The sequence below is a fragment of the Amblyraja radiata genome, chromosome 2, assembly GCF_010909765.2.
Source record: "Amblyraja radiata isolate CabotCenter1 chromosome 2, sAmbRad1.1.pri, whole genome shotgun sequence".
Lineage (NCBI taxonomy): Eukaryota > Metazoa > Chordata > Chondrichthyes > Rajiformes > Rajidae > Amblyraja > Amblyraja radiata.
Genome location: NC_045957.1, coordinates 110,771,962 through 110,890,030, shown reverse-complemented (window position 1 = coordinate 110,890,030; position 118,069 = coordinate 110,771,962). Strand labels below are relative to the sequence as shown.

At 43.4% G+C, this 118,069-nt stretch overlaps 4 protein-coding genes across 6 annotated transcripts; 2 read left to right on the top strand and 2 right to left on the bottom strand.

Moving 5' to 3' along the window:
* Nucleotides 1–21,694: 21,694 nt before the first annotated feature.
* tdp2 (tyrosyl-DNA phosphodiesterase 2) lies at nucleotides 21,695–55,850 on the bottom strand. Its single transcript, XM_033013506.1, has 7 exons — nucleotides 55,457–55,850; nucleotides 49,241–49,338; nucleotides 45,035–45,196; nucleotides 32,962–33,053; nucleotides 30,974–31,092; nucleotides 24,797–24,967; nucleotides 21,695–22,619 (listed from the first exon to the last, which is right to left on the bottom strand). The coding sequence occupies exons 1-7, from the start codon at nucleotides 55,712–55,714 to the stop codon at nucleotides 22,341–22,343; spliced, it is 1,179 nt and encodes a 392-aa protein (XP_032869397.1). The 5' UTR covers nucleotides 55,715–55,850; the 3' UTR covers nucleotides 21,695–22,340.
* Nucleotides 55,851–57,171: 1,321 nt separating this feature from the next.
* acot13 (acyl-CoA thioesterase 13) lies at nucleotides 57,172–64,143 on the top strand. The gene is made up of 3 exons (XM_033013492.1): nucleotides 57,172–57,399; nucleotides 60,573–60,757; nucleotides 63,250–64,143. The coding sequence occupies exons 1-3, from the start codon at nucleotides 57,316–57,318 to the stop codon at nucleotides 63,404–63,406; spliced, it is 426 nt and encodes a 141-aa protein (XP_032869383.1). The 5' UTR covers nucleotides 57,172–57,315; the 3' UTR covers nucleotides 63,407–64,143.
* Nucleotides 64,144–67,614: 3,471 nt separating this feature from the next.
* Nucleotides 67,615–79,102, bottom strand: c2h6orf62 (chromosome 2 C6orf62 homolog). The gene is made up of 5 exons (XM_033013479.1): nucleotides 77,646–79,102; nucleotides 73,595–73,771; nucleotides 71,795–71,920; nucleotides 71,006–71,140; nucleotides 67,615–68,963 (listed from the first exon to the last, which is right to left on the bottom strand). The coding sequence occupies exons 1-5, from the start codon at nucleotides 77,772–77,774 to the stop codon at nucleotides 68,838–68,840; spliced, it is 693 nt and encodes a 230-aa protein (XP_032869370.1). The 5' UTR covers nucleotides 77,775–79,102; the 3' UTR covers nucleotides 67,615–68,837.
* Nucleotides 79,103–89,704: 10,602 nt separating this feature from the next.
* On the top strand, nucleotides 89,705–100,210 carry gmnn (geminin DNA replication inhibitor). 3 transcript variants are annotated; one of them, XM_033013468.1, is made up of 8 exons: nucleotides 89,705–89,811; nucleotides 91,919–91,983; nucleotides 95,510–95,611; nucleotides 95,840–95,999; nucleotides 96,097–96,179; nucleotides 96,799–96,909; nucleotides 98,378–98,513; nucleotides 98,544–100,210. In XM_033013468.1, exons 2-8 carry the CDS (start codon nucleotides 91,927–91,929, stop codon nucleotides 98,585–98,587), a joined length of 693 nt encoding a protein of 230 aa, XP_032869359.1. In that variant the 5' UTR covers nucleotides 89,705–89,811; nucleotides 91,919–91,926; the 3' UTR covers nucleotides 98,588–100,210. The 3 variants fall into 3 exon arrangements, with proteins under 3 accessions (XP_032869359.1, XP_032869342.1, XP_032869350.1); XM_033013451.1 differs by having other exon boundaries at nucleotides 98,378–100,210; XM_033013459.1 differs by lacking the exon at nucleotides 89,705–89,811 and adding an exon at nucleotides 90,112–90,268 and having other exon boundaries at nucleotides 91,918–91,983; nucleotides 98,378–100,210.
* Nucleotides 100,211–118,069: the final 17,859 nt, after the last annotated feature.

Here is a 118,069-nt window from a genome sequence, read left to right as displayed (position 1 = left end):
CCACGGCACACTCCCCACGATGTGAAGGGACGGCGTTTCGTCCATTCTAAGACGTTCGAGTCGATCGCCTTGTGCCACGCTGATTTGACTGCGCCGCACTCGGCTCGGTGACCTCCAATAACGAGTACACCTGGATCTTGGCCGATTTCCCCAACATCCTAACCCCCCCCAGTTCACAACGGCCAGCCCCAAGCATGGGGTAAAGCACCATATCCCCACCACTGGACCGCCACTCCAAGCACGTGCACGTAGGCTGCCCCCCCGACAAGCTGCAACTGGCCAAAGACGAGTTCTGCAGGATGGAGGAAATGGGCATTATGCCCATGGGCATTGTGCCCTCAGACAGCCTGTGGGCATCTACGCTTAACATGGTCCCCAAAGCGTCTGGAGGCTGGAGACCCTGTGGAGACTACCTCTGTCTCAACGACGTCACAACAGCCGACCGGTACCCTGTCCCTCATATCCAGGACTTCACGGCGCCAAGGTTTTTTCCAAAATTGACCTGTTACTTGGCTATCATCAAATTACAGTCCACCCGGACGTCATCCCCAAGACGGCTATCATCACCCCCACCCCTTCGGGTTCTTCGAGTTCCTGTGGATGCCTTTCGGCCACAAGAACGCCGCTCAGGCTTTCCAATGGCTCATGGACATGGTGGGCCGCGGGCTGGATTTCCTGTTCAATTACCTTGACGACATCCTTGTCGCCAGCCGCTCTCGCCAGGAACACCGCGCACACCTCCGCCTGCTCTGCCAGCGGCTCAACGAGCATGGCCTAGCCATCAACCTTGCTAAGTGTCAGTTTGGCTCCCCTTCCATCAGTTTCCTTGGCCACCACATCGATCAGCACAGTGCGGTCCGGCTCCCGTCCAAGGTCAAGGCCATTCGCCAGTTTCCCAAGCCCTCTACGGTGAACGGACTCCAAGAGTTTGTCGGCATGGTAAATTTTTATCACCGTTTCGTGCCAGCAGCCGCCAGGATCATGCAACCGCTGTTCAAGGCCATGGCCAGCAAACAGAGAGAGCTTGTTTGGGACGACGCAGCCATGACCGCTTTCAACAACGTCAAAGAGGAGCTGGCAAAGGCGACTATGCTGGTCCATCCACGGGCCAACGCGCCGACCGTGCGCACGGTGGCCGCATCTGGCACAGCTGTGGGTGCAGTGCAGGAACAACTGATTGATGGAAGCTGGAAACCCCTCGCCTTTTTCAATCGTCACCTGAGACCCCTCGAGCAGAAGTACAGCGCTCCTCGCGATCTACCTGGCCATCGGGCATTTCAACTACTTCCTGGAGGGCAGGTGTTTTACAACTTTTACCGATCACAAGCCACTCGCGTTTGCCTTTGCAAAGGTGTCTGATCCCTGGTCATTCCAGCAGCAGCATCACTTGGCCTACATCTCCGAGTACATGACTTGCATTCAGCACATCGTGGGCAAGAGCAACCTGGTCGCAGATGCGTTGTCCCGCACCGCCATCAATGCCATCCACGTTTTGGTCCCAGGTGTTGACTTCAGGCCAGCTGACACCATGCTCCTTTGTGACGTGTCGACCCGACAGCTGAGACGCATCATCCCCGCAGTTTGGCACCATTAATATTTGGCACCAGATATTCGACATGGTTCATGGTTTGGCTCACCCTTCCATCCAGGCAACAACAGCTCTGGTGGCAGCCAAGTTCATGTGGCACGGGTTGCACAAGCAGGTCGGCAACTGGGCCAGGGTGTGCATCCCCTGTCAAACTTCCAAGGTTCAGCGTCACATCAAGGCGCCCTTGCGGAATTTCGCCCTGCCACACTGGGTATATCAAAGTCGACATCGTGGGACCGCTGCATCCATCCAGAGGTGTCACCCACCTCACCATCGTGGAACGATTCACGAGATGGCCGGAAGCCGTCACTTCTCTATATTAAACTCAACCATCAACCATTCCTCAGCCCACCTAGCCAGTCGATCCAGATCCTGCTGCAATTTTTGACCACAATCTTCCCAATCTACAATACGTCCCATTTAAGTGTCATCTGCAAACTTACGCCTCAACACATCTGATGGCATCTCATTGCAACTTAGGTCATGTGATAGGAGCAGAATTGGACCATTTGGCCCATCAAGTCTACTCCACCATTCAATCATGGCTGATCCATCTCTCCCTCCGAACCCCATTCTCCTACCTTCTCTCCATAACTCCTGACACCCGTACTAATCAAGAATCTATCTATCTCTGCCTTAAAAATATCCATTGACTTGACCTCCACACAGCCGTCTGTGACAAAGAATTCCACAGATTCACCACCAACATACTGATTCCCCTACCCTGGGTAAAAAGCACTGTGCATTCACCCCATCTATTCCTCCCATCATTCATACATGTCTATAAGACCACCCCTCATCCCCCTGTGCTCCAAGGAATAAAGTCCTAACCAATCCAATCTCTCCTTATAGGCTAAGGCCCTCGAATCGTGGCTACGTCCTCGTAAATCTTCTCTGCACACTTTCCAGCTTAATGGCATCTTTCCCACAAAGAGGGGAAACATTCACCGACCAAAGCAAGTCATGCATCATTCCTTTCACAAATAAATAATAATGTTTTGCTCAGAATTTCGAACAACCCCCTAATAGAAGTGAGCGGACATTCATTACAAGTGTCCCACCTCAACGTGACAATAAAAACATTCTGTAATGGATAGCCTCACTAATTCCACTGACAATGTCCTAAACTGTTCGATCAATCTGGTGGAAGGGTGGAGCCCACAATGGTCCATTGTTGGCTGGGGAAGAGGTGATAACAAAGGGACACAAGGATGCGAACAGTCGAACTAGCAGTACACCTAGAGAGAGGTGGGGGGAGGGAGAGGGAGGGAATGCAGGGGTTACTTGACATTACAGAAATCAACGTTCATACCGCTGGATAGACTCAAAAAGCTGGAGTAACTCAGCAGGACAGGCAGCATCTCTGGAGAGAAGGAATGGCTGATGTTTCAGGTCGAGACCCTTCTTCATACCGCTAGGTTGTAAGCTGCCCAAGCAAAATACGAGGTTGGGAGAGGCCACCAACTTGGAAGGCTTTGTTGATTTTTTTTTACATCCCAAAATTAAAAAAATATTTCTCCACATTATTCGTACTGATAATTGAATTACGCACTCATTCCAGTGCAGAGTTACGCCAGCATTTCGTGTCTATCTTTGCTATAAACCAGCATCTGCAGTTCCAGTCTGAAGAAGGCTCTCCCTCTCCCTGAAAAGCCACCCATTCCTTCTCTCCAGAGATGCTGCCTGACCCGCTGAGTTACTCCAGCTTTGTGTGTCCATCTTCGGTTTAAACCACGCATCTATAGTTCCTTCCTCACACACCATTCCGTCTGCAGGCTGCTTCCTTTCCAGTGCAATCCCGTGATGGTTCTTCAGCAAGGCAAGGTTGTGGTAGGGAACCAGGTTCATCCGCTTGGCTGCCTTTATGGAATCCCGACCCTAGGCCAGCAACTATGAGGGGGGGGTGCAGGGAGTGCATCGTACCCGGGCCCAGAGTCCAAAAGAGGGCCCGGGAGCCAATGGTGGGGGGCCGAGAATTTCCTTTTGCAGCTCACTTGCCTGGCATTAAATTAGCACTGGAAGACCTCGTAGAACTAAATTTGACAGCCAAAACAAGAAATGAAGTCCATGAAGTTTTATTATATGTGACATATTTTGCCTGTCTTAATGTCAGCTGTGTGGTACAAAATATTAGCTGGCATAGATATTTGCAACAAGCTCATCCAAGCTAGAGATACTACACTGGATGTTGAAGTAGCAAACATAGAGTCTCTCCTCACAGATCTGATAAAACTTCGAAACAATTGGAAATTCATGTGGAATGAAGCCAAATCGGCTGCGTCAAACCTAAAGATAGAAATAAAACTCTCCCTTAGATGTGGTGGAGTTAGGCGAAAGAGGGCAAGGCCGCAGGATGACAGCACACCTGATGCTAACTTGGAGGAAATGAATGACACAGATGATATGCCAGAAGAGGCATACTTCAGAAAGTGTGTGTTTTACGTTTTCGTAGACAATGTTATAGCAGGATTAACTGTCCGCTTCAATGCTGTTAAGCAGTTGGCAGAAAAAAATCTCACTATATCTGAAGGTGATGTGGAGAAAAAAGCTTTACCTTTATCAGAACAATATCCTGCTGACCTTAACGGTGATGTTTTTGAAAAAGAAATGCAACATTTACCCTAAGTACATAAAGCAAATTTTGTAAATGCACAGATAAAGCCATTAGATCTCAAGAATCAAGAGTGTTTTATTGTCAGATATCCCAGATAGAACAATGAAATTCTTACTTGCTGCAGGACAACAGTATGTGTAAACATAGTACACTGTAAATAATATGATAAACAGCATAACTATGTTCGAACTTGTTAACAGAGTACAGACCTGATGACCTGTTTCCAAATGTTTGTGTTAGCTTAAGAATACAATTAACAATTCCAGCAACAGTAGCTTCAGCAGAGAGGTCATTGAGCAAACTAAGCTGATTAAGAATTATTTAAGGTCTACAATGTCTCAGGAACGTCTTATGGATTTGGCCAGGCTAAGCACATATAATGTGAGGTAAGGGAAACAAGTAGAGTAGCTATGGAAACTATGAGGATCAAAGAAGAGGAAGTACTGACACTTTTGAAAAATATAAAAGTGGATATGTCTCCAGGTCCTGACAGGATATTCCCTCGGACATTGAGGGAAGTTAGTGTAGAAATAGCAGGGGCTATGACAGAAATATTTTAAATGTCATTAGAAACGGGAATGGTGCCGGAGGATTGGCGTACTGCGCATGTTGTTCCATTGTTTAAAAAGGGTTCTAAGAGTAAACCTAGCAATTATAGACCTGTTAGTTTGACGTCAGTGGTGGGCAAATTAATGGATAGGATACTTAGAGATAATCTATATTATTAAATCTCTGATCTTGACCACTTTTGGCTGACTGTGTTGCGATTTCTGAGAGAACGCCGCCATCTATGGCCGTCATTTTTGGCCACCTCGCTCAGAGCCCCCCTCCGCCGTAAGAGTGCGGAGGATTTTTCCTGCCGGTGAAAAATGAGAGAGATATTAATGTTTTTACAAAATTCCCCATTCCCTCTGCTGCCCCCGCTGGCGGCAAGGGGAGGGACTATAAAACCCGGAAGTGTCATGCCTCACACAGTCTATGCCGGACCCGGGAAGCGAAAGGGTCACAGCTCTCTGAGCTGCGGATCTACTCCACGGTGAGTCCCCTCGATGTGCTTTTCAGCCAATTGATATGTATTTTGTCGGCTTGCTTGCAACGTGTATTTTCCCGCAATTGCTTGGCGTTTTTAAAATTGGTTTCAGCCAATTGATATGTATTCTGTCGGCTTGCTTACAACATGTTTTGTCCCGCAATTGCTTGGCGTTTTTAAAGGGCTTTCAGCCAATTGATATGTATTCTGTCGGCTTGCTTGCAACGTGTATTTTCCCGCAATTGCTTGGCGTTTTTAAACTTGGTTTCAGCCAATTGATATGTATTCTGTCGGCTTGCTTGCAACGTGTTTTGACCCGCAATTGCTTGGAATTTTTTGAAGTTGGTTTCAGCCAATTGATATGTATTCTGTCGGCTTGCTTGCAATGTGTTTTGTCCCGCAATTGCTTGGCGTTTTTAAAAGGGCTTTCAGCAACCGTTTTCAGATGGATAAAGCATGAATAAACATTTTATTAGATGAGAACTATGTTTAATTTTAAAATTGGCGCTCATTCTGTGATTTTGGCTGGGTTGCAAGATGGCGTCGGTGACGTCATTTCCGGTTAGCGGCAAGATGGCGTCGACGACAAGATGGCAAGATGGCGCTGACTGCAGAAGACACAGATTGCAGGCGCTGCTGAATAATTCAACAGAGCTGGCTGCTTTGTCTATGGTAAGTGTGTGTTTGTTGGACGTTATTTAAAAGCGTGTTTTTGTTTCAGCAGCAGCCTCTACAGGAGGCTTTAAACGTTTAAATCATTCGTTTTATACACTGTCTGTTTACCATTTTCTGAAGTTACTTGGCATTTTAGTATTGGCTGTGAGTGTGTGTGTGTCTGTGTGTTTTCTTCAGGAAATGTTTGGTTGTAAAGAGTTTGTAAATTTGTTTCTGTTGGCTGTTTAAAATAAATGTTTACAGAAAAGAAAATGTATTTGTTGTAAAGAGTTTGCAAATTTGTTTCTCTTGGGTTTTAAAATGGTTGCAACTGGTTTCAGATGGATAAAGCATGAATAAACATTTTATTAGATGAGAACTGTTTAATTTTAAAATTGGCGCTCATTCTGTGATTTTGGCTGGGTTGCAAGATGGCGTTGGTGACGTCATTTGCGGTCAGCGGCAAGATGGCGTCGATGGTTGGTGGCAAGACTGCAGAAGACACAGAGTGCAGGCGCTGCTGAATAATTCACGAATTTACTGCTCTGTCTATGGTAAGTGTGTGTTTGTTGGATGTTATTTAAACGCAGCATTTTGTTTCAGCAGCAGCCTCCAGAGCAGGCTTTAAAGATTCGTTTTACACATTGTATATTCAACACGTTTTTGCGACTCCTCCTAACAGACAAAGCAGACCAATTCTTAATGATTTGGTCTCCATTTATCGACTTCTTACAAGCATATGGTGCAACATAACCGTAGAAATTAACTGTTTCAGGATCGGGTGAAGGGTGGTCAAGAATAATAAATAGCTATTCTCCTTCAGTCCTGTTTTCTATCGCCTTTTTTTCTCTCTCTATTCTCTCTCTTTTCTTCTTTCCTTCTCCTCACTGTTCGATATCACACTATTTTTCTACTATTCTTTCTTTTCTTCCATTTACTGCTAAAAAAAATAAGTTGTACATAAAATGTAACATGTCAATATATATTAGGTATCTACAAGGTACCACATTATTGTACTTCTAATAAAATTAAAAATTAAAAAAAAACACGTTTTGAAGTTACTTGGCATTTTAGTATTGTGTGTGTATGTGTGTGAATATATGTGTGTGAATATATGTGTGTGTGTGTGTGTGTGTGTGAATGTGTGTGTGTGCGTATGTGTGTGTATATGTATGTGTGTGTGTATATGTATGTGTGTGAATATGTGTGAATATATGTGTGTGAGTGTGTATATATATATATATGTGTGTATGTGTGTAAATATGTGTGCGTGTGTGAATATGTGTGTGTGTGAATGAATATGTGTGTGTGAATATGTGTGTGTGTGACCATGTGTGTGTGTGTGAATGAGTCTGTGTGTGTGCGTGTGTGAGAATGTGTGTGTGAATGAGTCTGTGAATTGCTTCCAATCCCCTCACGTCAACTAAAATTGATTGTGCCTGCAGGAAATCAGCACCCAGCAACGGCTGGGACACGTCTGCAATGGTGAACGGCCAGGTAAAGTAGCAAGAGCCAAAGATATGCGGGATGGTGCGACCCCACCAAAATGGTCCTTTTGCGCATTTTCATTCTCAGCCGTCGCGACAGGGCAGCCAGACTCCTTCACATGGATGGCCTCAGCGACTGCAAGCAGTCTGTGCTTATGAACAAAATGCTCGCCTTGCTGACCGGCCACGAGCCCTGCCTCCTGTTCGAACAGGTTTTCCTAGAACAGATGCCTGATGACATTCTCGTACTCCTCGGGGACTAGGTGGCTGCCCGTGCAGACGTGCTGTGGCAGGCCAAATAGCAGGGTGTCGCCACCATCAGCCGGGTGGCAGCAGTGCCTCAGCAGGTCAAGTGACCGGTCCCAGCCTTCACCCAAGGCACGGCAGTGAAGCCGGTCATGAGCGATGCCAGCAAATGTACGTGGTGCTACTACTACCAACGGTGGGGTTACGAGGCCCGCCAATGCCAACCACGCTGTGCGCATCCAGGGAAACGCCTCGGCCGGCCTCCAGTCGTAGCTACTGCGGCCGGCCAGAAACATTGCCTCCACTACATCTGGGATCGTCATTCAAGGCGGCGTTTTCTCTTGGACACGGGAGCAAAGGTCAGCGTTTTGTCCTTATTGTTCCAGTAAGAGGGGACCTCTGCCTGCCGTCAACGGCAGCAACATCAGGACATATGGAGTCCGCATGATACCACGGCACACTCCCCACGATGTGAAGGGACGGCGTTTCGTCCATTCTAAGACGTTCGAGTCGATCGCCTTGTGCCACGCTGATTTGACTGCGCCGCATCTCGGCTCGGTGACCTCCAATAACGAGTACACCTGGATCTTGGCCGATTTCCCCAACATCCTAACCCCCCCAGTTCACAACGGCCAGCCGATAGCATGGGGTAAAGCACCATATCCCCACCACTGGACCGCCACTCCAAGCACGTGCACGTAGGCTGCCCCCCAACAAGCTGCAACTGGCCAAAGACGAGTTCTGCAGGATGGAGGAAATGGGCATTATGCCCATGGGCATTGTGCCCTCAGACAGCCTGTGGGCATCTACGCTTAACATGGTCCCCAAAGCGTCTGGAGGCTGGAGACCCTGTGGGGACTACCTCTGTCTCAACGACGTCACAACAGCCGGCCGGTACCCTGTCCCTCATATCCAGGACTTCACGGCGCCAAGGTTTTTTCCAAAATTGACCTGTTACTTGGCTATCATCAAATTACAGTCCACCCGGACGTCATCCCCAAGACGGCTATCATCACCCCCACCCCTTCGGGTTCTTCGAGTTCCTGCGGATGCCTTTCGGCCACAAGAACGCCGCTCAGGCTTTCCAATGGCTCATGGACATGGTGGGCCGCGGGCTGGATTTCCTGTTCAATTACCTTGACAACATCCTTGTCGCCAGCCGCTCTCGCCAGGAACACCGCGCACACCTCCGCCTGCTCTGCCAGCGGCTCAACGAGCATGGCCTAGCCATCAACCTTGCTAAGTGTCAGTTTGGCTTCCCTTCCATCAGTTTCCTTGGCCATCACATCGATCAGCACAGTGCGGTCCGGCTCCCGTCCAAGGTCAAGGCCATTCGCCAGTTTCCCAAACCCTCTACGGTGAACAGACTCCAAGAGTTTGTCGGCATGGTAAATTTTTATCACCGTTTCGTGCCAGCAGTCGCCAGGATCATGCAACCGCTGTTCAAGGCCATGGCCAGCAAACAGAGACGCAGCCATGTGTGTGTGAATGAGTCTGTGTGTGAGTGTGTATGTGTGTCATCCCAAGACAGTGAGTGAGTCCGCAGGTCATTAGTAAGTCACTCACCATCCCCCCCCCCCCCCCCTCCACTGACATTCCCCACCTCAAGACGCTGTCCTCCGCCTGGCTATAGGATGCACCCCTACTGAAGCCGCCCACATCCCCTGCATGAGGACATCCCACCCCCCCCTCCTTTCTCATCAGATCACGAGAACCCCCGCCTGACGCTGTGCCCCTCCCTTGGCTGCACGACGTTTACCACCCAGAGGGCAGCGTCTTGAGGTGGGGGATGAGTCTGTGTATGTGTGTGTGAATGTGTGCGTGTGCGTGTGTATCAGTCTGTGTGTGAATGAGTCTGTGTGTGAGAATGTGTGTGCAAATGGCCATGAGTTAATCCCAAGACAGTGAGTGAGTCCACAGGTCATGAGTAAATCGCTCACTGCCCCCTCTCCTCCACTGACATCCCCCACCTCAAAATGCTCACTCCGCCTGGCTATAGGATGCACCCCCTACTGATGCCGCCCACATCCCTGCATGAGGACATCCCCCCCCCTTTTCATCAGCTCACGAGAGCCCCAGCCTGAAGCTGTCCCCTTCCCTTGGCTGCATGACATTTGCCACCCCCACCCCACCCCACCCTGACAGCCCCCAACTCAAAAAAATGTCTTGCACAAATTCTTCAGTGTTCATTAACAACTGGAATTGTCTTTAGGCTGCCTTTTCGACATCATGTCACGAAAAGTTAGTAGTCAAGGTGATGTGGCTATTGCTGTAGCATCCTCTGGGATAGCAGCTACATTAATGCCTGGTGGAAGAATTACACATTCTCGATTCAAGATACCCATCCAAGTGGCCGAGGATACATTCTGTAACATCGAGTTGAACTCTAAGACGGCACATTTCATGAGGCAAGTGAAAGGTATTAACCATATAACCATATAACAATTACAGCACGGAAACAGGCCATCTCGACCCCTCTAGTCCGTGCCGAACACATAATCTCCCCTAGTCCCATATTCCTGCGCTCAGACCATAACCCTCCATTCCTTTCCCATCCATATAACTATCCAATTTATTTTTAAATGATAAAAACGAACCTGCCTCCACCACCTTCACTGGAAGCTCATTCCACACAGCTACCACTCTCTGAGTAAAGAAGTTCCCCCTCATGTTACCCCTAAACTTCAGTCCCTTAATTCTCAAGTTATGTCCCCTTGTTTGAATCTTCCCTACTCTCAGTGGGAAAAGCTTTTCCACGTCAACTCTGTCTATCCCTCTCATCATTTTAAAAACCTCTATCAAGTCCCCCCTTAACCTTCTGCGCTCCAAAGAATAAAGCCCTAACTTGTTCAACCTTTCTCTGTAACTTAGTTGCTGAAACCCAGGCAACATTCTAGTAAATCTCCTCTGTACTCTCTCTATTTTGTTGACATCCTTCCTATAATTAGGCGACCAAAATTGTACACCATACTCCAGAATTGGCCTCACCAATGCCTTGTACAATTTTAACATTACATCCCAACTTCTATACTCAATGCTCAGATTTATAAAGGCCAGCACACCAAAAGCTTTCTTTACCACCCTATCTACATGAGATTCCACTTTCATGGAACTGTGCACAGTTATTCCCAGATCCCTCTGTTCACCTACATTCTTCAATTCCCTACCATTTACCATGTACGTCCTATTTTGATTTGTCCTGCCAAGATGTAGCACCTCACACTTATCAGCATTAAACTCCATCTGCCATCTTTCAGCCCACTCTTCCAACTGGCATAAATCTCTCTGTAGACTTTGAAACTCTACTTCATTACCCGCAACCCCACCTATCTTAGTATCATCTGCATACTTACTAATCCAATTTACCACACCATCGTCCAGATCATTGATGTACATGACAAACAACAGTGGACCCAACACAGATCCCTGTGGCACCCCACTCGTCACTGGCCTCCAACCTGACAAACAACCATCCACCATTACTCTCTGGCATCTCCCATTCAGCCACTGTTGAATCCATCTTGCTACTCCACCATTAATACCCAACCATTGAACCTTCTTAACCAACCTTCCATGAGGAACCTTGTCAAAGGCCTTACTGAAGTCCATATACACAACATCCACTGCTTTACCCTCATCAATTTCCCGAGTAACATCTTCAAAAAATTCAAGAAGATTAGTTAAACATGACCTTCCAGGCACAAATCCATGTTGACTGTTCCTAATCAGACCCTGTTTATCCAGATGCTTATATATATTATCTCTAAGTATTCTTTCCATTAATTTGCCCACCACTGACGTCAAACTAACAGGTCTATAATTGCTAGGTTTACTCTTAGACCCCTTTTTAAACAATGGAACAACATGCGCAGTACGCCAATCCTCCGGCACTATTCCCATTTCTAATGACATTTGAAATATTTCTGCCATAGCCCCTGCTATTTCTACACTAACTTCCCTCAATGTCCTAGGGAATATCCTGTCCGGACCTGGAGACTTATCCACTTTTATATTTCTCAAAAGTGTCAGTACTTCCTCTTCTTTGATCCTCATAGTTTCCATAGCTACTCTACTTGTTTCCCTTACCTCACATAATTCAATATCCTTCTCCTTGGTGAATACCGAAGAAAAGAAACTGTTCAATATCTCCCCCATCTCTTTTGGCTCTGCAGATAGTTGGCCACTCTGACTCTCTAATGGACCAATTTTATCCCTCGTTATCCTTTTGCTATTAATATAGCGGTAGAAACCCTTCGGATTTACTTTTACCTTACTTGCCAAAGCAACCTCATATCTTCTTTTAGCTTTTCTAATTTCTTTCTTAAGATTCTTTTTACATTCTTTATACTCCTCAAGCACCTCATTTACTCCATGCTGCCTATAACTCTTGTAGATCTCCCTCTTTTTACGAACCAAGTGTCCAATTTCCCTTGAAAACCATGGCTCTTTACAATTTTTACGATTTCCTTTCAACCGAACAGGGACATAAAGATTCTGTACTCTTAAAATTTCACCTTTAAATGTACTCCATTTCTCTTCCACATCTTTGCCATAAAACAAACTGTCCCAATTTACTCCTTTTAAATCCTTTCGCATCTCCTCAAAGTTAGCCTTTCTCCAATCAAAAATCTCAACCCTAGGTCCAGTTTTGTCCCTCTCCATAATTATATTGAAACTAATGGTATTGTGATCACTGGACCCGAACTGTTCCCCAACGCATACCTCTGCCACCTGACCCATCTCATTTCCTAACAGGAGGTCCAGTACCGCCCCTTCTCTAGTAGGTACTTCTATGTATTGTTGCAAAAAACTACCCTGCACACATTTTACAAACTCCAACCCATCCAGCCCATTTACAGAATGTGTTTCCCAGTCTATGTGTGGAAAATTGAAATCTCCCACAATCACTACCTTGTGCTTACTACTAATATCTGCAATCTCCTTACATATTTGCTCTTCCAATTCTCGCTCCCCATTTGGCGGTCTATAATACACCCCTATAAGTGTTGCTACCCCTTTCCCATTTCTCAGTTCCACCCAAATAGCCTCCCTAGACGAGCCCTCTAATCTATCCTGCCAAAGCACTGCTGTAATATCTTCCCTGATAAGCAATGCAACACCTCCACCTCTTGCCCCTCCAATTCTATCACACCTGAAGCAACGAAATCCTGGAATATTTAGTTTCCAATCACAGCCCTCCTGCAACCATGTTTCACTGATCGCCACAACATCATACTTCCAGGTGTCAATCCAGGCTCTAAGTTCATCCACTTTTCTTACAATGCTCCTAGCATTAAAATATACACATTTAAGAAACCCACCCTCTCTTATTCTCTGATTATTTTCTTTTTCTTCTCTCTCCCCTACATTTTGGGTCAGAGTGCTACCATTCTCTGCCCCCTGCTTCACACACTGACTGCTAGCTTTCCCAATTTGAGTCCCTCCCCCCAACCATACTAGTTTAAAGTCTCCCCAGTAGCCTTTGCAAATCTCCCCGCCAGGATATTGGTCCCCCTTGAGTTCAAGTGCAACCCGTCCTTTCTGTACAGGTCGCACCTTCCCCAAAAGAGGTCTCCAATTGTTTGGGATGAATGTCCAATGATTAGGAGAGAAAGCTTTGAAATGGTGGACATAACTCTTCAAGATGTCTTCAGCAACACTAATCCTTTAGGTTGAAAGATGAAGGGAAATGTCAAAGTTTTCCTTAAGAATGGAACATGAACCAAGAGTGTTGTCAATAAAAATGTGCTTCATTGAATGATGACTTCTGAGATAAATTCTCAGAATTTCTTTCTTAAAATTTGACCGCTGACTTTCTCTATATTAAAATTGTCTCTTTTTATCAACAGGAAATAGTCATCAAGAGGCAGTGAGCAGCAGAACACAACAAGAGACACAACAAGTAAGAACTTAATAATTCTCATATTTACCATTTAAATTGTTCTTATATTTTAATAGTCATTCACATTTTAAACTTTAATAAATCCTTTTTGCACTTTTGATGCCTGTGTGTTCATCACAATGGGAACCTAATAGGCAGGAATGGCTGCTGTGTGGGAGAGCCACTAAGAGTGCATGGGGGAGGTTGTGGGGAGATGCGCTGAATGTGTGGGTGGGAGGGGAATGGCAAGGAGCAGAGTGGGGGGGGGGGGTGAAGGTAGGTGGGGTGACTGAGTGAACTGCCAGCGTACCAGGTGTGAGTGACTGCACTGCCAGCCCACGAGCCGTGAGTTAGTGAATTGCCAGCCCACCAGCCGTAAGTGACTGAACTGCCAGCCCAATAATCCATTCAGTCCACCTTCTTCCCCCTTCTCTCTTACAGTCTGTCACCTATTTTGGGCAGAATTTCAGGCAGTTTCTCAGCCGCCAGCCTGCCAGGTCCGAGTGATTGTACGGCCAGGCCTCAGTGACTGAGCTGCCAGCCCTCAGTGACTGAGCTGCCAGCCCAAAAATCCATTCGACCCACAAACTTCATACTAGCCCTCTGGAAACCAGTACATTCGGCCCACAACACTCATCAAGTGCCCCCCACCCAGGCCAGCAATATTGGAATTGGTGGAGAGGTGGAATATTGCATTGGGTGACCAGCCCTCCCCTGTGATGCTGGGACCCAACGGGTCCCACTTAGTCTAGTATATATATAATCATCTGGATAAACAGGTTCTGATTAGGAACAGTCAACATGGATTTGTGCCTGGAAGGTCATGTTTGACTCATCTTGAATGTTTTGACGAGGTTACTAGGGAAATTGATGAGGGTAAAGCGGTGGATGTTGTCTATATGGACTTCAGTGAGGCCTTTGACAAGGTTCCACATGGAAGGTTGGTTAAGAAGGTTCAATTGTTGGGTATTAATAGTGGAGTAGCAAGATGGATTCAACAGTGGCTGAATGGGAGATACCAGACGGTAATGGTGGATAACTGTTTGTCAGGTTGGAGGCCGGTGCCTCAGGGATCTGTGTTGGGTCCACTGTTGTTTGTCATATAAATCAATGATCTGGATGATGGTGTGGAAAATTGGATTAGTAAGTATGCAGATGATACTAAGATAGGTGGTGTTGTGGATAATGAAGTAGATTTTCAAAGTCTACAGAGAGATTTAGGCCATTTGGAAGAGTGGGCTGAAAGATGGCAGTAGGAGTTTAATGCTGATAAGTGTGAGGTGCTACATCTTGGCAGGACAATTCAAAATAGGACGTACATGGTAAATGATAGCGAATTGAGGAATGCAGTTGAACAGGGGATCTAGGAATAACTGTGTATAGTTCACTGAAGGTGGAATCTCATGTAGATAGTGTGGTAAAGAAAGCTTTTGGTGTGCTAGCCTTTATAAATCAGAGCATTGAGTATAGAAGTTGGGATGTAATGTTAAATTTGTACCAGGCATTGGTGAGGCCAATTCTGGAGTATGGTGTACAATTTTGGTCGCCAAATTATAGGAAAGATGTCAACAAAATAGAGAGAGTACAGAGGAGATTTACTAGAATGTTGCCTGGGTTTCAGCACCTAAGTTACAGAGAAAGGTTGAACAAGATAGGTCTTTATTCTTTGGAGCGCAGAATGTTAAGGGGGGACTTGATAGAGGACTTTAAAATTATGAGAAGGATAGACAGAGTTGATGTGGATAAGCTTTTTCCATTGGGAGTAGGGAAGATTCAAACAAGAGGACATAATTTGAGAATTAAGGGACAAAAGTTTAGGGGTAACATGAGGGGGAACTTCTTTACTCAGAGAGTGGTAGCTGTGTGGAATGAGCTTCCAGTGGAAGTAGTGGAGGCAGGTTCGATTTTATCATTAAAAAATAAATTGGATAGGTATATGGACGGGAAAGGAATGGAGGGTTATGGTCTGAGTGCAGGTAGATGGGACTATTTGAGAGTAAGTGTTCGGCACGAACTAGAAGGGCCGAGATGGCCTGTTTCCGTGCTGTAATTGTTATATGGTTATTGAATCAAACATTGCCAGAACAATTAATTTTCATGCTGTGATTCAAAATTTTTCACAAAAAAAGGCCAGGAAAGCTTTTTTTTAAAAAAGTATATGATAAGCCTATTTACCTATTTTTACTAAAAATCTGATCTGCATTGCAATATAATAGGATGTTTCAATGTGATCTTTTTTTCTCCTTATCTGTATTGTAGCATAAGCCCAGATGTTCAAAACAAATGTGCTTTCTTCTCTCTGATCCTTTTATTTTATTTATATTTATTTATATATTTCATGGCGGGAGAATAGGAGCATAAAGCCTCAAATGCAGAAATCCAACAGAGCGCTCCATTCCAACCCTCTCTCATCTTCCATACCCTTTTTAGCCTTATGGGCAACAGCTCATGGCATAAAACCATAGTGAATAAAAACAGGATGACTAATGGATAAGGGAAGGGAGCCCCGAAATAAACTTTGTACCACTGATAAAATTCCTCTCAAGAGGCCCTGCGTGGCTTGAGTCAACGCCTGTAGTCCCGGCAGAGACAGCGAGTCACTGGAGCTCTCCTCCCCGGTCCCACATGCGATGTGGTGCCGTGAGCTCATTGCACGCTAATCCTCAGCCCATCCCCATCCGACGTTCACATCTGCCACCTCATTGTAAGGGAGAAAATACTGACCACTACCAGGATTAAAAAGGTCACCCCTATTATCAATGGCCAAAATTCTACAACACTTAACAAAATTTTACAACACTTAACAAAATTTTAATTTTACAACACTTAACAAAATTACAACACTTAGCACAAAATTTTACAACACTTAACAAAATTCTACAACACTTAACAAAATTTTACAACACTTAACCCTCTACTCTTCAACCTGCACTTACTTTAAAGACAAACCACTGAGGCAGTGTTTGCAAGAGTCAGAGACCTCTCCCTCTTAACAATACACCAGAGAGGGTTGCAGACAAAAGACTTCAGATGCCTTTATTACTCGGTGCGACTTTTCAGCTAAGGTTCGGCGGTCTAAAGGGGAATGTTGGCTATATGTACAACTTGGTAGCACCATGTACAATAATATAATAACCATATAACCATATAACAATTTCAGCACGGAAACAGGCCATCTCGACCCCTCTAGTCCGTGCCGAACACATAGTCTCCCCTAGTCCCATATACCTGCGCTCAGACCATAACCCTCCATTCCTTTCCCATCCATATAACTATCCAATTTATTTTTAAATGATAAAAACGAACCTGCCTCCACCACCTTCACTGGAAGCTCATTCCACACAGCTACCACTCTCTGAGTAAAGAAGTTCCCCCTCATGTTACCCCTAAACTTCAGTCCCTTAATTCTCAAGTCAATATAGTTAACTAAAAATGTTCTTCCCCTGTACAATCAAACCAAAATCAAACAACAGGAAGGCAAGTCTTTAGTATGCCAGAACTCTCAAAGAAAACACCTTAAAAAACAGAAAATGCTGGAAAAGCTCGTCAGATCAGGCGGGACTTGTTGGAAGAGAAAAGGGGCAGTTTGGGGTCCGACCCTTTGTCAGAAATGAGAAAGGGAGAGATACAAGTTTGCTTTGTGGTATAGAAGGGGGAAGAACAGAACAAAGAGAAAACAATGTGCAGAACAAAGAGAAAACAAGAAATTGCAGGTGCTGAAATATTGAGTAAAACACAAAGTGTTGGATGAACTCAGTGGGTCAGACGGATGGGTCAGCGAATGGACAGACAACATTGTTGACTTACTAAAAAACGTTTGTCAATGATTGTTGACTTTGGAAAGGGAAAGTTTAGGATCCACCAACCTGTCTTCATCAATAGGTTTATGGAAGAGAGAATGCACGTCTTACCAAGGTGCTGGTAAGGCCGCATTTAGAATATTGTGAGCAGTTTTGGGCACCATATCTGAGGAAGGAAGTGCTGGCTCCAGAGGATGTTTACAAGAATGATTCCAGGAATAAGTAGGTTAACCTATGATGAGCGTTTGTCGGCACTGGGCCTGTAATCGCTGGAGTTTAGAAGAGTTAGGGGGGACCTCAATGAAACATACAGAATAGTGAAAGGTTTGGATAGAGTGGATGTGTAAAGAATGTTTCCACCAGTGGGAGAGTCTAGGACAAGAGGTCATGGCCTCAGAATTAAAGGACATTCTTTTAGGAAGGAGATGAGGTGAAATTTCTTTAGTCAGAGAGTGGTGAATCTGTGGAATTCTTTGCCACAGAAGGCTGTGGAGGCCAAGTCAGTGGATAATTGTAAGGCAGAGATAGATTATTGATTAGTAGGGGTGTCAGGGGAGAAGGCAGGAGAATGGGGTTAAGAGGGAGAGATAGATCAGCCATGATTGAATGGCAGAGTAGACTTGATGGGCTGAATGGCCTAATTCTACTCCTATTCCTTATGACCTTAGAGCACCAGAGACCCTGGTTCGACCCTGACTAGGGGTGCTGTCTGTACGCAGTTTGTATATTCTCCCTGTGACCGTGTGTTTTTTCTCGTGGGGATCTGGGTTCCTCCCACACTCCAAAGACATAGAGGTTTGTAGATTGATAAATTCGGTAAAATTACGATGGCTTTCCTGGGTCAGCAAGAAGTGTAAATGGAGTCAATGGTTAGGAGTTTGGTTGCCTGATGAACTCGGCTAAATCTACAATGCTCTGCAATTTCTTGTGGTCTTAGGCAGAGCTGTTGTTAAGCTAAGCTGTGGTATAACCAGACTAAAATTGTATGCAATACTCCATGTGCAGTCTGTACAGGGCCCTGGTGAGACCGCACCTGAAGTATAGTGTGCAATTTTGGTATCCTAATTTAAGGAAAGACATTATTGCTATTGAGGGATTGCAGTGTAGGTTCACCAGGTTAATTCCCGGGATGGCGGGACTGACGTATGATGAAAGGTCGACTGGGCTTGTATTCGCTGGTATTTAGGATGAGAGGGGATCTTACAGAAACATTATAATTCTTAAGAGGATTGGACAGGGTAGGTGCAGGAAAAATGTTCCCGATGTTGGGTGAGTCTCGAACGAGGGGAGTTACAGTTTAAGAATAAGGGGTAAGCCATTTAGGACTGAGATGAGGAAACAATTATTCACCCAGAGAGTTGTGAATCTGTGGAATTGTCTGCCACAGAAGGCAGTGTAGGCCAATTGACTGGATGTTTTCAAGAGAGAGTTGGATTTAGCTCTAAGGGCGAAAGGAATCAAGGGATCTGGGGAAAAAGCCAGAACAGGGTACTGCTTTTGGATGATCAGCCATCCAATCCAATCCAACTTTATTTGTTAAGCACTTTAAAACAACCAATGTTGACCAAAGTGCTGTACAGAAGAATAAACAAGACATCATAAACAGACAACATAACAGCAAAGTGCTTTACATAAATTAAATAATAAGTTCCATTACAAACCATAGAAAAAGGTTAAAACAAATTTTTTTTTTAAAGTAAAAATTAAAATTAAAAAAAAAAATCCAAAAAAAAATCATGATCATATTGAATGGCGGTGCTGGCTTGAAGGGCCAAATGGCCTACTCCTGCACCTTTTTTCTATGTATTTGCTTTCTATGATGCATCTTTAGTTTAGTTTCGAGATACAGTACGGAAACAGGCTCTTTGGCCCATCGAGTCCATGCTGACCAGCAATCCCCGCACACAAACACTATCCTACACACATTAAGGACTACTTACAATTTTACCAAGCAAATTAGCCTACAAACCTGTACGTCTTTGGAGTGTGGGAGTTAACTGAGAAAACCCACGCAGGTCACAGGGAGAACATACAAGTTCCATACAGACAGCACTCGTAGTCAGGATCAAACTCGGGTCTCTGGCGCTGTTAGCCAACAATTCCACCGCTGCGCCAACGTGCCACCTCTGTAGAAACTTCGTCCCAAGCATCAGGCTCTTGAACAAGACACAACACTAACCTCAACTATGGACAATGTGGTTGGTTGCACTGACTTCAGGGTAATTTCCCCACCGATGTTGAGGGGGGGGGGGGGGGGTGAGGGGGGGGGAAGACGGGGGGGGGGGGAAGAGAGAGGGGGGGGAAGAGAGAGGGGGGGGGAAGAGAGGGGGGGGGAAGAGAGGGGGGGGGGGGAAGAGAGGGGGGGGGGGAGAGAGGGGGGGGGGGGGGGAGAGAGGGGGGGGGGGAAGAGAGGGGGGGGGGGGGGAAGAGAGGGTGGGGGGGAAAGAGAGGGTGGGGGGGAAAGAGAGGGTGGGGGGGAAGAGAGGGTGGGGGGGGAAAGAGAGGGTGGGGGGGAAAGAGAGGGTGGGGGGGAAAGAGCGGGTGGGGGGGAAAGAGAGGGTGGGGGGGAAAGAGAGGGTGGGGGAAAAGAGAGGGTGGGGGGGAAAGAGAGGGTGGGGGGGAAAGAGAGGGTGGGGGGGAAAGAGAGGGTGGGGGGGGAAAGAGAGGGTGGGGGGAAAGAGAGGGTGGGGGGGAAAGAGAGGGTGGGGGGGGAAGATAGGGTGGGGGGAGAGAGAGGGTGGGGGGAGAGAGAGGGTGGGGGGAGAGAGAGGGTGGGGGGGATAGAGAGGGTGGGGGGGAAAGAGAGGGTGGGGGGGGGAAGAGAGGGTGGGGGGGGAAAGAGAGGGTGGGGGGGAAAGAGAGGGTGGGGGGGAAAGAGAGGGTGGGGGGGAAAGAGAGGGTGGGGAAAGAGAGGGTGGGGGAAGAGGGGGGGAGAGAAGGGGGGAGAGAGAAGGGGGGGAAATAGAAGGGGGGGGAAAGAGAAGGGGGAGCGGGGGAAAGGCACGGGGTTGGAATGGAGGGGGAGAGATCTCCCACCCGTCCCATTGTGATGTCATATATGTAAATGAGATCCATTGTGATTGGACATCTGTGAGGTGGCACTGTGACTCATGCAGCAGTTTGATTTTAACATTTTTTGATGTTTTGTGAAGTTTTATTCAAAATCTGGGGAAATAATTGACCAACTGTAGAGAGGAGTTGATTTCTGAAATCATAAGTTAAATCCCTACCGAAATATGTAATAATCTTTGCGTTTTTGCGTCTGGTTTTCGAGGAAATACGTTTCAAAGGCAAAATGACACACCCACACACACAGAGTTTTAAAAGTATACAGATGTAGTTTTTGGTGTAATTTCATTTTAATCTGATGATGCGTAATATGTTATTTAGGCCCCGACATCGGCCGTGTTTTGCCTGTCGACTGAGTGTGAGTAAAATCATGGCGGCGGCCACAATCCGTTCTCTGTATCATAATCCACATCCACTCCCAAGATAATCAAATTCATTATTTTTTGCACAATCATGTCATAACATCTAAATTATTTATATTTTGTGTTGTCTACCCATGATCAATATTTTCATACTAACTCTCTGACTAAAAACTAACACAGTACATAGTTTTTAGTCAGATACTTAGTATGAAAATATTGATCATGGATAGACAATTACACAAAATATAGATTATTTTGATGTTCTTATGACATGATTGTGCAAAAAATAATGATTTTGATTTTCTTGAGAGTGGATGTTTGTGGATTATTACTATTTCTGTCACAACGGTTAATTTTGTAATTAGCTACTTAATTAGGTAATTAACTAATTATATACTTTAATTTCAGGTCATCCAAGTAAGATGTATAATATTTGTTTCAGAATGCTTCAATCTATAATAACTGAAAATGTCATTCAGTTCTCTTATTTTTTAAGAAAGTTATGGGCTTTTATGTCAGTTGACTGTCCTTGATTACAGCTTTTGTATTAAGTTAATGGTAAAGCAATAGGGTATGCAAATGACCATAACAATCAGAGTATGCAAATGACCATAACTTTTTTACTACTGAAGATATGAAAGTGAATTAGGTTTCAAATTAAAGTTCGTATTATGCTTTATCTGATGGGATAAATTACAGGTTTGATTTTTAACATCTCCAAAATTTTGTGACATCCCTATGTAACATTCAATGCAACATTGCTGAAAGAAACAGCCACAATTATATTTTCAACCAGCTTCCCATGATATTAAAATTAAAAAGATAGACAACAAAATGCTGGAGACACTTAGTGGGTTAGGCAGCATCTCAGGAGAAAGGGACATTTCGGGTCGAGACCTTTCATCAGACGGAGTGCCAATGGAAGAAAACTAGAGGTATGAAAAAGTAGAGTTCTTCTTTGTCGATAGTGAAATATCATATTTATTTGTAACATTAAAAATAAATGCATCTAAAGACACAATTGGACTTTCTATTAACGTTTAAAATGAGGCAAAAGGGATTTTTCCCCACTTACATAAATTCCTAAAATTAAGAGGATATTGCAAAGAGAAATAAAACCAAAAGGTATTTTGCACAAATGGAGAATTATTACATGTAAAACCATTTCAAAGACACCCAACACAGCTAAACCGAAGTAGGAACTGAGGCATTGCATTAAAAGCCATTCTAGAAAAGTGAATTTAAAAACAAATTGCATGGAATTTTTCCCCCCACTCATCTTGGCAAGAAATGAGCTGGGGAAAGGAGCACATCACTGCAAGCAGTTGGTTTTAGAATGGTGTTCATCCATCATGAAGATCTGCTCCAATAAATAACTTGGCACAAGAACCTGTATTCCAATAATGTGCCACAATACAATTTTCTTCACCCATCTCTTTAGCTCGTCAGAAGGATGACTGCAATCTGAAGTGGTGTGGTAAATTTGGGTAGGATGTAGCTAATGGGTTATCTCATTAACTCAGAAACAATCCTGAATATTTTAACTCCAGAAATCATACAACTCAGACTTTCAGGCACAATTGTTTTGTTTCAGGTATTGCAGTTTGTCTTAGAGGATGACATCAAAGTCACAAAAAAGTCCCCAGTGATCACTGCAAAACCGTCCACACTCCAGTTTCTCTTGCCCCACGAGGCTCATTTCCTTTGGAATGATTTGACCTTCTCCGGAAGCCCTGAAAAACACACGGTCGAAACGGAGCCTGCAAGAGTAGGGTGCCTTCAAATTATTGTTAGTTGTGGTATCCCAGGTGTAACAACAGTGTTCTGGTTTGTTCAAGAATTCCCAAATATCCGAGATGCCAGCTGGTAATCCTCCCAATCGTTTCACCTGCAAGGCAAAGCAAAAATACGAAAAGCTGAAGACAATCCACGCTCAACTTTCATCTGTGGCGGATTACTAGATCACGTTCATGGCCAGAATCCCACCCACCAGGTTCACCCTCGTTCTCCAGCACTTCAATGCCAAGCACCAGATGGAAGACTAGCAGCAAGAAGGGACACAACAGAGGGCAGTTACCGTCCATTACTCAAATGTTCAGTTTAGTTAATTCTGTTTCGAGATACAGCGTGGGAACAAGCCCTTCGGCCCACCGAGTCTGCACCGACCAACGGTTACCCATACACTAGTTTTATCGTACACACTAGGGACAATTTACAGAAGTCAATTAGACTATAAACCTGCACATCTTTGGAGTGTGGGAGGAAACCAGAGCACCCGGAGGAAACCCACAGGGTCACAGGGAAAACGTGCAAACACAGCACCCGTAGTCAGGATTGAACCCGGGTCTCTGGCGCTTAAGGCAGCAACTCTACCACTGTGCCACTCAGTTGCAAAACACTTTCCCCATCGGTACACGTGACAAACTAAACTCAACATGCTAGCAGACATTGCAGGTCCACATACTTTTGGCCAGGCCGAACCTGCAACGCAGCCAAGACAACGTGCCTTCATGGTCAGATCATGATCCCTGTACTTACAACAAGTACAGCTTGAACCTCGCACATCAAAGCTAATGGGTCATATAACTAAACAAAGCCTGCCCAAAGCTAGCCTTCACAGTCTCTTGCTAATGCATCTTGAGTGCTTGGCAAGGTATCATACACGCGAAAGATGGGCCCCAACCTGAAATGTCACCTGTCTATTCCCTCCACAAAGGTTTCCTGTCCCGGTGAATTTCTCCAGCACTTTGTATTTTACTCAAGGTTCCGGCATCTGCAGTCCTTTGTGTCTCTATCGTACACGCTAGTCAGTATATGGTAAAAGTTCAGGCCAAACCAATACCTTTATTTTTTTTAATATATGGGATATTTTCTCCATGGCAACAAATCAATAACGTGTAATGTATTCTAAATGAATGAGTGGGCGGCACAGTGGCACAACAGTTGAGCAGTAGAGTTGCTGTCTCATGACGCCAGAGTCCCGGCGTGATTTGGACCACGGGAGATGGCGCCCAAGCCAGGCGAACCTCTGTGTGCTGGTCCCAGAAGTGGATCTGCAATCAGGCATTACAATTGCTTCACTCACTTAAACCTCTACTCCAACAGCAGATCTGAACACTGCAAATGGCTCGATTATAATCATGTATAATCTTTCCGCTGACTGGTTAGCACGTAACAAAATCTTCCCACTGTACCTCGGTACACGTGACAATAAACTAAACTCAACTAAACTACTTTGTACGTTCTCCATGTGACCGCACGGGTTTCCTCCGGGTGCTCCGGTTTCCTCTCACATTCCAAAGACGTGCAGGTTTGTAGTCTAATTGGCTTCTGTAAAAATGGCTCTGAGTGTGTAGCCAGTAGAATTAGTGTGCGGGTGATCGATGGTCAGCATGGACTTAGTGGGCCAAGTGGCCTGTTTCCGTGCTGTAAATGAAAACTAAAATAGTTTTCTCAATGTTGGATGCTCAATGTTAAATTAGTGGATATTGCCAGCAAGGCCCGTGTTTGTCACCCAAGTCCAATCACCCATGAGAGATATTGATGAGTTATGTTCTGAACTCCTGCTGGCCACAGACTAAGAACACCATCACAGTATTGATGAATAGAAATGTAAGAATTTACACACAATAACATTGAAGGTACGAGTGCTTAACTTACAGTTTGTGTCATTTCAATATGGCAAGTGCCCTTACCTCCCTCAGTGACTGTGACCACAGGTTTGGAAGGTGGCCAATGAAATAATGAAAATATTCTGGATATGTTGGGTATATGGAACAAGCTACCAGAGGAAGTAGTTGAGGCAGGTACTATCACAATGTTTAAGAGGCATTTATACAGGTATATGGATAGGATAGGTTTTTAGGTCAAACCCAGGCTGGTGGAACTAGTGTAGGTGGGGCATGTTGGTCGGTGTGGGCAAGTTGGGCCTGTTTCCACACTGTATGACTCTATCTCAATGATTTCTACTACTCCACTGACTTCTTCCCCAATAGCAGCAACCAACAAGCAAATCTCTAAACTCAATGTCATTCAATCCTTAGTTCTGCAAAATGCCCCACTTACCTCATGATCTCTCAGGTTGGTATCCCCTCCAAATATAACAGTGGCACAATCTGGAACTTCTTTCATTTTCTTCATGACAGTCCCCAGTTGCATAACCCGCTCCTTAGAAAAATCCTTTGTGCTCTCCAGATGGGATGTCATTAAGTAGAGTTCATTCCCTGCGATGTTTACCTGTTACACAGGGTCGGTGAGGACAGGACAAGGTCATTTATTTGATCCATCATTTCTTAGTTGCTCTTTGAAATTGGATGCTCAATGTTAAATAAGTAACATTTATAATTAATCTCCTACACATGATAGGCACCATTTTAAAATGTACAAGTACTTTCCAATATTCAGCAAAATGTTCTACATTTTATGTACCATAATAATAAACTTATTTTCCTCTTTAATGGCAACAAAAAGTTATTCATCTAAGCTTTCCTCAGTTATGAGGCATGAGAACCAGTTGTTAGCATCCATAGTTTGCTCGATTGTCAAATTTAGTTTAGTTTTAGAGATACAGTGCAGAAACAGGGTCTTCAGCACACCGGGTCCGGGGTAGAAGATTGCAACCTTCACGTGGTCCGCCCCATTTCGACGAATGCAATCAACCTGGCGTGCACAATCAAGTAAGATCAAATAGAACAAGTTGTCCTACAACTTTAGGCTGTGCACGCCATACGCAAGAAGAAGAAGCACACCGGGTCCGCGCCGACCAGCGACCCCCGTACATTAACATTATTCTACACACACGAGGGGCAATTTACAATTACACCAAGCCAATTAGCCCACAAACCTGTAGGTCTTAGGAATGTGGGAGGAAACCGGAGATCTCTTTGCAAGATAAGTGCGAGGAGGCGGAGGCAAGGAGGCTACACTTATTCTGTTGGGTGTTCAATTTAAATATTTAAGTGTAATGGCAGGGACGCTAGTGCAGTGCGTATGATGCAGGATGTGGGAAGTCAGGGGCACTGACCACTACACCTGCGGGAACTGTGTCCAGGTGCAGCTCCACAATGATCGAGTTAGGGAACTGTAGCAGCAGCTGGATGACCGGTGGTGCATCCAGGAAGGTGAAAGCTTCCTGGGCATGACCTACAGTCAGATTGTCACTCCAAGAATGCAGGAAGTGTGACAGGTAGGGACGGAAAGAACAAGGATGAAACTGGTACAGGAAATCTCGGTGGAAGTTCCTCTTGCAAACAGGTCCGCCCTCTTGGGAGCTGTCGGGGCAGATGGCACTTCCAGTCCGAGCAGCGGGCAGGTCGGTGGCTCCAATCCTAGCTATGAGACTCGACCGGTGAGACCAACATCGGGCAGAGCCATAGTGGTGGGTGACTCCATTGTCCGAGGTGCGGACAGGAGATTCAGTAATGGCAGGCGAGACTCGAGGATGGAGTGTTGCCTCCCTGGTGCCAATGTTCAAGACGTCTCGGACCGACTTCAGAACATCCTCAAGAGGGAAGGTAAACAGCTGGAAGTGGTTGTGCATGTAGGCACAAACGACGTCGGAAAGAAGAGGAAGGAGGTTCTGCAACGCGAGTTTAGAGAGTTAGGAAGAAATGCAGGACTTCTAGGGTGGTTAACTCTAGATTGCTTCCAGTATCTCGTGCTGGTGAAGGCAGGAACGGGGAAATAGGGGATCTGAATGTGTGGCTGAGGGGCTGGTGCAGGGAGCAGGGATTTAGATTTATAGACCACTGGGACCTCTTCTGAGGTGACCAATACAAAAGGGACGGGTTGCACCTTAACTGAAGGAGACCGACTATCTGGCAGGCAGGTTTGCTAGGGTTACACGTGTGGGTTTAAACTAAATAGTGGGGGAGAGGGGTTGACAAATTGGGAGTATAAAGATGGAGTTAAAGGGGAAGAGAGTACAAGAAAAGCTACATAAGATGCCCAAATTAATGGGACAGAAAGTACAAGAAGGGATGAGAGAGTAAGGTCAGGTGAAATTGGAACCGGTGTGAGAGGGGAGGTGAATACCGAATTCAAAGTATATACGAATGCGCAAAGTATAAGAAATAAAGTAGATGAGCTTGAGGCTCAGTTAGAAATTGGTAGGTATGATGTTGTAGGAATTAGAGACATGGCTGCAAGAGGATCAGAGTTGGGAACTGATTATTCAGGGATATACGTCCTATCAAAAAGACAAACATAGGTGGGCAGAGGGGGTGGGGTGGCTCTGTTGGTGAAGAATGAAATTCAGTCCCTTGCGAGGGGTGACATAGAATCAGAAGATGTAGAGTAATTGTGGATAGAACTGAGAAATTGTACGGGTAAAAATATCCTAATGAGAGTTATCTACAGGCCCCCAAACAGTAGCCTGGAGAAAGGGTGCAATTTGCATCAGGAGTTAAAATTGGCATGTAACAAAGGTAATGCTACTGTGGTTATGGGAGATTTCAACATGCAGGTAGACTGGGAAAATCAGGTTGGTACTGGACCCCAAAAAAGGGAGTTTGTAGAGTGCCACCGAGATGGATTCTTAGAGCAGCTTGTACTGGAGGCTACCAGGGAGAAGGCAATTCTGGATTTAGTGTGTAATGAACCGGATTTGATAAGGGAACTCAAGGTAAATGAACCATTAGGAGGTAGTGACCATAACATGATAAATTTTAATCTGCAATTTGAGAGGGAGAAGGTATAATCGGAAGTGGCAGTATTGCAGTTGAAATATTTGTCCATTTAAATTGAGGAAGGACATCCTTGTGATTGAGGCAGTGCAGCGTAGGTTCACAAGATTGATCCCTGGGATGGCGGGACTGTCATATGAGGAAAGATTGAAAAGATTAGGCTTGTATTCACTGGAGTTTAGAAGGATGAGGGGGGAGCTGGCCAAAGTTGACTGGAAAGGGACCCTAGCAGGGATGATGGTAGAACAGCAATTGGCAGATATTTCTGGGAATAATCCAGAAGATACAGGATCATTTCATTCCAAAGAGGAAGAAAGATTCTAAGGGGAGTAAGAGACGACCGTGGCTGACAAGGGAAGTCAAGGACAGTATAAAAATAAAAGAGAAGGTGTATAACATAACAAAGATGAGCTGGAAGCCAGAGGATTTGGAAACTTTTAAAGAGTAACAGAATATAACTAAAAAGGTAATATGGAGGAAAAAAGATGAGGTACGTAGGTAAGCTAGGAACTGAATAGTCCTCCTGAATAATTAAAGCAGGATAGTAAAAGCTTCTTTAGGTATGTGAAGAGGAAAAAATTAGGTAAGACAAATGTGGGTCCCTTGAAGACAGAAACAGGCGAATTTATGATGGTGAACAAGGAACTGGCAGATGAGTTGAACAAGTACTTTGATTCTGTCTTCACAAAGGAAGACACAAACAATCTCCCAGATGTACCAGGGGACAGAGGACCTAGGGTGACGGAGGAACTGAATGAAATGGTATTTGGTGGACTGATGGCACTGAAGACTGACAGATCCCCAGGGCCTCATGGTCTGCATCCCAGAGTACTCAAGGAGGTGGCTCTAGAAATCGTGGGTGCATAGGTGATCATTTCCCAATGTTCTATAAATTCTGGATTGGTTCCTGTGGATTGGAGGGTAGCTAATGTTATGCCACTTTTTAAGAAAGGAGGAAGCAAGAAAGCAGGGAATTATAGACCAGCTAGCCGGACATCAGTGATGGGGAAGATGCTGGAGTCGATTATGAAAGATGTAATAGTGGCGCATTTGGATAGCAGTAACAGGATCGGTCCAAGTCAGCATGGATTTACGAAGGGAAATCATGCTTGACAAATCTTCTGGAATTGTTTGAGGATGTAACAAGTAAAATGGACATGGGAGAGCCAGTAAACGTAGTGTACCTGGACTTTCAGAAAGCTTTTGATAAGGTCCCACACAGGAGATTAGTGGGCAAAATTAGAGCACATGGTGCTGGGGGTAGGGTATTAACATGGATAGAAAATTGGTTGGCAGACAGGAAACAAAGAGTAGGTATTAACGGGTCCCTTTCAGAATGGCAGGCAGTGACAAGTGGGGTACCTCAAGGTTCGGTGCTGGGACCTAGATTATAGTTTAAGAATAAGGGGTAGGCCATTTAGAACTGAGATGAAGGTAGATTATCTGAATGATGTCAGGTTAAGAAAAGGGGAAGTACAACGAGACCTGGGAGGCCCTGTACATCAATCAGTGAAAGTAAGAATGCAGGTACAACAGGCAGTGAAGAAAGCGAATGGCATGTTGGCCTTCATAACGAGAGGAGTTCAGTATAGGAGCACAGAGGTCCTTCTGCAGTTGTACAGGGCCCTGGTGACACTGCATCTGGAATATTGTGTGCAATTTGAGGAAGGACATTCTTGCTATTGAGGGAGTGCAGCTGAGGTTCAGAAGGTTATTTCCCGGGATGGCGGGAGTGTCATATGATGAAAGAATGGAGCAACTGGGCTTGTACACACTGGAATTTATGATGAGAGGGGCTCTTATAGAAACAAATAAAATTATGAAGGAATTGGACACGCTAAATGCAGGAAACATGTTCCCGATGTTGGGGAAAGTCCAGAACCAGGAGCCACAGTTTAAGAATAAGGGGTAGGCCATTTAGAACTTAGATGAAGAAAAACTTTATCACACAGAGAGTTGTGAATTTGTGGAATTCTCTGCCTCAGAAGGCAGTGGAGGCCGATACAATGGATGCATTCAAAAGAGAGGTAGATAGAGCTCTTAAGGCTAGTGGAATCAAGAGATATGGGGAGAAGGCAGGAGCGGGGTACTGATTATGGATAATCAGCCATGATCACATTAAATGGTGGTGCTGGCTCGAGAGGCCAAATGGCCTACTCCTGCACCTATTGTCCAGTTCAAATTCACATTTATTGTCACATGCACCAATTAAGGTACAGTGATATTTGAGTTACCATACAGCCATACAAGTAAAAAGAACAATACACAATAGAATTTAACATAAACATCCACCAGTGGAATCAGCATTCTTCACTGTAATGGAAGGCAACAAAGTTCAGTCATCTTCCTCCTTTGTTCACCCATGGTCATTCCTTGAACCCTCTGCAGTCGCCGCTACAGATGTTCAGGCCCTCTCGTCGAGATGATCGAAACACCGACATCAGGTCAGATTGGAACACATTTCCCAGCTTGGAGTTCACGAATCGGTGCGCTTCTTACCGGAGACTGCGGCTTAACGATGTTAAAGTTCGCAAGCACCACGGTCGGAGCTCCAACACTGGCGATCCTCGGCAATGGAACGCAGCTCCGCAATGTTCAAAGTCCGCGTCGCGCCCGCGGCTAGTATCTCTGTAGACCGCTGCTCCACGATGTTAAAGTCAACAGGCACCTACGGTCGCAGGTCCAACCCTGCGAACCTCGGCAAAGGATGCCATCGCCCGCTCTGCGATGGTAAGTCCGTGCCTGCTGCTGGAAGCTCTGGGCCTGTCCCGGTCTGGAAAGGCCGCACCAAACCAGTTGTTAGGCCGTGTGCGATGTGAGACGGAAAAAAGTCGTGACTCCGTCGAGGTAAGTGACTGAAAACGGTTTCCTCCTATTTCCCCGTGCCCCCCCTCATCAGACATGCAGAGAGACATTAAAACATACATTTAGACACACTAAAAATAACCGATTAAGAAAAAAAAACACATGAGCTTTAGAGGGATATGGGCCAACCGCAGGCATGTGGGACTAGTGTAGATGGGACTGGCAAGTGGGGCACAGGCACTATTCCCACACTGTATGACTCTAAGACATCAAAGTCTCTCTCCCTCTCCCCCTCCCTAACCAGTTGTTAGGCCGCGAGGGTTGCAGAGACTCACAACCCTCGCAGCCTAACAACTGGTTTGATGTATCCAGAATCCTCATCTAAATGAGGCACGTTTGTTTGCTCCACTCTTTCTTTCTAAGTTGCAGGAGCCATTTGGCCCATCAAGTCTAATCTGTCATTCAATCATGATTGATCTATCTTTCCCTCTCAACCCCATTCCTCTGCCTTCTCCCCATAACCTCTGACACCTATTCACCTACTCCAATCACATTAAATAAATGCACATTATACTCATGCAAGGAGTACAATTTTCACAACCTACACAAAAAGAACATTAAAATATATATTTTTTAACAATGTTAACTGTAAAACATTTTGATATTAAGAGAGGCTAAAAGGTTGTTTAAGAAACAAATGCCTTTAGTGATCAGCCTATGTCCAACTCAGACCATCCTTTCATGTTCCACTTACCTGAACAATGAGGAGGTTTCTCATCATAGAGGTGGTTGGGAAATCTATTACTTCTTGTGTCAATAATTTCACTCGGGACTTTTGTAGCATAATAACAGTGAAGTAATCATCACTATTTGCTAAAGGAAAAAAAATGCACATTAGGTTTATTTAGTAGCACCTCTCTTCCCCTTTACCTCCTCCGGCATAAAGCCAAATGCATTCCATTCACCTCATTACTTTTGCAATTTATAGTAGGTTTATAGAGGTAATATACTCAAAGATGTGACACTGAAAAACTAACTCAGCGAGTCAGGCAGCATCCCTGGAGAACATGGAAAGATGATGTTTCAGGTCCCGACCAGAAACGTCACCTGTCCACATTATCCCGAGATGCTGCCTGACCCGTTGAATTACTTTAGATTTGTTTATTATTGTCACATGCACCAAAGTAGACTGAAAAGCATTCGTATGTGTACCATGCAGTCAAACAATACAGTACAATAATCAATAATACTTTATTAGCCAAGTATGTTTTACAACATACAAGGAATTTAATTTGCCAAGTCAGTCATACAAATAAAAAGCAACAGAACACACAAAATACATTTTAACATAAACATCCACCACAGTGACTCCTCCACATTCCTCACTGTGATAGAAGGCGAAAAAAAGTTCAATCTCTTCCCTACTTTGTTCTCCCGCGATCGGAGGCCTCGAGCCTTCCGTTGACGGGACAATCTTACTCCCATATCCGGCGGCAAGCATCCGCGTCGGGGCGATCAGTTCCTGTATCAGGGGGGAATCTCCCCTCCCCACGCCGAGCGATCTGACCCCCCGGGTCGGGGCTGTCGAACCTTCCCCGACGTTGGAGCTTCCGACTCGGCCTCTCCCGAGACTGCAAGCTCTCGATTGTAAAGTCCGCAGGCTGTGGTTGGAGCATCAATCCCAGGCAAGGGATCAGCTCCGATGTAAGTCCACGCCCCGCGGAGGGGCTCAAAGTCAGTTCCAAGGAGGCCTCCAGCTCCATCAATGTTAGGCCGCAGAGCGACCGGAGATGCGACCCGGAAAACAATCGCATCTCCGGCAAGGTAAGAGATTGAAAAAAAAGTTTCCCCCAACTCCCCTACATCAAACAAACAAGAGAACATTAACACAAACTTTAAAAACACACCAAAAATAACAGAAAAAGACGAAAAAATAGACAGACTGTTGGCAAGGCTGCCAATCAAGTCTGGCTGTCTGCAGTGCACCGATAAAGGATAAAGAGTGCAACATTTAGTACAAGATAGTCCAATAAAAGATAATTCAAAAGGTCTCCAGCACATAGTGTTTTATTTTGTAAACAAGCATCTGCAGTTCCTTGTTTCCACCAACTGGCTCCGATAAGAGCTACATCCATATATGTAATTTTATTTTGGATGCATTAAATAAAAGGAGAGAGGCCACGATATTCGGAAAAGGGAATTCATGCGCTTAAGTGACCTGCAGCTGAAGATACTGCCAGTGGCAAATGAAATTTGGAACCTCTAAATTGTCTGGTGTAATTTCAATTATAAGTCAGGCGTGGCACAGCGGTAGAGTTGCTGCCTTACAGTGCCAGAGACCCGAGTTCGATCCTGTCTACGGATGAATCGAGTTTGTACTTTCTCCATGTGACAGCATGAGTTTTCTCGAAGTGCTCCGATTTTCTCCCGCACTCCAAAGGCACACAGGTTTGTAGGTTGATTGGCTTCAGTAAAAAATGTAAATTGTCTCTATTGTATGTAGGATAGTGTTCATGTATCGTTGGGTGATCGTGGTCGGCACGGACCCGGTGAGCCAAAAGTCATGTTTCCGCACTGTATCCCTAAAGTTGAAACCAAGGATAAGCTGGAAAGCTCCCAGTAAATCAAACCAAATTCACAATATTTTCAAAATTAAAAATTCACGACAATATTTTTTCCCTCATCTGGATAAAAATTATAAAGAAGCCTCAAGGTTGTGGTTCCAGCCCACTCATCTCCTACCTGGAATTACGATGTAGCTCACTGCTCGCTTCTTTATGTAATTGTAATAGGGCATCGTAACCTCTTGAAGAAACACTATGTCGGGACTGTACCTTTAAAAACAAAAGAAAGCCTGGTTAGATATTATAAATGAATTTCAAAATCCTAGTAATTTTTGGATATTCTAATAGTCATACAGCGTGGAAATAGGCCCTTCAGCCATACTTGCCCACACCAACCAACATGCCCAATCTACACCTGTCCCAACTGCCTGCATTTGGCCCATATCCCTCTAAACCTATCCTATCCATGTAACTGTCCAATTGTTTCTTAAACATTGTGATAATACCTGCCTCAACTACCTTCTCCGGCAGCTCATTCCATACACCCACCACCCTTTGCGTAAAAAGGTAGCCTCTGCGATTACTATTAAATCTTTCCGCCCTCACATTAAACCTACTGTATGTCCTCTGGTTCTCGATTCCCCTACTCTGGGTATATATGAACCAACAAAGTGCCCACAAAGTCTTTAAAACCAAGATGTATTTGTTTATTATTGTCACTCGTGTCCAGATACAGTGAGAATCTTTGTTTCTATGTCACATCATACTATTCATGAGAACAATCAAGCCAAACACGTATCACAGATAGTGTAGAGAGAAAAATACCAGTGCAGAATGCAGCTCAGTTGAAATCATATAACACGGACATTACTTTTCTACAAGAAACGCACCTTAAACATCATGATCAGATGAGATTGAGGGCGAATTGGATAGGCCAAACATTTCACTCCTCATATACTTCGAAATCCAGAGGCACCGCAATCATTATTCGCAAAGGAATACCATTCAAATCAAAGAACATTATATCAGATAAGGAAGGGAGATATCTTATAGTTACAGGAGAGATCTATGCTATGCCAATCACTTTGGTAAACATGTATGCGCCCAATTTTGATAATCCTCAATTTTTTAATAAAATCCTGAATACAATCGCAGAATTTAACTACCAAAATGTTATAATTGGAGGAGACTTCAACTGTGTTTTAGATCCGTACTTAGATAAATCGATGCAAAAACAAAGAGGTAATATGAAATCTAAAACTAGTGAACTCTTAAATACATATATAAAAAATACAAATATAGCAGACGTCTGGAGGATCGCGAATCAGACTGGAAGGGAATACTCGTTTTATTCAATGGTACACAAAACATACTCACGTATAGCCTACTTCCTAGTGGATACAAAACTAATCCCTTATACTATGAACCCTAAATATCACACCAATACGATTTCAGATCACTCCCCGCTAACTTTTGTTCTAAAATTAGAAGGAATGTCTACGAACAAATCGTTCTGGAGGTTTAACTCGCAAATTCTGAAAGACCCACAAGGGAGTATATATCTAAAAAAACAGATGGACCTATTTTTTGAGACAAACGATACACCAGATATATCGCCCACTTTATTATGGGAATCCTTCAAAGCATTTAGTAGAGGAGTCATTATCTCGTATCAAGCTTTTCAAAACAAAAAGAATAAGAATGAACAAAGACAATTAGAAGAACAAATCAGACAACTAGATATAGATAATGCTAAAGATCCAACTATGGATAAACATAATAAAATTTTAATACTGAAATTTAAGCTAAATAAATTATTATCAGAGAAGGTTATAAGATTATTCCAAATTACAAAACAAGAACATTTCGAATTTGGGGATAAACCCCATAAACTTTTGGCAGGCCAACTGAAAATACGGTAAAAAGATCATGCAATTTTAAAGATTAAATCAGATAGAGGGGAATTATTAACACTACCTAATGATATCAATAAAAGATTTGCTCAATTTTACAAGAATTTATACACATCAAAAACGCTAATAGACAATAATAAAGTTTCAGAATTTCTGGACAATTGTAACCTTCCAAAACTAGAACTGAAGGAACAAGAGGAACTGGGAGCACAAATTACATCTAAGGAAATAGAATACACAATAAACACACTTAAGAATGGAAAAACACCAGGACCAGACGGATTCAGTAAGGAATTTTATAAATGTTTATACGACAGTTACACCACGTCTACAGAAAATGTATACATACGCTTTTAAAGAACAAATCTTACCTGAAACACTAGCAGAATCAACGATCACATTAATACTTAAAAAAGATAAAGATATAGAAGAACCAGGCTCATATAGAGCTATTGCTTTGTTAATTACGGATCAAAAAATATTAGTGAAAACACTAGCTAGAAAACTAAGTCAATATGTTAGTAAATTAATAAATGAGGATCAAACGGGATTTATACCTAAGAGACATTCATTTAATAACCTGAGACGTCTGCTTAACATAATGCACTCTCACAAACCTCAAGAACAAGAGTTATCTATCATTTCATTGGACGCAGAAAAAGCGTTTGATCAAGTAGAATGGGATTATATGATTAAAGTATTGCAAAAATTTCAAATGGGAGAGAACTTCATCGCATGGATAAAATTATTATATAACAAACCCACGGCTAGAATATTAACTAATAATATATTATCTACGAAATTCCAATTAACAAGGGGCAATAGACAAGGATGTTCATTATCACCGCTGTTATTCGCTCTGGTAATTGAACCTTTAGCTGAAAAAATTAGAACACACCCGGATATTTACGGTTATAATTACAAAATATTCAAATAACAAAATATCCTTATACGCAGACGATGTATTACTGTATATCACAAAACCCCAAATCAGTATACCAAACATATTAAATCTAATTGAGGACTTTGGATCTTTCTCAGGATACAGAATAAACTGGAACAAAAGTGAAATTATGTCGATAAAACCAAAAGACTCAACACATCTCTTGAAATTCTCCTTTAAAATAGCCACAGAAAAATTTAAATATTTAGGAATTGAAATCACTAGAAACTATCACGCTATGTTTAACGCCAATTATAGCCCCTTACTTAAGAAACTAAATAATCTAATTAAATTCTGGAAAACGCTCCCGATGTCTTTAATAGGTCGAATAAATGCTATAAAAATGATCTTTTTACCACAAATCCTATATTTATTTCAATCAATTCCAATATATCTTCCAAAAAAGTTTTTCAAAAAACTAGACTCAGACATTACAAATTTTATATGGGATTATAAATCCCACAGGATACAAAGAGCACACCTTAGTAAACCAAAAGAGATGGGTGGTCTAGCGCTCCCTAACTTTATGTACTATAATTGGGCAGTAAATATTAAAAAATATGATTCACCCGCTGGACAACTGCCCAGCAGGTGGACTGGATTGTAATGGAGAGAGAGGACTGCTCTCCGTGTAATACAGGAGCGACTCTCCTCTCACCAATGAATCTGAATAACAAAAATTATAATAAAAATCCAATGATACATAGCACAATTAGAACTTGGAAACAAATAAAACAGAATCTAAAATTAAGAAATCTATCTCTTTTAATGCCAATAGTCAATAACCCGTCGTTTAAACCTTCAATTATAGATAAATCATTTACACAATGGGAAAGAATGGGAATCAAATTCTTTTTTTTCGGAGAATTGTATGAATTAGGAAAATTATTATCATTTCAACAATTACAACTGAAATATAATTTGAAAAATAATCAATATTTTAAATATCTTCAAATCCGTGACTATCTGAAAAAATACACAAAAGACTATCATAACATGCCCCCAGACTTATTGGATGAAGCCATGAAGACAAAGGCTGAATCAGAAAATCTAATATCATACTTATACAACATTATTTTAAATATAGAAATACCTACAAACGATGGTATTAGAAGAGACTGGGAACAAGAACTAGCTATAAAAATTTCAAAAGAGAGCTGGGATAAACACTTACTATATGTGCATACATGCTCGATCAACGTACGACATACTCTAATTCAATATAAAACATTATATAGACTATATTATTCAAAAACTAAAATAAATAAACTTTTCCCCAATGTCTCACCCATTTGTGATAAATGTCAGTCACAAGAAGCTACCATAGCGCACTCTTTTGTTTTTTGTATAAAAATCCAAAAATTCTGGAACGAAATATTTGAAATCTTCACAAAATTATTTAAAATAAAACTTGTACCAAAAGCAGAATGGATCATTTTTGGAATATCGGAAGGTAACCCCGAATTAAACGTGTTTCAAAAGAACTTACTTAATTACGGGCTAATAATGGGGAAAAAAGCTTATAATCAAATTTTGGAAAAATGCTCCAATACCAACAATAAAAATGTGGATTACAAACATGTTCGAAACACTGCACTTGGAAGAGATGAGACTCCTCCTAGCAGGCAAAGCAGACCACTTCCAAAAGACGTGGTCTGCATTTATGGAACTATTACAAGCATAAGGTGCAATAGTAATTTAAAATATAAATGGTACCAGGATCTGGTAACGGGGGGTATAAAATAAATTTAAAAAAACACGGTTGGTATATCCTTTTTTGCGGAGTTTTGTGTTACAATAGAGCGATTGTTTTTCCTTTTTTTTTCTTTTCTTTCTAGGGTCTTATTTCCTTTCTTTACTTCCTTCTCTAACTTCTTCCCTAAGGGGCTCTCTTTTCCCAACACTTTCCTGCACCTTCACGATTCTTGCTCACTTTCCTTCCTTCTTTTATTTCTACCTTTTTTAAAGCTCGAAAAACGAAGTGGTACAACAAATGTAATAAGATATATGTGATGTGTATTACTGTAATTTACTGTACTTCTAATTTAAAAAAAAAAAAAAAAAATGCAATATTACAGCATTATAGGGTTTACAGTGAAAAAGTCTTAGATCTATAAGAGGCAAGTTGAAAGATTGAGACTATTGAAGAACATAGAACAGTACAGGAATGGGCCCTTTGGCCCACAATGTTGGTGCTGAACACAATGCCATGTTAAATCTGCCCGTACCTGATCCATATCCCTCTATTCCCTGCACTCCCCTGTGCCAATCTGAAAGCCTCATAAATGCCACTATCATATCAGCCTCCTTCACCACCCCGGGCAATACGTTCCAGGCCCCCACCACTCTCTGTGTCAAGAAACTTGTCCCACATATCTCCATGAAGACCCCTCTCACCTTATAGCTATGCCTCTAGTATTAAACATTTACACCCTGGGAAAAAGGTTATGACTGTCGATGCCTCTCATAATTTTATAGGTCCCATAGCAGAAGCGTCTACGTCGCGGGGCTGGAAACTGGAAGTATCCCGAACTAATTCTGCTACCACCATCATCTTTTGCAACAAGTGATGGCTCCCACTGATTATCGCCGGAAGCTTGCGTCCTTTTCAGGACAGACAATGACAGCAATGTCAACATTTGAAACATGGAAAATGGACACGAAAGAAGAGGATAATTTTATATACTGTTATCATGTCTCCCCTCAACATCTGATGTTCCAGAGAATACACCTTATCCTATGGAAGGACTGTTTAGTTGTCTGATTACAATGGGGAAGAACGTATTCCTGAATCTGGTGGTATGTTCTTTCAAGCTATTGTACCTTCTGCCCAAAGCGAGTAGAGAGCAGAGGGAGTAGCCGGGTTGAAAAAGGCTGCTTTCCCCAGGCAGCGTGAAGTGTACATGGTGGATGTCCATGTAAAGAATGGATCGACTGGGATTATATTCAGTGGAATTTCAAAGGGTGAGAGGGGATTTTATAGAAACATATAAAATTCTGACGGGATTGGACGGGCTAGATACAGGAAAAATATTCCTGATGTTGGGGGAGGCCAGAACCAGGGGTCACAGTTTAAAAATAAGGGATAGGACATTTAGGACTGATAAGGCAAGGCAAGGCAACTTTATTTATATAGCACATTTCATACACGAGGCAGACTCAAAGTGCTTCACATAAAAACATGTCATACAATAAATGAAATAATAAAATGAAATAAAATAGAAGAACTAAAAGAAAAGAAAAGCAAAATTAAAAATGCATTATAAAAAGTGCAAAAGTTAAAAGTGCAATGTAGTTAAGATTTAGCTGAAAGCTAAAGTAAACATAAAAGTTTTCAGTCTTGTTTTAAAAGTGGTCAAGGTTGAGGCAAGTCTTAAATCTTCAGGAAGTTTATTCCAGCTATTTGTTGCATAGTAACTAAATCCTGCTTTCCCATGTTTTGTATTTACTCTGGGAATCACTAGCAGATTGGTTTCAGAAGATCTTAGCAGTCTAGAAGGCTTATATAGTGGAAGCATGTCAGTGATATACTTTGGCCCTAAACCATGTAGTGATTTATAGGTGAGCAGCAGGATTTTAAAATCAATTCTCTGACATACAGGGAGCCAATGTAAGGATTTAAGAATTGGTGTAATGTGTTCAAATTTTTTGGTCTTTGTTAGAACTCTAGCAACAGCGTTCTGAACAAGCTGTAGCTGCCTGACAGTTTTTTTCGGAAGACCTGCAAGGAGACCGTTACAATAATCTAGCCTACTAGTAATAAAGGCATGTACAAGTTTTTCTAAGTCTTGAGCTGACATGAGTCCTCTTAATCTTGTTACGTTTTTGAGGTGATAGTAGGCCGATTTTGTTACTGATTTGATGTGACTGTCGAAATTTAAATCTGAATCCATAATGACCCCAAGATTTCTGGCTTTGTTTGAAGTTTTCAGGGACAGAGAGTGAAGGTGTTGGGTTACTTTAAGCCTTTCTTTTTTAGCACCAAAAACAATTATCTCCGTTTTGTCCTTATTTAGTTGGAGAAAATTTTGGCACATCCAGTCTTTGACTTGCTGAATGCACTGGCACAACAGATCTATGGGGCGATAGTCATTTGGTGATAGCGCTACATAGATTTGAGTGTCATCGGCATAGCAGTGGTGGTCAATATTATTATTTCGCATGATTTGCCCTAGTGGGAGCATGTAGATGTTGAATAAAGAGGGCCCTAAGATCGAACCTTGCGGGACTCCACACGTCACGTTGGTTGGTTCTGATACAAAGTCCCCAATGGAAACAAAATAGTTCCTATCTTGTAGATATGACCTGAACCAACTTAAGACTGTGCCTGAGAGCCCCACCCATTTTCCCAACCTGTCCAAAAGTATTGAGTGATCAACAGTGTCGAATGCAGCACTGAGGTCTAATAGCATTAATATTGAAACTTTGCCAGAGTCTGTGTTAAGACGGATGTCTTTTACAACTTTAATAAGGGCGGTCTCGGTGCTATGAAGAGGTCGAAATCCTGACTGGAAGTTGTCGTAGCAGCCAGTTGAAGCCAGGAAGTGATTAAGTTGCTGGAGGACAACTTTCTCAATGATTTTACTTATGAAAGATAGGTTTGATATTGGTCTATAGTTGTTAATAATAGAGGCATCTAGGCTCCGCTTTTTTAAAAGAGGTTTAATAACTGCAGTTTTCAAGGCTTTTGGGAAATTGCCTGATTGAAGAGAGCTGTTAACTATTTGCAGTATGTCTATTGCTAGGCAGTCAAAAACATTCTTAAAGAAATTGGTAGGTAAAGCATCAAGGCAGCAGGTGGATGGCCTTAGTTGTGTCACCGTTTCCACAAGAGTTTTAGAGTCTATGACATTAAAGCATGTCATCATTGCCACGTTACCTTTGCCTAAACAGGGTGGTGATCCAACATTTTTGTTTGAAGCGGTGATATTGATGGCACGTCTGATGCATTCAATTTTATCTGTATAAAATAATGCAAACTCATTGCATTTCTGCGTGGAATGGAGTTCAGGTGGTAATTGTGTTGGGGGGTTGGTCAGTCTGTCAACAGTTGCAAATAGGGTTTTTGCCTTATTAGTGTTGTTGTTAATGATATTGGAGAAAAATGTTTCTCTAGCACTTTTTAAGTCTAAATTGTAGGCACGGAGGCTCTCTTTATAGATGTCATGGTGAATATGAAGTTTTGTTTTCCGCCAGATGCGCTCAGCTTTCCGGCATTCTCTTTTCTGGGCTGTTACAAAAGCAGCTTTTCTCCAGGGTGCCTTTTGCGTACCAGAAATCGTTTTAACCGTAACAGGTGCAATGACATCTATAACTTTCACAATTTTGGAGTTAAAGTTATCTACAAGATCATCAGCAGAACATGGGTTTAGAGGTGGTAAGAAGGAGATGGCATTTTTAAAGAGTACATTAGAATGTTCATTTATATACCGTTTTTTGACAGTATTTGATTTTGTCTGTATGTCGGGAATAAAAGATATATTAAAGAAAACACAGAAGTGGTCAGACAATGAAGGATCAGTCACGAAAATATCAGAAACAATGAGACCCTTTGTGATAATCAAGTCCAGGGTGTGCCCATTACAATGAGTAGCCTCTTTCACATGTTGAGACAGGTCAAATGTGTCTAAAATAGTAAAAAATTCTTTTGCACCCTTGTCATTCAAATCATCAGTATGAAAATTAAAATCACCAGTTATAACTAGACAGTCAAAGTCAGTGGAGATGCTAGACAATAATTCTGTAAAGTCATCGAAAAAATTAGCATAATATTTAGGAGGCCTGTAAATAATTAATAGGAGAACTCTGGGGGAACATTTCAATACAGCACAAAGGTATTCGAATGATGGAAAATCACCAAGTGACATCTGTTTCCCCTGAAATACATTTTTAAATATAGCAGCAACCCCTCCACCTCTTTTTCCAGATCTACATACATCAAAAAAGTTATAGTTGGGAGGAGCTGTCTCGATCAGAATGGTTGCACTGTTATTTTGTTCTAGCCATGTTTCAGTTAAAAACATAAAATCCAGTTTAGAGGTGGTAATAAAATCGTTGACTAAAAATGATTTGTTATTAAGAGACCTAACATTAAGCAGACCCATCCTGATGGTATTATTGATAGGCTTTATGGTTGGTTTTGGTTTGGAGGTAATAGGTATATTAGGTTTGTTAGGTTAGCAGTGTGTCTAAGTTTCCCTTTGTTTACTCTCTTAGTAGTCACAACAGGAATGCAGAAGGTGCCATAGTTTGACGTAGGCGACCTTGGGTTCAGCTGATTATGCGGAACTTCCTTCGTAATGTGTCTACGGCTGAACCCTTTCTTGTCTCAGTAATATTCAGGACTGCTATCATTACAGGAGGGGGGCTGTGGCGCCCTCCGCTTGGTTGTTATCTCCCTGCGGCTGTGACGTGGCGATGGTGCTGATATGGGGCGTGGGCTGGGCATCATAGACAGAGATGCAAGTTTAATGCCACCTTTTTCCTGTTTCTTCAATTCATATGGAAAATCATAATGGGAGGAAACAGTGGAGCTGGTGTTGTTATGGCTATGGGTGAGATGAGGGTGGAGGTCATCGTCGATGGGCGAGTGCAGAGGGGGGTGGTGGCCGTTCCTCTCCAAGCCAGCATCAGCAGTGGGGGATGGTAGGGAGGGAAAAACGTTTTCACCCAGAGGGTTGTGAATCTGTGGAATTCTCTGCCACAGAAGGTCAATTCACTGGATGTATTCAAGAGAGAGTTAGATTTAGCTTTAAGGTCTAAGGGAATCAAGGGATATGGGGAAAATGCAGGAATGGGATACTGATTTTGGATGATCAGCCATGATCATATTGAATGGCGGTGCTAGCTCTAAGGGCTGAATGGCTTACTCCTGCACCTATTTTCTATGTTTCTACAAGTTGATTGTGGGGAGGCTGGTCTCTGTAATGGGCCGGCCTACATCTACAACTGACTGCAATTTCCTATAGTCTTGGGCAAAGTTATTGCCATCTCATGCAGTGATTTATCCTAATAGGATGCCTTCTACCATGCATATGTAGAAGTGATGAGAGTTGTTGGATATGCCGAACTTCCATAGACTTCTGAGAAAGTAGAAGCATTGGTATTTCTTGGCAGGAGCTTCAAATGAATGGAATGAATGAATATTTATTGTCACATGCGACAAGTCACTGTGATATTCTTTGTTTTGCATACCCCCGGTATGTAAAGAGTCGCCACATAAAGGGCACCGACAAAGTTACAAAGTATCCTGCACCAAACCAAAGTATTGACTGGTCCAGGACAAATTGTTGGTGATATTTTCACCATGGATCTTGAAGCTCTATATACCACACTGATAACTCCAATTTATGCCGTACCACAATAGATTGACCCGAAGGTTCTTTGCAGATGATAGTGAAGGATAACTCTGGAACTATGGAGGATATTTCCGACAAAGAAAGAAAATAAGAATACAATGACTGGTGTGGAATCACTGGGACAAAGAAGTCGAGCTGAAATTAGCTTGAGGACATCTGAACCATGTGTATCAAATGAATTGGGTGCAGTCAACATGGATCCCGATTGAAACGTCACCTATTGTCACCATGGGTGGTGCAGCGGTAGAGTTGCTGCCTTACAGCACTTACAGCGCCAGAGACCAAGGTTCGATCCAGTCTGCAGATGCTGTCTGTACGAAGTTTATATGTTCCCCCGTGACCGCATGGGCTTTCTCAGAGATCTTCGGTTTCCTCTCGCACTCCAAAGACGTACAGGTATTTAGGTTAATTGGCTTGGTATAAATGTAAAAATAGTCCCTAGTGTGTGTAGGATTGTGTTGATGTGCGGGGATTGCTGGTCGGCGTGGACCCGGTGGGCCGAAAAACCTGTTTCCACACTGTATCTCTAAACTAATAACTAATAAGTGGCAATGCCTGCAGATTGTGCAAAAACTACAGAACAGAATAGAATGCCTACAGAGCAAATAGGTCCACTGAGGATGCCATCGCCACTGCTCTTCACACTGCACTGACCCACCTCGAACACCAGGGGAGCTATGTGAGGATGCTTTTCATTGACTTTAGCTCCGCCTTCAATACCATCATCCCAACTGGTCACCAAACTCATGGATTTAGGACTCTCCCAACCCATCTGCCTCTGGATCAAGGACTTTCTGTCTAACCGCCCCCAGACCGTCAGATTGGGCCATCACCTCTCCACCCCCATCACATTCAGCACCGGCTCCCCACAGGACTGTGTGTTGAGCCCCCTCCTCTACGCCCTCTACACCCACGATTGTGCCCCCGCCCACTCCACCAACACCATCGTCAAGTTTGCGGACGACACGACTGTGGTTGGACGTATCTCAGGAGGAGATGAGACAGCCTACAGGGAGGATGTCCAAAGACTGGCAGCGTGGTGTTCAGACAACAACCTCATCCTAAGCACCACAAAAACAAAGGAAATTATCATAGACTTCCGTAAGAACAGTGCAGCCCCCAAACCCCTATTCATCAATGGGGACTGTGTGGAAAGGGTCTCAGACTTCAGATTCCTGGGCACACAAATTACAGAGGATCTCTCCTGGACTACAAACACCACCACAGCAGTCAAGAAGGCCCAGCAGCGACTCTACTTTCTGAGGATCCTCAGGAAAGACAACTTGGAGGAGAAGCTGCTGGTGTCCTTCTACCGCTGCTCCATCGAGAGTGTGCTGGCGTACTGTATAACCACATGGTATGCCAGCTGCTCTGCAGCGGACAGGAAATCCCTTCAAAGGGTCATCAACACCGCACAAAAAATCACTGGCTACCCACTGCCCTCCCTGAAGGACATCTTCAGCTCTCGCTGCCTTGGCAGGGCAGCCAACATCCTGAAGGACCCTTCCCACCCTGGACACAACCTGTTCCACCTGCTGCCCTCTGGCAGACGGTACAGGTCTTTCAAAACTCGCACAAACAGACTCAGAGACAGCTTCTACCCCATAGCCATACGTGAACTTAACAATGCAAAATAAGAAATAACACTCACATTCAACTGAATGGTTCTACCTCAGCTGCTATTGTTATTTATCTGTAGTTTTTAATTTTTTTTATATGTATATATTTTTACCTTTTCTCATATATTTAAAATTGCTCTTGTGAATCGCACCGTGGGATTGACTTTTAAATTTTGTTGTACCATGTGCAATGACAATAAAGAGATTCATTCATTCATTCATTCAGAACAGAATCAGTATTTACATGTTAGAAAATATTTTTTTTTAAAGACACAACACAACAGTAAATTAGTACAGTAAATTTGTCCCTGGTGAGATAAGAGTTTACAGTTCCATTCACTATCTAAACAAATAATGAGACAAATTATTTTAAGAATTAACTGGGGCTTGCTTATACAAGTGTAACAATTGTACTTACAGTGCCAGGCAGGAACAAACACCACGAGCTCGTTCCTGTAAGTTTGTCTCATCAAGTCCATCTATGTTCCAGGTTAACAATGAGATGACACTTTCATCTAGTTGTACCTTTGCACCTTTTCCTTTGCTTGTCTGTACATGACTGGAATCTGTTAAATCAATGCTGCATTAAAAAAAAATCAACTTGTAAGAGGCATGGAGTTATGAAACAGCTGTTAAGACTGTGCATCTGAATGTTTTATAATTTTATGGAATATTCCTCATGTTGGACATACAAATTCGGGTGGAGAATCTTTTGAGGATATTATGGAAGCAGGAGATTTCTGTGAACAACTGTACAGACACAGTCTGGTGTTCAAAGTCAGCTTTAATCATTAGTCATGGTGGTGCAGTACAATACGTTGTTAGTTCATCTCTACCACCGGTGTAACTACATAATATGGGAAGTGAGTGTTAATATAAAGTGTACAGTGAGGTGGAGCTAGTGTTAGTACATTACTCTGATTGGTGCACATGCATTAACCAACCTACAATTTCTATCCAAACAAAACACCAGCAATTAATGAAGATAATTATTGTTTCTAGGTGTCCTGTACGATGATCTCCAATGCCCCGAGTTTTGAACTGGGAAATGACAAGGAAGGATGTATACGATTCGCATTTAAAGGGAAAATAAGTTGTACAAGGTGGCATATTATCAACAAAAATGTTAAATCAGGCAAACCAACTCCCAAACATCCGTTCATTAAAACTAAAACTAAACATTAAAACTAAAACAAACAAAAAACAAGATAGGCTGCAGTTCTAGTTACTATCTGCTGCTTTTTTACTAACATCTAGTAATATCTACATAGTAATACTATATATGCAACATCCTTTCCATTTATCTTTTAACTCAGAATTATTCTGTATCACTCCAATGAATCTGCCTTCAGTAAGTGTCAGGCATCAACCCTAATTTTAGTTGCTAAGTCACTGTGGACTCATCTATATTACTAAAAGTCTGATCTTGACTGCTTTTGGCCCACTGTGCTGCGATTTCCGAGAAAACAGCGCCACCTACGGCCGTCATTTTTGGCCACCTCGCTCAGAGCCCCCCTCCACCTTCCTCGGCCGGAGGATTATTCCCATCGATGAAAAATCAGAGATATTAATGTTTTTTAAAAATGTGTCATTCTCTCTGCTGCCCCCGCTGGCGGCAGGGGGGATGGACTATAAAACCCAGAAGTGTAGTCCCTCACTCAGTCTCTGCCAGACCCAGGAAGCGAGAGGGTCACGGCTCTCTGAGCTGCGAATAACACTGAATGCACGTCTACTCTACGGTGAGTCGCCTCGATGCAGCTGTAAAGTGGCTGCTGCCCAATTGTTTGCCTCGCCTTTTCAAAAAGTTTGTGTTCACAAAATGAATTTTGGTTGTCAGGTGGCTGCAGCCCAATTGATTGCCTCGCCTTTTTAAAAAGTTTGTGTTCACAAAATGAATTTTGGTTGTCAGGTGGCTGCAGCCCAATTGTTTGCCTCGCCTTTTTTAAAAGTTTGTGTTCACAAAATGAATTTTGGTTGTCAGGTGGCTGCAGCCCAATTATTTGCCTCGCCTTTTTAAAAAGTTTGTGTTCACAAAATGAATTTTGGTTGTCAGGTGGCTGCAGCCCAATTGTTTGCCTCGCCTTTTTTAAATGTTTGTGTTCACAAAATGAATTTTGGTTGTCAGGTGGCTGCAGCTCAATTGTTTGCCTCGCCTTTTTAAAAAGTTTGTGTCCACAAAATGAATTTTGGTTGTCAGGTGGCTGCAGCCCAATTGTTTGCCTCGCCTTTTTTAAATGTTTGTGTTCACAAAATGAATTTTGGTTGTCAGGTGGCTGCAGCCAAATTGTTTGCCTTGGCTTGGCTTTTAAAATCGTTGCAACAGTTGGCTGCCAGCCCAAGAATCCATTTGGCCCACAATGTCTATACTAGCCCTCTGGAAACAAGTACCTTCGACCCGCAACACCCATACTAGCGCAACAGAAAGCCCCCCCCCCCCACCGGCGAGCAATATTGGAATTGGTGGAGAGGTGGAATATTGCGTTGGTGACCAGCCCTCCCGTGTGATGCTGGGACCCAACGCGTCGCACTTAGTCTAGTTTAATATATTTTTTTCGTTTTGTTTAGAGATACAGCATGGAAACAGGTCCAGCGAGTCCGCGCCGACCAACATACACTAGTTCTATCCAACACGCGAGGGACAATTTACAGAAATCAATTAACCTAAAAAACCTGCAGATTGTTGGAATGTGGGAGGAAACCGGAACACCCGGAGAAACCCACACGGTCACAGGGAGAATGTACAAACTCTGTACAGACAGCATAGCCCCCAATGTAAAGAAGGGTCTCGACCCAAAACATCACCCATTACTTCTCTCCAGAGATGCTGCCTGTCCCGCTGAGTTACTCTAGGATTTTATGTCTACCTGTAGTCAGGATCGAACTCGGGTCTCTGGTGCTGTAAGGCAGCAAATCTACCGCTGCGGCATTGTGCTACCCGCTAACAACTAAATACACAAACGAATTGCGCTTATACTATCTACCGGTGGGACCACTTTCAAGGACCTATGTACCTACATGCCTAGGTTTCTCTGCTCTACAACACTCTCCAGGGCCTTACCATTCACTGTGTAGGTCCTCCCTTGGACCTCCTGAAGAAAGTCCCAAGTTCCCCAAGGACTTCCCAAAATGCATCACATTGCACTTATGTTTTAAACTCCATTAACCATTCCTCAGCCACATGCCAACTGATCAAGATCCCGCTGTAAGCTTTTCATAACCATCATTACTATCTGCAATACCACACACTTTAGTGTCATATGCAAAATTTGAACAAAGTTAACTTTTACGACTGCAATAATTAGTTAACAATCAAGAGTATTAACAAGTTACTTTACTCCTGTGGACTTGGAAGCAACAGCAACAAAGAGAAGCAGGAGAAAACACTGATTGCCTGTAGCCCGAGTGGGAGGAGAGTTAGAATTGAGTCAGAGGGGGAAAACAGTTGAAAAGGAGAATCAAAGCACAGGCAGACTTTACTCAGAGCTCCTGTGGATTTGGAAGCAACAGCAACAAAGAGAAGCAGGAGAAAACACTGATTGGCGTGTGCGTGCGTGTGTGTGTCCTTCTACCTTCGTCAAAACGCCACGCGCTGCCGCAAAAATTCACAGACTATTAATCACAATAACCCAGTCAAGAAAATAAACTGGTTCACTTCACATTTCATGCTATATTTCACATTATATTTTTAAAATAACCAACACCCAGTTTTTCAACGGCAAACGTCCTTCAGCACGCCTTGAGTGGCGTCACAAACGGGGGGTGGGCGTCCACCAAGGGGGAGTGGGCGGCCACCATGGCAGAGCCAGCTTCCAGTGACGTCAGGGGGAGGGCCGCATTTAAATTAACGTTCCGATTTATCCGGGTCAGGCTTTCTACCCACAACACCCCCCGGCTGGGGTTTTACGGGGCTATCAAGGAGGCATCTTGACCGCGGCAGTGAAGGAAACATCGAGACCGCAGCGGTGATGTAGCAACGTCGGCAGTAGGGGTAAGGAGAGGGAAAGAGAGGTGAAGGAGGGATTGGGGGAGGGGAGGAGGAGAGGGGAAAGATCCTGGGGAGGTGAGAAGGGAGAGTGGGGGGGATTGAGGGAGAGGGGCTAGGGAGGGTAGCTGCCACATCTACACTCCCTCTCTACCGTCCCTCCCCCTCTCTATTTACCCTCATTCCCGCCCTCTCTACCCTCCCTCCCTCTCCCACTCTACCCCCTCCCTCTGCCCCTCTCTACCCCCTCCCCTACCCTCCCTCTCTACCACCCCCCCCCTCTCTACCTCCCTCTCTACCCACCCCCCTCCCTCTCTAGGGATTGAAGAGTGAGGGTGAAGAAGAGGAGGAGGAGGGAGTGCTGGGGATGAGGAGAAATGAGCTGCACCTGTGCAGTTGGGGGCTATGTGTGAGTGGTGGAATATTGCGTTGGGGGAATGTGTTACATTGGGGGAATGCGCAAGTGGTGGAATATTGCGTTGGGGGAGCAATGGGTCTGCACTTGGTCTAGTAAAATTATAAAACTATGGCGGTATTCCAAATCTCTGCACTTTAAGCTTAATATTTCCTCTGTAAATATGCTACACAATGCTCAACCAAGAATGACAATTGCAACGGTTAAGGTAAATGTGTGTGCATTACCACATTTGGAAATCTGCTCCATTCAGTAACCGTGGGGTCGCTTCCACGACAGAACAAGATGGCTGAACAGCTGCTTCAAAATAGGAGTTGAGGGCTCTCTACAAATAATTAATAAAAATCATTACTTCTCAACAAAATGGGTTGTATTATATAATTTATATACATTGTAAACCAGTACATGTTGCTTCTTGTGTATTCATATTATATACTGGTTAACTATACAAGTGCTTGAGGCTGTAAATATACTTCTGAACACCACCCATCTCACAATATGATACAATACGATTCTATAGAACTTTATTTATCCCAGGGGGGGAAATTGATCTGCCAAGGGCAGCCACGGTGGCACAGCAGTAGAGTTGCTGCCAAACATCGCTTACAGCGGAGATTATACGTTCTCCCCATGACCGCGTGGGTTTTCTCGGAGATTTTCAGTCTACTCTCACACTCCAAAGACATACAGGTATGTTGATTAATTGGCTTGGTATATGTGTACATTGTCCCCAGTTTGTGTAGGATAGTGTTAATGTGCAGGGATCACTGGTCGGTGTGGACTCGGTGGGACGTAGGGCCTGTTTCCGGCTGTATCGCTAAATTACACTAAACAGTCATAAAACACAAGATACATGAAACATGAAATTAAAGTGACGAGTGGAAAGGATTGGGGATGTGCAAAGATTTGGGGAGGGAGGGGGGGGGGGGGGGGGGGGGGAGAAGGGGAGTCAGACTATTCCACGACTCAAGGGGGAGGAATTGTACAGTTTGATAGCAACAGGGAAGGAGGATCTCCTGTGGAGTTCTGTCCTGCATCTTGGTGGAACCAGTCTATTGCTGAAGGTACTTCTCAGGTTGACCAGTGTGTCATGGACGTAGGGTTGCCAACTTTCTCACTCCCAAATAAGGGACAAACGGTCAAAATAAGGGACAAATTCCCAACGACAATTCGTTGACCGACTCGGCCGTGGCTGGGTGAATGATGAGTTGGCCTGGGTGCTGCATTACACACAAAGCCCAGCCGGCGGGTCACCCGAGGCGTTTTGGCTCAGGCGCCGGGGGTGCGCGACGTCACGTGCAAAGTCCGGCATCCCATCCAACTCATGAACCGATGATCGGCCATGAGAACGAGTGGTGATGGTGTCGGCGGTAAGCTAAGGTCGGACGGCTGGCTGGGCTACCGAACGGCGAGGCCACAGGCTAGGCGCTGCTGCTGCACACCATGGGCTGCACTACGTCGGGACGGGAAGCGGGGCCGGACGCGACGCTCTGACCCGACAGTCCCTCGACCCGAGTAGCAGCAGTCAAATACGGGACAAGGGCGGTCCCGTACGGGACAAACCAATTTAGCCCAAAATACGGGGTCGCGGCTAATACGGGACAATTGGCAACCCTACATGGAGGGGATGAGCTGAATGGTCCAAGTTTGAGGAGCATCCTCCCCTCCATGCCCACCTCCCGTGAATCCACCTCCGCCTCCGGGACAGAGCCAGCCTTCCTGATGAGCTTGTTAATCTGTTGGCGTCCACAACCTTTTCCCTGCTGCCCCAGCGCACGATAGCGAAGAAGATGGCGCTGGCCACCACCGATTGGTCGAACATCTGCAGCATCTTACTGCAGGCATTGAAGGAGCGGAGCCTTCTTAAAAAGTACAGCCAGATCTTTCCCTTCTTGTAGAGGGCCTTAGCGTTCCTGGACCAATCTAGTTTACTGTCCAGGTAAACTCCAAGGTATTTGTACTCCTTGTTAAAATGCACATCCACACCTGATGGAGACAGGGGACAGGAACTTATAGGTGTCCCTTCTTCCATATTCCAACACTGTTCTCTCACAGTAAACAACAGTCAATGAAACCTAAATCAGGTATAGGTTTATTATTGTCACGTGTACCAAGGTACAGTGAAAGGCTTTGCTTTTCATGCTATCCAAACGGATCAAATAATACTGCACATAAAAATAACGAAGTCAACCTCAAGCATTATAGAACACAAGGGAAGATACTGAGTGCAGAACATAGAATCATGCAGCATGGAAACAGGCTCTTCGGCCCAACTTGCCCCATCTAACCAACTTGCCCCATCTACACTAGTCCAACCTGCCTGTATTTGGCCCATATCTCTGCAAACCTTTCACATTCCATACACCTGACCAAATATTTCTTAAACGTTGTGATAATATCTGCCTCAACTACCTTCTCTGGCAGCCCGTTCTACATGCAAACCACTCTTTGTGTAAAATGGTTGCCCCTCAGGTCCTTATTAAAAAATTTCCTCCCTCACCTTAAACTTATGCCCTCTGGTTCTTGATTCCCCACTCTGGGTAAAAGACGAAGTAAAGTCAACAATCAGTTCCTTGGTTTCATTGACATTGAGCAAGATTATTGTTCTGGCGCCAACCAATCAGAGGATCACTCTCCCTCCTACACTCCGACTCGGCAATATTGTAATTTGTCCAACAACGGTGGTGTCATAACCGTTCCAGAGCATAACAGTTCAAGAGAAAAAGTCCAATGTCCGCAATGATGTAGTTTGGAAATTGTAGATGGAGTCAATGTTGAGGAGTCTGGTCTGTATGATGGACTGGACTACACCCACAACTGCGCCATTTCTTGCGGCCTTGGACAGAGCTGTTCCCATACCATGCTGTGATTCAACCCAGCAGTATGTTTTCTACAGCGCATTGCAACACTGCACCTCTCTCAGTAACTAGAACTCTAACACTCAATGCAAATACCATATTAATTAATTAATAGCAACCCGTTAAATCATATACATGTGTGTAGATGTGTTAAATGCTGCTATATTGTTACAGAATGGCCTATAATACTGCTATATTATATCCAGAATGGATATAACACAATTATATCCGTTGCATGCATAAAAGTTAATGAGGAGGATGCTTTGAGGAGAGGTTTAAGGGTGACACTAGAGACTACAGATGCTGGAATCTTGAGCAAAAAAGAAAGTGCTGGAGGAAGTCTGCTTGACCCACAGAGTTCCTCCAGCACTTTACATTTTGTTAATAAATTGCCATGTTTAAGTAAGTAAGTAAGTTTATTGGCCAAGTATTCACATGCAAGGAATTTGCCTTGGTGCTCCGCCCACAAGTAACAACATAACATACAGTGACAGTTACGAATGACTCAGAAAACACTAAACATTAATAATAATAAAACATTAATGATAAAACACCATTGATCAAGCATGTGAACCAACAAAATACCAGATCAAAGGGGGGGGCTATAGATTTTTGGCTGTTGAGTAGAGCTACTAATTGTGGATAAAAGCTGTTTTTATGTCTGGCTGTGGCAGCTTTGACAGTCCGGAGTCGCCTTCCAGAGGGAAGTGATTCAAAGAGTTTGTGGGCAGGGTGAGAGGGTTCAGAGGTGATCTTGCCCGCTCGCTTCCTGGCCCTTGCAGTGTACAGTTCATCAATGGAGGGAAGGTTGCAGCTAATAACCTTCTCTGCTGATCGGACGATTCGCTGCAGCCTCCAGGTGTCATGCTTGGTGGCTGAGCCAAACCAGACCATGATGGAGAGGTGAGGACAGACTCCACCGTGTAAAATTGGACCATCATTGCCTGTGGCAGATTGTGCTTCCTCAGCTGCAGTACGAAGTGCATCCTCTGTTGTGTCTTTTTGACTGTGGAGTTGATGGTAGCCCCCCATTTAAGGTCCTTGGAGATAATGGTTCCCAGGAACTTAAAAGACTCCACAGATGTGACGGTGGTGTTGTTGATGGTGAGTGGGGTGAGGGGAGGGGGTGCTATCCTAAAGTCTACAATCAATTCCACTGTCTTTAGTGCTTTCAAACCAATGTTATAAATGGTGGCCGACTAGGAAAAGGGGAGATGCAGCGAGACCTGGGTGTCATGGTACACCAGTCATTGAAAGTAGGCATGCAGGTGCAGCAGGCAGTGAAGAAAGCGAATGGTATGTTAGCTTTCATAGCAAAAGGATTTGAGTATAGGAGCAGGGAGGTTCTACTGCAGTTGTACAGGGTCTTGGTGAGACCACACCTGGAGTATTGCGTACAGTTTTGGTCTCCAAATCTGAGGAAGGACATTATTGCCATAGAGGGAGTGCAGAGAAGGTTCACCAGACTGATTCCTGGGATGTCAGGACTGTCTTATGAAGAAAGACTGGATAGACTTGGTTTATACTCTCTAGAATTTAGGAGATTGAGAGGGGATCTTATAGAAACTTACAAAATTCTTAAGGGGTTGGACAGGCTAGATGCAGGAAGATTGCTCCCGATGTTGGGGAAGTCCAGGACAAGGGGTCACAGCTTAAGGATAAGGGGGAAATCCTTTAAAACCGAGATGAGAAGAACTTTTTTCACACAGAGAGTGGTGAATCTCTGGAACTCTCTGCCACAGAGGGTAGTCGAGGCCAGTTCATTGGCTATATTTAAGAGGGAGTTAGATGTGGCCCTTGTGGCTAAGGGGATCAGAGGGTATGGAGAGAAGGCAGGTACGGGATACTGAGTTGGATGATCAGCCATGATCATATTGAATGGCGGTGCAGGCTCGAAGGGCCGAATGGCCTACTCCTGCACCTAATTTCTATGTTTCTATGTTTGAGTTCTCCAATTTCAAGTATTACCCCCTCCCACCCTTTCCCCTGCCTTCCTCCATCCCAATGTACACACATCTCCCCATCATCTACCACCACTCAGTCGCCCTGCTCCTTTCCCCTCTTCCATGCACGGTGTGGGCAAGTTGGGCCGAAGGGCCTGTTTTCACACTATATCATAGAAACATAGAAAATATGTGCAGGAGTAGGCCATTCGGCCCTTCGAGCCTGCACCGCCATTCAATATGATCATGGCTGATCATCCGAGTCATTCTATGACTCTTCTATAACTCTACCCCTCAAGTCCGACATTTCCACTCATATTATATTCCACTCACTTCCCCTTCTTCCTGTTCCTTTGCAGTGTTGCATACATTTCCTTAAATGGGAGATAGACACAATGTGCTGGAGAGGCAGCATCCCTGGAGGAGGAGTTGATGACGTTTTCGCGACGAGATACTTCTTCAGACCGAGTCGGGAGAAAGGGAAAGGAGAGATATAGACGGTGATGTCGAGAGATATAGACTTTCCTTCATTAGCCAAGACACAGACCATGAAAGCAGGGAGGTTATGCCAGAATCGTATGCAATAACAACTGAGCTATAGTTTGAGTACTGCATACCACACCTATCCATGGCCTATGCATTCCCTCCAGAGATCCTGCCTGACCCACAGAGTTACTCCAGCACTTTCTGCACTGTTCTGTGCTCCCTCTCCATTTCGCCCCACAGATGCTGCCTGACCCGCTCAGATTTGCCAGCTGTTTGAATTTTTTTGTGCTCCAGATCCCAGCATTCAAGGAATAGATCTGATAGATGCACTGAGCAACTTGCCCAGAGTAGGTGAATTGAGGACCAAAGGACACAGGTTTAAGGTGAAGGGGAAAAGATTTAATAGGAATCTGAGGGGTAACTTTTTCCACACAAAGAGTGGTGGGTGTATGAAACAAGCTGCCAGAGGAGGTAGTTGAGACGGGGACTGTCCCAATATTTAAGAAACAGTTAGACTGGTACATGGATAGGAAAGGTTTGTAGGGATATGGGCCAAAAGCAGGTAGTGTAGCTGGGACATGTTGGCGGGTAATGGCAAGTTGGGTCATAGGGCCTGTTTCCACGTTGTATCACTCTATGACTATATTATACCTCCACCATGCATGAATGCTTCAAAATCAAGTCAAGTCGAGATTTATTGCCATATGCTCAAGCATGAGCAAGTTACATAGAAACATAGAAAATAGGTGCAGAATAGGCCACTCGGTCCTTCGAGCCAGCACCACCATTCAATATAATTAGTACCCTGTTCCTGTTTTTTCCCCAATATCCCTTGATTCCGCTAGCCCCACAAGCTAAATCTAACTCTCTCTTGAAAACATCCAGTGAATTGGCCTCCAGTGGCAGAGAATTCCACAGACTCACAACTCTCTGGGTGGAAAAAGTTTTTCCTCATCTCAGTCCTAAATGGCCTATCACTTATTCTTATACTGTGACCCCTGGTTCCGGACTCCCCCAGCATGGGGAACATTTTTCCTACAGTTACAGGAGTTGCAGTAAGAGTGAAAATCTAGCAGGCAAGCAGGATGCTTTATCCAACCACCCCCATTTGAAGGCCACCAACTTCCACCGCTTCTACCCAGTGCTTGGTACCTACTTCCAGCAGCCACTGGTTTTCCTCCAGGATGCAACGAGCAGCAGCCTGGTCCATGCCGGTCACCTGGGCGAATTCGGCGCAGAGACTCTCACGGCCGCGGCGCAACGCTTCCCCCTCGCCATCGACCTGAGGCCCGGGACTCTTGTACTGAGGCTGCTCCATAACATGCAGCGGCTCTCCAGCTCCGCAGACACTCGCCAGCTCCGGCTCCCCGTCCGCCGCCGCCGCTGCCGCTGCTCCTGCTGCTGCTGCTTCCATCCCTCGCTACACTCCGCTCCGCCCCGGCTCTCCGGCTCCAACACCCACGACCAAAGATACTAGAGCACTTTCTTTTTTGCTCAAGATTCTATGGTCTTTGCCCGCGACCAGGTTGCTCAGTGCTCAGCAGCGCCTCGTCCAAAGCGGGAATCACTGAGAATTACCCAACTATCAAGGGTCAAGAGTCAAGTGTGTTTAATTGTTAAATGTGGCGAAACGGAGCAAGAAAAGTCTTGCTTGCAGCAGCATAATGGCTGTATGTATATATATGTATATATATTTGTGAGAATGTGTATATATACACACACTTAACCATTTATCTCTATATATAATAGATCACAAATAATATATTTATCATATCTATATAGATCATATATATACACACAATTTTGTTTCTCTCGTTTATTACATTGTTTAAAGTGTACTATGTTTACATATTCTGTTGTGCTGCTGTAAGTAAGAATTTCAGTGTTCTATCAGGGACATATGACATTAAAACACGCTTGATTCTTGACTCTTGAACATAATTTTTTTTAAACCCAAATAAATCCAAAGTTCGACACAAAGTGCTGGAGTAACTCAACGGGGCAGTGTGATACAGTGTGGAAACAGGCCCAACTTTCCCCACACTGGCCAACATGTCCCAGCTACACTCGTCCCACCTGCCTGCGTTTGCCCCATATCCCCTCCAATCCATGTACTTGTCTAACTGTTTCTTGAACGTTGGGATCTTTGGTTGGGATAGTCCCTGCCTCAACTACGTCCTCTGACAGCGTGTTCCATACACCCACCACCCTTTGTATGAATCTGTTTGCATCTCTGGAGAAAATGGAAAGGTGATATTTCGGGAGGAGACCTTTCTTCTTTGAACGTGAAATGCCACCTAATAATTTTCTCCAGGGATGCTCCACTGAGTAACTCCAGCATTTTGTGTCTATCCCTGGTATAAACCAGCATCTGCTGTTACTTTTTAATTGAAGGTAGGCACAAAAAGCTGGAGTAACTCAGCAGGACAGGCAGCATCTCTGGAGAGAAGAAATGGGTGACGTTTCGGGTCGAGACCCTTCTTCAGACTAGTTAGGGATAAGGGAAACGAGATATAGACGGTGATGTGGAGAGATTTAAAAAAACTATAAATGAAAGATATGCAAAAAAAAGTAAAGGAAACTGGCCATTGTTATCTTTTTTGGGTGAAAGCGTGAAGCTGGTGCGACTTGGGTGGGGGAGGGATAGAGAGTGAATGCCGGGGCTACTTGAAGTTAGAGACATCTTTTTTAATTACTCCATTTCCACAGACTTGACTGGCTGAGTTCTTGCAGAGTTTCTATTTGTGTATCCGTTTCCAGCATCTACAGTTTTATTTGCACAGTAGCTGTAACGATAACAGTTTCTCTTTGCACAGATGAATGATTGCAGCATCTTATGTTTCTCTGAGTGAAGCGTGGGGGGTTTCTCTGCAACAGAGGGCGTGTTGTATAATCTGGGGACAAGTCAATCACCGTGAGTGTGCGTCCCGGATTCTCATCTGCTGCAGGAAGAGGTTTGTTGCAACCCCTGATCACCTTCCCCGGCAAACAGCAGCCCGAACCAAATATCTGCCCATGGCTGGGTCGTCTTTGAACGCTCTCCGACAGGTCGTCCGGGGTTTGACGGGAGGAACCGGCTTCGATCGAATCTTGAATAAGGTGAAATGCTGACGGCCCTGTGCCAGCAGTGAGCATGCAAACATCACCAGCATTTACTCAAGGGCATTGCAAGAAACTCCACTCCACTCCACTACATACGCCGAATGTCTGCAAAGAAAGCTCGACTTTGCATTTATGCTTTCATACTTTAAAAAAAAATCAAAATATTGTTCATAGTTGTCAAGGCAGTTGCTCCGCCTGCTCTAAACTGCTAAGGGAATTTCTGCAAGGTGAGAGATTGGCCTTTCTTCCAACCTCACACCTATCGTTCTTTTAGCTGGTAATGGACACTAAACGCTGGAGTAACTCAGCGGGACAGGCAGCATCTCTGGAGGGAAGGAATGGGTCGGGTAGCGACCCTTCTTCAGACTCTTATTCTTTTATCTGGCTTTTTGTTCCAACCATCTGCCTGTCAAAGGTACACAAAATTGCTGGGGGAACTCAGCGGGTGCAGCAGCATCTATGGAGCGAAGGAAATAGGCGACGTTTCGGGCCGAAACCCTTCTTCAGACTTCAGGTTTCGGCCCGAAACGTCGCCTATTTCCTTCGCTCCATAGATGATGCTGCACCCGCTGAGTTCCCCCAGCAATTTTGTGTACCTTCGATATTCCAGCATCTGCAGTTCCCTTTTGAACACATCTGCCTGTCAATATGGGCCTCGCCTGTGTCGACATATTGCCTGCCACGCTTTATCCTGCCTCCCCTTTTCCAGCTTACTTCTCCCCAAAGATTAGTTCCTCTATAATCCCCCCCGCCCCAAACAATCACTGAAGAAAGGTCACCTATCCATGTTCTCCAAATATGCTGTCTGCCCTACTGAGTTACTCCTGCACTTTGTATAGGGGGGTTGCACGAAAGGTCACTGGGTCATAGGGCTCGACGCACGGAGCCGCTAAATCCATCTGGAGGACATCCGTCACTTCTGGTATATGTTATTAATACAAGAAACGCGTACTTTCCTACCTGTTAAAAAACGCCAAAATTTTGAATTTTTGCGCTGAAACAAATTGTGGGAGTCGGGGTGACCGTGAGAGACATGTACCCAACTTTAGAATTACAAACGTGAAGCGAAATGAAGGTATAGAGAAGCGAGAACTGAAGGGACTACAGCAGCTAAAGTGCTTGGTAAACATTGAAAATATTGGGAATTATCGCGTTTGCTCACTGCATTCCATCAAGTAAGGCATTATTTGTGTTTTTTCTTGATTCCTTTGGTATCTAAAAAATCTCTGAAGTGATAAATCTGGCTGTAAATTTTTCTTCAGATGCGTTTTCATTTTGTATGTAAAAACCCACTTGGGAACCATGGGCGATTTAAAAAAATTACAGCCAGATTTATCACTTCTGAAACGTTTTAGATGCCAAAGGAATCAAGAAAAAACACCTTAGTTGATGAAATGCAGTGAGCAAACGGCCAATGTTCTCCAAGCACTCTGGCTGTTGTTGTCCCTTCAGCTCTCACTTCTATCTACCGTCATTTCTCCTCACTTTCGGAATTCTGAAGTAGGCTAAATGTCTCACACGCTTATCCCAATTTCCATAATTATTTACAGCGCAAAAATTGACAATTTCAGCGGGTTTTAACGGGCCCACTAAGCTGGAAACAATGGTAAGTGCCTACCTGCAGTTCATCGCGTGTACTCCATTTGGAGTAGTGTAGCAACAGTACGGGTCGTGGGTCGTGACCCGACTGCCGTGAAACCTCCCTATATTAACCAGCATCTGCAGCTCTTAGTTTCAAGATATTTTACTAAAACGTGAACATGGATCCGGTTCTTTTGACGTCCATAATCATCCATTTATTTGATACCATATTTAAAAACATGGTTTCAGTGTTGAAAGCACTAAACATGACAATTTATTAGTAGAAAGACACCAAATAAATGTTGGAGTAGCTCTGGAGGACATCTTGGTCGGCATGGGTGAGTTGGGCCAAAGGGCCTGTGTCCGTGCTGAATGACTCTCTGCAATAGAAACATAGAAAATAGGTGCAGGAGTAGGCCATTTGGCCCTTCGAGCCAGCACTGCCATTCAATATGATCTTGGCTGATCATCCAAAATCATTATCCCGTTTCTTCTATCTCCCCATACCCCTTGATTACGTTAGCACTAAGAGCTAAATCTAACTCACTTGAAAACATCTAGTGATGTTTCATGTGTGTATATATTTATATTACGGTATATGGACACACTGATCTGTTTTGTAGTAAATGTCTACTATGTTCCGTGTGCTGAAGTAAAACAAGAATTTCATTATCCTATCAGGGACGCATGACAATAAACTCACTTGAACTTGAATTAACCTCCACTGCCATCTGTGGTAGAGAATTCCTCAGATTCACAGCTTTCTGGGTGAATCCAGTGAATTGGCCTCCACTGCCTTCTGTGGCAGAGAATTCCACAGATTCACAACTCTCTGGGTGAAAAGATTTTTCTTCATCTCAGTCCTAAATGGCTTACACCTTATTCTTAAAGTGTGACCCCCCTGGTTCTGGACTCCCACAACATCGAGAACATTTTTCCTGCATCAAGCCTGTCCAATCCCTTAAGAATAATATATGTTTCTATAAGATACCCTCTCATCCTTCTAAATTCCAGTGAATACAAGCCGAGTCGATACATTCTTTCATCATACATCAGTCCGGTCATCCCGGGAATTACCCTGGTAAACTTACACCTCACTCGATTGTGTTCCAACAGTATCCAAAGCCTTTCTCTCCAAGCCGGTAAAACTGGAACCATCCTCCAAGTAATATATTAACAGCTGCAAAATGTTAGGCTGCATCTCCCACAAGCAGCCAAAGCAGGTAGTTCTTATCCTGAGGATGATCATAGTATCTCTTAACCAGTCAGTCACCAAGATTGGAATTTCCTCTGATTTGAATGTTGCATTTTTTATTTTCTTGTATTTCACCCCACTTCCTACTTCACTGTCAACCATTCAGGGACTCATTACTCACGGATTAATTTTTCAAACACACTCCTTAACAGCCACCAATTACTATCACAAAAATTTCAGAAATCTCAGGCCACCTTAAGACCATCCCACATTTGTACTAAAATCTCCTTTTTAACAACACTTTCTATTCTAAGAACAGCACTCACATTATTTAGTATAGGCACGGTATATTTTAAAAGTCAGTGTAATGAAATTGCAATTTTCCTTTTTCTAGATGGCTGTTGTTTCAGCCAGTCCGGGGAAACTCATCTGTGAAATGAGAGTGGAAGAGGAACATGTGAATCGTGCAGGCAACCTGCATGGTGGACTGACAGCTACTCTAATTGATGTGGTATCAACGACGGCTTTAATTAACACGGAACGGGCATTACCGGGAGTTAGTGTAGACATGAATATAACGTAAGTTCAAGTTTTAGTACCTTGGAAAACTTAACCATACTGTGCTTGATTCTGCACAAACAGAACAGAAAAATAGATGCACAATTAGGTTCGGAGTGGCACAGCGGTAGAGTTGCTGCCTTGCAGCTCCAGAGACCCGGGTTCGATCTTGACTACGGGTGCTGTTTGTATAGAGTTTGTACGTTCTCCCCTGTGACCGTGTGGGTTTTCTCCAAGTGCTCCGGTTCCCTCCCATACTCCAAAGATGTACATGTTTGCAAGTTAATTGGCTTCTGTGATATGTAAATTGTCCCTAGTGTGTAGGATAGTGCTAGTTTACAGGATGATCACTGGTCGGCATGGACTCGGTGAGCTGTAGGGCCTATTTCCATGCTGTATCTTTCTAAAGTAAAAGTCTAAACTAAATTCACTGCAAATGATTTATAGCATCCACATATATATTGCTTTCAAGTCCAAGACGTGGTTGCGAACTCTGTTCATTTACGGCGTATTTATCAGTGGCATAGAAGAGAGCATTCTGGCCTTATTTGTCAGTGTAAGCTTCTTGAGAGATTTATCAAATTAGTCACAATACTAATGTGGAAAAGTGCCAGTTGAAAAGCAGTGCCTGAAGAAGCGTCCAGACCCAAAATGTCACCCATCCATGTTCTCCAGGGATGCTGCCTGACCCCCTGGGTTACTCCAGCATTTTATGTCTCCTTGTTAAACCAGCATCGCAGTTCCTTGTTTGTACATGTCTTAAATGTTGTCCTCCGAATAGTGCTCTGGCCTGTTTTGCAGCAAGCAGTTCCTTGGTGCTACATTGAATGTGTCAGGCCAGACTGTGTGCTCATATCTCAGGTCTCAGTTTTGAAATGAACCTACCACATTTCAAGAGGAAACAGAAGGAACTGAATCTGAAGTGTGAAAACGCACACCTCCAGATTCAGGGACAATTTCTTCCCATATATAACCATATAACCATATAACAATTACAGCACGGAAACAGGCCATCTCGACCCTTCTAGTCCGTGCCGAACACATAATCTCCCCTAGTCCCATATACCTGCGCTCAGACCATAACCCTCCATTCCTTTCCCATCCATATAACTATCCAATTTATTTTTAAATGATAAAAACGAACCTGCCTCCACCACCAGTCAGCTGCTATCAGCTGACTGAATCATCCCACCACAACCCGAGAGCTGTGCTGAACTACTATCTACCTCATTGGTGACCCTCGGTCTATCCTTGATCAGACTTTACTGGCTTAACCTTGCACTAAACGTTATTCCCTTATCATGTATCTACATACTGTAAATGGCTAAAATTGGAATCATGTATTGTCTCTCTGATGACTGGAGAGCAAGCAACAAAAAACTTTCACTGTACCTCGATATGTTTGACAATAAACTAAACTGAACAGATGTTGAAATCTTGAGCAAAACACTTTTCAAGTTAGGCATGAGTATGACCAACAGCCATGAGCTAACAATCATTGTTAACCTGGCATATATTTGCCTTCCAAGTCAATACTATGTGGAGATTGGCTACTTCCATATTGATCAAGAACAACAGGTATATTATCAACCAAAGTTCAATCCCCGGAGTAACCTTGCTGAAAATACAAATGAGTAAGACTATAAGAACTGTGTAGGAAAGAACTGCAAATGCTGGTATAATGGCAGTTTTTACAACGTTCTCAAAGTCCAACCGATAGCCATTAATTATCAGAGATGATTTGGAGGTATAGCCTAACGCACTCACGACACACATAAGACAGCAAAGATGAATCTTCCGGACGTCATTTCTTGATTAATTGCTTTTTTTATTGAAGTAACACAAAACAAAGAAATAACTCATAACTTTCCGTTCTTAATCGCTGTTCCATTCATATCATATAAATCACATAAAAGCTTCTTCTTATAAAGGTATGACATCTCGTAACGTGTGTGCCGTGATCATGGTAGAAAACTGTTTCCCCTCATTCTCCAACACCAAACTGAAACTTCTAATCTGAGAGCCTGCGCCAGCCACCTCTAACAAAACAACACACCCCTACTACGTATCAAATCCCACCTACAAAAGTACAGGCAGATAAAAACTAAAACTAAAAATATCAGACATGATAATAATACTGACTTAAGCTTCATGGCTCCCACAGCTGGTTTAAATCGAAGGTAGACACAAAATGCTGGAGTAACTCAGCAAATCACGCAGCATCTCTGGAGAGAAGGAATGGGTGACGTTTCGGGTTGAGATTCTTCTTCAGACTGGAACTACTGATGCTGGTTCTATATCTCTCCACATCATTGTTTATATCTCTTGTTTCCCTTTCCCCTGACTAGTCAGAAGAAGGGTACCGACCCGAAAGGTCACCCATTCCTTCTCTCCAGAGATGCTGCCTGACCCACTGAGTCACTCCAGCATGTTGTGTCTATCTGCAGTTCATTGCTATGCAATTACTTTCTTGACGGCTGCAAATGTAGTGTGTCACCTGTTACTCCTTTCAGGTACATGAATGCAGCAAAACTGGGAGAGGACATTATCATAACAGCTCAGGTGTTGAAGGAAGGTAAATCACTTGCCTTTACCACTGTGGACGTGACAAGCAAAGTAACAGGGAGACTCTTGGCTCAAGGACGGCACACCAAGCATCTCGGCACTTAACAAAGGTTAAGTTCACAGTGAGAGGAGCAGAATTAGGCCATTCGGCTTATCAAGTCTACTCTGCCATTCAATCATGGCTGATCTATCTTTCCCTCTTAACCCCATTCTCCTGCCCCATAACCCATGACACCCGTACTGATTTAGAATCTATTTTTGGCTTAAAAATACCCATTGACTTGGCTTCCACAGCCTTCAAGGAATTGCACAGATTCACCACCCTGACTAAAGAAATTCCTCCCCATCTCCTTCCTAAAGGAATGTCCTTTAATTCTGAGACTGTGCCCTGTGGTTCTAGACCAGGGGTCGGCAAACTGGTTCTGCTTAGGGGCCAGGACACATGTCTGTGAGCGGATGGCGGGCCAGATCTATCATGTGTACATATGGATCCTGCCCTGGATGGCAGACAACAAATCACGTGTTAATAGAAGGTGCGCGGCCGCACGCCAGATGCGGTACAGCCAGAGCTCGGCGCTCGGCAGGCCAGATGATTACATGGAAAAAATCTGCCTGCGGGCCGGATGATTTCAGGTTACGGGCCGCATTCGGCCCGGGAGCCGTAGATTGCCGACCCCTGTCCTAGACTCTCCCACTAGTGGAAACATCCTCTCCACATCCATCCTATCCAGGCCTTTCACTGCAACAATGAAACATTGTTTCAATGTAAACTATTTTTGTATGATGGAATTTACTGTATGTGTGGAAAATGTAACAAATTAAATAATTTTATTTCAAATTTTGTAGATTGTACTTTTAATTCAATTACCAGGAGTCTGTCGTTAGTTTGCCTTAAAATTAAAACATGAACTGCAGACCGAATTCCTTTACAAAAAAACTGTCAGATGGTTCTCTGTAGTAATATTTCAATACACTAAGATGCTTTAAATCAGACAAGGCATTTGAGGTATATGAAGAAAGCAGGAAAGAACTCAAGGCATGAATTATGAGCCCAGGAAGGAGCCATGAGATATCATTGGCAAGTCAGATTAAAGAGAATCCCAAGACATTTTATCCATACATTTAAAATGAGGGTAACATGGGAAGGCATAGAATTACACAAGGATAAAGGAGGGAATTTAGGGATGAAGTCAGAGGATGTAGGTGAGGTACAAAATGAGTACCTGTACTTAATATCAGGTTTCACAAAGGAGCATGGTGTGGGGAATACTAATATCCTGGGGAATTTTGAGATCAGGAAGGTGGTGATGTTAGATCTCTTGAAGAGAATGTATTCATTAGTGACAGCAGAGCTGTGCCAGTAGGTCATATCGTGTCGAATTTGATCAAGCTATTTTTTTAAGGTGTAAGATTGATGAAAGTAGGGCAGTGAATGTTATCTATGTGAGTTGGCGTGACGCTTTGTGGTGCAGCGGTAGTTGCAGCCCTGCAGCAATACAGCAATACAGCTTGCAGCGCCAGATACCCGGGTTCGATCCCGGCTGTGGGTGCTGTCTGTACAGTTTGTAGGTTCGCCCCGTGACCGCATGGGTTTTCTCCGAGGTCTTCAGTTTCCTATCAAATTCCAAAGATGTACTGGTTTGTATGTTAATTGCCTTGGTATAAATGTAAATTGTCCCTAGTATGTGTAGGATAATGTTAATGTGCGGGGATCACTGGTCAGCGCAGACTCGGTGGGCCAAAGAGCCTGTTTCCTGCGCTGTATCGCTGAAAGAAACTAAAATTTGACAAGGTCCCACACGGTAGGTGATCCAGAAGATTAAGATGCATAGGTTCCATGGTGACTTGGATTGAGAAACAGCCTCTCCATAGAAGGTAATGGGTAGACCTGGTTGGGTGTCATTCTGGCTAGAGATCTGTGATCAGTGGTGTTCCACAAGAATCAGTGCTGGGATCTGGGTTGTTTGTGATACAAATAAATTACTTGGATGAAAGTGTAGATGGGTTGGATAGTAAGTTTGCAGATGATACCAACATTGGTGGAGTTGCAGATAGTGAAGAAAGCTGAGGATACAGCAAGATATAGATCAATTACAGATTATGTAGAGAAATGGCAGATGGAATTCAATCCAGCTAAGTGTGAAGTGCTACACTTTGGGAGGTCAAATATAAGAGGAAAGCATACACTTAATGATATAATCCTTAACAGCATTAATGTACTGATGGTTCTTGGAGTCCAACTCCATAGCTCCCTAATAGAATGATATAGAATGCTTGCCTTCGTCGGTCAGGATATTGAGTACATGAGTTAGCTTGTCGTATTGTAGCTTGATAAAAGTTTGATAGGCCGTATTTAGATATTGTGTGCAGCTGTCCCAGGAAGGATTAGAGTATTAGGTGGAAGGTTTGACAAACTTGGATTGATTTCTCCAGAGCCTGAGAGTCTGTGAGGAGATCTGATCGAAGTTTATAAAGTTATGCGAGGCAGAGATGGGTAGACAGTGAGAATCGTCTTCCCAGGATGGAAATGTCAAACACTAGAGGGCATAGTTTTAATAGTGGGGAAGTTGAAAGATGTGCAGAGCAAGTTTTTTTTACACATAGTGGTAGGTGTCTGGAACATGTTCTCAGAGATGGTGGAAGCAGGTACAATAGTGTTTAAAAGGCTTTTTAAATAGGCACATTAATAAGCAGGGAATGGAAGGATAGTGATCATGCAAACAAAAGAGATTCATTTAATTGGCAGCACAGTGGCACAGCGGTAGAGTTGTTGCCTTACAGCACCAGAGACCTGGGTGCGATCCTGGCTACAGGTGCTGTCTTGTACGTTCTCCCCCGATCTGCGTGGGTTTTCTCTGGGATCCTCCCACTCTCCAAAAACCTACAGCTTGGTATAATTGTAAATTGTCCCTAGTGTGCAGGATAACGTTAGTGTGCGGGGTTCGCTGGTTGGCACTGATTCAGAGGGCAAAGGGCCCGTTTCCATGCTGTATCTCTAAACTAAAACACTGTGGATCCAATGGCCTTTTCTGCTGATAAACAGTTTCAGGTCTTTAGCGTATTGCAGAAGAACAGCATTCAAGTGGCAGTACAATATTGGATCGGTGCTGCAGTCAGAGGTATCATCATTTTGATACATTAAGATCTCATCGTCATTCTGGTGAACATTAAAATAACTTACTCTGTTCAGAGTTCTCTCACCCATCCTTTTGAACAACCTGCATTCAATGGTAACATGGTGATTGCCATTGTGGGATCTTTCTAGATGCCATCAGTGGCTACATGCCAAAATTCCTTATTCTTTAGGCCCCCAGCCCATTTAAAACCATCGTGCTGAATTTCAGAAGTATCTAGAATCTGCATTTAATTGTTAATTGCATCAATGCAATTGGCTCCATTCCTTGAGCGGGTTCTTTCCTTAAGTCTACTGATGAACAGTGAATTGTGAGAAGTGAAAGATTAGATCTCATAATCTGAAAACCTAACCCTTTATTCCACTGCACCCTTGAAGTATGTTGCACAATAAAAATTCATGTAAAACTAATCCCTCAAAGAAAGTATAAACTCATAGGAACTTATCGAATCAAGGCCACCCTGTTCCTTGCAGAGTTTTAACAAATGCCATGATTCCACAAACTATTTCATCTTGAGCTGCTAGATTTGCAATTGATTCCTTATTTCTTACTTTTCCTTAATTACCCAATAGTGGCTAAATTTACTCTTATTCAGTCAGACTGGGATATCAATAGCATGTGGTGACAGAAGACATAGAATTAAACTAATTGAAATATACTTTCTGGCGGCACGGTGGCACAGCAGTAGTTGCTGCCACTTTCAGCTCCAGAGATCCGGGTTCGATCTAGACTATAGGTGCTGGCTGTACAGAGTTTGTACGTTCTTCCCCATACCTGTGTGGGTTTTCTCCAAGATCTCTGGTTTCCTCCCAAAATTCCAAAGACATACAGGTTTGTAGGTTAATTGGCTTGATATAATTGTAAATGGTTACCAGTGTGTGCAGTATAGCGTTAGTGTGCGTGGATCGCTGGTCGGCGTGGACTCGGTGGGCCCGCTTCCACACTATCTCTAAAAGAATCCTTAGTGACTGCCATCCACACTGACCTGTTTCACTGCCGCCTCCATTCAATCACGTTTGAGATTTTTTTTTAGTGGAATTTACCTTCCTGAGAGATGCTTAACACACATTTTGGTGTGGAATGACATGATTTTTAACAACATTTCTAGAGCTGGTTGTGAAATAGTGTACCTACCAAACTACAGTATTTTTCAATGATTAAAAAAAATCACAACTCTGATGTGGATTAAAGATTTATTTTCATTTTCCCAATTCCAACAGGCGAATACAAATTTGCTATTGATTAGCACTGTTCTTAACTGAAGTGGCAGGCATGCATAAATAACCTCAGAAAGCTCAGACTTCTTACAGCTCCAAAGAAACGATTTTCTCCACTTTTGATTTTTCTCGGCAGCCTGCCTTGCGTTAATTGCACAAGTTCAAAATCAAGTCTTACAAATAATGCCCTTAATAACCCAATTGAAACACTCCAGAAGATTTTTTTAAAGCAATTTTAGATGCATTTTCTTGAATGCAAGTATGGTATTTCTTCATTATTTTATTAACTTTACACAGTTGTATCAGCAACCAGCATTTTTTTTCACATCAAAAACTGACTTTCTACCTTCATTTGTTTTTAGTCCCAACCTTCCTTTCTAGGTAAATAAGCTATTCAGGAAAGCCTTTTAAACTTCCAGTAACATTGAACTTCAGTGACAATCGTGTAGCCGCTTTGCTACTTTAAGACTCCAGTTATTTGCAGTCTACCCATTATTAACCTGCTAAAGTCTCCCCAAAGAATAGAAGAAAAACTCCTTTGTACATTTATTGAGCAAATTAGGGAATGAGATCCAAAAAGAACATGCCAGCAAACTCAAATGTAGACCATATGGTTATGATAGACTACATTACTCAGATACCAAAATGGGTACTTTAAAGATTCCTTCCCCTACTAACTCTTTCCGTTGCTTTTTTTTTTTGAACAGTTTATGCCCAGTAGCAATGCATGTCAGGACCATGTGTTATTTAGCTTTAAAGCCCTTCATTTGTACATACCCAAGTTGAATCCTTTAATTGATGGAACCTTTATTAAATGCAGAACTCACCCAACATTACATCTTAAAACAATGGAGTGGCAGGTTACAAAACCAGCACAAACCAGATTAATATGTACTTTTCAGGTATCTATGCAGAGATAACAATCAAATTTCACCTTTTTTTCCATGTGGAGCTGACAAATGCAGATCTAAGCAGCCTATTGGTGAATGTGCAGGCAGTAATTTAAAAGAAAATAAAGTTCTGAGATATGCATGACCGGAAAGAAATTTTCAAGTGGAAAATGCTTTGTAACAAAGACTGTTCTTTTCATGAGTGGATAATCATCTTGAACTCAGGAATAAAGATGAAATGCAAGTTCACTGTTGTTGACTCTTTTGGTCTCCCCTATATTGCTGGCCCTTGCCCCTAATCTGGCATGTAGGGACGGAGATGGTCCTCAATGGTTCCAACTCCCCAGTGGGTGAGCTGATCCTGTGGCAGGTATAGGCAGACGCTGCATAACTTGAAAATTATGGCCTTGGTTTTTGGAGTCTGCAAAATAAAATATGACACCTTTGTAGTTCACCATTATGCCAAAGAAACCACGATAAATCTGTAATACAGCTGTGCAATAAATAAAACAAGCCTTATTGGCATATTTAAAATTGAGAGTTCACAGGTTGATGTTTTAAGTCCTCAGTGGCATATTTTCAATGTCACCCATAAATGGTTTATGTAAATTTAGTTTGACACGGTATTTTTTTTAAACCTCACAGGGAGACATTTGAAGATTGTGCTTTTGAACTTCCTCAGATCTATTTTGAGGTCAAGGCTATCAACATATCACATTTTTTATTTTGAACAAATGATGAGGTTTTTAAAAAAAAAAAGGGATATGAAAAATAGCCACATTTACTGCTCTGGAAGGGAAAAGCAAGGCCTTTGAGGGTGAAGGTATGCCACCTCTGGCCTGCCACCCCTGGCCTGCAAATCCTCAGACTTATCATTCATCAGAAACTAAACTTCAAACCCCATCCAATGAGAAAAAAAAGAATCTGATGCTGGAGTACAAGAAGATAAATGTAGACTTGAATCAACCCGGTTCAAAATCATAACATGGTTATTCGATTACATCTGCAATTTCTAGAGCTTTGATGTTTGGTTTGTCTCCACGGATAAATACATAGAGCACCCACACATCCACAAGCCTGAAATTAAATGTAATAGTAGGCAATAACACTGTTTATGGCAATAGTTGACTTTTAAACATGGTTTATAATTTCTAGATGTATTAAAAATCCCCACATTACACTGAATTTATGTTGTCGAGAATTTTAAATTCCTTAGTTTCATTTTTCCCCCCCATCACCTTTTTTTGTTTACATAAATGGACACCGCCCTCCACTGCCTCTTCATCGTAGGCGGTAGTGGGGATGTTACACATCAAGCATATCTTTAGATCTTAGTCTAGAAATCTCTCTCGACAATGCTGCATCATTGAGCTGACATTGTTGTCGGTATTTCACGCAGCAATCTTACTCCTCACTTCTAAAGTTGTGAAACTAATGAGAAGCCCTTCAACCTATGGCAATTACACCTCAGAAATAAAATCAACAAGGCCTCAGTAATCAAGCTGCAGTATGCTGATGACACTTGCACATACTCCAGATTCAGGGACAGTTTCTTCCCAGATGTTATTAGGCAACTGAACCACCCTACCAACAATGAGAGAGCAGTCCTGAACTATTATCTACCTCATCGGGGACCCTCGAACTTTGATCGGACCTCACTGGCTTTATCTTGCATTAAATGTTATTCCCTTATCATGTATTTGTACACTGTGAATGGCTCGATTGTAATCATGTATTGTCTTTCCGCTGTCTGGTTTGCACGCATCAAAAGCTAAAAGCTAAAAGTGATAACAGCCTTCTGAATAGTCCTTCCATAAACTAGGGTACTGACCGATTCACCTCTATCCCATTGCGGACATTGGACTTTGTCTACTGGAATGGGCATGCTACATTCCTGAGGACTATATTTTGCACTATCTTCCCCTTTGCTTTACCCAGTGTACCAGAGTTTCACTTGATTGTATTTGTGGATGGTATATCTAATCAGTTTGGATAGCATGCAAAGCTAAGCTTTTCACTGTACCGCAGTACACGTGACGATAATAAACTTAAATCTAATTTTAGACTATAGTGCTAAGATTATTCCCACATACCGAATGTGAAAACTGTATCCCCAAAAGTATTTAAAGCATGGTTTCTGCAAAATCAAGGGTGGTCTCAAACCTTCAACAGCTCAAATCAATCAATGCATTCAAATTGTAATAGTCTTGTATAGATCTTAAATGTAAATCTAGCAAGAATTGTAAGCAACCATGCAGAGAACCACCAAAGAATGACAGTCATTGTATGTAATAGTTCGTAAATATTATTTCAAGAAATTAGAACAAGGCAAAAGAAAGAATCACATTCTTATCATGGCAATCAAAGCAAATACATCAGGCAATTTTCACATGTTCTTAAAACAAATAGAAGATGGAACCAAATATCTTTAGGAGAAATAAATGAGCTCAGAATTATAATCACCTGCAAGTGCTGACGATTAATGAACAGAAAGATGGACTGGGTAGGGTTGTTTACGATGAGTCCTGCCTTATCCTTCCGGCTAAGTAAGTGCAGAAACTGTTTCTCATAATCGCCATGATGAAACTCAAACTTGGCCTGCATAAAAAAACAATTACTTGAAAATATTAGAAAACAAGATATGTTGCTTAATTACATGTTCAGAAAGCACTCAGTAAATGTCAGTTTGGATCAGATGTATTTAACCTTTTAGGTTTATTAGACACTGAGGTTTTATAATTGATTTTAGCATTTTTGATCAGATTTGACAGAACCCCTACTGCCGGTCCATCCAGCATCCTCACTTCAAATGCTCATAGATTCCTGGTACCAAAAAGGTCAGGCTTGGTTCTGAAGTACCACAGACAAACGATAAGCTTGTAATTTATCAAGCTCTACATATAATCAATTTTATTGGCATATGGTACCAGCACCTACAAATGAATCCAGCAATGCGTCAAGTGTAGAAGTAAAAACAAAGGAAAAGTCAAGGTCCACATAACCCATCCAGATTTCTTATTATTCTGTTGATAAGTGATAATTGAAATTAAATCCATATAGTTATTAAGAACTAATTACAGTATTAATCCAAAAGCTCAAAATATACCATGTTTGTGCAAAACCCAAGATCAATGCAAATCAAACTAACCAGAGTAGAAAGTCAAAAGCTTGGCAAACTGCAAATCAATTGTGATAATGTACATATAAGCATGGGAAAAACATGTTCTATAACAACGAGTGAAGAAATAATACCTGAACAGGCCTGAAAGGCTCACCATCTGTACCCTTCCACCTGGAGAACAGGAGACAGACCACCTTTTCTATATCATTCCGTGGCCAAAGGATAAAGTCCATCTCCTGTGTACAGCCGATTACATCCTAAAAAGGTCAGAGATTTAGAGAAATTTAAATACAGATATTAAACGAATTGCCTATCAGAACTACTAGGATTCTGATCTTGTTAAGTTTGCTAACTTTGACTGTGGCTCAAGAGTTACATGGTATTAAAGTACAAGGAAAGCAAGACTAAAGTATATGCATTTCTAATGACTGCTTCCAGGGTCTATCACTATCCTTTGAACAGCTGAAAGCATCTTGTCTTTCAGTCTAATGCCTCAAGTCACATTAGACCTTGAGGTAGACACAAAATGCTGGAGTAATTCAGCGGGTGAGGCAGCATCTCTGGAGATGCTGCCTCACCCGCTGAGTTACTCCAGCATTTTGTGTCTACCTTCGATTTAAACCAGCATCTGCAGTTCTTTCTTACACATTAGACTGTGACTTGCATGCAGAGATTAATTTAATTTATGCATTAATCACCTGTGGAACCAGGTTTGCAGAGAATCAGTACTGTCTTCCGACAATTAGTAGGGGCACATGAGCAACTTAAAAACCCAATAAATACGGCTATATTTACATCCATTTGCAATGTCATGCCTATAACGTTCAGGATCAGGAACAGCTTCTTCCCTACAGTCATTAGGCTATTAAACCCTACAACCTCCGAACTACATAGACTACTATTGTTATTATTGCACTATTATTGTTTCTTTGTTTTGTGTACATATTTTTACACACTGAACTATTTTTTCTCATTTATTATATTGTTTACAGTGTACTATGTTTACATATTCTGTTACGCTGCTACAAGTAAGAATTTCATTGTTATATCTGGGGCATCCGATAGTAAAACACTCTTGACTCTTGAAGAGAAACCAAGACATTTTACATCATACCATTTAAGCATGAATTGATTTAACAAATCAGAAACTTGTCACTAAAATGACACGGTTAATATTTTAACAAAGCACTTTTGGGAAACGTTTTTGTTCATGAAATACTCTGCCAGTCAAACCTTTGGTTTTCCAACGAGAAATGTGCACCACAGGAAGCTGCCATGCAGTCTATTGTGCCACAAATTTGAAACGAGCAATTGCCCTTAACGCAACAACCCTGAAAGTAACTTAGGTTCCTCATTTTTGTTTATCTGCAAGTGAATATTTCCTAATTCATCCCCAAGTTATGATTATTTTGAATCTATGAATTGTTATCAAATGCGAGTCAAAGGGAATAATTTTTCTTGTTGTCATAAATTCTGGTTTAAAACTTCTATTAGTTCATAAGTTCCAAGACAGACAGCTTTTTAGTTAACATTAAGAGAGTGTCGGAAACTTAAAACAAAATGTTTTTAAAAATTACATTTGCTGCTCATCAATAAATTTAATAAATTGAACGATTAGAAATATTATCAGCCTTCAGCAAGTTAATTCCATATTAAGACCGCAAAAATAAAAAAACATTTTACTACTCAATAAATTTAATAAATCAAATTATTAGAAATATTATCAGCGTTCTGCAAGCAAATTCCATATTAGTACGATGCAAAAATCTCAGCCCAAATTACAATACATTTCATTTTAACATAATGATTGTTATTATTCAAACACTTGAATATTTGGGTTTCCTATCTTTAGATCAATTTATAGCATGCTGTCCAGATATACCATAGAGCAAACAAACTGAAACCTTTTAGGTTTCAACCAAAGCACTTACCCTGCGCATGGATTGGTAGCTGGGTGCGTGAAGCTGCACTACATCCTTCTGCAGCAGCTCTATGGAACTGTCCAGGGAGTAGCTGGACTCCCGAACACCTTTGAGGATATTTTCTTCATAGTTATTGGTCATAACTGGTACCACTTCAGCCACTTCGAATAGTGCCGACTTTTTCTTCTTAAAATCATATCAGAATTACAATTCTTGTTAAAGCATTTTCTATCCACACCATTATTTTCTATTAATGTAGTACAATCAAGTTGAATTTCTCAGATCAGATTTATAATATTAAGTTTGAATGATGCCCAACAGATTCTAAGAATGTAAGCTCTACATTTAACATTGCAGAGTAATGTAAAATGGTCTTTTCATCAAGAAAAATGTCATGTTGCCTAGGACAAAGAGTACAGGGACAACACAAACTGTTTCATTCATGTACAAAATGCTTATTTCTGAAGGAATAAATTAAAAAAAAATCAAACCAAGAATTTTTTTTTTTTTTTTAATTGAACGAAACATTTTAAATGGTAAAAAGAAACACCTAGGAAATAAAAACGTAGAAACAAAGAACTGCAGATGCTGGTTTATACCAAAGATAGACACAAAGAACTGGAGTAACTCAGTGGGTCAAGCAGCCTCTCTGGAGAAAAAGGATGGGTGGCTTTTCAGGTCAGGTCCCTTCTTTGACTCTGAAGAATGGCCCCGAAATGTCACCCATCCCTTTTCTCCAGAGATGCTGCCTGACCCACTGAGTTACTCCAGCACTTTGTATCCAACATACGAAGTAAAAATATTATTTTCACTCAAATTTAAATAAGCTATATTAAATGTGCAAGGCACATAAGCCAAAAAGTAAGCCACCTTCAAATTAATCAAATGTTGGAGGGTTGGAGAATGGAAGTTGGTCTCCTAACCTAACTAGTCTATGTTAAGTTATCTTTCACATGCATGGTAGTACTATTACCAGGTGCCAATTCCATTACCATATAGTTTTATTTCCTTTTACCTTCAACTACCAGCTGATCCCTATTAAAAACACTGATGCGACATTCAACTCATTATTTAGATCAAAGCTTTAAGGGAGCACTCAATTCAGATGCTGCCAATCTCTTCAGTACGTTTTTATGAGCAGATCCCTACTGTTATTTTAAGAGTCAATCACCAAATCAAGAAATTGATAGAAGACTGACACAAAACAGAAACACCAGCAGCTGGCAAAAACAAGAGTGATGTTAATCAAACAAAATTGGACAATGATAAAGAATAGAAAAGAAGACCATTGGATCAATAATATATCCATTTTTGATACTGTTCAAGATACAACAGTATATTTTTTGTTGCACTTTGAGGTGGCTCTAAAGCATTGGTGAATTCAAGTTTAACATAATTGTAAGTGGCCAAGGAACCACAGAAATGAAATTATGGACAAGCACTGAGGTCCGGCAGGAAAAGAGGAGGGTGGGGTGGAGCATACGCCCCAGTCTGCATCAACAGTACTGAAGTAGAGATGGTCGATAGCGTCAAGCTACGAGATGAAAATATCACCAATCATTTGATTGGGTCTAACCACATCAATACGACCAAGAAAGGACTCTTATTTGCTTAGGTTTTTAAGAAACTTCAGCACACCCTCATGATTCTTACCAATTTCTACATGCAGAGGATAGAAGGCATCCCATCCACATGCACCATAGGCTGCTATGGCAACTGCTCCATCCAAGACGGCAAGAAGCTGCGGAACTGTGGGCACAGCCCAGTGCATCACGTAAATCAGCCACCCCTCCCCCTTCTCCAATCGACTCCACCTCCACTTCATGCAGTTGCGAAAAAGCACCAACAATATCATGGACAACCCTCATTTCCTCTTCTCCAGTCAGGCAGATGATGCAATAGCTTCTAAGCACATACCACCAGATTTAAGAACAGCTTCTTCCTCACGGTGAACAAACGATCGAATGGTCCTCTCATATGCTAAGGATAGATTACCGATCATTTCAATCTAACTCGCAGCAGCCTGCACTCGATACTCACCAGGGCCTAAACTCGTGCATTTCTTTCATACTCATCTCATTCCCTTTCTTGTGCTTACTTTAAAGTCACCAGGTTTGTTGGAAAAATTATTCCACTGCGACAGATTTTCTGTGCAACCAAATGTTATTCTATTAATACATTATAACACTTTTGGTATTAGTATATTATTGTCATGTGTACCAAGATATAGTGAAGAACTTTATAAAGGTATGACCTGCTTGAACAGCATGCAAAACAGTTTTTCCACTGTATCTTGGTACACACGATAATAATAAACCAATACCAATAGTGTGTTAGTATATTAATAGAATATCATTTGATAGTCTAGAAAATCTGCTTGGGCAGTACCAAAGGCAGTAACTAACTACATTAACAGAGCTTTACAGTAGTGTGTTGAATCATGGCAGAAGAAACAATTATTCATCACTTAACAAAATTACAATTATTTTATTATTCTTTAAACAAATGTGTTTTACCCAGAGTGGGGGGGGGGTTCAAGAACCAGAGGACATAAGTTTAAGGCGAGAGGGGAAAGATTTAATAGGAAACCGAGGAGCAATCTTTTCATACAGAGGGCAGTGGCTATTTGGAATCTACTGACAGAGGAGGTAGTTGATGCAAGTACTATTACAACATTTAAAAGGCATTTGGACAGTTACATGAATAGGGAAGAATGAGAGGGATATGGAACAAATGCAGGCAAGTGGGACTAGTGTAAATGGGGTATTCTGGTCAGCATGGGCAAGTTGGGCCTGTTTCCATGCTGTAAGACAGACTAATATTCAATATTCCAGTCCAGTATGACTGCCAGGTGGTCTATGCCTGAGCTAGTAATGGAAAGCACTCCGTGCCCTTTTAAGATTCACTATCTCTAACAGACAGCGATTATGCATCCAAACACACCTCCATACTGATTATCGTCCCATTTATTGTGCATTCCTGTTGCAGCTTCACAAATGCATTTCTTCACACTATTCTGGATTTGTCACTTTTCCATCCAGCTAACCAGACCATCCATATCTTCGTACTTTCCTCCTTGCAGTCAAGCACTCTGCCAGGGTTTGTATTTTCTGATAATTTACTTTATCATGCCTGCTACATAGAAACCTCAATTATTAATATAGAATTACAAAAAGTAAGGGACCAAATATCAAACTTGTGGTAGTCTACTGATTATAAGTTTTCCAAAGCCAATTATGCACCCAATTTGCCATTATGCAATCCCATTTGACCTGTTTGCCAAATGGGACTAAGTCAAAAGCCTTGCACTGCTCAAGGGGTCACTCTGCTAGAGCATCAGCCAACATTAATGTGGCCCTGCAGCATTTCAGTCATCCAGGCACTGTCCTGCAAATGCACTATAGACCATATTCTCATTCCACATGTAACAATTCAACTATTGGCAACTTCATAAGTGATAGAAGCAGAATTAGGCCATTCAGCCCATCAAGTCTTCTCCACCATTCAATCATGGCTGATCTATCAATCCCTTCACACCATTCTCTTGCCTTGTCCCCATAACCCCCGACACCCATATTAATCTAGTATCTTACATGTCCCCACTGATAAATATGATTTAGTGTCTTGCAAAATTAATAAATAATTTATGTGTAGGCTATTGTATAATTTGTGTGCTGTCTGAGTCTGTGCCCATGATGCTGTTGATAGATTTCCATAGTGTCTAGCTCACCATCCATACCTGTGCATATGACAATAAACTCGACAATGTGTCAAGACAAGAAGGAAAAAAATGTTATATTAGGAAAAACATAAAATGCGGAGTAACTCAACAAATCAGGTAGAATCCCCAGAGAACATGGATAGGTGACATTTCAAGTCAGGATCCTTTTTCAAACTCAATATGGATAGGTGACGTCTTGAGTCTGAAAAATGCCCGACCCGAAACATCACCTATCCATGTTCCCTAGGGATGCTGTCTGACCCGCTGAGTTACTCCAATGTGGTGTGTCGTTCTTTGGTAAATCAGCATCTGCAGTTCCTTGTTTCTACAAAATCTTACCTTATCTTTGAATACAAAGGCAATGTACATCTTGAAGTCAAACTGATCTGCCAGAGATTCTTTCTTCTTTCTAAGTTGAGCACGCAGTCGATTTAAAGTCTGGTTCTTCCGAGAGTGTGGGTCACCCATTTTGTTTGGGTGTGTGGCAACCCTCTTTTTAGCTTACGAAAAACTGACAAAATCTAACATGGGCAATTTCTCTCAAAAGAAAACAGTGCAACAGAACATGTCTGGTAGCACTAACTTAAAAAAAAAAAACTACCACAACTACTAGTCCAGAAACTCTAAAACTGTGTTGTGCAAAAACTTAGGATAAATGTTGGCCAGAGTCCAGTCATGATAACAATCCCTATATATACATGGTCACATCAGAGTGCAGAGAATTAAACTCACTTTTTAAATTCACATTAACAAAACCTACAAACCAAAGCAATCCAAATTAGAGCTAAATTTTAACCCGATGAACTAAAACTAGATTACAATGATGGATGCTAATGGATCTAACCAACAAATTAAACACCTAACTGTAATTCATATGTGCCCAAAGATGACACAGAAATGATGCAGCCAAATCCCATGTTTACATACAAGCCAGGTTTTTGCCTTTTTACACAAAAAGTAGCTGGAAAAGTCTACCTGCAGCCTCTGACACAGCTGTCTTCAAACATATTGGAGTCGGTGATTTTTTTTTCCTTTTTAGTTTTTGCTTTAAGGACAGACAATAAAAGAGAAATAGGATTGCACTGGCACATCAACTACATGGCGCGGCTCATTGGCACATGGGCAGAAACAAACAAAATACCAAGCAAAAGGCATTTCTGACTTTATCAATGACTCGGGTTCAATCAACACCATGGTGGCAAACCTTTACCCCGTTTCCTGACATCGCCCTACACAAAGCAAACGGAAAATTAAAATCACTTGTTTATCATGTTTGCTTCTTCAGATCGGCTCACAGGCTCGTCTGCTGGCAGTTTCTGCTGCTTCCTCTCGCTTTCTCGTTTTGGGGGTTTCTACCTTAACTCCTTTTCCTAAGCAGTTGATATTGAACATATATATGTGATAATTAGCAGAACCAACGCTGAGTGTCACTGCCCGCCCATGTCAAGAAGAGACCACAAAGCCGGTCAGAGCCGTCAGTGTGAGCGAGCCGCGCTCCCTGCGCTCTCGGTCACCCATCACTCGTGAAGCGGGCTCCTGGCGTGAGAAAAACCGCACCAAGCAGCGGGCCTTCCGCTCGGGTGCTGCTGCCGATCCCCCGCCCGCTCGCTAACCCTCCTCTCTCTCTTGATCCCGTACCCCCCTTCACACAACGACAACTACACGGCCTCGACTTTGCCCCCTCCCTTCTCCCCGCTAACTGTCCGCCGGCCTCCCGCTGCGTGTGTGTGTCTCTCTCTGGCCGCTTCTGCCGCCACCACCTCCACCTCCTTCACTCGGACACCGCCGACAGCACAAGATGGCCGTCCCCACGTCACAAGCCTCCTAACGTCACGCCTCCCTAAACGTCACACCCCTTACGTCACAAGCCCAATACGTCACAAGCCCCCCCCTCTCAAAGGCCACGACGTCACAAGCAAAGATACCAAGCCCCCTACGTGACGTCCCCAACATCACAAGCCCCCCTACGTCACAAGCCCCCCCCCCCCGCCACATGTCACATGCCCATTGTGTCAAGCCGCAACGTCATAGGTCCCGTACGTCACAAGCCCCCTATGTCACGCCCCAGAGCACTGCTTTCGGTGAATAAAGTTTTTATTAAAACCGGCACCTTGCACCCGGTTCCACATTTCAGCACTAGCCGCGGAGAAAAAAGGATCATTTTCCAATTTTCAATTTAGCTTGAAATTGCGTGAACACGCGTCACGTGGTCTGTTCCCTGCGACCTCCCCGTCACGTGTGTAGGAAGCAACTGCAGTTGCAGGTTTGCACCAAAGATAGACTTAAAATGCTGGAGTAACTCAGCGGGACAGGCGGTATTTCTGGAGAGAATGAATGGGTGACGTTAGTTTCGGGTCCGAAAAAGGGTCTTGGCCCAAAACGTCACGCATTCCTTCTCTCCAGAGATGCTGCCCGTCCTGCTGAGTTACTCCAGCACATTGTGTCTATCCTCCCCATCACATGGTCTGTTCCCTGTGACTTCCCCGTCATGTGGTGTTTTCTTTTGCCCTGTCACATGGCCAGTGGCCTGTTCCCTATTGCCCCCGTCACATGGTTTGTTTCCCTATTGTCACCATCATGTGGTCTGTTCCCTATTAACTCCCTGTCAAGTGGTATGCTCCCTATGACCTCATCCCCCTCCCTACAGTAGTCTAAGTGGTATTTACACTTTTTGATGAAGACTCTGCTCCAGGTGTTTAGACCATATTTCTCTATTAATAATAATAATAATAATAATAATACATTTTATTTATGGGCGCCTTTCAAGAGTCTCAAGGACACCTTACAAAAATTTAGCAAGTAGAGGAAAAACATGTAAGGGAATGAAATAAATAGTAGAGACATGACTAGTACACAAATTAAAGACAGAATTCAGTTCAAAACACAATATGAGGCAATTCAAGCACAGATGAAAAGGGAGGGGGACGTGGGGCTAAGGATAGGCAGAGGTGAAGAGATGAGTCTTGAGGCGGGACTGGAAGATGGTGAGGGACACGGAATTGCGGATCAGTTGGGGGAGGGAGTTCCAGAGCCTGGGAGCTGCCCTGGAGAAGGCTCTGTCCCCAAAACTGCGGAGGTTGGACTTGTGGATGGAGAGGAGACCGGCTGATGTGGATCTGAGGGACCGTGAGGGTTGGTAGGGGGAGAGGAGGTCAGTGAGATATGGGGGGGGCCAGATGGTGGAGGGCTTTGTAGGTGAGGACCAGGATTTTGTAGGTGATCCGGTGGGAGATGGGAAGCCAGTGAAGTTGTTTGAGGACTGGAGTGATGTGATGCCAGGATTTGGTGTGGGTGATGAGTCGGGCGGCTGCGTTCTGGACCAGTTGGAGTCGGTTGATGTAGGTGGAGCTGATGCCAAGGAGAAGTGAGTTGCAGTAGTAATTCAGGGCTGCCAACTCTCACGCATTGAGCGTGAGTCTCACGCATTTCACGAAATTCTCATGCTGTCACGCTGAACACAGAATTTCTCACGCTCAAAAAATAAATATATTTTTTTTAATAAATAATGTCACGAACAATTCAATTTGCCCAAGGCTTCCAGATCTCCTCCACACTCACCAATGAGAATAGTTTTCTGTTGGCGGGTTTCCCGTAATGAACGAGCAATTTGATTTTCTTAAGCCCATCACACACTATTTAAAATGGCAATGTAACTGCAGTACTAATGATTCCATTTGACATTCGTGGAACCAAAATCTGTAGGTGCTGGAAATTCAAAATAAAGCAAAAATTGTTTTCAAGGTGAGTAAAAACCATGAGGTAATATTTAAGGTGAATGCATGGTCTTTTTCCCGGGATATGTGATTCAAGAATAGAGGGCATTGGTTTAAAGCAGGGGTGTCAAACTACCGGCCCACGGGGCGCATCCGGCCCACGACGGGGTCCAATCCGTAGAAAAGTAGTGTAGTTAAGAGTCTAAACTAAACTACACATTCCCGAGCAGATGGTGTGATAGGTGAGACACAGCGGTGGTCCCAGCACTGACCCCTGAGGCACCGCTCACACCTCCCACCCTCACCTCTGGCGGCTCTGGATCCGTCAGCCGCTCTGTCCACACCCCATGGAGTTTTAACTCCGGCCCGGAGACAGGAGCGGACCTGGAGAGTGGGGGCGTTGGTGCCGCCACCGGAGCCGCGGGATGAATCCCGTGCTAAGGCTCCGCTCCGATGCCTGACCCCCGGGTCACTGACCCTCACCTCCCCCGGACCCCAGCTGGACACAGAGCACCTGGGCCGGCCCGCATTCACGGGGGGCGGGGGGGAGAGGGTAACGCTCCCCGGACATCGCCAAGTCTCCGAATGTCCACTCACTCCGTGTGTTGTCGCCGCTTCACTGACACACTCGCACTCACTAGCTAACACACACTGACACACACCTGGCACACACACTCTTGTACACACCCTCACACATACATTCTCACACACAATCTCACACCCTCACACACACCCTCACAAACACTCACACACCCTCACACTCACACACACTCATACACTCACACACACTCACACACCCTCACACTCTCACACACTCACACACCCTCACAAACACTGTTAACACACTCTCACACATACTGGCACACACCCTCACACACACTGATACATGCTCTCAGACACACTCTCACACACACACTCTCACACACACACCCTCACACTCTCACACACTCACACACCCTCACAAACACTGTTAACACACTCTCACACATACTGGCACACACCCTCACACACACTGATACATGCTCTCAGACACACTCTCACACACACTGACACACACACACCCTCACACACACCCTCACACTTGAATAGAAATGAGAGGTTAACTGTTTTAATTGTCTGTTTGATTACTGGAAGCAGGCTAACAAAAATTAGGTGCAGTTGTGTAGCCTACATTAACAATTTGTTTCGTTAGGTCTACATTTGTGTCTGCTAAAGTTCGATTTCAAATGGTTTAGTAATGGAAAGGGTGCGTTCGCGTGTGCAAAAATGATCCGGCACGCATGAAGTCGCATTTTGCCCAATCCGGCCCGTGACCTAAAATGAGATTGACACCCCTCATTTAAAATAAGAGAGGAATGATTTAATAGGAACCTGAGGGACAGCATTTTCACGCAGAGAATGGTGGGTATGTGGAACGAGCTGCTAGGGGAAGTAGGCAGGTAAAATGACAGCATTTAAAAGATATTTCGACAGGTACGTGGACAGGTTTAAAGGGATATGGGCCATATGCGGATAAATGCTACTAGTTTAGATGGGGCACCTTGATCTGCATGGACAAGTTGGGATGAAGGGCCTGTTTCCATGCTGTAAGACTATGACACATTGTAGAAAGGGTGCAATTGCTCTGGAGAGGATCCAGAAGCGATTTATGAAGATGTTGGCACGGCTGGAATTTTTTTTTCACTTTGAAGAAAGATTTGATAACTGGGATTCTCTGTAGCAAGGGAGGTGAAGAAAATACTTAGTTGAGGTGAATGATATAATGAGAATAGGACCTGTTTCATTTAACAAAGAATGTAGGAAGATAGACACAAAAAGCTGAAATAACTCAGCAAGACAGGCAGTATCTCTGGAGAGAAATAATGGGTGATGTTTCGGTTTGAGACCTTCAGACTGAAGAGGTTGAAAACCAGCCATATAGATGTAAAACACAATGACTGGAGATGTGTGTTTATCCAACTAAGGGCAGAAATCAGAATAATGTGTTCATCTTTATTGACGTGACACCATAATAAATATATTACAGAAAAAATAATTTAATGGGGTGGCATGGTGGCGCAACAGTAGAGTTGCTGCCTTACAGCACCACAGACACAGATTTGATCCTGACTACGGGTGCTGTCTGTACAGAATTTGTACATTCTCCCTGACAACATGGGTTTTCTCCGGATATTCCGATTTCTCCGAAAGAAGTGCAGGTTTGTAGATTAATTGGCTTCTGTAAATTGTCCCTGAGGTGTAGGATTGAACTGGTGTATGGTAGATTGCTGGTTGTTGTGGACTTGGTGGGCCGAAGGGCCTGTTTCCATATATATGTTTTACAAATATATCTTAATTTCATTGAACCATATACTTGGTTGAATATGTGGCCTTATTTTAGTCTTGTTTCTATAGTCAAAGGGTAAGGTTGATTAACTGATTTCTGCAGAACAGTGATAGAAGTCCGACTCCTCTTGCCTTGTTTCTATGTTTATAAAAAAATATATATATATACATAACAGCATGAATTATAATCTGATTTGCATACATGAATATACTAAGGTCATTCGTGCTGCACCGCTTGATCAGAGTCTGGCTCTACTGTGGAATGTAATTAGGAATGTAATTTAGCCTAACCTTATTCATGCCTCATCCAATTTAAAGCATAAATGACGCATTCAAGTGTAAGTTAAAATACTCGCTACAGATTGCACAATTTCAAGCTGAAAAATAAAAAAGCTCCCAACCTTAGGAGGGGGGATACATTGACTCTCTTCTATACTGTCGCATCAATGAAGACAGGTTCATGGATCTTGGCTTTCCCCTCCTGGGGTTCAGACCCCCTCCTGGGGTCTTGCTACCATTTAGAGCAAAATTATTGTTCTGGCACCATTCAATCAGGTTTTTTTTCGCCCTCCTCTAGTGACTAGTCTGACTCATCATTACCAGTTATTCGTACAACAGCATTGGTGTTGTTATTTAAATTTAAAGATGGCTATGGAACTGTGTCTGGCTCTACAGTCATGGGTGGAGGCAGTGTGGAGTAGGAGAATGAGCACACAGCCTTGAGATGTTTCTGTGCTGATGGTTGTCAAGGAGAAGGTGCCAATAATTAGGGTAACTGATGAATATGTACCCTGGCCACACACTCATTTCACTCCTGCTATCGGGATAAGTATATGGGAGCATGAAAACTGTAAAAGCCATGTCCCACGGTACGAGTTTATTCCAAGAGCTCTCCTGAGTTTGCCCCGATTCGAACTCGGAGATTTACGGTAGTGGCCACTCGTCGGTACTCGGGGCTCTCGTGGACATTTTTCAACATGTTGAAAAATCTTCACGAGTCTTCCCGTGCTTACCTGCCGTTAGCAAGTCTTCCTGAGTACCTGCCGTTAGCGTTACGAGCCGCTAAGAGACGTCCACGAGCTCCAACGTACCCGCTACGTTCATTCTCCGTGCTTACACGAGTTTGATTTTTTTTTAAACTCGGGAGAGTTCTTGGAATGAACTCGTACCGTGGGATGGGGCTTTTACATTCAGGTTCATGAACAGCTTCTTCCCTACAGCCATCAGGTTATTAAACAACGCAACCTCCAAATAAGCTCTGAACTACATAGTCTTGGGGGCATTGACTTTGTCTTTTTGCACAATTATTGTTTGTTTTAATACAACTTTTTTGTTTTGTTTATTATATTGTTTACAAAGTACTACCCAGTACCCCAGCATCTGTGTAAGAAAGAACTGCAGATGCTGGTTTAAATCGAAGGTGGACACAAAATGCTAGAGTAACTCAGCGAGTGAGGCAGCATCTCCAGAGATGCTGCCTCACCCGCTGAGTTAATCCAGCATTTTCCGTCTAGCTAAGCATATGCGGTGGGAATGGACAGGTGACGTTTTGGATCGGGATCCTTCTTCAAACTGTGGGTGTTGGTCTCACAGTAGTCTGCCACCATTACAGGTTAGTATTACCCAGTTCAGAGAAGGGCGAGGCTTGTAACCCATGTCATTCACAGAGATAAACTTCAGTGATCAAAGTTTATCAGCATAGAGGCTGAACAAGGTTAGTTAGAATAGATCTTTGGAAACAGTTCATTCTTAGTTTACTCCAAGAACTAATTTTCTCATCCATGGGCACCTGGAAATGTCTGCCTTAGGAAAGTGTTTCAATTACACCAATAAACTATTGCAGAGACTCTTGATAGCAATAATGAGCAGATCCATTTACCCATGGCATCTGCTGCAGTGGTCAAGAAATGTGGTGCCTATTTTTAGATTTGTTTTTTGTGAATATGATCTCTACTTGATCGAGTTGGTGAGGCCGCATTTAGAGTATTGTGTTCAGTTCTGGGCACGGTGTTGTAAGAAAGATGTCAAGCTGGAAAGGTTACAGAAAAGATTTACGAGAATGTTGCCAGGACTAGAGGATGTGAGCTATGGGGAGAGGTTGAGCAGGCTGGGACTCTATTCCTTGGAGCGCAGGAGGATGAGCGGTGGTCTTATAGTGGTGTATAATATCATGAGACGAATAGATCGGGTAGATGCACAGAGTCCTTTGCCCAGAGCAGGTGAATTGAGGACCTGAGGACATAGGTTTAAGGTGGAGTGGAAATGATTTAATAGGAATCTGAGGGGTAACTTTTTCGCACAAAGGGTGATGAATGTATGGAACAAGCTGCCAGGAGGTAGTTTTGGATCGAGATCCATGCTAGTTTTAAGTGCAGTTAAAGAGGGTGAACATTTCTTTTGTGTGCCTCATGAAGTGAGCTGAACAAGAGACTTAAAGTCCCCTGCCTCATCTGTGATTATACTCTGACAGTGAGCCCTTGTAAAGTTCCGCAAGAAACACAAACTTAACAATATCACCAGCCATCGAGACAGGAGCTCTTAAAGCTAGTGGCGGGTGGTCGGAATTGATGCCTCATTCTCTTATGGCCAAATAGGAACTGGGAACACAGTATGAGGAATTCTGTTGTCTGGATCCCTCCAACTAAGAGAAGGACAGATGGCAAAGTATTCAGAATTGAGTTGGATATAGCTCTTAGGGCTAACAGAATCAAGGGATATGGGGAGAAAGCAGGAACGGGGTACTGATTCAAGATGATCAGCCATGATCATATTGAATGGAGTGCTGGCTCGAAGGGCCAAATGGCCTACTCCTGCACCTATTTTCTATGTTTCTATGTAGTTGAAGCAGGGACTATCCCAACATTTAAGAAACAGTTAGACAGGTACATGGATAGGACAGGCTTGGAGGGATATGGACCAAATGCAGGCAGGTGGGACTAGTGTAGCTGGGACATGTTGGCCCGTGTGGGCAAGCTGGGCCGAAGGGTTTGTTTCCACACTGTATCAATGGACAATAGACAATAGGTGCAAGAGTAGGCCATTCGGCCCTTCGAGCCAGCACCACCATGGCTGATTGTCCACAATCAGTACCCCGTTCCTACCTTCTCCCCATACCCGCTGACTCCGCTATCTTTAAAAGCCCTATCTAGCTCTCTCTTGAAAGTATCCAGAGAACCGGCCTCCACCGCCCTATGACACTAGATACTTAGTTTTGTAATTTGACCACAGCCGAGTTGATCAATGTTCAAGATACTCTCCATGTCTGGGTTTCATTGGAGAATTAAATCCATGTGGAATTTGAAATGATCAGATAATAGTGATATTGGTTGGCAGCCACAAACCAGTTCTCGGACTTCTCAAAGTATTTGAAACCAGGTAACTTTTCTCGTGTGCCAGATATTTGGAAGTCTTTTAAGAATATTTCAGAACTCAGGAAAGATGCTATTGTAACCAGAGACAGTGCTAGACTTGCTGTTAGAAGTGTGAAAGGGTTGAGACAAGTTTTGCTTTTGAAGGACTTTCCACTCTCTAGATTTCACAATTCTCTCAATTTCTCTCCGTGATTCGTGCAATGCAGCTGAATCACTAAATGTTTAAAAGTCACAAATGCATTTTCATGTCATTGGCCATTGAGCTCCTAGGTTTCTCTGGAACGCCAGAGGTTGATGGGAAACCCGATAGAAATATATAAAATTAAGACAGAGGCATAGATAGGGTAGACGGTCAGGACCTTTTATCCAGTATTGGGTACCTGGGTATGTGTAAGCCGAGTATGTGTATGGGTATGACGATCAGCCATGATCACAATGAATGGCGGTGCTTGCTCGAAGGGCCGAATGGCCTCCACGTGCACCTATTTTCTATGTTTCTATGTAAGAAGGAACTGCAGATGCTGGTTTAATCCGAAGATAGATACAAAAAGCTGGAGTAACTCAGCGGGACAGGCAGCATCTCTGGAGAGAAGGATTTTTTTTTCAATTTCAAAATAGACTTTATTCAAGTAATAAATATATACAATACATGAACCGTGCAAAACATTCATCCAACATTTTCGGACGCTATTCAATACTGTTACACATAATGCTCAAATTTCAATACTGTTTACACACATTGCACAAATTTCACAAATTTATCCCCCACCCTTGCCACTCATGTGGCCCACTGGCGTGGAATCCCTTCCCTTATTTTTGAGGGCCGTCTCCACCACACCCTGCCCCCCCATGTCCAGCAACGGAGGGACCCTAGACTGTGGTCTTCCCACGCTGCGAGCTGCGAGGAGGATGCTACGAGGCCACAGGGTGACTTGGGCAGGGTGGGTGAGTGGGCAGATGCATGGCAGATGCAGTATAATGTGGATAAATGTGAGGATATCCACTTTTGTGGCAAGAACAGGAAGGCAGATTATTATCTGAATGGTGTCAGATTAGAAGGGGAGGTGCAACAAGACCTGGGTGTGCTTGTACATCAGTCACTGCAAGCATGCAAGTACAGCAGGCAATGAAGAAAGCCAATGGCATGTTGGCCTTCATTGAGAGAGGATTTGAGATTAGGAGCAAGGAGGTCCTACTGCAGTTGCACAGGGTCCTGGTGAGACCGCACTTGAAGTATTGTGTGCAATTTTGGTCTCCTAACTAAAGGAAGGACTTGACTTGATTACTCTTGAGGGAGTGCAGCATAGGTTCACCAGGTTAATCCCCGGGATGGCGGGACTGATGTATGATGAAAGAATGTGTCGAATGGGCTTGTAATCGCTGGAATTTAGAAGGATGAGAGGATATCTTATAGAAACATATAAAATTCATTGGACTGGGTAGATGCGGCAACAGCTGCGTCCGCTGGACTGGAGCGCGGCATCTTCGACCACCCCGGGCTGCGGAGCTTGAACCGGCCCGTTCGCGGAGCTCGGTTGAGCCGTGGGACTGACTTACCATCGCCCGGTGGGGTTTTTCACCCAGAGAGTTGTGTCGACTGGATACATATTTTAAACACATATTTTAAGCACATTGGGTTTTTCACCCAGAGAGTTGTGAATTTATGGAATTCCCTGCCACAGAGGGCAGTGGAGGCCAAGTTACTGGATGGATTTAAGAGAGAGTTAGATAGAGCTCTAGGGGCTAGTGGAGTCAAGGGATATGGGGAGAAGGCAGGCACGGGTTATTGATAGGGGACGATCAGCCATGATCACAATGAATGGCGGTGCTGGCTCGAAGGGCTGAATGGCCTCCTCCTGCAGCTATATTCTATGTTTCTGTCTATGTTTCTATGTTTGGTGGTGCTGGCTCAAAGGACCGAACGGCCTACACTACACAGGCACCTATTGTCTATGTAGGCGCCGACCTGTAGGGGGTATGGCTGCCTAGCCTGCAGCTGTCTGTTTTTCATTTCTTTTTTCTTATTTTTAGTTAGTTTAGTGTTTTGTTTTTAAGGAGTTCTAGCTCTTTTATGTGTGGGGAGGGAGGGGGGGGGAAGGAGGAAACTAATTTTCAGGGTCCCTACCTGGTCGGAGATGCAGCTTTTCTCCGGGCTGCACTTTCGACCCGTCCTCGCGGCCTACCAGCGGGCCTGGAGCGGCATTTCCTGCAGGGACCGCCCGGAGCCTCGGCATCGGCGGCGGCATCGGCAGCGGCTGCGGGTCCGAGGAGCAAGGGGACCGCCCGGAGCCTCGGCGGCACCGGCATCGGCGGAGCTGCGGGTCTGAGGACGGCGGTGCAGCGCTGGAGCGCCATTGCGGGGCGGACGGTGCCTTGCCTGGGTCGCTGAGCTGGGTCCGTTGCGGAGCTGCGGATCTGAGGAGCGGCTGCGGGCGGCGGCGCTGAACTTTCCATCGGGAGCCTGGGATCTCGCGACGAGATCACCAGTTGAGCTCCATTCGGCGCGGCCTTGTCGGCTCCGGAAGCCACGGTCTCGAGTAGGGAAGCGGCCGTTCCAGGGTTCCCATGCCGCTGAGAGGACTCTCCCGACGCCGGAACATCATCACCCGGCGAGGACGGCCTGGAACATCGGGCCTCCGTAGAGGCAACTGTGGAGGCCTCAATAGGCCCGACTATGGGTGGACATTGGGGATGGGACTGGACTTTGTGCCTTCCCCCATAATGGGAACCATTGTGAGGGGATGTTTTTATGTTAAAGCTATTTATTATTGTTATGTTTGTATTCTTTCTTATGTGCTGCATTGGCAAAAGGAATTTCACTACATCTAGGTGTATGTGACAATAAATCAACCTTTGAATTGAATTGAATCCTTTATTTGTGATAATAAATCAACCTTTGAACCTTTGTTTCTCTCCATTGGCCTCTCTCTCGCTCTCTCCATTGGCCGCTGACGTCATTGGCCGCTGACGTCATTGGCCTCACTCCCCCCGCGCCATTGGCCGCTCGTGCCGCGCATGCTCCACGAGCCGCCGCCATCCGCTCGGTTTAAATTGTCCGCGCGAGCGTCTCCCTCCTGCGGGATAAAGATTTTACAGGTAAAAAAAACAGTCGCTTCACCCCCACATTGCGCCGCGTCCGTGTGTGTGTGCGTGCGCGCGCAGCAGAGTCGGGTGTGGGGAGCGTGTTTATTTTTTAAAGCGAGGACGTACTTGGTGGGGAAGAGGAATAGGGAGGGAGGGGTGACTTCCCGCCAACCTGTGCCCACCCACAATACCGTTCGCTCTCTCCCGGCACGTGACGGGGGTATACTCCGCCCACCTCCACACGTGACGGGGGGTATACTCCGCCCACCCCGGCACGTGACGGGGCTACACCCCGCCCACCCCGGCACGTGACACGGAGATATTTTAACCTCCAGCCGAAGGCGCCAAGAGGGAACTCGGGCAAAGATCTTTGCTGTGGGGAGAAGCGCGCGCGGCTCCGGGTCTAAACGCGGCGCCAGACTCCCGGCCAAGAGGGAGACGGAGACGGAGACAGCGACAGCGGTGAGGCGCCAGACGTCCCGGGGTCTGACCTGGAAGGCGGCGGCGGTGAGGAGCCAGACTCCGGGTCTGCTTGACCCACGGCTGCGACCTAACCTGTTGGTGGCGGCGAGGTCAGGTCAGGCTGCGGGGAGCGGGCGGTGAACGGGGGGAGATTCCCCGGGGTTAGAAGGGGGGAGGATTCCCCTGGTTTATTAGGGGAGGATGATGATTCCCCGCCGGTAACGGGGGGATTCCCCGGGGATAAAAAAGGGGACCGGTGGTGGTGGTGGGGGGGGGTGAGGAGTAGGTGGAGGATTCCCTGGGTTTAAAGGGGGGGGGGGTGAGGGTTATGTGAGAATTTGATTATACTTAATTTTGGCTTTCTTAAATTGTAAACGATTAGAGCTACATCGAACCATTAATAATGAACCATTGAACATTATCGCAGTCCACCATATCCAACATCGATACGTTAAAATTACCTCTCTGAACCCTTCTCCTGCTGTGTTTAAATTGGGTCGACTGGGTACATATTTTAAGATTTGAATAATATTTTGACCATGTTGGGATGTTCAAACCTTGCTTATTTCCTTTCGTCTTTGTTTATGAAATGCTAAATGGAATTTCCATTCGAGTGCATATTGTGTCTAGCATATCAGTGCATCAGATGCTTTGGCATCGTGCTGGGGTACAAAGCTGCTATTCAGTCCAAACAATATGCTTTTGAGTTGTTCTAGTTCCCTGCAAAGCTAAGTAAATAGTATCAGATTTACTCTAAGTCTGAAATTTCAATCGTGGTTAGATGGTTTGTGATTATCCAAGGCATTTTTGACCACTGCATAAGCCCAATTTTACTGCTGATCTGAGTATTGACAGGGTGGTGTTGCAAACCATGACCTACCTCTCTGGGGACTTGAAGGTATAAAACTGATGAATTATTACAAAGAGCAGGCTTGCCTTTATTTTGTTTTGGGGAAAATAGGATATAAGCTAAAATAATCGATGGAGGAAAGAGAAATAATAAATAATAATAATACATTTTATTTATGGGTGCCTTTCAAGAGTCTCAAGGACACCTTACAAAAATTTAGCAGGTAGAGGAAAAACACATGTAAGGGGAAATAAATAAATAATAGAGACATGACTAGTACACAAAGTAAAGACAGAATACAATTCAAAACACAATATGAGGCAATTAATGCACAGATGAAAAGGGAGGGGGACGTGGGGCTAAGGATAGGCAGAGGTGAAGAGATGGGTCTTGAGACGGGACTGGAAGATGGTGAGGGACACGGAATTGCGGATCAGTTGGGGGAGGGAGTTCCAGAGCCTGGGAGCTGCCCTGGAGAAGGCTCTGTTCCCAAAACTGCGGAGGTTGGACTTGTGGATGGAGAGGAGACCGGCTGATGTGGATCTGAGGGACCGTGAGGGTTGGTAGGGGGAGAGGAGGTCAGTGAGATATGGGGGGGCCAGATGGTGGAGGGCTTTGTAGGTGAGGATCAGGATTTTGTAGGTGATCCGGGTGGTTATGGGAGCTGAAAGTCGTATACATTGCCTTGAGCTTGAGGGAATAACATTTAAAATGTATGTCTGGAGATGAAGGTTGAATGGGAAGTTTTTTTAATACTGTTGATTATTTCATTTTTTTCATTTGTGATTTCTATTTTGTCCTTCCTAGGTCTAACAATGACTACGAATATAAAACACAGATTTGAAGCTGATAACCCCACACCAACAGTAAAGGTAACTATGGCCTTAATTATGCTATCATAAAATGGTTTTGATAGATTTTTTTGCAATATGGGATGGCCTTTAATGGATAAATGAAAATATTCTTATTGGTAAAGTTTTAGGGTCCTGTGAATTACTGTTAGTGTTTTACTTTAAAATGTTGCTAAATTAGTTCAGATTCTATAGTAAATGGCTGACTTTAAGCTGCTTTAAAAGTCAATCTGGCACAACGTGTACATAAAGTTGAAAACATGGCCTGCTGTTCACATATTGTACTTCAGGTGCTGCTCTATAAGTGATGGGTTAACTGCTGAAACACCATTTGGCATCTGTTCACTTTAGGATAAATAGCTAATCTGTATGGTTTAATCTTTAATGATGTCGACAACCTATTGTGCAGCACTTTCCCACGCTTGGTAAGGTGTGCCCTACACCACTGGAGTCATAATCTGTAGTGAAATAACTTTACCGTGGGAATTCTATTACAACACGTTACACAGTACAATATAAATTATTTTCCCACGCTTGTAGTGTAATGCTTGAATGCAGCTAACATCAATACTAATCATGCCTTTAATCTACCTTTGTTTTCTATTTTATGGTGGAAGTTTAATCAATCATTAAACAAGATGAATAGATTCCAACTTTGGTAAATAAAAGCTTTGTACTAGGTCAGGTACACTGATAAAGCAGTGCTCCTGGATGGGACACTGGCTTGGTTCCCTCCCCAACGTTTGGGGCTATTGTCTTCTGAAGTATGCAACCTAGTTTAGGCTAGACAATTAAAATCAAGATTGTATTTGGCTGATTAGTCACATTAAAACAAAAGCACCATATGCTTAAAGTTAAATGGTGGATTCTTATTTCTGATATTTAGTACTTGGGAACTTTGAAAGATTTGAATTGTTATTGCTGCCAATGATCTTTTATTTGGATCAAAGTTTATAATCATTCATTGGCTGCTATTGTGCTGGTGAGTCCAATATTCACATCCACAAACGACTGGTAAAAGCAGACATGAGCATCTTAATGTGTATGAAGGTACTGCAAATGCTGGTTTAAATTGAAGATGTCAGAGGTAATGGGGGGGAAAAGGCAGGAAAATGGGGTTAGGAGGGAGAGACAGAATCAGCCATAGGCTGATGGGCTAAATGGCCTGATTCTGATCCTATCTTATGAAGATCGACACAAAGAGCTGGAGGAACTCAGCGGGTCAGACAGCATTTCTGGAGAAAAGGAACAGGTGATGTTTCAGGTCGAGACCCTTCTACAATCTGAAGAAGGGTCGAGACCCGAAAAGTCACCTATTCCTTTTCTTTGGGGATATTGTCTGACCTGCTGAGTTACTCCAGTTTTTTGCTCTCCCAAGTCCAATGTCTTGAACTGAGTTGATGAGGGCAAAGCCATAGTCATTGTTAATGGACTTTAGCAATGCATTTAAGGTTCCACATGGTAGGCTGCTCTGGAAGATTACGTCACAAGAGATCCAGGGAGAGCTAGCAAACTGGATACAGAATTGGCATCATGAAAGAAAGCCATGATTTGTGGTGGAGGGATGTTTTTTGGATCAGGAGCCTGAGACTAGTGGGGAGCTTCACATTGATGCCACATTGATCAGTTTTAGTCACCCTCCTATAGGGAGGATTTTGTAAAACTAGAAGGTTTTGGAAATGGTGCCAGGACATGATGATCTGAGCTGTAAGGAGAGGTTTTGGGGTGGGCTTGCATGTGTTTGAGGGATTAAGAGGTAAAGATAGATCAGCCATGATTGAATGGTGGAGTAGACTTGATGGGTGGAATGGCCTACTCTGCTCCAATCACTTATGAACATGAAAATTGAGGGGAATAAACATGGTTAATGCAGTGTCTTTTACCCAGAGTGGGGGGAACCAGGAACCATGGGTAATAGCTTTACGGTAAGAGAAAGGTTTGAGGTGAGAGATTTAATAGGGATCTGAGCTGCAATGTTTTCACTTGGGATAAGGATGAAATGGAGCAAAAATTATAATGATCTACCTCCAATGTAGCCTTTGATCTTGTGGTATTTGGAGGATATAGAGACCAGAAGGAGATGTCTTGGTGTACACAATTAGTCACGATCTGATTGAATAGCTGAGACTGTAAGGTCCTCTATTCTGATTTTCATTATTGCATGGTATTGCTGTGTGCAAATTGGTTGCTAAAACTCAGTGATGTGACCAAGTGGATGTGAAGGGTGTCCTTGTGGGAGAATCTAAAACTAGGATGACAGTTGGCGCACAAAGGGTGCAGTGTTTCATGGAGTCGGGAGTCTCATTGGAGGAGTTCAAAGGGCAATCGAAGCGAACTCTGGGTTTAAGATGGTCCTAGAACAATATCTGGTACAAAAGGAAGTAAAAGTTTACCATGGGTTGATAGGAAGGTTGGGTTCACATTGGTCAAATGGCTATGATCTTAAGTGATGGAGTGGGCTTGCAGTACAGTTTGTATGTAAATCACCTGAATTCATGTTGGTATGTGGAATGATTCATCCCCTTTTTTGGGTTTTCAACTTGAATAGTGTATTTTTTTCCTTATTAAAACAATCAAGCTACCAGTGTAAGCATTGTATTAGAATTGTGCAGCAATGACTGCTAAAAGTGGATTTGAGATCTAAGCTTTATATTATTGCTTTGGTGTCAACGTTGAAGTTTACCATCTTAATAATTGATTGGAATTGGAAGGCATTGTTCATGTGGGAAATTTTTTTTGGGTTATTTTTATAGCAGAGCACATGTTGCTAGTGTTGTTGGTATTTCATATTTGCGGGGAAAGGGTCACACTCCCCCTTTTCTACCCATTTGCCATTTTGTCCTGATCTGCCCTGTTCCATAGTACTCGTTGCTTATTTCAATTAAAATTTGTCTTGGATAGCTTGATGACATCGGCCCTTCAGCCAATTGAGATTTTTCTGGTTCTTGCAGCTTTCCAACCAGTTACCCCCACCCCCAACTACTTAATATGAAACTCAAATGCTGGAAGCACTCAGTAGTTCAAGCAGGCATGCCAACTAGTTCGCACTGCTTGACCTACTGAGCACTTCCAGCGTTTTCTGTTGTATCCAGTGTCTTTGTTACATGGACAAATGCTACATTTAAAAATGCTGCATTCAGTCGGTTCCTACTCGAGTTTTTCGTAACAAAGTTGAATCTTAGTAAACAAGATGACTGAATGCCCAGCTCTTTCTTTGCTTTTCCTTTCCCATAAACTGCCATTCATGTAGGATCTTATTTGAGGGTCCCTGAAAAGAGCACGACTGTCATAGCTGATTTTGGAGCCTTCTTTGTGTATTTGCTGCCTTGTTGCATACAAATGCTTCTTGCAATTTATTAAATTTGTCTTTGGATCTAGAAGTGGACTTTGATGGAAATTGATGTCTGCTCAATGATCTGTAATGTTGGTAAGATGAGGAAAGTTTAAATGGGTTATATTTTCCAAAATATCATTACCTTGATACAGTTTTGCTCAAATCCTGTAAAATTGTCTGATGGATGGATTATTGTTTTCCTGTTTCTACTAGAGCTTCGCCAGTGGAGTTGCCGGTAATGTGTCACTGAGACGAACATTACAAGTAATTCAACCTGTTGCTACTTCAAATCAACTTGTTGGCAGGATAAATGAGGTGAGCAATGTGCAATTTCTCCCAAACCTGAATTATCAATGGGTAATTGGGTTTGGTAGTTTAACTTTCATTAAAACCGTTTGAAGCAATGAACTCTATTTTGATGCCTACCTATTTTCCAGTCAGGTGCCAAATTGTCAATTACTGCGATTTCAAGATAATTAGTGATTTTTAAATTTTTTTTAAGAAATAAAAGCGTGGGATAAAGGTGATCATTTGTAATTGCAGTCCCACAAGCAGTCTCCTAAACGAAAGCACAGGAATGATGATCAACCAAAGAGCTGCAAAAAATCACGCACACAGATTCCTCAAGGCAACACAGAGTGCAATAACGAGAACTTGGGAATTGATAGTATGACAAAAGAAGCTTACCAACTACTTGTTAAATGTAAGTGTTCTGGTTTTGTTGCAGCATTTGACTGCCCAAGCATCTTTGCTTTTTACATTGTGCAATGAATCTTGTTCATTTCAATTTTCATTTACAGCAAAACCTAGTTCTCAGTACTGGAAGGAGCTGGCAGAAGAGCGTAGAAAAGCCCTTTTCCAGGTTTTGCAAGAAAATGAGAGGGTATGTACTATTGAGATTCATCTGATCAGTCATTTAAAAGTACAAACACTTGGACATAACCGTTGAAAATAAGTACTAGAGTAAACCATTTGGCCCTTGGGGCCAGCACTGCCATTCAATACGATCATGGCTGATAATCCAAAATCAGTACCTTGTTCCTGCTTTCTCCCCGTTTCCCTTGATTCCGTTAGCCCTAAGCTATATCTAACTTGAATACATCCAATGAATTGGCCTCCACTACCTTCTGTGGTGGAGAATTCCACTGATTCACAACTCTCTGGGTGATAGTTTTTCCTTATCTCAGTCCTAAAAGCCCCTTATTCTTAAACTATGGCCTCAGGTTCTGGACTCCCCTTACATCAGGAACATTTTTCCTGCATCTAGCCTGTCCAATCCCTTAAGAATGTTATGTTTCTATAAGATACCCTCTCATCCTTCTAAATTTCAGTGAATATAAGCCTAGTCGATCCATTCTTTCATTACATGTCAGTCCTGCCATCCCGCAAATTAACCTGGTGAACCTACGCTGCACTCACTCAATAGCAAGTATGTCCTTCCTCAAGTTAGGAGACCAAAACTGCACACAATATGATTGAAAAGGGGTGTTTTGAACTTGCAGCTACACAAAGAAATAGAACTTAAAGATGAAGACATTTTGAAGTTGCAGAAAGAGAACCAAGATTTAATGGAGTTAGCAGAACATGTGCAGTACATGGCTGATATGATTGAGGTGAGTAGATTCCTAATTTGGCCAGGTGGTGAGTCATTAATTCTGTGTATAGCTACCTATTTAAAGCACTTGGGTTTTAACACTTGTGCCAGATCTTCTGTAATTTTCTATTTTGTTGGCACACCAGTCCACAATGTATTGTCTTGTTGCTGTTATCCTTCATGGAAGAAGATTGTCCATGCTCCAGCCTTCTGGCACCTTGCCGGTTGCCAACGATACTAAAATCTTGAATCCCCAGCAGCCCCCTCTTGCTTCCCTTGGTGTCTTAGGATAGATTCCCCCCCCCCCCCCCCCCCCCCCTTGTCCTCATGAATGTTTCTCAAGGCACCCAACACCATCTGCTTAATATTGTCATAACCCTCAATTATTCTCACCATCATCCATGTCCTTGGTAAATACTGATGCAAAGTACTCATTGAAGACCTCGTCCTGTTCCCCTGGCTCCATTCAAAATCCTCCTATTGTTGTCCTTGAGTGGACCCACCCTTGCTCTTCGACCTGTTCTCTAGTTCCTAATGTACATACAACATGCATTGTATTTCTCCTTAATCCTACTTGCCAAGAACATCGATAATTTCCTTTTGTTCCAATTTTTTATTTCTTACCGGATTTTATAGTCCTCAGACTACCTGATTTCATCTTCCTGAACATTGCATATGTTTTGATCAAACAATATTTCTTGCCATCGAACATTCCTGAAGCTGTTATGTCTATTATCCTCTGGAATATGCTAGACCTGAACTCTAATGAACTGGCATTTAGGATTCCTCCTACATGTCGGATGTGGATTTATCCTCAAACAGTTGTTCCTGATCTACTTTCCCCACTTTCTGCCTTACACTTATAATTGGCATTCCCCACTCTCCACCCAATTTAGTACCAAATTTGGAGCCCATCTGATCTACATCCGTAACTACTATAAAACAAATTATGGTTGCAAAATGCTCCCCTACTGAAACTTTGATTACTTTGTTACCCCCGATAGCACAGGCCCATTCTTAGTTGGGTTATGTACATATTGCTTTGAGAAACTTTCCTGGGTGCACCAAGTCCATCCTGTCCCACTTACACTCCTGGCAGTAAAGGATTTCAATATTTGGGAAGTTAAAATGAGCCATGACAATAAGGTTTATCTTTCCATGATATGCCTACATATGTTACCCTAGCTCCGGCTGGCTATTGTGGGGGGACCCATAATGATGCACCTTATACCCGAGTGCTACTTGTGGATTGCTATATGGGCCCTCAAAGATGCCTTAATGTAGCCATGACATAATTCACATCTGAACCACCCATACCCTGGAATTTAAACTGTCTGGTCCTGCCTCTTAACTAAATTTCTATACTTGCTATAATGCCATAGCTTCATGTTCTCATCCAGGCCTTCTGTTCCCTCCCTAGTTTACACGCTCCTGAACAGCACCAGAAAACATTTTATGTTGCAACATTTTCTATCTTTTCTAAACAGAAACTGACTGGACAGAGTGCTGATGAATTGGGGCTGGAGTCTGAACAAGAAGGTGAGGAAGAACACAGTGCTGAAGAGTTGAAGCTCAATTTGCAACAGGAAGCAGAGCCCAAGCTGACAGCACAGGCTTTGGAAGATGAATCTGATGAATGTTCTGCTTTGGAAGATGAATCTGATGAATGTTCTGAGACTGAGAGTGAGGAAGATTAGGCACAATCATTTACTTGACACTTAAGCTGCTGACACCAAATGGGAGAGATTTTATTCTCCTTGTAGTTCAGGAGAACAACTCCAGTGATGCTGCAATGAACAATGCCAGTTGCAAGAACTACCATCCTTGTCATCTCATGTACCAGTAATTGTGTGGGAAATTTTGTTCTGTTGATTGTATGGATGTTACCTTTGTAACAATGTAATTACTGTATGTGATGGACAGGGTTATTAAATCTGCCTTTGGTATGTAAATGCATTCCAAGAAGGTTATATATTTAAGAACTTGTGCTTTTAGTTGACATTTTAGTATGTACACTATAATAAATAACTTTTGTAAAGTTTTTTTTAATTTTGCCTTTGGTATTTGGTGGTAAATTTCCTAATTGGCAGCCTGCAAGTCATTTATCACTTTCCCAAAAGCTTTGTTTGTTCTTGTGTCCAAGATTTTAAAGCAGTTGAGGGAATGCTTGTTTTCAAATATGTAAATAATGAACCATGTCCAATGTGCTGCATATAATTGGCATTATTTCTAAAAGTGAATTGATTTTATAAATCTTATAGGGAGGAATTTATGTGACATTTGTATCGATTGTTAACAGTCGATTCGAAAAGGAGGAGTAAATTTGGGTAGGCAGGTTAAGATAGAGGCAGAAAAGTCTAATGGTGAAATAGGTGAAAGCAGTCTACAGATGCTAGTATTTAAATTTGCAATATAAAACTGGGCATTTTTCAATGTTTTGAAAGATCAGTGTTTCAAATGGTTTGGTTATCACTCACTGATAGTGACCTTTTGGCTTGTTTCAGTCTCATTGAGTTGGTAGAAGTTTAAGATCATGGGTGCAAACTCGGTACATGGGGAGTGTGAATCATCAATTGCCCTTGAATGCTTTAGCTGTCCATATATTAGGGGAATTAACCTAACTGAAGATGAGCAGAACATTCTGTCTCATTAATGCTCTCCACTAGATTCAGTTCAATTATGTATTCACAACTCACCAGTGTATATTAATGTCTGTTTTCCAATTCAGGTTCTTCCAGCTTTGCCTTTTCTGAACTGCATCAATTCAGTTCTGAGGCTTTATGTAATTTGATATTAAATTGCATTCAAAATATCAACGATCTGTTTTTTCTTCACATTGATTTACTTTCCTCTTTTTAAAAGAACAAGATGGCATAAAGCATTGAAGGCATGGCTGTTTATTGGGCAAAATATTTTTGGGGTGCAATAGACTTGTGTACACAATGCCACAGTTGGAGAATGACTGGCAGGATTAAAATGACATCTGTCCTTTAGATGAGAATAGCTTGTACCAGGGTGCAATCTAAATAAAAGCATTCAGATATACCATTAAAGTTTGCAGAATGTGATTGGTTTATTTACCATGCATATGATGATATATTGGTTCAGATTGAATTTTCTTTATGCCTTGTTTTATAATAACCGTCTACTCTGGCAACATTCAGTTAATTTTAAGTTTTAGTGCTATTAAGTCACTGTTAACTTTTGATTTGGTAAAATACAAGTGTTAAATAGTCTTCACACTGAAATCAAACTGGAATTTTTAAATGTTATGACTATTTAATTGCTATAATATAAACTTGGCTTTCCTCCTTTTTCCTAGAAATGGCGTTTTGATTTCTCACTTCAATATGGTTTAAGAACAATTTATGAATAATTGCCTCATTTGGTCAGATTTTAGTAAAGTGAATGACTGTTTTGGATCATATACACTGCATTTTGAATTAAAAAAATAAAGTGCTGGAGTAACTTAGCGGGTCAGGCAGCATTTCTGGAGGTTATGGATAGGTGCTCTTTTGGATTGGATCTTCAGTCTGCATGTGTATGGTTTGAGTTGTATGGTATGATATGATTGGATAGCATGCAAACAAGTTTTTTTCATCTTGATACACATGGCACTAAACCAATACCAATAAGGAGATGGCAACGCGAGGAACTGCAGATGTTGGAGTATTTGAACAGTGCTGGAGTAACTCAAGATGTATCAACTCAATGCTGGAGTTGGTCAAGATGTATCTGTAGAGGTCATGGATAGGTGACATTTTGTGTTGGGCCATATTAGTTTGAAGAAGAGTCTTCACCTGAAACTTCATTTATTCATGTCTGCCAGAGATGCTGCCTATTCTTAGTTTCTCCAGCACTTTGTAAACTGGTATCTGCAGTTCCTTTTGTCTGTGTTTTTGAATGTTCATCTACTATATGACTTGTAACAAAAGTGTATCTGAATCAAGGGAATAGTGTCCCAATTTAGCTTAATATGGACTAACAGAATTGGGTGGTAATATCTTGCTTTGTGCAAACTTGAGCAAATTATTTCATCATGGTAATAATGCAACATCAGTCATGACTAGATCTTGGTGTCAGTGGAGTTTAACTGAACTGATATACTGTTGGACCAGCAGAATCCCTTGGTGCTTGCATTTGTGTTAAACCAAGTTCCTGTATAATTAGTCAATGGGTACATCTCGTACTTATCTGCCTGGTCTTTATCTGCGATGTTTTTGTCTGCTTTTCTGCCAATTGCTAGGTATGCTACAAATCTCCAAATTTGACCCAGTGTCCTTGTATTGCAAGCTGCCACAGCGTTGAAGATATTAAGAGTCCAGGATTCTGTTTCTTGACACATTGTTTGATCAGGTAGAACTGGTTCCAAAGTAGTAAATGGCGATTGAAACACCAGTGAGGACCATGAGTGAGGAAAAGATCTATGTTGCTGCCAAATATTGGTAAATATACAAATATTTGAATAAATAACGTACCTTAATAAAAATGGAGGTGGTTAGACTGCAAGGAAAAATGAATTGAGGTGATCCCTGCATTACGGAGGGCTTGTTTTGATTTTATTCTGAAACAAAATCCAATTTCTCATTGATCACGATGTTATTAGCAGAGATGTTTCTACAGCATGTTTTTTTCCTTAATAGTCATAATAATACTACAACTGGTAGTTTATCATGGGTGCCTTCCGAGTGGTGGCGCCATTGAGTGGCAGCCTCGCCTGCAGCTGTTCGTCCTTTCATCCTTTTTTATTTTTAGTCTGTCAAAGTTTTGTGTTGGAGGTCTTTTTAATGCGGGAGAAACTGCTTTACACAGTTGCTACCTGGTAGGATGCGCATTTCCTCCGAGCTGCATCTTTGCCCCCTCGCGGCCTACCATCCTGGTTGGCGCGGGGTTCCCTGCCGGAGACCGACCAGAGTTTCAGCAACGGCACAGCACTGAAGTACCATCACGGAGCGGGTGATGACTTAACAAGGTCGCCGTGTTGGAAGCTACAGAATGCTGGGACAGCCGACTTGAAAACTGTGCAGCTGTGGTCTGCGGAGCTTCCAGCCGTGGGCGGTGCTGACTTTAACATCGCAGAGCCCTGGGATCATTCGCCGAGGTCGTCAGTGTTGGAGCTCCGTCCAGCTCGGCCTGTGGACTTATAGAGCCATGGTCTCTGGAAGGAAGCGGACGATTCAGAACTCCAAGCCGCTGAGAGTGTTTTTCCGGAGCAATGTCGGAGTTACATCATCCGGCGAGAGGGCCTGAACATCGGAGGCCTCAATAGGCCCCGACCACGGGTGAACAAGAGGAAGAGGACTGAACTTTTATTGCCTTCCCTCACAGTGGGGAAATGTTGATTCTGCTGTGGGGGGATGTTTTTATGTTTAATGTTAAATTCTATAGTGTTGTGTTTATCTTATTTGTGTGCTGCATGGTAAGTCAAATTTCACTGCACCAATTGGTGTATGTGACAATAAATGTCCTTTGTCCTTTAAGTTTCCAAAATCAGCCTCAAGTAGACACCAGCTGCTACTAATAAGTCACCACAGATCTAATAATCTGGAGCAAAAATACTACGGAAACACTAACTAAGGGCCTTATTCCAAGGTAGTAAATTGTGGTTGAAAGATGACACCAGTAAGGATCCTGAATGTGAGAAGTAGAAGAAAAGAACTATTGCTGCCAAACATTTGTAAGTTTACAAATATTTGCATAAATAACATTTTCCTTTTTATTGTCACATGTATCAAGATCCAGTGAAAAACCTTGACTTATCCAGACAAATCATACCATCTAGTACATCAGCTAGTGCAAAAGAAAGAAATACACTACAGATTTTATTTAGTAAGTCAGATTTTTAGAAAATACTGTAACCAAAATGACGCACACAATTGGGGAGGGGGAGTCGCTTATACATGGTAGTTGTAATATATTCTACCACCTATCCAATGAAGCTGATAATTTAACATCCTTTGTGTCTTGGTCTAGTGCAAATCGGGATGTAAGTGGTGCAGAAATCAGCAAATTTACAGGCAGGGATCATGGCTACTGTTTTTAAATCATTATTTGGTATGTATACTTAAGTTATCTTAAGGATTTATCAACAACGAAGGAATATGACAATAAACTGGACGCGACTTGGGTTCTCCAGGAGAGGGCATCTGGAATTTTCTGAATTCCAGACGTATTTGGTTTGTTTGGAAATATTGCATGAGGAGAATTATTTTTTGTTTCTGCTGTATCTGGATTCTTATTGTGTTAAATTTTGGGGTCATTTAAATGCTGAAGTTTCTTGCTGCCCTCTCCTGGAGAACCCAAGTCGCGTCCAGTTTATTGTCATATGCGCAAGTACGATGAGGTACAGGTGCAATGAAAACCAGGGTAAAGAAACATAGAAATTAGGTGCAGGAGTAGGCCATTCGGCCCTTCGAGCCTGCACTGCCATTCAATATGATCATGGCTGATCATCCAACTCAGTATCCCGTACCTGCCTTCTCTCCATACCCTCTGATCCCCTTTAGCCACAAGGGCCACATCTAACTCCCTCTGAAATATAGCCAATGAACTGACCTCGACTACCCTCTGTGGCAGAGAGTTCCAGAGATTCACCACTCTCTGTGTGAAAAAAGTTCTTCTCATCTCGGTTTTAAAGGATTTCCCCCTTATCCTTAAGCTGTGACCCCTTGTCCTGGACTTCCCCAACATCGGGAGCAATCTTCCTGCATCTAGCCTGTCCAACCCCTTAAGAATTTTATAAGTTTCTATAAGATCCCCTCTCAATCGCCTAAATTCTAGAGAGTATAAACCAAGTCTATCCAGTCTTTCTTCATAAGACAGTCCTGACATCCCAGGAATCAGTCTGGTGAACCTTCTCTGCTCTCCCTCTATGGCAATAATGTCCTTCCTCAGATTTGGAGACCAAAACTGTACGCAATACTCCAGGTGTGGTCTCACCAAGACCCTGTACAACTGCAGTAGAACCTCCCTGCTCCTATACTCAAATCCTTTTGCTATGAAAGCTAACATACCATTCGCTTTCTTCACTGCCTGCTGCACCTGCATGCCTTCTTTCAATGACTGGTGTACCATGACACCCAGGTCTCGCTGCATCTCCCCTTTTCCTAGTCGGCCACCATTTAGATAATAGTCTGCTTTCCTGTTTTTGCCACCAAAATGGATAACCTCACATTTATCCACATTATACTGCATCAGCCAAACATTTGCCCACTCACCCAGCCTATCCAAGTCACCTTGCAGTCTCCTAGCATCCTCCTCACAGCTAACACTGCCCCCCAGCTTAGTGTCATCCGCAAACTTGGAGATATTGCCTTCAATTCCCTCATCCAGATCATTAATATATATTGTAAATAGCTGGGGTCCCAGCACTGAGCCTTGCGGTACCCCACTAGTCACTGCCTGCCATTGTGAAAAGGACCCGTTTACACCTACTCTTTGCTTCCTGTCTGCCAGCCAGTTCTCTATCCACATCAATACTGAACCCCCAATGCCGTGTGCTTTAAGTTTGTATACTAATCTCTTATGTGGCAGAGTTAGCCTTGCAGGGCGAGGGGCGTTGTGTTCGCCTGTCGAGGTGTTGGTGTAGTGGAGGGCGAGTCCTTGCAGCAATCTGGGGTTTGATTAGATCGGGCACTGCCTTTAGAGGCCGAGCTTGCAGATTGGACATGGCCTGTAGCGGTGAAGGAGATCATCAGCAACATTGCTTGGTTCGGCCACCCTGCACATTCTGTGTTCATGTGTCTGTCATGTACATTGCTATCATTATCTAAGCTTCAGGTCTATGGTCTTGCACCCTAAGATCTCATAACGATCCAGCTATTTACTGTGTCCTTTCCTCTAATATTTTATATCCTAAAGTGTAACACCACACAGTTGTCCAGGTTAAACTCCATCTGCCATTTCTCTGCTCATATTTTTGATCTATATCCTGCTGCATCTGTTCGACAATCTTCTTCATTATCCACAACTGAATCCATGTATGATCCATAAAGGGCTCTGAGAAAACAATATGGCCGATTAGGAAAAGGAGATGCAACGAGACCTGGGTGTCATGGTACACCAGTCATTGAAAGTAGGCATGCAGTGCAGCAGGCAGTGAAGAAAACGAATGGCATCTTAGCATTCATAGCAAAAGGATTTGAGTATAGGCGCAGGGAGGTTCTACTGCAGTTGTACAGGGTCTTGGTGAGACCACACCTGGAGGATTGTGTACAGTTTTGGTCTCCTAATCTGAGGAAGGACATTCTTGCCATAGAGGGAGTACAGAGAAGGTTCACCAGACTGATTCCTGGGATGTCAGGACTTTCATATGAATAAAGACTGAATAGATTTGGCTTGTACTGGTTAGAATTTAGAAGATTGAGGGGAGATCTTATAGAAACTTACAAAATTCTTAAGGGGTTGGACAGGCTAGATGCAGGAAGATTGTTCCAGATGTTGGGGAAGTTCAGAACAAGGGTCACAGTTTAAGGACAAAGGGGAAATCATTTAGGACTGAGATAAGAAAAACATTTTTCGCATTGAGTGGTGAATCTCTGGAATTCTCTGCCACAGAATGTAGTTGAGACCAGTTCATTGGCTATATTTGAGAGGGAGTTAGATGTGGCCCTTGTGGCTAAAGAGATCAGGGGATATGGAGAGAAGGCAGGTACAGGATACTGAGTTGGATGATCAGCCATGATCATATTGAATGGCAGTGCAGGCTCGAAGGGCCGAATGGCCTACTCCTGCACTTAATTTCTATGTTTCTATGATCAAAAGAATGAAATGCCTGCTTTTGCTGAACCTTTATTTCTCTACACAACAAGCAAAATTGCTTCAGTAAGCTTTTAATTTACTTTGTTCAAGTAAATAAAGGGCTGCCTTATTCAATTTTGACAATTATAAGTTGTTAGTGCCAGGTTAAAGTTGGCATTGTAGTCTGATACTAAACCGTTACCTTTGGCGTAGCAACATAAATCCTTCTGATAAGGTCTGTAAAAATCACTGACCCTCACCGACAATGTGAGCAATTTTAGGTCCCATAAATGACCCAACTGGTCATCAATATTTGACAGCCTTCAATCTGTCAAATGCTTGTTTCTAAATGTCACAAAACAAAGTTAAACATTAATCAAACTGGTAAAACATTAAAGATGTTGAAAACAAAATTAAAATGCAGATACAACTTTGGGATGGTGGAGAATGACAAATCGTATTCCAAAAGCTCCAGAAACACAGCTAACTTATTCTTTGGAGCTCAGGAGACGGGTGGTCTTATAGAGGTGAATAGAAAATAGGTGCAGGAGTAGGCCATTCAGCCCTTTGAGCCAGCACTGCCAATCAATATGATCATGGCTGATCATCCAGAATCAGTACCCCGTTCCTGCTATCTCCCCATATCCCTTCATTCTGTTAAACCTAAGAGCTAAATCTGTCTCTTGAATACATCCAGTCAATTGGCTTCCAATGCCCTCTATGGCTGAGAATTCCACAGATTCACAACTTTCTGGGTGTTTCTGTAAGATTCCCTTTCATCCTTCTAAATTCCAGTGAATCTAAGCCCAGTCGACCCATTTTTTAAAATCATATGTCAGTCCTGCCATCCTGGGAATTAACCTTGTGAACCTTTGCTACACTCCCTCAATAGCAAGAATGTCCTTCAAATTAGGAGACTAAAACTGCACACAATACTCCAAGTGTGGTCTCACCAGGGCCCTGTACAACTGCAGAAGGATCTCTTTGCTACTGTACTCATCCTTTTGCTATGAAGGCCAACAAGCCATTTGCTTTCCTCACTTCCTGCATGCTCACTTTCAGTAGGTAGTCAAAAGTGCTGGAGAAACTCAGCGGGTGCAGCAGCATCTATGGAGCGAAGGAAATAGGCAACGTTTCGGGCCAAAACCCTTCTTCAGACTGATGGGGGGGGGGTGGGGGCGGGAAGAAGAAAGAAGAAAGGAAGAGTAGGAGCCAGATGGTTGAGGGAGAGCTGAGAACGGGAGACAGCAAGGGCTACGGGAAATTGGAGGTCAATGTTCATGCCGCTAGGGTGAAAACTGCCCAAGCGGAATATGAGGTGCTGCTCCTCCAATTTCCGGTGGTGTTCATTCTGGCCATGGAGGAGGCCCAGGACAGAAAAGTCAGATTCAAAATGGGAGGGGGAGTTGAAGTGCTGAGCCACAGGGAGATCAGGTTGGTTAATGCAGACCGAGCAGAGGTGTTCGGCGAAACAATCTGCAAGCTTACTCTTGGTCTCACCGAGGTAGATCAGCTGACATCTAGAGCAGCGGATGCAATAGATGAGGTTGGAGGAGGTGCACCTGGAACGACTGCTTGGATCCTTGAATGAGGTCGAGGGGGGAGGTAAAGCGACAAGTGTAGCATCTCTTGCGGTTGCAAGGGAAAGTGCCCGGGGAGGGGGTGGTGCATGAGGGGAGGGAAGAATTGACCAGGGAGTTACGGAGGGAGCGATCTTTGCAGAAAGCAGACGGGGGGAGATGTGAAGATGTGGCGAGCGGTGGGGTCACGTTGGAGATGGCGAAAATGACGGAGGACTATTTGTTGTATGTGACGGCTAGTGGGGTGAAAGGTTCAAGTTCAAGTTAGTTTATTGTCATGTGTCCCTGTATAGGACAATGAAATTCTTGCTTTGCTTAAGCACACAGAAAATAGTAGGCATTTACTACAAAACAGATAAATGTGTCCATATACCATGATATAAATATATACACACATGAATAAATAAACTGGTAAAGTGCAAATAACAGAAAGTGGTTATTAATAATCAGAGTTTTGTCCGAGCCAGGTTTAATAGCCTGATGGCTGAGGGGAAGTAACTATTCCTGAACCTGGTTGTTGCAGTCTTCAGGCTCCTGTACCTTCTACCTGAAGGTAGCAGGGAGATGAGTGTGTGGCCAGGATGGTGTGGGTCTTTCATGATACTGCCAGCCTTTTTGAGGCAGCGACTGCGATAGGTGAGGACTAGGGGGGCTCTGCCCTTGTTGCGAGTGGGGCGATGGGGAGAGAGAGCAGTGTTACGGGGTATTGAAGAGACCCTAGTGAGAGCCTCATCTGTAGTAGGGTAGGGGGACCCCTGTTCCCTGAAAAATGAGGACATTTCCGATGCCCTGGTGTGGAACACCTCATCCTGGAAGCAGATGCAGCATAGATGGAGGAATTGGGAATAGGGGATGGAGTCCTTACAGGCCTAGATGGGAGTCAATGGGTTTATAGTGGATGTCGGTCAGAAGTCTATCATCTGTGATGGAGATAGTGAGGTCAAGAAATGGTAGGGAAGTGTCGGAAATGGTCCAGGTGTATTTGAGTGCCGGATGGAAGTTAGTGGTGAAGCGGATGAGTTGTGTGTGGGTGCAGGAGGTAGCACCAATGCAATCGTCGATGTAGCGGAGGTAGAGTTCGGGGATGGGGTCCTGGTACGTCTCGAACAAGGATTGTGCGACGTACTCTACAAAGAGATAGGCATAGCTGGGGCCCATGCGCGTGCCCATAACTACACCTTGTATTGGAGGAAATGGGAGGAGTCAAAGAAAAGTTATTAAGGGTAAGGACCAGCTCCGCTAGGCGGAGAGTGTATCTGTAGACGGGGATTGGTTGGTTCTCCGGTCGAGGAAGAACAGGAGGGCTTTGAGACCCTCCTTGTGGGGATGGAGGTATAGAGTGACTGGACGTCCATGGTGAAGATGAGAGGATGGGGGTCTAGAGAACGGAATGCCTGGAGACGACGGAGAGTGTCTGAGGTGTCTTCAACATAGGTAGGGAGGGATTTAACCAATGTGGATAGGATTGAGTCAAGGTATGTGGAAATAAGTTCGGTAGGGCACGGACAGGCAGCTCACTTTCAGTGGCTGATGTACAAGGACACCCAGGTCTCGTTGCACCTCCCCTTTTCCCAATCTGACAACATCCAGATAATTGCCTTGTTTTTGTCACCAAAGTGGATAACCTCATCCACATACTGCATCTGCCATGCATCTGTCTGTCCACTCACGCAACCTGTCAAAGTCACCCTGCAGCCTCATGGCATCCTCAGCGCAGCTCACACTGCCACCCAGTTTTGTGTCATCTGCAAACTTGGAGATGGTTCATTTAATTCCTGCGTCTAAATCGTTAATGTATATTGTAAATAACTGGGGTCCCAGCACTGAGCCCCACTAGTTGCTGCTTGTCATTCTGAAAAGGACCTGTTAATTCCTACTCTTTGCTTCCTGTCTGCCAACCAGTTCTCATTTCAATACCCTACCACCAATACCATGTGCTCTAATTTTACGCACTAATCGCTTGTGGGGGACCTTGTCAAAGGCATTATGAAAGTACAGATACACCACATCCACTGCCGTCTTATTCCCACGGTAGCTGAGATCAAGTACCAGAGGACACATATTTAAGGGGCGAGGGGAAAGAATTAATAGGAACCTGAGGGGCAACGTTTTTACACTGAGGGGGATGGGGATATGGAACGAGCTGCCAGAGTCGTTAGTTGAAGCAGGTGCCATAACGCAATTTAAAATACATTTGGAGGGGTACATGGATAGGTTTAGAGGGATATGGGCCAAAAATGGACAGGTGGGCCTTGTGGAGTTGGGGCATCTTGGTCGGCATGGGCGGGTTTGGCCGAAGGGCTTGTTTCCATGCTGTAGGACTCAATGACTCTCCTATGATACTTTGTTGTAACAAGCTAATTGCATTTTGTGAAATAGATTATGTAAACAAGACAGCCTGTAATACCCAGCAGGTTGCAGTGCATTGTATGGGTAATTTAAATGCTCTATTAATCCCTTTATTCCCCCCCACCTATCAGTACCTCTTAAGATTATGGATTTGGAAACCCAGACATTTGGGGGACAATTTACTACTTTACAGTGTATTATAATCTTGCAGATAGTCTAAAACCACAGGAATCCAAAGAAGAAAAAACATGGCACGTTGGGATATTAAAGTTCTGTCACTTTCTGAGTATGTACCTCCACTGTACAGCTGTCAGCCCTACTAGCGTAGGTGGTTAGTCACTCTCCCTGTGGATATGACTATCAGGTTTCTCCATGATCTCACCTCATTTATTTGAATATAAGAGCAGAAGTTTCAAATGCGGAACATGAAATGCTGGAACACAAAGTGCTGGGTTGGAGACTCAGATCCAAGATGGTGCTCAATCCAGGCGACCATCTGTGTGCTCGCCCACAGAAGTGGATCTGCAATCTCTCATCACAATCGCTCCTCACTTTTAAATCTCTGCTCTTACAGCAACATTTCATACTGAAGAAGGGTGTTGTCCCAAAACGTTGCCCATTCCTTTTCTCCAGTGATGCTGTCTGATCCACTGAGTTACTCCAGCTTTTTGTGTCTATCTTCGGTTTAAATCGGCATCAGTGGTTCCTTCCTACACATTTCATACTTCAACTATGATATCTGTACTGAATGGCTCGATTGTAATCATGTATTGTCTTTCTGCTGACTGGTTAGCATGCAACAAAAGCTTTTCACTGTACCTCGGTGTACGTGACAATAAATAAACTAAACTAAACCAAAACTAAATTAAACTAACTCTGCGGGTCAGGCAGCATTTCTTGAGGCAATGGGTAGCTGATATTTTGAGTCAAGTCTCTTCTTTAGACTTATGGGTAGTTTGGGGCAGAGAGCAGGAAGAAAGGTTGGGACAGGACAAAGCCTGTGGCAAGTGATAGGTGGATACATTGACAGGTGTGTGATTGGCAGGTGGGTGGACAAAGGCTAGAGATGTCCTTGAAATAACCTGTGAAGGATGAATGAAGTGTAAAGCCAGAGGGAGGGGGGAAATACAGGTGGAAGCGAACAACATAAAGGGGGCAGGATAGTGGAAGACGCAGCTCTACGGGACTTTGGTTAGGCTGCGTTTGGACTATCGTGTGCAGTTCTGGTCACCCCATTGCAGGAAAAATGTAGAGGCTTTGGCAAGGGTGCAGAGGAGGTTTGTCAGAATGCTGCCTGGATTAGAGGGTTTCAGCTACAGGGCGAGATTGGATAGACTTCGATCGTTGTCTCTGGAATGATGAAGTTTGAGGTGATGCTTGACAGAAGAATATAAAATTATGAGAGGCTTAAATAGGTTAGAGTCAGAACCCTTTTGCCCATGGTGGAAATGTCCAACACTAGAGGGCATAACTATAAGGTAAGAGGGGGAAAGTTTTATGTCTAGCGCAAGTGTTTTTACATGGAGAGTGGTGGGGGGCTGGAACGCATTGCCAGGGGTGGTGGTGGAGGCGGCAGATATAGTGGCATTTAAGAGGATTTTAGATATGGAAGGATATGGATCATGTGCAGGCAGAGTATCGGGGGTTATGGGGTATAGGCAGGGGAATGGGGTTGAGATTTAAAGATAGATCAGCCATGATTGAATGATGGAGTAGACTTGATGGGCTGAACGTCCTTATTCTGCTCCTAGAACTTATGAAGTTGAGATCAGTTTAACTAGGCATCTTGTTTAGCACAAATGGCCTGTTCCTGTGCTGTTCTATGTTCTAAATGATTGGGGCACATGAAAGAGATGGGATAGGGGGTGGGAAGGGAGGATGGACGGGACAGAGAAGGGGGCGGGAGAGAGAGGTTTACCTGAAGTTGGAGCATTCAATATTTGGATGGTTGGGTTGTAAGTTACCCATTATATTTCCCATTTACCTCCATGAAATGATTGCAAGTGGCCGCCTTTCCTTTCACAAGGAAATATACTGAAGCTTAGCCAGACTACTAGTGCGCTGGACATAAAACCTACCGGGCATCAGACACTTTGCAAGCGCTCCACCTGATAAGGTGTTGCAAGAAATGTTTGCAACAGGATCGGTCCCCGGAAGCTACTGTCAGTCAGTGGCGGGGCGGCGCTGGCGATGAGAGCGCTTGGAGCTGGTGCATCGATTAGAGGCTGCAGCGAGGAAGGCGAGGGTCCACCAAGCAAACGCCCACCACAGCTCTCCACCTTGTGGTGGCTTCACCTGCACATCATCCCAGAAGAACCTGGATCCAACAAAAGCGTCCCCCCGACCCTGCAGGTTAGTGTAAAGTAATGCACTTTAAACATTCACATTTTGACTGCAGCATTTGCTACATATGCAAAATGCTGGAGAGAAAAACGGGTCTGGAGAGAAGGAATAGGTGTCGTTTCGGGTCGAGACCCTTCCTCAGACTGAGAGCCAGGGGAGAGGGAGACTAGAGATATGGAAGGGAAAGGTGTGAAAACGATAGATCAAAGCAGACGCTGGTAATGAGATGCACAGTGGTTCATTGTTAATTGAGGGTAAGGTGACAAGGAGGCATACAATCAGTAAAATGAAGATGGACACAAAATGCTGGAGTAACTCAGCGGGTCAGGCAACATCTCTGGAGAGAAGGATAAAGGAAATGATCATCCCTTGCTTTCCCTCTCCCATCCTAGTTCTCCGACTGGTTTCACTGTCCTGATTAACTTTACTGTTGTATGCCTCGTTGTCATTTTCCCTTCAGCCAAGAATGAACCATTCTACATTTTCCTTTGTCACTGTCCCCTTTGATCTGTCGTTTCACACCTTACCCATATCGCTAGTTTCCCTCTCTCCTGAAGAAGGGTCTTGAACCGAAATGTCACCCATTCCTCCTCTCCTGAGATGCTGCCTGACCCTCTGAGTTACTCCAGCATTTTGTGTCTATCTTCGCAAAGATTTAATGACCGCATGGATGAACTCCAAAAATTGTTCATCCTTGAATGGCGAAAAAATAAAATGGGGAAGGCGTCTCAACCGTGGCTAACGAGGGAAATCAAGGATAGTGTTAAATCCTTATATAAATTGGCCAGAGGAAGCAGCAAACCAGAGAAATTTAGAATTCAACAGAGGACAAAGGGGTTAATTAAGAGGGGGGAAAAGAGCGTGAAAGAAAGCTTGCGGGGAATATAAAAACTGACTAAAAGCTTCTTTACCCATGTAAAAGGGAAAAGATTAGTGAAGACAAATGTAGGGCCCTTATCATCAGAGATAGGTGAATTTATAGTGGGAAACAAACAAATGGCAGAACAGTTAAACGAGCACTTTGGTTCTGTCTTCACTAAGGAAGAAACAAACAATCTCCAAAATACTAGGGGACCGAGGATCTAGTGGGAGGGAGGAACTGAAGGGAATCCACATTAGTCAGGAAATGGTGTTAGGTAAACTGTTGGGACTGGAGGCAGATAAATCCCCAGGGCCCGATGGTTTGCATCCCAGAGTACTTAAGGAGGTGGCCCTAGAAATCATGGATGCATTGGTTATCATTTTCCAATGTTCTCTCGACTCTGGATCAGTTCCTGGGGACTGGAGGGTAGCCAATGTAACCCTGCTTTTTAAGAAAGGAGGGAGAGAGAAAACGGGGAATTATAGACCAGTTTGCCTTACATTGGTAGTGGGGAAGATGCTTGAGTCAATTGATAAAGATGTTATAGCAGCGCATTTGGAAAGCAGTGACAGGATCGGTCAAAGTCAGCATGGATTTATGAAGGGGAAATCATGCATGACTAATCTTCTGGAATTTTTTGAGGATGTAACAAGTAGAATGGATAAGGAAGAACCAGTGGATGTGGTGTATCTGGTCTTTCAAAAAGCCATTGACAAGGTCGCACACAAGAGATTAGTGTGCAAAATTAGTGAGCACATGGTATTGGGGGTACGGTATTGACATGGATAGAGTACTGGTTTGCAGACAGGAAGCAAAGAGTAGGAATTAACAGGTCCTTTTCAGAATGGCAGGCAGTGACTAGTGGGGTGCCGCAAGGCTCAGTGCTGGGACCCCAGTTATTTACAATATATATTAACGATTTCGACGAGTGAATTAAATATGACATCTCCAAATTTGAGGATGACACAAGGCTGGGATGCAGTGTGAGCTGCGAGAGGATGCTATGAGGCTGCAGGGTGACATGGATAGGTTGGGTGAGTTTACAGATGCATGGCAGATGCAATATAATGTGGATAAATGTGAAGTTATCCACTTTGGTGGCAGGAACAGGAAGGCAGATTTTTATCTGAATTACGTAAGATTAGGAAAAGGGAGTTGCAGCGAGTCCTTGGTGTGCTTGTCTATCAGTCACTGAAAGTAAGCATGCAGGTGCAGCAGGCAGTGAAGAAAGTTGGCCTTCATTGCAAGAGGATTTGAGTTTAGGAGCAAGGAGGTCCTACTGCAGTTGTACAGGGCCCCGATGAGACCGGAACCTGGAGTATTGTGTGCAATTTTGTTTTTCTAATTTGAGGAAGGACATTATTGCTATTGAGTGCAGCCTAGGTTTGCCAGGTTAATTCCTGGGATGGCGGGACTGACATATGATGAAAGAATGGGTCGACTGGGCTAAAGGAATCAAGGGATGTGAGGGGAAAAAGCAGGAACAGGGTACTGATTCTAGATGATCTGCCATGATCATATTCAATGGCAGTGCTGCCTCAGAGGGCTGAATGGCCTACTCCTGCACCTATTTTTCTATGTTTCGGTGTAAACCAGCCTTTGCACTTCCTTCCTACACATTTGCTAAATGCAGTTGCCCAATGTAATTTGTGATGCTTCTCAGAAATTGCTTAACGGTTCCTTCCGAAGTTAGTTATGTATCGGGGGGTGGGGAGGGGAGGAGAGACTCAGACTCTGAACGTAACTTCAGTGGCTGGATTTAGGTTCCCTGGTGGAGTTATGTTGAAACATGCAGATGGTGCTCTGATGAAGTGTCTCGACCTGAAACGTCACCCATTCCTTCTCTCCTGAGATGCTGCCTGTCCCGCGTCGAGTTACTCCAGCATTTTGTGTCTATCAATGATGCTCTTTAAAATACTTGCAGAACCTCTCACGTAGTCATCATCTGAATCCATTGGTATTCACGACGTTGACCTCTAGATCTTTACCTGTGGCTGCTAACATGGATCAGTAAGCACTCAGTGTAAATCATCAAATGTGGTACTGGTTTCTGCATTATTAATAATGGGTTATGTTTGGCTTTTAAAATGTGGCGTCTCTCATTCCTCCCTTAATTAAGGAGTCACCTAACTATTCAAATGTTGCGGGCTGGCTGGTTCTTGTAGATGGCACCTGCTGCAGCCAACAAGTGTTGATGATGAAGAGTTCAAATGATTAAGCAGGTGGGCGGCTTGCCAACCAAACCGGTTGCAGTGACCTGGCCAGTGTCAAGTTTCTCTGGCGTCGCTGAAATGTATTCCAGCCCACTCTCAACATGTGTATTTGTAGGTGATGTGCACGCAGATGGCATTAGTTTAAATTGTCATCATGATCAGTGTAGACATGGTGGGTTGAAGGGCCTGTACCTCAGCTGTAGTGTATAGGTAGGAACTGCAGATGCTGGTTTGAAATTTCCACCCTGGGAAAAAAAGGTCTGACCGTCTGCCATCTAAGGACTGGAGTTTGAGACAATGAACTAATTACATTGAAATTAGAAAACCCTAGCACACCACAGTGCCTAGTGGTTACACAAGTGGTTACCCTTCACCCATCTGTTTACCCATTCACCCTTTTAGTTTTTTTTTTAGTTTTTAAGTTTACAGGGCGTAAACAGGCCCTTTGACCCACCGAGTCCACACCGACCGACGATCCCTGCACAATAACACTATCCTACACACTCTAGGTACAATTTACATTTGTACCAAGCCAATTAACCTGCAACCTATACGTCTTTGGAATGTGGGAGGAAACCAGAGCACCCAGAGAAAATCCACGCGACAACGGGAAGAACGTACAAACTCCGCTCAGACAGCGGCCGGTAGTCAGTATTGAACCGGGTCTCTGGAGCTGTAAGCGCTGTCAGGCAGCAACTCTACTGCTGCGCAACCGTGCCGCCCCTGCTTTGCACACGCGGACAGAAGATAGTGAACTTTTGTCACTTAGTCGGCGTCACACACGTGGCGACACTAGTGCACTGCCGAGGTACAGTCTGCTGTATGATTTTACCGGGCTGTGTGCAAAACAAAGCATTACAATTTACTGAAGAAGGGTCTCACCCATTCCTTCTCTCCAGAAATGCTACCTGTCCCGCAGAGTTACTCCAGCATTTTGTGTCTATCTTCATTATACTTAGGTACATGTGACAATAAAATATTGAATTCATATCTTTCGGCCAACTAACAGATTCATTGCTTCCGCTTCAATCAAGTAGACAGACAGCAATGAATAAAATACCCTTTTTGTGGGTTGGGAGGGTGTGACTAGCTGATTGTTGCATGGATCAGTGTTGGACTCCAGCTGTCCAAGATCAAACCCAATGATTTGGAAATGTTATACTCAACCCCACCATCCAAGTTTGCTGATGATTGAAAATTGGGCCACGGATAGACGCAAAGCTGGAGTAACTCAGCGGGACAGGCAGCATCACTGTTTGTAGGGTGAAAACGAGAAGCTGGTGTGAGTTGTGTGGGGGTGGGATAGAGGGAGAGGTAATGCCGGGGCTAATTGAAATGAGAGAAATCAATATTCATATCACTGGGCGGTAAGCTGCCCAAGCGAAATATGGGATACAATTCCTCCAATTTGCGTTTAGTCACACTGACAATGGAGGAGACTGCTGTATTCTTTTTTTTAACGAAAAGCTTTGCGGTGTCAGAAGATGCATTAATCAGTTGTTAATAATTAATGCAGTTAATGATATTAATTTTAGTTCCTAACTCAGAGCTGTGATCTCAATGTGAATCACTCACTCACAATAAATGTGTAGAGTTGCTCTCTTTCCTAATGTAGCAATGTTACAAAATTTTGAGATTTTAAAAATCAAGTCTGCAATTTATCCCATCAGTTAAAGCATAAAAAGAAGTTTAATTTTACACCTAATTCACTTTCATATCTTCAGTATTAAAAAAGTTATGGCCATTTTCATACTCGGAAATTATCATCTTGTTCCCTATTGCTTTTCCATTGACTTAACAAAAGCTGTGATCAAGGACAGTCAAAACCCCATAACTTTCTTAAAAATTAAGAGAACTGAATGATATTTTCAGTTATTATAGATTGAAGCATTCTGAAACAAATATGAAACAATCTTATTTGGATGACCTGAAATTAAAGCATATAATTAGTTAGTTACCTAATTGTAGCTAATTACAAAATTCAATTTACTAGATCTAAACATCTATCCATTTCTTAAGAAAAGGTTAACATTTTTAAATGGCCTAAGTGTCCAAATAACATTCACACAAGAATTCACAATATAACATGATTTTTAAATCTCATTGTCATGAATTTATAGGCCAAATGGAAGGAATTTAGTGTTTAAGTCCCGTAAATTAAGGGCCATTTTAATCATCTTGCGAGTGGGATTTTGTGGAACGGGATCGATTGGAATGTTGCGGTTTGCGGTAAATTTAAACCCCATATCGGCAGGAAAAACACTGCCGGTTCGTATGGGGCCTAAATCACCTTTTCGCAACGTAAAATTTGGATTAAAGTAATCCTAAGAAGCACGTTTATATGTAAAATAAATGGCTTACCTTGCTTTGTCCCGTACGGGAGATCCGTCCCGTTGTCAGCGTTGATGGCGTTGGAAGTCTATTTTTATTTTACTCCAGCAATTAAATTATCCAGCGATGTTTTTAAAAAACTTGATAGAACGGATGTCGGAGCGATTTTTCTGCAGCAGCTAAACAGCCTGAGAAAATCGACTCCTGACAGGCAGGAGAAAACGGCATTTTAATCCCGCCCCCCTCTCAAAGGCGCCAAAGTCGCGCACACGGCCAGTGGCAGAACTGCAGCGCCGTTGAAGGTAAGTTTTGTAACATACCTACCTAATGGTAATATTTTGGGTTGGGACCATTCTTCAGACTGGCCTCAAAAAACACTCAATCTGAAGAAGGGTCTCAACCTAAACGTCACCTGTCCATGTTCTCCAGGGATGCTGTCTGACCCGCAGAGTTACTCCAGCACGTTGTGTCTTTTTTTTGTAAACCAGCATCTCCAGTTCTTTCTTTCTCTACTAAAATTCCACTCGATGGTCTGCAGTTGGATAGATCACTCTTTGACACACTGGGGCCAACACTCCTGTGAGGCTGAACCTACTTTGTTATGATGCTAATGTGATGTGTGAATGTGCCCCATGTGTTAACAAGTGCTCTGTACAATGCAGCCAGTTATATTTGTTGACCGATGAAATTAATCTTATCGATCTAATGCACTAACAGAATTAGTGCATTAGATCGATTTAATTTTTCTTTCAAACCTTTTCA

Coding starts and splice junctions, on each gene's coding strand:
- gmnn (XM_033013451.1), top strand. CDS start 91,927: ATGACTACGAATATAAAACACAGATTTGAAGCTGATAACCCCACACCA. Junction 95,612..95,839: donor TTGTTGGCAGGATAAATGAG/GTGAGCAATGTG, acceptor TTGTAATTGCAG/TCCCACAAGCAGTCTCCTAA. Junction 96,910..98,377: donor ACATGGCTGATATGATTGAG/GTGAGTAGATTC, acceptor TTTTCTAAACAG/AAACTGACTGGACAGAGTGC.
- tdp2 (XM_033013506.1), bottom strand. CDS start 55,714: ATGGAAGCAGCAGCAGCAGGAGCAGCGGCAGCGGCGGCGGCGGACGGG. Junction 33,054..45,034: donor GTTTGTTCCTGCCTGGCACT/GTAAGTACAATT, acceptor TTGTTTTTAAAG/GTACAGTCCCGACATAGTGT. Junction 31,093..32,961: donor GAGCTACATCGTAATTCCAG/GTAGGAGATGAG, acceptor TTTTTCCTTTAG/CAAATAGTGATGATTACTTC.
- acot13 (XM_033013492.1), top strand. CDS start 57,316: ATGGCTGGGTCGTCTTTGAACGCTCTCCGACAGGTCGTCCGGGGTTTG. Junction 57,400..60,572: donor TCGATCGAATCTTGAATAAG/GTGAAATGCTGA, acceptor TCCTTTTTCTAG/ATGGCTGTTGTTTCAGCCAG. Junction 60,758..63,249: donor AGTGTAGACATGAATATAAC/GTAAGTTCAAGT, acceptor TACTCCTTTCAG/GTACATGAATGCAGCAAAAC.
- c2h6orf62 (XM_033013479.1), bottom strand. CDS start 77,774: ATGGGTGACCCACACTCTCGGAAGAACCAGACTTTAAATCGACTGCGT. Junction 71,921..73,594: donor GCTACCAATCCATGCGCAGG/GTAAGTGCTTTG, acceptor TGACCTTTTTAG/GATGTAATCGGCTGTACACA. Junction 68,964..71,005: donor TTAATCGTCAGCACTTGCAG/GTGATTATAATT, acceptor TTTATTTTGCAG/ACTCCAAAAACCAAGGCCAT.